The sequence below is a fragment of the Pholcus phalangioides genome, unplaced genomic scaffold, assembly GCF_987345545.1.
Source record: "Pholcus phalangioides strain wild (caught in Gottingen) unplaced genomic scaffold, Ppha-v1.0 ptg000016l_1, whole genome shotgun sequence".
NCBI classification, from domain to species: Eukaryota; Metazoa; Arthropoda; class Arachnida; order Araneae; family Pholcidae; genus Pholcus; species Pholcus phalangioides.
Window position 1 is genome coordinate 9792639 of NW_028301609.1, and position 142050 is coordinate 9934688.

General features: G+C 37.2%; 4 protein-coding genes and 1 pseudogene across 11 annotated transcripts; 3 read left to right on the plus strand and 2 right to left on the minus strand.

The window, feature by feature from the left end:
- The first annotated feature begins 18047 nt into the window (after nt 1–18047).
- LOC149075018 (uncharacterized) lies at nt 18048–38454 on the plus strand. Of its 6 annotated transcripts, none has more exons than XM_089246023.1 (4): nt 18048–18193; nt 18326–18436; nt 28285–28387; nt 30976–38454. In XM_089246023.1, exon 4 carries the CDS (start codon nt 31127–31129, stop codon nt 34607–34609), a length of 3483 nt encoding a protein of 1160 aa, XP_089102149.1. In that variant the 5' UTR covers nt 18048–18193; nt 18326–18436; nt 28285–28387; nt 30976–31126; the 3' UTR covers nt 34610–38454. The 6 variants fall into 6 exon arrangements, with proteins under 6 accessions (XP_089102149.1, XP_089102151.1, XP_089102152.1 ...); XM_089246025.1 differs by lacking the exon at nt 18326–18436 and adding an exon at nt 23663–23822; XM_089246026.1 differs by lacking the exon at nt 18326–18436 and having other exon boundaries at nt 18048–18213.
- On the minus strand, nt 30245–30368 carry LOC149075019 (5S ribosomal RNA; annotated as a pseudogene).
- Nucleotides 38455–40561: 2107 nt separating the features above from the next.
- Nucleotides 40562–60419, minus strand: mldr (mitochondrial ribonuclease P catalytic subunit). The gene is made up of 7 exons (XM_089246032.1): nt 59379–60419; nt 57380–57421; nt 55994–56249; nt 55709–55845; nt 52130–52322; nt 48015–48178; nt 40562–40782 (listed from the first exon to the last, which is right to left on the minus strand). Exons 1-7 carry the CDS (start codon nt 60311–60313, stop codon nt 40758–40760), a joined length of 1752 nt encoding a protein of 583 aa, XP_089102158.1. The 5' UTR covers nt 60314–60419; the 3' UTR covers nt 40562–40757.
- Nucleotides 60420–62843: 2424 nt separating this feature from the next.
- LOC149075021 (synaptonemal complex protein 3-like) lies at nt 62844–69653 on the plus strand. The gene is made up of 4 exons (XM_089245746.1): nt 62844–63285; nt 65997–66158; nt 68733–68831; nt 69032–69653. The coding sequence occupies exons 1-4, from the start codon at nt 62941–62943 to the stop codon at nt 69191–69193; spliced, it is 768 nt and encodes a 255-aa protein (XP_089101872.1). The 5' UTR covers nt 62844–62940; the 3' UTR covers nt 69194–69653.
- A 5504-nt stretch (nt 69654–75157) lies between these two features.
- On the plus strand, nt 75158–110860 carry LOC149075022 (MPN domain-containing protein). Of its 3 annotated transcripts, none has more exons than XM_089246036.1 (15): nt 75158–75227; nt 80442–80695; nt 84896–85042; nt 87870–87959; nt 90034–90117; nt 92937–93031; nt 93681–93706; nt 93837–93945; nt 96051–96147; nt 104181–104253; nt 104427–104503; nt 104650–104821; nt 105018–105088; nt 106060–106149; nt 108065–110860. In XM_089246036.1, the coding sequence occupies exons 1-15, from the start codon at nt 75221–75223 to the stop codon at nt 108281–108283; spliced, it is 1611 nt and encodes a 536-aa protein (XP_089102162.1). In that variant the 5' UTR covers nt 75158–75220; the 3' UTR covers nt 108284–110860. The 3 variants fall into 3 exon arrangements, with proteins under 3 accessions (XP_089102162.1, XP_089102163.1, XP_089102164.1); XM_089246037.1 differs by having other exon boundaries at nt 75170–75227; nt 87873–87959; nt 108065–108364; XM_089246038.1 differs by lacking the exon at nt 87870–87959 and having other exon boundaries at nt 75170–75227; nt 108065–108364.
- The last annotated feature ends 31190 nt before the right edge of the window (nt 110861–142050 follow it).

The window sequence follows — 142050 nt, forward strand, 5'->3', positions numbered from 1 at the left end:
TGTTGATAAATTTATATGAACAATTACTCATTGAAAAATTTTGCACTTCCATTCAAAACAAAATCGCAATTAAAAGTACTTCATTTATCTTGTGACAACCAGTAACGAATATGCCTAGGGTAATTTTGAAACACCCTCTGAAGGTTCATTGACAAACATTTTGGATAATTTTTATATTTTCATCCGGAACAGAATTTTTCAGTTGGAAAGAAATTCGTGATTTTTATGACGCAAAATCATTTACGCCATAAAAAATCACGTCATTTAATGACCTTCATGGCTAACAAGGTCATGAAATGACCTGATATTTCATTAAGGTCATCAAGAATCACGTTATTTCCTGACCTTTACTGTTCGTGGTCATTAAATGACTTTGAAACGACTTGTTTTTTTTTTGACTGACGTCATCCAGAGAAAATGACCAAATTTTCACGTCATATTTGACGTCAGGCGACTACTTGGGAAACAGCTATTTAAAGGCAAATGTAGCCCCCTCAGTAGTTCGAGCGGTGACAAAGAAAGGGCATTAGTGGAGTGAGTGATAAATATATTTATAGTGAGTAATGAATATATTTATCACTCACTCTGTCTAGGGTAGATACTATTATGAGTTGAAAAGAAGGGAAAAGACTCTTCAAAACTGGATAGCCGAACCACGGCCGACAAGACATTCACTGTTTAATCGGCAATATACAACTCCCCCCCTCCTTGAAAACGGGTGGGAACTTCATTTGTCCAACAGGGATATATAGGTATATCGTTCTATTCCTCTATTCCAGCGGTTCTCAACCGGTGCTCCTTGTGCACTCTCTAGGGGCTCCGCGGCCGCTCGAGGAAAATAAAAAAGAACCAGTAAAATTGAAAAAAATTATTGTAAATACTTTTAAATAGTAAAAATAAATCAGTAACTTTGATGAATAATTAAAAAATTAGCCTACGGGACTCCACCTTTTACTCAAAAGGGCTCCGCGAGTCAAAAAAGGTTGAGAACCGCTGCTTTGTTCATTCTTCTTGATCCTTATTAAAGTTTACTTTCCCCCCTCCTCGTGTGCACTCCTCTGGGACAGCAATAATGCGTTCAAGGTGAATGTCATTTCTTTGTTGTTTTTTTCAACGGTTCTTCACAATGTTCCATAGTGGCCTGTGGCATGGGCATCACCGAAGACTGCCCCGGAGTGAGGTAACGTTGAGTGTCGCTTAAAGTATATGGGAAGCAGTAATCTGTGAAACACGCTTCCCTGGAAGCCTCTGATCTTTTCCTAAAAGAAGGCGCGAAAACTTCCTAGAAAATTTCAGGCACGAACAACTAATTTCCGAACACTCTTTTCATGTATGTAGTTCACATCAATGTGATTGCCCGGTTATTGTCATTCCTTCAGGCAATGTCAGCACAATGTTTATGGTGTCCAGACGCAAACCAACCATAAGAAAAAAACCCAGAAAAACGCATAGACGGCCTTCACAAAAGTATTAGTTCATGGACCAGATGAAAACCTTCTCAAAAACTACCGCAGTGGCAAAGGGTAAAAGCCAAGAAATGGTTGTTCACGGAGATAAGAGAATTTTTTTTATTTAGGATACCGAAAAGTGGTGTGAGTATATAAGAAGAGGAAAAAACATACAACACTGACATTTATTTCTTAAGATCGTTGAGTATTACTGTACAAATTTTTTAGTTATCTCAATTCAGCTGATCGTCTCATAACTCAAGACTCAACTGGAAGCAGATCATCGATACATTGCTATCGACCACAACTTCATCTTGGTAAGTGCTATCTCATTGAAAGTTTCTGTAAGTTTGGGGGCATTAGCTAGTACATCACACGTTCATATAAACATTCTTGAAGCCAAAACCTTTCTTGTGACAAACATCAATGGAAACAAAGGTGGCTAACGCAATCCGAAGTATAGAACCGGGAAGATTATAGAATATAGATTACCCGGGAAGTGAATTAACAGGGGCTGAATGAATGAACGCCAGGGTCTCTGCCACCGGACTTATCCCGTTGCCGAGATTTCTTCCAGCCCAGCTTCGTGGCTGAGTCTGGAACAAAGTGAGTGCACCTAACAGTCTGAGTGTGTAGCTTGTGTTGTGTATGATATTTCAGTGCCGCCATCTATAGTTCAAATTGTGAGTGAAGTGTAATGATTGAATATTTGTAACGTTGTAGGCCTGTTGCTCTCTGTGGCGAGACTTTTTAACTGGGAGATCGGCTGGCATTCGTGCCTTGAAGTTGGGAACCACAGAAAACCAACTTCAGCCGACCATCACTGTGGGGTTCGAACCTGGATCCTCGCATCGCGAGTCCGTCACTATAACCACTCGACCACCACAGCGGCAATTAACAGGGGCTCAAAAATTTGAAAACTTGAAATTTTTGGAAGTTGGAAGAGAGAGACAATCATGAAATTACTGTCCCCCTTACGTGAGGTTTATGGTAATATGTATTATTTGGTAAAAGTAAAAGAAAATACAGCATATTGTTATTGAAGATGTAATTATGTAGATTATTCAAACTTGTTTTGCGTAAATACGGGTTTCTAAATCCGAATAACGAGAAGCAAAAACAGCAGAAAACAATGACTATAGACAGTTCAACTAGGGGGGAGCAGGTGGATCTGGTGCCCTGGTGCTGGACTGAAGGAGGGGGGGGGGCACTGAATTCATCCTATAACTACATAATTGCATAAATAGGGTTTTCCTGTATATTCTCGCTTCAATTTAAATGTGATTGTTTGACATGAATAACATGAGAGTACAATCAGGGCCGTCTTAAGAGCATCATGGCCTCTCCCCCGGGCCAAATGATTTCACTGAGGCCCTACCTGTTAAATTATCGAAAAATTCAACTACTTCTCATTTTTTTGAGGCTCCCTCTTCTCTTGAGGCCCCAGGTGGGCCCATCATGCGTTAAGGTGGCACTGACTCTAGCTTAAACTCGTAAAATAGGTATTTCCACTGTTTGATTTAAAGTGTTGGTGGTGCCATCTAGTCTCAAAATTAGAGATGACTAGAGCCCGGAAGTTCAGGCACTAAAAATAGTCGAAATAGGCAGTCAAGAAGGCACTAAAAATAGTCGAAATAGGCAGTCAAGAAGGCACTAAAAATAGTCGAAATAGGCAGTCAAGAAGGCACTAAAAATAGTCGAAATAGGCAGTCAAGAAGGCACTAAAAATAGTCGAAATAGGCAGTCAAGAAGGCACTAAAAATAGTCGAAATAGGCAGTCAAGAAGGCACTAAAAATAGTCGAAATAGGCAGTCAAGAAGGCACTAAAAATAGTCGAAATAGGCAGTCAAGAAGGCACTAAAAATAGTCGAAATAGGCAGTCAAGAAGGCACTAAAAATGTCTAAAATAGGCACTAAAAAGCATGATTTTTGGATGGAAGAAAAATAATTAAACACAAAGGTATTAAGGGTCCAAAAGTAGCTGAAAAATCGGTTGCACTTAATCCGTCTATTGTTTTTTTAATTTCAGTTCATAATAACTGCATTATAATCCAAATTGAATTGATTTCAAGTCAAAAATAGAATGTTACTAGACTCTCAGGAATAGGCGAATTCCAGGGCTGCCATTACCAAACGCAGAGTCGGTAGAGAAAATGATCTGTTGGGGGCTCTCTCTCGATTTGCGAATAATTCTTTATTTGTTGTATTAGGAATAATCATTACCATTTCTATAGTTGAAACATGGCTATGTTGTTATATTTTTGTAAAAAGAAAAAAAAATATATTTCTTCATATTACCACGTATGCGAGACTCCTTCGAGCGCGGGACCTTGTGTGGCCGCATGTGTCACACATCCCTGAGGGCGACTCTCGTCAATTTAGTCGAATACTAAATGTGCATGTTTAATAAATAGCCACGACTGTTTTCAGAGCATAATCTCGGCCTAACACCATCCGGTTAAAGCAAAGTTAATTAATGCCAACACCAATCTCTCAGATCATTTGGTTGTGTAAAAATGGGGCTGGAAGAGAGGAGGGGGGGAAGAGTTGATTAATAATCATTGGAAAATTTTAAAAAAAGCAATTCTTTTGGGGTTCTCAATGCCCAAAATATCAAAGTTTTACAGATTATGGCCCCTCTGGAATTCATTAATAAACTTAAAACTACGTTGTTATAGGCACTTATGGCACGAAAATGTCAAAAAAGGCATTTTTACCAAAAGAGTTTGGAAATTGGGGGAAAAGGCATTCATTTTGCCTGAACGTCCGGGCTCTAGAGATGACTAATGCAGAACCAGGGAAGAGGCAGACTAGAAATAAAGTGTGAATTTCTACTGTTCTAATACACTGTTTTTGCTGTCAAAAAGGAAGATGGCTCAAACCGTGATAATGAATTTCGGATCAAGAAGCAGCAATTTTTTTTCAGTGTAGTTCCCTACGTGAAAAGCCCACAAACTGAACTGAATGGCAAGCTCAGTTCTTTCTTAGGAGCATAAGGAGCCATCAAAATCAAAGAACCTGGAATGAAGCAGGCGGCAGCAGAAGTTTTCGTTCACAATAGTTTCCTATGATTCAAGCCGACAAACTAAACTGGACGACAAGTTCAGTCAGGGCCATCTTAAGAGCATTATGGACTCCTGGCCGATTGGTTATTCTGAAGCCCTACCTGGAAAATTCTCGTAAATTTCAATTAGTTCTCATTTTTGTGAGGCCCCTGCTCTCTTGAGGCTTCCGGGCCGTGCCCGGGTGAGCCCATACGTTAAGACGGCACTGAATTCAGTTCTTTCTTATGCCGGGTTTTCCTAGGAGCAGGTTTTCTGTGCCGCGTACAACGTGAATCTACCACTGCGACACGCCGTTCACTTACCAATAAGAAAAGCAGTATGACTATTCTCCTACAGAGCGCAATAAGGCTCATGACAGCGTTTTACGTCAGGCGTGATTGACCGACTGCTTCTGGAGCAGCCAAATGCGTCATGAGCCGCGCGTTTTGCCGATGTTCTCTTCACTCTTGTGTGTTTTTTTCCCCTTCAAACCGCAGCATACAGACGACAGAGCAGCCGATGCCAAGGCCATATACTATAATATAGCCGCCCTGATCTGATGCGCCTCGCTAGGAAACCACAAACGCGTAGCGTGATTATGTAATACGTTTTTGCCGGCGCAAAATGGTCTAATTCGGTTCACGAAGCGCAAAAAACCTATTCCTGGGAAAACCCGGCTTTAAGAGCAAAAGGAGCCATCGAAGATAAATTACCTAGAATGAAGCAGACGAGAGCAGAAGTTTTCGTTCACAACAGTTCCTTACGATCCAAGCCCACAAACTGAACTGGATGATAAGTTCAGTTCTTTCTTCGGAGTGTAAGGAGCCATCAAAAATAAAGTACATAGAAGCAGACGACAGGTGAAATGAGAATTTCCACTATTTGATTTCGTGGGATACAACTAAACATTGTCTATCTTTCTATCTCTCTCGAAACAAGAAAAAAATCATGCTCCCCCTCTCCGTCTCATTTTTATATATTTTTATAATCTACGGACCCTGAAACTCGGAGTCGAAGTTCAGGGTCAAAAACATCGTGCCAAGGTCTCCTACAATGGGGTCCGGACCAAACGAATGCCACCAAAATTACTGGATTAATAAACACAAGATTTTCTTTTCAACTTATTTTAGTGGGGCCCTCAGGAAATTCTTGGGACACCTGCTCCGGTTCACCACTTAGTGTTTGCAAAGTACTGTTCTCATGTATGTGTGTGTGAAGAAATATATATATATATATATATATATATATATATACATTTCTTTTAATTAATTACCAGAAAAATTTCAAATTTCGTCCCTGTTCAGGGTCGTTTAGTTTGGGAACGAGAAAAAATTTTTTGGGGACTCCTTTTCCCTTTTTTTCTCCTTCCTTGCATTAAATATCTTTTATACGCATAATTTATGCCTACGATAATTTGCTTGAAGCTTGAAGGACTACTAGGGCCTCCTAGTGGGCTACTCACTCGCTTCCACACTTTTCTGGTCAATCTTTTGGTCACTCCTGCAGGATTTTCTCGAGGGAGGGCTTTTCATTTTTTTTTCCTTCTAAAGAGGGTGGGAGCTTAGAATCAGGGCTGTCTAAAAGATGGGAGTTCGGATGACCTACTAGGAACTACCCGAACACGCGAAAACTGCTTTTCACCGTGGAGGTAGTAAATTTCGGGCATGTCTTCGAATCACCCACCAGATTCAATTTGAAAATGAGTTTTTCATCATGCGTTTCTGTTCAATCGATTTGTATTCATTCCCCCCATGATGAAAAATTGGATCAAAATAGTGATTAAAATAATTTTCAACACGATCACTTATCTAAAATGTTATGTACAGAAACATAATTTAACCAACCTTTTACATAAAGACGATACTTTAAAATACCACGTTCGATTATTTGTTTTGAACTAATTAATTGTTTCAAAAACATCGTTTTGTTGTCTTTAATTAGAACTGAAATGACCTACCAAATAATATACATGATAAATATTTATTATTATCATTACATTTACACTTTATTTTAATTTACTACAATTTGCTTCTCATTCTACTTTTCATAATGTCGGATATAAAGGGTTAACCCATTTTCGACTGACGTTGAATGTTTGAACTAATAATTTGCTCAACGCTTTGTTAAAAAAATGTTTTTGATTAATTTTCACACAAATTTTTGTATCTCAAAATCAAAACTGATTGATGCTTATCCGCAGGACTTGAACGAGAACTTAGCAGCTGAGCTACACTAGTTCCATTCTTATGTGTGGCATAAATTCAGTGGAACAAATATTGTAAAAACAAAATTCACTCACAATCGGTTATATATAAAATAATTGTAGAAGACTACATTGAGTGAGCTTTCCCCATGGCCCCCACAAGGGATGGGTTGACAAGGCTCCAGCCCTGGGGCCCGTGAGAATTTTAACCATTTTTTTTGTTTTTCCACGCTATAAATTCATCGTAAAAGGAACCCCGTGAAAGTAAGACGCCTTCATATACGCCTTCATGTATTAAGGAGTTCTACGTGAAAGTATGGTCGGGGGCCCGTAAAAGATTCCAGCCTAGGGGCCCTGCTTCAGGATGTGGGGGGCCATGGCTTTCCCGAATGTTGATACCGGTTTCAGGACATTTTTAACATTGTTGATTGCGAATTGCTCTGCTGAGCGTTCATTTTCTCAATTAAAGCATATAAAAAATCTTAACAGAACAATTATGCAACAAGGTAGGCTCATTGCTCTATCTTTACTGTGTATCGAAGCAGATGTTTTGCGAAGCATTGGTTTCGAAGACTTAACTCTCAAGGAAAAGTAGAAGGAAACATTTCAATAAATAAAGTGCTTATTTATAAATATATATTCGTATTACAAATTTTGGCTCAGATGTTCATTTTACTTTGGGAAAAAAAATATTTCATGGTTTTATTCATTGATAGTTCCAATATTGAGTGAAATATATTTTTAATAATATATACTTATGATGGCGGAGGGGGGGGGGGCACCAAAATCACCCGTGCTTAGGGCCTTCAAACGTCTTAATCCGGCCCTGAGTTTGTATGAGGTTTTCATTGTGTGATATTGACATTGGAGGATAAAGCACTATTGTTGAAGTTGTTTTACCTCAGCCACACGAATTACCGTCTGAAGCTTTACGAACGTTTCGAACACTAAAGAGATTAAAGAGAGGTTCAAGTCCAATCACTCCTAATGGACTGACGTGCAGCGCATTCTACTAACAAAAAAGTTGAAATAAAATTTTCTCTGTATCAAAAAAATTCCCCCTTCGTGAGAATAATTTCTTTTGCGAATTGCATTCAAACAGGGCCATCTTAAGAGCATCATGGGCTCCCGGGCCAAGTTATTTTTCATAAGGCCCTACCTGGCAAACCCTAAAAATTTCAACTGGTTCTCATTTTTGTGAGGCGTGAGTACTCCCCCCCCCCCTTTTGAGGCGCTCGCGTGGAGCTCATGCTCTATGACGACACTGCATTCAAATATACCAATATTTCTTCATTTTTTTTTTTTTTTAATTTTTAACTTATTCACGAATTTCTGGGACACCCCCATACTTCAATTTTCTCCTTATTCTGTCTCAGTGTTAACCGATACGCATCGTTCCATGCGTAATTCCGCAAGGCTCGTTGAATTTTCTTTCCTGGATTTTTCTTCACATCAGCCAGCTGTCGAAACCTTTTTATCTAAGCTTTGCCTGAAACGAGAATGTGTATCCCTATTGAAACACGTAAATGTTAACAGGGTACAAAACATTTTAGGAAAATAACTTCCATACAGTAACATCGTTATAGGGTAAACATTCATTTTCCGCGTTCTTCCTTCTTTTCCAAGGACATTGCACATTCGTGCTTCTAGCATGAGGGGAATGATGTATATAAAGTTGTCTAGAACAAATCGCGTGATAGAAATCCGAGACAAATGATCAATCAGATGATCAAGCTAACTAACGGAAGATATATATATTTTTTTACAATTACTGACATTGGCGTGGACTTGTATTGGGCCCCACGGCACCAAGGCCTTCCCTCACAATATTTGCACTCTCTATAGCCGGTCCCCCCCCCCCTCCCCCACCCCAACTCACCAAAATTTTCAACAACTTCTACGTCTACGATTACATTAGCTTAAGCTATCGGCTGTTGGTTCTGTGTTTCTAATTTTTTAAAAAATATAAAAATATTTTGAAACTTGATGATTCTTTCTGTATTGTATTATTTCTATATTAGATACGTTGGCATGAAGAAAAAATTGAGGAGGCTGAAAGTTTTCTGGCGTCCCCGCGTATATGGAAGTCAGGCCCGTAAGTTTGGGGGGGGGGGGTAAATTCCATTATATAGTATAATTATTAATTAATTATTTTGGGGGGCTAGAATAGCCTCAACCCTAGCTCCGGTGCCTATGCTCTGCATAAGATTAACTTGGTCTATTTATTATTTCACCTGTATAATGTGATAAAATTACATTGGTAGTGGTAATACATGGTGCATTTATGGTAAGTAGCCGTTTAGCTGAGAGCTGAGGCATTTTTTTTTTTTTGTTTTGACATATTTTTATACTCCCGTTGCGAAAAATAAATTTCTTATTAGGACGTTTTCATTTTGTAGAATCTCTCGTGATTATCATCAGAAAGCACAACCTCCCCCACTTTCCAGCCTCCCATTTAAACTAGAATAAGTGATTCGAGAGATAGGTAACTTAGTGTCGCTAACTTTGCTTTGACCGGGCGGTGTTTGACGTGAATGATTTTTTTTACAGATGAACGCAGCCTACGTTAGCAAAAATCAGAGAAAAATTAGAAATTTGCTTCTCCACATGCTTCACGTAACATGTCTCGCTCTGTCATTAAACTGCATTGCGTATGTATAGCTGACTGTCCCAAGAGGTCATCAGTTGACGTCATGGCTCACTCAAAGCAGAGAGAGAGCAGACAGGGGCTCTGGGGCCCCATGGATTTTTTTGTTTTGATTTTATTATTTACATAATAAATGCACTGTACACACAACCATGGTTCTATTTATTTTACATACATATTTAGTATTCGATTAAATTGACCTGAGTCGCCGTCAAAGGTGTTCGATAGAGGCGGCCACAAGGGCCCCAGCTCATAGCAAGAGTCCCGCATATGTGGTAATATGAAAAAAAGACTAAATTTTTTTACAACGAAAGAACAAAGTAGCTATATATTTCAACCATAGAAATGATTATTCCAAATAACACAAATAAGTGATAATTATTCGCAACACGCTGGAGCCCCACAGATCATTTTCTCTACGGGCTCCGCGTCCGCTAATGGTTGCCCTGGAATTGATACAATCCTGGGGTACACTAACATCTTATTTTGCGTTTGAAATCAGTTTAACTTGAATAATATAATGCAGTTATTTTAAACTATAATTAAACAGTAGACGAATTAAGTGCAACCATTTTTTCAGCTAGTTTTTGGACCCTTAATACCTAGTTTTTGATTATATTTCCTTCCTTCTATAAATTATAAATGCCTTTTTTAGTGCCTGTTTTAGACATTTCTAATGTTTTTTTTGCCTGCCTATTTCGTTCATTTTTAGTGCCTGAACTTCCGGGCTCTATTAATTAACATCAATTTTTCTTGACTAGTAAAGGGGGCTTCACGATGCAATTAAGATGACCCTGTTTACGGAACCCAAAACTAGAAGCCCGCTAGCCTACCTCTTGCTGGAATCTGCAAGTAGGTCTGCAGCAGCTTCCGCTTAAGTACTACTAACCACTGTTCTCTCTAAGCTTCTCGTTATGGGAGAAAGAGGCATGTTATTTTTTTTCTCTCTCTCTCTCTCTATTTTTGAAAGATTGAAACACAGAGTGAGATAAGCAATATGTGAATGAATAGGGGAAATGTCTATGTTTTTAGACAATGAACAATAATTAACGCTAGTTTATGGTCCTCTTTTGATGAGGAAATGAAGTTATTCAAAATACTGGAGGGCTCAAAAATATAGGGAAGGAAGAGGAGGGGGGGGGGTGGTTTAAAACATTGTGGAGTACACCGGTACTCGTTATAATACAAAATATCACAGTAATTGCAAACCCGAGAATATTTTCGCACACTATGTCTTGAGTTTGGTAATGGCAACCCTGAGTTTGGTTACCAACTTATCCATTCTGCGCCATTACTATGCAGATATTACGTTTTGCAGGCATTGCGCTATACGATACGCATTCCGTCCTAACTTCCGGGTTGTGTTGATGCCGCAGTCCTCAAGATTCAAAGATAAGAAACACGTGAGAAGTTTGAAATTTTTGACTAAAACAATAAAACAGTTCTGAAAATCAAATATTGAAAACCAATATGATTTCATTCATCATTGATTACGGAAATTAAAACACGTTTATTAATGAAAAAATCCGGGATGTCCCGGAAAACGGCGCACGTTGTCACCTCATGTGGAAGGTGATAAAATTCAAAAATTTGGGACCACTGATCTATATAGGAATCAGCCACACCGTTAATTACTGACGTTATAGCCGAATTGTCGTTAAAACCGAGTTTGATTGTATAGGCTACATCAAGAGTTCTTAAATTTTTTCAGCCGCGACTCAAACCAACTCACTGGCGGAAATATACTTGAAAGTCTACAATTAAACCACACATGCACCTCGTCCTTATACCTCTGCTGAACTTCTAACAAATTGGTACATGTTGGAAAATGCATGTCCGGGTTTTGAACTTAATGTAAAGTTGTTTCTATGTAATGCTTGTTATGTGTAGTGTTGCCATCTGCCATCAACTTTTCTAATTATGAGTGCAGTGTAATGATTGAATAATAGTAGCGTTGTAGGCCTGTTGCCCTCTCCGGCGAGACTTTTTTAACGAGATCGGCTTGCATTTGCGCCTCGAAGTTGGAAACCAACCAACTTCGAACCCGGCTCGTCGAGATGCAAGTCCGTCACTATGGCCAATCGACCACTACAGCGGTGACTTGAAAGCTTGAAAGTCTAGTGGTGGGGGGCATGATGATGATGATGATGATGATGTCAATTCATATAATAATATGTACATTAGATCAGTCGGCTCCACCTTGTTCTCCCTGTATCTATTTTTTCCCTTTCTTAAGGGGCGCTAGGTATATCGATTCCTCCCTTTCCCCCCCCCCCCTCTGAACTTAGTTATCCATCTGCCTGTTTCAGCTTCCAAGAATTCTTAGTTAAACTGTGGAATTTCTTCGATGTACTCTACGAGCCCCATAATTAATTTAAAACAACCTAAACTATATGAATGTATGCAGTTGATTATTAAAAGACAATAAGGAGACATTAATTTTCATGCTTGAGAAGATAAAAATAAAAAAAGTTACAATCAATGTTGTTGCATAGATATCACCTCAAAAGTAGGTCCGGCTAATTACTTCATGTTTAATTTTCTAGGCTTCGTATCTTTAAGCGAACTCAATATTTCAAAAATCGAGAATTCTATACAATTTTTAAAATTATTGATGTGCCGGAAACCCTCACTAAATTTCCGCATTTCTACAGTAGAATCGGAAATTTTAACACTGATTTCTATGGGGGATCACCCTTTTCCTGACCCTCAAAGCGATGCTGATGATGATTATGACGTCTATTCAAAAAGCCTCATTACTGAGAGAGTATTGAAAATGTGGCAAACAATTATAAAGGCATAAACTATTATACATATACTAACAGGATTAGAGAAGTGACAAACCATTGTAAAGGCATACACACGTTTGAAACGCATTGCTAGGGAACCACAGTAATCAAAGTAGACGTTCCGAAAGTGATTGTTGAGGCCCGACAGTTTTACGACCTCTATTTTACGGCCAAATAGTAGTTTCCCATGTTATAACAAAAGTATGCATTTCAAACCCCTGATTAACGGTCATCCCTCTTTTACGGACGAATTTTTTTTGTCCCGTTGGTGTCCGTAAAATAGAGGTTTTACTATAATTGATTTCAAGTAATTTATATAAATTGAGCATAATAATAATAAAAACACACGAAATAAAAATTGTAATTTAATATTATCTCCATCGCTTCTTTACATCAATAAGTATATAATTTAAATATGTATTTGTTTTAACAATCAAAATATGTCTCAGTTTGTGCCGAAAATTTGCGAACGGGCAACCTAACGATTTAATTCCATTCTTATTGATCATTTTTGTCGCACCACGGTCATTTTTCTGTACACGAGGGCTAATTAGACCGGGACCTACAATTTATTGCCGATTCCGAACGGCAGGCTTGTTTTTTATACTCATCGAGAGGTTGGTGCGCTAACCCCTCGATGGGGGACTCCCTGCGGTAGCAATTTTCTGCTGCGGTCAAGTCGCCGTTTTTTGTTGTACCCCTGTGTCAGGAAAGTTTTCTGACAAGGACGAACCGGGTATCGAACTCGCGATACCTCTAAACATCCTTTGATACTTTAGGCGAGCATCTTATCGACCGGGATACCGCGCCCCCATTCTTATTGAAATTACAGGTGAACCTGACGTCACGAAAGCACTTAAATTTTTAATTATGAATCATTATTATCTATATTGTATATTTCCTCGAAAATAGTGACAAATGGGAATTATTTATTGGAATTTTTAATTTGTGCATAAAATAGTGGAAACAAAATTTTCCTTATGCGAATGACTATTAATAATTCCAATTTTCGAAGTAATTAGAAATTTCATATAGTAGGGCATATTTTTAAAGAAATAATTCCAGTTTATAGGAGTAGATCTCTTTAAAAAAAGAAAGGGCGCTAAAAGTAGAATCGACTCCAAGATGTACTTGAAATTGAGAATTGATTCACTCAAATTGAAATTTGTTGAATTTACCAGGAAATAATTTTCGGTTTAAAATTCAAACAAAGAACCCCTGTATGGTTTTCTTAACCTTTTAAGCGGCATTGACGGGATAGCTCGCCTCTTATGTTAGCATTGACAAGTCCAAAAACAGCGAAACTCCTCTTAACAAACATCCCCTCCGATGCCGTCACCCCCCCCCCTCTTTTACGGAAGAAAAAAAATAATTTCCCCATTTTGTAATAAAAGTATGCATTTCACACCCCCTGATTAACGGTTACCCTTCTCTTACGGACGAATTTTTTTTTGTCCCGCTGATGACCGCAAAAGAGAAATTCTATATATTGTTGATTTCTCAATGGAACATTTTTCTTCTATACCCATTACTTTCCACCTACGCCTAGGGTTGCCAGTCAGCCTCCTTCTTAATGTAATGTCAAGCGTCCTCCCACATTTTAGAAAATTTGCCCTTTTTGTCCTCCTTTACCCAGGTTTTAGAAATTCTTTTTCTTTTTTTTTTCCCAGGGGGCAATTTTTTTCACTCTGAAACATGTATCTTTTGTTCTTCTTCCCCCGCACATTTTTTACACGCTTTGACCAGTCACCGTCGAAATTCCCAGCATCCAAGAGTAGGAAAAAAAACAGCTGAAGAAGAAAACCGCAACATCAATTTCAAGAATACCACTGTTTGCTCACCAGCAGCTCATTATGCCGTATACTGAAGTGGAAAGGGAGGAGGAGTAACCTCTTCATTCAGAAATAAAGAAAATAGGATGCAAACAACACTCGATGCTGATTCCTACGGCGAAATCGACTTTGGGGAAAAAAGCAATGTCCCCGGAAGAAAAAAAACCTTCTGAGGTAGGTGAAAGAAAATCTCTCTCCTTGCTTCAGGCAAAGTAACAAAACTGACTAGACTGAGTGAACAATTAATTCATTACAAGTGGAGGGGGAGGCGGATCGTCATTTGTTCTTTTTCTTTTTGCTTTTTTGAACGGTTCTGTTTGGAAATATTATTGTGGTGGCTATTTTTCTTATTAGTATAGCGGCGCCATCTGTTGTTTAAATTGGGAAAAGTGACGGCACCACGGATGCGTGCACAAGCGTCCTCCTTTCTCAGGCCAGACTTTCACAGCCTTCACTCACAGGAAACTTTTACGGGTCCATATTTTTAGTGAATTTATAGCGTGAACAAACAAAAAATGATGAGGACCGGCAGGAGCCCTGTCAGCCCCACCATTGTGAGGACTCAAGGCTAAGATTACACTATAAAAGTTTGATAAAAGATCTTTTATAAAACTTGAAAAAAAAATAACAAATAAAAAAATAAAAAACAATAACAAATAAAAAATAAAAAACAATAACAAATAAAAAAATAAAAAACAATAACAAATAAAAAAATAAAAAACAATAACAAATAAAAAAATAAAAAACAATAACAAATAAAAAAATAAAAAACAATAACAAATAAAAAAATAAAAAACAATAACAAATAAAAAAATAAAAAACAATAACAAATAAAAAAATAAAAAACAATAACAAATAAAAAAATAAAAAAACAATCTATAAGCCTATTGGTTACATTCGCACTAACCTAATGCAACCAATACGATGATTGGTTGCATTTTTAAGTTTTATAAAAGACTTTTCTAAATTTTATAGAGCAATTCCGGCTTCAGACAGATATAACTGTATTCAAGGGTATAACTATGGATACAGGATTTTCATATTTACGAAAACAGGTGCGCAATTCGGCATTTTTGAATGAATAAACGCTAAACATTTTACCACTTTTTCATGAAAAATGTTGATAATTTAACACTTTTGCAAGCGAAAATAGGTAAGTAATATTGTTGGCCACTTGAATTCTAGAACTTTCAACAATGCAGTTTCAAGTAAACTATTTTTATACTTGGCCAGGACAGGAACAAGTGGGGGGCAACTGCACCAGGTAGCAAAAGTTTTAGTGGGGAGGGGGATAGTTTTAAGTGGGAACAAAAAACACCGTTATAAAATTATCCAATTTTAAAGTTGTGGGAAGGCAAAAATCATAGTTTCGGCCACGTAATAAAAAAATTGTATCGTTAGTTGAGTTCGTTTTCGAGGATTAATGCAAAAATTTTTGATCTGAAAAATAATTTTGCGGATAAATTCAAAATTTTTAACTTGATTTCGTATAACATATATTTTGAAAGTATATATTTCGAAACATAACATTATTTCGAAAGTATAAAGCACTTTTCAACGTCTAAACATATACCTTTATTTTTCACGTTAAGAAATATCATTAATATGTGTGTGTGTTGAATTGAAAACATTTACACGCAAATAGGCGCATAAAATATAGCGCCAAAGAATTGCACAGACAAACACACACATATTAAGCGTCGTAATTTTTTTTGGCGCTTTTCTTCATCTGATATTACAGAGGTACTTGAACACAGGGCTGCAACTAAACAGGCGCGAGACCGGGGGGGGGGGTAACAAATTTCACTTTTTAACCTCTTCCTCGGCATTACAAGGGGGAGGGGTACAAAAACGTGTGCTTAACATTTAGTTGCGGCGCCTTGCGTGAACACATTTCCAGTCGAAACCAAAACTTACATATAATAACTCAGCAATAGAGAACAATAAAAGCACAAAGCAGTTTCTCCCGTACGTGAAAGGTGCACTACACATATATTTTGACATAAAAATTGAATAAAATGAAAATAAATGTTATAAGGATGAAAACGTACGAATTATTATCAGCAATGTAATGTTGGCTTTCTTCATATTTATCGACATATAACCGATCCAATGAATCAAATCCTAGACTGAAGTTTGAGCAAAATGCCCGATGGATTTAAGTACAGTGGATACCGCTTGTAGCGTTTTTCAAAAAACTGTTATGAAAGACGCGCGTTGTAAAAGGAAAAACGTTTTGAACGTTTGATGAGTATTAGCAAGGCCGCCCTTATCAGACGCAGAGCCCGGTGCAAAAATAATTTCTGGGGCTCCGATTTTAAACATTTTGTGGCATAAGCGGAGATATACTTGAAAGTCTTGGGGAGTGTCATGATGATTGTTGGGGGGGGGGGCATGATAATGCCGGTTCATATATACGCATACACATTAGATCAGTCACCACCTATGCCCCATATCCTGGAGCAGGCCCTCTATGCTGGGACATTTGGTGGGATCCAGACCAGACTTTAGGATCCAGCCCTTAAACAGTGAATTTAGAGCATGCACAGATAATGCCCTGGACGGATTATGTAATCCCTTGGGCTAATATATAAATGATAATATATATGTTTTTTTTTTTGTATATTGCGTCTGTATTATATGTTGTAATATGTGTGTGTGTAATAAATTTCAAATTTAAAAAAAAAACAAAAAATGATGAGAATCGTCCCACACCCAGGGCTGGAGAGCCTTGTCAGCCCCACCCTTGTGGGGCCATGCGCAGCCCCCCTCCCCCGTGTTTCCGTCCATGTTTTGTAGGGAGGAGAATTGGACTTCCAATGATTCCTGCAATATCACAGAATATACAGAAAGGTTGAAAAATATCTACTCACCAATGAAAATTCAGAAATGAGAGGAAAAAATCCCAGAATTGGGATTATGTTTATGAAAATAAAATATTAATAAAAAAGAAAAAAATCCCAGAATTAGGGAAAATTCAGAATTAATGTGGAAAATAATTCCAGAATTTTTGAAAGAAATAATTCCGGAATTGATGAAAATTCCAAAATCAAATGAGTTGAAGCTCCCACACCTTATTTACTATGAAAAAAATAATTTGATATACACGTACGCATATTTTGGCACTTCTATTACCATAATTGTGAAGTCCGCACCTGTCGCACGCCCCCCTAAGGACGGCTCTCAGTATTATAGTGAAAACTGAGACCACGAAAATAAGTCGTTCGTAGCGTGAAAAAGTTCCAAGTGGAAACGTCATAGGCGAGCTCCATAGCAATTTATTGACGATTTACCATGTTTATGATTATTTACCAATTTTTATTATGATTATTTACCAATTTTTATTATGATTATTTACCAATTTTTATTATGATTATTTACCAATTTTTATTATGATTATTTACCAATTTTTATTATGATTATTTACCAATTTTTATTATGATTATTTACCAATTTTTATTATGATTATTTACCAATTTTTATTATGATTATTTACCAATTTTTATTACGATTATTTACCAATTTTTATTACGATTGTTACCAATACGGACTGAGGATTATGCATAACCACCGGTAACTGTGATAAATTCTCAAAATTTATCAACCTCACCAAAATGTTCGGCGATTATGCATAATAACCGGTTATTAGGTATAATAAACGGATTTTTTTTTATCACATTTACTGTACATGGCAACCCACGCTCTACAATAATATACAAGTAGAGGATAAAACGAAAACGAAAATTATTTCATAATCACGAAGAGCCATCGTGTTAAGAAAAAAAAAGAGAGAGAAATGCAATCAATAATCGCAATTTCTCCACTTGGTAATCGCAAAAAAAAAAGTGTAGCCATTTTTTTTCTTCCATTTCATGCGCAATAGTAGAAGGGAAAAAGAAGAAAAAAAAAATTATTCAAGATTAAAACTCTTGAAAACGGGAAGTCGCGAGACATCGCTAGTCACGTAGAATCATATCAAAGGAAAAAGAAAATATAATAATAAAATGTAACGTAAACGCCATTATTCTTTCTAGGTCTTTGCTGGCGGAGCCATCATCTATCCGTCCTACTAGGCTCTGTGAGCTGAGCTCTCACGCTCCCCTCCCCCCCCCCACACTCGCTCTTGAAAACACACCAACCAACCCCTAGCTTGGTGGCTGTTTTGTTCCCCCTATTGGTGGCCCGCGCGTCCACTGTCGCAAGGAGGGGCTCTAGGGCCTATTTTTTTCGGTAATATCATCTCTATAGATGTGCGTATATTGTGCGTGAGGAATATTGTATTTTTATCTAATAATTTTCTTTCTTCTCTCTTTCTACTTTCCTCTAATTATTTGATAATAATAATTACCGCATGAAATTTAGGGCTTTCCTGGTGATGCGCGAATGCTCTAAATTTAGCCGCAAGCCCGAGAATTCTTGGATTGCCAGTTTAGGGCAAAGATTTAGGTTGAGACGCCCCGACAGTTTTCCAAGGTGACGTTTCTTTGTGTGTGTGTGTGTGTGTTATTTGTATTAATCCCCAATATGGAATTAATCATGTTTGTTATCCCCCCTCAACCCTTATCCCTTAATAATTGCATGTGCACCCTAATTATTGATTCTTTTTCTAACATGTTGAACTATATAAGGCTCGCGTCCTTTATCTCTTGATTATTAATTAAAAAAAAAAAGAAGAAAGATAACTTTCATTATAACGTATTGAGTTATTTATCTTGTTATATACGAAGCTGAACCTTATTGTGCGTTAAGGCGTTTTTTTTTTCCTTCTTTCATTCTCTTTCAAATGGCGTCCGTAATAAAAAACCTTGTGACGTGGATAAAGCGAACGGGATTTCGGGCACGTAAATACTTTTACCTCGATGTTTTTGTGGGATAAGTCCGTTTTTTTTACTGATTATCTGATAATTTCGTGATTATTTGAGACTGATTATTAAATTTATCAAAAATTTGAAGATTTGGATTTTGTTTTTAGCCTTATCTTAGAGGGTCGGAACCCCGTAATTACGTGCGCAATTAGGGTTGTAAATTCTTTCTCTGAGCTTAAACTTGTTAATTTTATCATTTTTTGAAGTATGAGGGGAGCCTTATAAATGAATTATAAAGCCCCATTTCTGTGTAGATCGGATGTTTATATCATTTGACCTCTGTGTCCTCTATTGGTATTTATAAGTGTGTAATTATGATGAATCTCTGCCTTGGGATGCACTATTAAACTGATAACCAACCTATATTTTCCTGTTAATTGTTTATTCATTTGACCTCTTTGTACTCCATTTGAGTTTTTCTCTTCCCCCCTTTTTTTAAAGGGTGGTAAAACTTAAGAACAAGGGAGCCTTATAATGCTTTGCAAACTAATATAACTACAGGCCCTACTTTTTTTAGATAAAATGTTATCCATTTGACCTCTTTGTCCTCCTTTTGGGTGTTTTCTTTCCATTCCTCCCCTCTTTTTATGAGGGTAACTGGTGAATTCAGAACCAGGGAGCCTTATAATGCTTAACTAATTACCAGGCCCTATTTCTTTTCTTAGGTGTTTTGTTTATGCATTTGTGTGTGATCCCTATATCCTTTAATATATATATATATATAAAATATTAGCTTTATCCATTTTTTATTAAGTGTAATAATGGTGAGTTTGGAATCATATTTTAGGGGATGCCCTGTAATAATAGTAATCCATTTTTATAAAATTTGTAAATAAATATGTAATTCCCCATTTCTCTGATTCATCAGATGTTTACATTATATTATTTTCTTTACTTTTTCAATAGTGTAATTGTGATGAATTTCAGTATTGGGGGCAGACTTATAAAATAATCAAGCCCTATTTCTCTGTAGATCAATTGTTTATACATCTGACCTCTTTGTCCCCAGCTGGTAGTTCCTATTCCCCTTTTTTATAAGGGTAATTAAGGTGCATTTTAGCAACAGGGAGCCTTATAATGCCATATAAACCAATAAATCAGGCCCTATTTCTTTATACATAAGATGTTTATGTATTTGGCCTCTATTACCTTATTAAGATTTATTTTATCTTCTTTTATAAGTGTAATCATGATGAATTTCAGCATTGGGGATAGCCTTTTAAATTTATTACCAAGCCCTATTTTTCTGTAAAATTATTCTGTTTATGAATTTCACTCCTTTGGTGCCTTTTTATAAGGATAATTGTGGTGAATTTTGGCACTAGGGAACCTTATAATGCTTTACAAACTAAAAGCCAGGCCCTTTTTTTTGATAAAATGTTCATGCATTTGTGACCTCTATGTCTCCTGTGTAGTTTGTAAGTTTATTCATTTGACCTCTGTCCTCCATTGGTGTTTCTTCTATCCCCTTCTGTAATTTATTATAAGGACTCTAGGGAGCCTTATAGTTAAAATAGAATCAGCCCTAGAGTTAAAATTCACCTCAATTACCTTTATGACCAATAAACCAGGCCCTATTTCCTTTTGTTGGTGTATATATATATTTGCTTTATCTCCTTTAATAAATGTAATTATAATGAATTTCAGTATTAAGGGGCAGCCTTTTAAATCAATAACCAAGCCCTATTTTTCTGTTGAAAAATTGTTTTCGCATTTGACTGCTTTGTCCTCCATCCTTTATCCTCCCTTTTTTTTTATTAGGGTAATTATGGTGAATTTTTTAGCACCATATTATGAGTTAAAAACTGAGTCAGGCCCTATTTCTTTTTTAGATGGAATTTTTATGTATTTGTTACCTCCATATCCTATAATAATTTGCTTTGTTCATTTTCATATGTGTATCAATAGGGAGTTTTGCATTAGGGAACTAATAAAGAAAGCAATTAGCCAAAACTTTTAACTAAATAGCTTATAAACTAATAACCAAGGACCTGTTTATGTACATTTCATATGTTTAGGCTTATCCATTTGAACTTTTTGTTCTCCATTAGTGTGTATTCTCTAATCCTTTTTACAAGGGTAATTCTGGTGAATTTTAACACCAAGGAACCTTATAAAGCCATGTAAACAAATAAATCAGACTTTTTATGCATAGGAACCATTTCTTTATGCATCATAGTTGCTTCGGCAGGACATATACTAAAATTTATTTATGTATAGGATGTTTATGGCATTTGGCCAACCTTTTCTTAATAGTATTTGCTTTATCTCTTTTTATAAGTGCAATAGTGATGAATTTCAGCATTGGAGGTGCCTTTTAAATTAATAACCTAGCCCCCTTAGATTGAACTCTGTCCTCCATTCACCCCCATTTTTAAAAGGGTAATTGTGGTGAATTTTCCCACCAGGGAAATTTCAAAAAATCAGAAAATTTCCTAAATTTTTTTCTGATTTGTCAAACTCTGACCAAGTTCTATATCTCTGTAGATCGAATGTTATGTGTTTGATCTCTATGCCCTCCATCCCATTTAGGTTTATAAGGGCAATTATGATGAAGTTTAACATTAAGGAGTCTCATGATGCCAAATAAACCATGCCCTAATTTATTTCAAACCAAATGTTTTTGCATTTGACCTCCAATTTCTTTTTTATTTTATTTACTTTATCCCCTTTTATAAGAGTAGTAATGGTGAAGTCTTCATTAGGAAGCCTTAAAATCCCATATGAACTTATACCCAAGCCTTATCTTTGTGTGCTGTTGCTTGTTTATATATTTGACCTTTATGTCCTCCATTGGTGTTCTCCTGTATCTCCTTTAGTAAAAATGCATATTAGCATCAAAAAGGCTCATAAATTAATCGTTTCAGTAGTTCGAATATTTATGAATTCTTTTACTTCCATATCCAACACTATAATATTTGCTGTCTTCTTTAAAAATGTAATTGTAGTGAATATTAGCATTAGGAAAGCCTTGTACAGTAATGACCATGTTTTATCTCTTTATAGCAGGGATGTGCATGCATTTGATCTAAATCTCCTCTGTTGGTTTCTCATCAATCCCTATTTTGACCTCTAATCCTCTTTCCTAATAAAAACAATGATTTTTTTTTGTAATTTGCAATTATTTTGTCTGAATTAATATTCTTGTCCCCAAGCATTATAAACACACCAATATTTTTATATGTGTGTGTGCGTGCATGTGTGTATATACACCCAATGGCCAAAAAATTAGGAACATCCTTCTACTCACCACTAATATCATGTGAAACCTCCTCTGGCTTTGATGACAGCAGAGATATTCTTCTAGGCATATATTCTCTACAAGTTGCTGAAACCACTGACGGCTAATGGTATATATGATGCTAACGAAATGGCAGCTCTTAATTTCCTCAGATTAGAAGAGGTGATGTTTCGGAGCTGTTAACAGACCTTCTAACCTTGTCCCACAAATGCTGAATTTGGTTGAGAGTGGGTGACTGAAGGGAAGTGAAGCAATTGAAACTCTGAATCATGTGTCTCAAACCAATCTGAGATAATTCCAGCCCGGTGGGAGGGTTCATTGTCCTACTGGAAATAGCCGTCATCATTAGGAAACATAATGGCCATCAATGGGTGCACATGGTCAGCAATGACGTGGAGGTAGGCGCTGGCATTGACGGATGTTTCCGATAGAAATAAGGGACCAAGAGTATACCAGGAAAATGCTCCTCAGACTGATTCTCTGTCCTGCCCACTTGAACAGTTGTCATGTGGCATGCAGGATCTATGGTTTCGTGCTGCTTGCGCCACACATGGATCCTGCCCTTAACTCATGGAGAAGAAATCTTGACTTGTCAGACCAGACAACCTTCATCCAGGTTGTGTCAAACAATGCTGTATCTAGTGTCGCGTTCAAAGCCACTCAAATCTATTGTTTCCCCCCCCCCCCTATGAATAGGCAAATTGCAAAGTTAACTGGTACTTCTGACTAGAATAAAGCTTTTTACTGACAAATCCGATTTATTACACCAGCACACATACTGCAGTTTGAGGGGGGGGGGGTGTTCCTAATTTTTTTGGTCACTGAATGTGTATATATATATACAAAGTAGAGCATCGATTAACCGAAAGCGGTCCAGTTGGCAAATTCAAATTTGTGCGTCATGTTGAAGTTCCTCTGGCAGCTAAAGTGCAGAAGCTTTTCACTGCCTTAAGACGGCTATGAGATGGTTAGAACAAGAAGAATGTGATGCAGTCCAATTGCTGTCTTATATATAATATAACGTTTGCGAGATTCAGCGGCGAAAAAAATGAGTCTCAGCTATGAAGAAAAAGAAAATTTTAGATTTCTTTTCCTAAACCAACCTTTTTCGACTCATGGAACTCTTTTTAGTATATAATTTCTATAGAAATTATATGTTGGCCTATTTTTAATTTATTCATCAAAGTTACTGATTTTACTTTATTTCATATTGCTTCTATGACACTGGTATGATTTTTTCCATGAATTATTGGTTATCTGGAAAATCAGCTATCCGAACACCCCCAGTCGTTTCTGATAATCAATGCTCTACTGTATGTGTAAATATTCTATTCCCTTAAAATAGAATCTCATCAATTTAGCAAAAATCGATCATTCTGACCCAGCATTGTGATCAGTATTTTCACGCACCTTAATAAATTATTTAAAAGAGAAAGAACCTTATGTTCCTCCATTGTAGGACATTTTATCCGTCCATTTATAACAAGAAAATAGTATTTTCCTGCAATTAATATGGCCTTTATGTCTATTCAAACCAAAATATTAAATTACTTTTTTTTTTCATTAATTGCATGGTTGGTTTTCTTCCCTTAGTTTCAAAGAGGGACAGACGAATTATAGGAATTAATGCTCATAATAGGAAGAATAAATTGGAAAATATTAAGCTCTAGTGATGTTTATAAAAATAAAAAGAGCACCTTTGGACTGGAAGCCTGGAAAAAGATTTTTAAGCCTGTCGTTGTCATAAAATGATGTAAGGCTTCATTGACTTTTCCATAGTTATTAGGGAATGAAAGTGGTATTTCGTGAACTATTCATATGTTCTATTCTAGTAATCTATTTGTTATTGTATTTGAAGCTCGAACACCACAAACAGCGGCCAAATTGTTTCCATCTCCTCTCTTGCCACCACTGTCTTTTCCGTCTTTGAAGTAGCCAATTTGGTCAACAAAAATATGACAATATGTTGTTAAGTAATCTCTCTAGAGAAAATTGTAATTTTTGCAGATTTCTGCCCCCCCCCCTATACCCTTCGCAACTTTTGGGGTCCTGGATTTTGAAGGGAATCAGAACTCATTTAGAATATGTAAAAGGACTAAAAGAAAAGGTTTCAAAAAGTTAATGAAGGGATAACTCACTTTTTTATTGATAAACTTGATCAGGTTATTGATAAGATTGTTAGCAAATTTGCAAATGAAGTGAAATTAATGGGGATAGCCGAGAATCCATGTGATAGGGAGATGCTTCAGACAAACTTGAATATGATTATAGCATGGGCTAATGAATGGAGCATGACTTTTGGCATTGACAAGTCATGGTTGTTCATTTTGGTTCGAACAACCCACATTTCATTTACAAGTTGTATTATTATCTAGCAGGGTTGGTAAAAAACATTTTTTTGGGAAAAACCAAAAACCAGGTTTCTTGTTTTATGGACATCTTTTTCTCAGCCACCTCGTTGGGCATTTTGCCTGTTTTGGCGTTGTATTTGTATTTGTTTTTTTTTGGTTTAAACCAGGTTTTTTTGGTTTCATTAGAAACAATAAAATTGCTCTGAAAAACCATTCTAATTTCTAATAATTAATTAAAATAAAATGTTTAATAATGTAATCAACACAATTCCCATATTAATTAATCTGTAAATATTTCTTACATTTTAATAAAAACCAACTTTTGCAATTTAGTTATTTTATAGCTTAACTCAAGGAAATATTTTGTGTGTTTGTGAGAATTCTTTCTTAACGTTATTGTTAACCATATAATAAATAATGTATGTTTACCCTAATTACTATTTCAGTATGTTTAATTAGGACTCATTTTTGCAAAAACACTATGATAAAAACTAAGCAATTACAATGTGTTTAATGAAGCATAATTAATGCAATTCAATTAGCAATGATTTGCAATATACAGGGTGATTATAGCTAAAGTTCTGATTTCAAAAACACTGTAAAATAAAAACCATTGGTCAGAATGACTTGAAAATTTGCATGAATGTTCCTGAGGCAATGGAATTTTGTATGGCGATGTGGGGAAAAATACTTGAAAATGTAGAATAGATGACAATGTACTCATCCAGCACATGGGAAATTTGCTTGCAGAATGGATAGGGTATTATATGATAGCCAGTCAAGGCAAAACGATAATGCAATTAGCATGACATGATTTCATAATTCATGGAAACATCACAAAAATGAAGTCATTTAAACAAACAACTTGCGCAAGAAATGTTAAATATGTTGTTCACCGTGTTCTGGCTGTGAGGTGGAAGCGCAAAAATGCTTGTTCAACTGCAGATCAGAGTATTATATGGTAATGTGTGGATGAGCTTTCAATTCAAAGTTTGCAATCTGACCACTGCACTTGACATTTTGGGGTATCCCCAAAGCCAAACGTTGCAAGGGTTATAGTAGCATCACATAATCACATTGTATTCGGGTGAACAGCCAGGTGACGTATCATGTTGTTATTATCAAAATGGTTCTTCAGCAGCTGCTTCACTGGTGTTACCATGTGCATCTTGATAAAGTTGTGCTATCCACTCGGGCTGGGCAAATTGGGAAAAAAATTAGGTGGCAACCAAATTTTTTCGTTAAGAGCAAAGCATGTTTTTTCCCAAGAAAAATAATCCTGAGTAATGTGTTTTTTTCTGGGACTTCATGACTGAAATTCTCATGTTGGAAGACACATCATTACGAAATCACAAAAAAAAATTGTCTCATACTTACACTTCATTTTAGCAATGATACTTATAAAATTTTAGGTGCCAAAACTGATTTTCTAGTCACCCTGGCATCTGGGATTTGTCCAGACCTGCTATTCACACACTGATGCTGTTGAGGGGCCAAAATGATATGGTTGCGCAGAATAGATTATACCACTGGCCAAGTACAGCATCATCTACTTATACATTTTAAAGGTGTTTTTTCTTTCCCTAAAAGAAAATTCCGTTGCTTCATGCAATGGATTCATGCAAATTTTCAAGCCATTCCGACCAGCAGTTCTTATTCGTGTTTTCGAATCAGAACTTTAATTATAATCACCTGTAGTATATAGCTGATTATTTTTCATAAATCACTTACTACTGTACATCCTAACCAAAAGCGGTGACCCAGTCCATATTCCAAGGAATTTCTAACTGAAAATTATTTGGGCAGGGATCACCAGCCACTTCACGAACTGGCCAATTTCGGTTTTTACTACTGTACAGCAGAACCTTGATTAACTGGGAATAATATTGAAAATATGTACAAATAATATAATTCAATATTAAGCCTAGTGGCGTTATGCAGTACGAGATGTGCTGCTTCCTATGAAAAGAAAATTAAAATTTCTATGGGGTAATGTAACCACCAGTACACTGGTCCTTGTCCTTTAGGAGCAGCTGGTGTCTTTTGGACTGTAAGACCACCTGCCCTTAGCATGACAGTGAAGTCACTACTCTTGCTGCTTCTTTGTGAAGAAAAAAAAGCCTGTAAGATAATACACCACGATACAATCCTCATTCATGAATTTGCTTAAGATAGAAGATAGAGCATCAGTAAGTAGCGCAAAGTTGGAAAATGCCGTAAGAATAAGGAATTTTATACTGTATATAATTTTCAGGAACTAAAATACTTAGATACTTAATATGAAAGAAAATTTATATTCACGCCACTTTTATGAGTTGTTTTGAAAAAAAAACAACCATTTACATCATCTTATGCCATTTAAAGAAACTTCATTAAAATGTACCCTAAGAATAAAAAATGTGGCGAGAATTAAACATTTTGGCTAATAATGAATCAATGTGATGTTTTTCAGGGGAAAAAATTATACTTAGGCCGCTTTTATGTGATTTTTAAAAAAAAACCCACTTTGTTAAAACTAACATAGTTTAAACCAAACAACCCTGCGGTATCTAGGGTCACCAATTTGGGGATTCTCATTGATGAACAGCTTAGGTATTCTTTTACTGAGCTTTTCAGCTTCACTACAGAGCCTATAACAATACAATTATTCAATCATTACACTTCACTCATAGTTAGAAAAACTGATGGCGGCACTACACATAATAAGCATTACACAGAAACAAACTTCATGCCAGGTTCACTATACGTACACACACACTCCAACATGTACCAGTTTGTTGAAGTTCCGAAGAGGAATGTGGATGAGTTGCATGTGTGGTTTAGTAATAATAGTAGTGGATTAGGATTTCTGAAAATTGTTCAGCGGTGGTCAAACAATCAAATAGAATGCTTGATTTCATTCTCAAAAAGGTTTGTATAGTTATTAAAATAAAAATGCAAACTTTTTGTCCCCATGCACCCCAAAACCCTATTAGAAAGTTGTTGCCCTGTCTCTCCTGATACCAGAAAAAAAAACCTCCATGTTTCTAAGTGCAGTATTCACTAAGATATCCAAATTTGAAAAACGGAAGAAAATTGGGGAAAAACAGCATTCATTTTAAAATAAAAGTTAACATTTTTATTTTAATAACTATACAACCCCCTTGTAACATGAATGACATATGAGTACTACATGTTATCTTGATACTTTTTCTAGTTGGAAGTATGCCTCTAGGATCAATGGTTTGCCAGTAAAATGCCATGCACCCTGTGTATATATATATATATATACAGTATATGCCTATACTATTGGCGCTCGTTATAGCAACCATTCCATTACAATGACCGGTAGGAGAAGTCCCAAATGTTTTCATAGAACAACTATCATATATGCTATACTGACTGCTTATGTTTTACTTTCGATGTAACGACCCTCTCAATATTATGTCCATTTTTGATGGGACAAGGGGGGGAAGAGCTGTTATATCGAGTGTCGCCGCGACTATCAGTAAAACCTAATATTCTCTAGCTACTTCACCAAACACCAACTCTGGCCATATCGCTATATTGCAATTTACTGCCATTAGTGAGATGGGTTGGAAGTGAAGGTGCTGTCTATCGATGGTCACCTCGAGTTCGTTTGGGAAAATATCTTATCTATATCCTCCCTTGGGTTCGAACCTGGGACCCTGACAACAACCTTCACGATGGTAGATGAGCATCTTACCACCATGTCACTCGGGCACAATAATATTCTCTAGCTAGTACACTTAAGATCGCATAGGGATATATGCACCGCTTGGTGGAAAAACCACTGATATAGAGACAGCTTGTTTAAAATTAACTCCAGTATAAAAATCTTGACTTTTTTTTTTTTTTTTACAGGGTTTGAAGCAAGATCACTATGATTATAAGAAGAGCACAAAGTTATCAATGGGCTTTTGGCATTGATCTGCTGTATCAAAATGATTCCAGCTAAAATTTTAAGGTAGGTTATATGTTGCCAGTTATCGTGTTTGTTGTGTCTTATGTACGGGGTGTCTCAATAGCATCATTGCATTCAAGAAGCTGCTCTGGGCTCACCTATCAATTAACATAGTTTCCCAAACTTTTTTTTCCATCGCCCCTTCTTTAAGGAAATGTTTCTTTTTATTGCCCCCAAACTCAAGCCAACCCATAGCATCCTATACTAAACCCAGAGCTACTATTGCTCCCCATTCTCCGGACCCATACATCATCCCCTGGAAGGGGAGTGATATTGCCCACTTCGGGAACACAGCAGTAGACTCTCAACTATCTAGCTCATGACTAACTGGCCTAGATAAAAAAATAATTATAATTCCCCGTAATAAAATGGTAAATAATTTACTTTCTCTCCCAAAGTGTTGCAAGTGTAATCTTTTATCAATGAAGTACGTTAAAATAATTTTTTGTAAGAATTAAACTTACATTTTATGTTACTATTTTGTTTATTTCAGCTGCTTAACATAAAACTTACTAAACCCCAGTAAAATGCCATATCCTTTTTCAATGAAGTATGCTTTTTTCCAATTTTTAGCTGGTGCAAACTAAAAGGTATAATGAAAAGTGTTCCATTGAGAAATCAACTTTACATAGCCTTGTCACTGCTAACATAAGACTTTTAAGGATATGAGACACCTCGTCAGTGCCGCTAAAAGGGAAATGTGTCTTAAAATTTGTGTAATATTTTCATTCCCAGACTTCTTTTTTCTGTGATAAATTTTTAAAATGTGCAGTACAGCCATTGGCCATGGCCCCCACAAGAGGTGGGCTGACAAGGCTCCATTCATGGGGCCAGGGACAATTTTCACAATTTTTTTGCTTTTTCACGCTATAAATCCATCATAAAGGGACCCCGTGAAAGTCTTGTCGAGGGGGGGGGACCCGCAAAAGATCCCAGCCTAGGGGCCCTAATGCTTCAGGATGTGGGGGCCATGCCATTGGCTTATGCAAAGTGGGGTTTGGGGGTTCTAACCCCCTCAAGCCGAGATTATAGTGTTATTTTGCAGGAAAAAACAAACCCCCCTGAGAAGAAAAAAAAAATTGAAACCACACTTGAGAAAATTCTGTGTACGCCTATGAGTACAGCACACAACAAACTGGTAAAAAGTACTGGCCTGTACTAAGAGGTCAGAAAATATGAATAAAAGTGGGTTTTGGTATATAAAAAGGGTGTTTTCAACTGTAATGGGGGGGGGGGGGGAATGAACATTTATAGAATTCTGGCCTATCAGGCATTTTTTTGTTATCTGGCCTGCCTTCCCACCACATTAGGCTGGATAGTTGAGAGTCTATTTTATTTATTCTCAAAAATCACAACACCACATCTCATTGCCATGCCACTCCAATGCTCCTAGTGGGTGGGTCCTGCTTTAACAGACATTCCTGCTTACTCGTCAAGATAGAGGTTAAGAAAAATATCTTTATGAACCTCTGTGCTATGCTTTTCAGTACAGCTTGCATGTTACTGACTATATCTTAGAAAGGGGAAAAAACCTGTATCATTTCATGGTATGATTGCACAGAGGCATATGCAGGGAGGGAGCATAGCGTGCTTAAAGCATAGGGTGCTTAAGGATCCCAAATTACCAAAATTTGAAAGTAATTTTAAATATTTTTGTGATAAAAACAAAATATCAAAAGAAAATGCCTATAAATGCTATCTTAATTGATTTCTGTTAACTTCAAACGCTTTTTGAAGGTCGGTGGTAACATGAGCCCCACATCCAGCTGCAAGGCCCCTAGGCTCTGTCGGACCAGGCACGACCCAGGCTCTATCCCTTCTGGGATGTAAGCACTTTACCCGTGTGGGTTGGAAAAGTGATGCCAACAGCACACAGTGTTCCAGGTGGTCACCCTCCCAAGTACTAACCACGCCCTATGCTGCTTAACTTCAGTGATCGGACGAGAACTGGTACTGGTGTTTCCAGCATGGTATGGCCATTGGCTGGCCCCTAGCCAGATTTTTCACAGGCACCTCCATAGTGAATTTAAAGGGCAGAAAAATTTAGGAAAGAACAAAAATGCTGTTATAAAATCATTGAATTTTACAGTGGTGGGTGCAAATGAATGATCAAGTGACGAAATTCTGCCACCCGACTTATCCCATTACTGAGATATCTTGGGGGGGGGGGGTGCAAAATCATTTGCCCTCCAAAAAAATCTTTGTTATGGCCCTAACTACTACTACTGTGTGATTCAAACATTTGCCTTGAAAACCTTCTTAAAATTTTTTCTTCATGAGCACACGCTGGTAGATTATAAAGAGGAACATTTCAGGGAATCTCTTCCAGAAAAGAAAGAAAATGCACTGTTGTATGTGCTGCCATCTGTCTTTCTTTTCCTCAACTTGAATGTGAATGTGATGGGATGTTTCAGGCTTAGAAGCCAGATCGAATTGCTTCATAAAGTTGAGAAAAACAAAGAAACCAATCTACTTGATATGAAAAGATAATAATGATAGTTAAAAATTAGTTATATCTCTGTGTGTATGTTCTTCATTTCACATGTGATGTTTCAATGTCTAATGTTGTTTTTATTTCTCTTTGTCCAAAGGTGTGAATGTCCAGAAGGCGCATTATGTGCCTGTTACAGTGACGACATCTCGATTTGTTCTTGCATTACGTCATTATCACATATGCCATGAACGTAAGAATGAGAAACATTCAAGTCTTTTGAAACATTATGATTATTGAAGAAGTGTATAATGAAGTACAGCACCAAACTCGGTGAATGGTGTAAAGGTAACGAAATAATCAACTACTCATATTCACAGTTGTCTGTGGAGTTTGATGGAACTGCAGTTACTAAATCGCTGACAGAGCTACAGATGCTGCAAAAAGGCATGGATCCAGATTTGAAAACAGAGATTTTTTCATTGCCCTTCAAGAAGAAAGGAAATGGAAAGCTAAAAAATGGGGTGAAGAGGGCCCTTATGGATGAATCATCGAGTCCAGTGAAAAAGAAGGTTAAAGATGGTTCCGTAAAGAGAGGATACAATCTGAAGGTGCCCCGAAACAAGCCTGTTAAAAATGCAGGGTCACCAAAGAAAATACAGATGGACAATACTGTCGTGAAAGATCCAAAGTTCATAGACAGGCTGACAGAACAAAATGTGGAATCAGAGGACGTGCTCGAGGAATCATCAAAAACATATGTGTGCAAATTCTGTTGCAAGCGTTTTACTCACCCTCAGAGCCTGAAAGTTCATCTTTTGACTCACCAAGACAATCCTGTACATAAGTGCCACCTCTGCGGACTAATTGCTGGCACCTTTTCCAGTCTCATGTCCCATTATGTCAAACATTCGGGCATAAAATTGTTTGGTGCCTCTGAATACGCCGCCAAGAAAATTGATCCTCCTTCAGTAATCAAATCTCAGTTGAAAAACAAGACTGGAATTTTGTGTACGAAATGCAAAAAGACATTCACCAGCCAGATGATGTTTGTATCACATTTTTGTCTACCTATGAGCAAGAAAACTGAATATGTATGCACATATTGCAGGAAAGTGACAACGACGGTAGAGGAATATCGTGATCATATCCAAAGTCACTCAACTGCGCATTTTCTGTGCGGGCATTGTTCGGTAAGGTTTGAATCAAAAACAAGTCTTAAAGAACATTTCTTGATATGCAAAAAAAGGCCCAAATCTGCGATCATGCCACTGACACCAAAGAAAATAATTTCATCTGCAAAACAAAGCTCCTTTACGGGATTGAAGTTCCGCAAGTTGAAGCCAAAACTAGAAGTGTTACCGGCAGCAAGCATAAAAGTAGAAAATGAAACTTCGCTTCCTGCTGACTTGAAACAGTCTGCTTTAACGGAGGATGAAAAACAAAAAACAAAGTCATTCGAGTTGCAGCCCATATCAGATGTTGTAATAAAAGAAGAGCCACTGTCGCCTATTCCCTCTGAAGACGATGATACATGCAATACTCTTGCCATGAATGGGAATGAAAACAGGACATTTCGAAGCCGAAGGAGAGCAAGAAGGGTGAATATAATCAAAGAGCAGTCCATGGCTGATGATTTGCCTACAAGAAGAAGCGCACGTTTGGTTAATAGAAAGCCAATGAAGTTTTCGCCGATGTCTTCTGACAGTGAATATGATGAAAGAAATGAAATTTTAGAAACATTAATGAAGAGTCCAAAGAGACAAAGGTCTCCAGTCAAATTGGAAGAAATAGAGACGAACTTAGAAGTCCCAAAATCTCCAAGAAAGAAAAAATCGCCAAATGCAAAGTCTCCTAAAAAGCAAAAGAAGTTGGAAAGTAAAAGTCCTGTATTATATGAGAATCAAGAAGAGATGAAACAGCACAAACCCATGATTCCCTCGAAAGAATCTGAAGCTGAACAAGATTCGATAAGAACTCTGAGTGATGAAGTCTCCAGAATTCAAGAGACCATCGCTAAAGAATGTAAAGAATTGATGTCCGAATCGATTGTAGTGCCAGAAAGTATTAAAAAAGATGTAGTTAAGACGAGTCCGAAAGCTCGAAAGACACCTAAAACTCCAGCAAAAGGTCCTAAACCAAAGGTAAAGAATCTAAAGAAAGGGCGTTTGAAAGTCACTGAAACAGAGTCACCAAATATTGCAACTGAGTCTCAAAATATTGAAACTGAGTTGCAAGTTACTGAAGTAGAGTCGCAAAATATGGAAATGAAGCAAATGACTTTAGTCTGTAATCAATGTTCTTTGGTATTCCGTTGCAAGGGTAGTTTGAAAAGGCATCGTAAAATGCACAGCGGCAAACCCCAGTTCGCATGCACATATTGCGGGAAATTCTTCTTCCGCAAGGATATTCATAAGAGGCATGAGATGAATGTGCATCTAAATGAAGAAGACAAGCGTTTAATTTGTTATTATTGTAAGGAATCGTTTGCAGAGTCAGCTGCACTGAAGGAACATTCTTACACTATTCATGCTGCTAAAGCGATGGCCCCTGAGCGTATAAGGCGGTGTACCTCGAACTCAATAGCAGCTATTAAGAGGAAAATAAAGACTGAAATGTCAGAATCCAGAGAGGGAGTACTTGCCAAAAAGGAGTGCATAGGAAACAATAAGCTTCAGGAACTGAAGGATCTGCCTGATTGTAAAGATAATCTTTACAACTGCAAGGATTGTAGTATAACATTTGAAAATCCATCGATTTTGGTGAAACACTTTAATGAAGTTCATTCTACAGCTGGCAACTTGAGGATTGTTAAGGTAGAAAAGAGTGATGATTACGATGGTAATATCATCATAAAGCAAGAGAATAACCCAGCATTTCAAAACTCAGAGACTATCATCGTTAAGAAATCTTCAAAAATCACACCTTCCATAAACATTCCGAAGAAATCTTGCTCTTCACCGAAAAAATGCTCTGTAAGTAACACTGCATCTGCCGCAAAACCCGGTAAAGCTCGCAAGAAGATAGACCCTGATGTGGTGACGAAGCCAATTGAAACACCAGAAGAGTCTGAATGTATAGTGAATATTAAACAAGCAACTAACGAGAAATGTGATCTCTACTGTGCGATCACGACAGAAGCAGAGTCCCACCCATGCGAAAATGACTCCTTTCACAAAGCTGTTGAATGGTACCAGTGCCAAATATGTACAGTGTCTGGTCCGGTGGCGAAAATGAAAGATCACATGTTTAAACATATGACCAGACTCGGTATCTTCATTGTGAATTGCGAAAACAAAGATTTTGACAGCTTGATCGAAACACCATTCATAGAAGAGAATGGTGAAGTCATGGTCGATTCTCAAGAGTATTGTGATAATGAGAAACATGCAAGCCCTCCAGCTGCTTCCTCAGACAATATCAATGATATGCCAATTCCTTCCACGATCAACTCTGTTTGCACTCTGATGTCTGAAGTGAAGTGTGCAAGATGTGGTGAAGAAATCATTGACTTTGATGTCCTTAGTAGTCATCCATGCTTAGAGAAAGATGGCTCCTTCTCCTGTTTCATACAGAATTGCGGACATGGCTTCTTGTGCGACAGAGAAGATGCATTATATCATTTTAGAAAATCCCATTATAAGCCTTTGTATTCCGATCCTAGGACAGAGCCCGAACTAAACACAGATGATAACAGTGACATCGAGAGTTATTCTATGCATTTGAGTTCTCCAGGCAGAGATTTAGGTTCTTCTTTTGTGGAACCATCCACAGAACTTTTAGAATGTAAATAAGATTGATGTGATAATATGTATCTATACCTACAAGGTATTCTTAAATCCATGGCATAAACATGAGAGCATGATAGTACACACAGAATCCAAGAGGGCAGAAATGGTGATTTGCCATGGTCCGCAGGTAATTAAAAAAAATGACTAAAAACATTGAAAACAGATGATTATGAAAAAATAATAATTTGATTACACCCATAGACTAGTAAGAGACAGAAAACCTGTTTGGCTCAGTGGTTAGCACACCGGCCTGGAGAATGAGAGGCTTCATCAGCTGTCGTGGGTTTAAAATTAAGTTAAACCAAGAAAGTTTTTAACAGCTGGCTGATGCGATGATATATTTAGGAAAGAAGGAAAATTCAACTGCCCTTGAGGGGAATCGAACCCACGTCTTTTCTCTTTACAGGTGAACGTCTTAGACCACTAGACTACAAAGGTGATGAATATCTCAATCTTCAGTGCACACTAGTTTCAAGGACAGATTGAGATATTCGTTGCTTTTGTAGTCTAGTGCGTTCACCCAGAAAGTAAAAGTAGGTGGTTTCCTTTCCCCCCAAGGGCAGTTCTCTTTCCTAAACATATCTTCACATCAGCCATCCGATAAAACCTTTGTATAGATAGTGGAGAGTGGCATCATCCTCAGATAAGTCGCCATCTGGTGGCAGTGTCAGCAATTGTGAACTTTGGCCTGAGTTAGGTCCGACAGTACATTTATGGTCCCGTTCAGTGCACATGAGCTCCAAAGAAAGATGGAGATATTCATTGCCTTTGTAATCTAGTGGTCTAGGGCGTTCACCCAGAAAGTGAAAGGAGATGGGTTCGATTCCCCGCAAGGGCTGTTGAATTTTCTCTCTTTCCTAAATATATCTTCGCATCAGCCAGCTGTTAAAAAACCTTCATATAAATGAAGTCTTCCATTATTTTGCGCCCCTATTGACCCATGTGTTAAGATAAAACTGTCTAAATATGGATTCCATCTTATAATTCTATATACCTCAGGATGGTGACCTGTGGGAAATTTCAATTTGGCCGCGTTGTCTGAAAGGTTGAAGATGTCGGCTGTATGCTGTTTTGTAAAAATTGAATGATGTTTGTGTTCAGAAGTTATGTCGTGTCTCCCTTAGTTTCTAATGCTTTTGAAATTTGCCACAATGACCTTCACAAGGTTAGGGCTCTAGTCTGGGGGGAGCTGGGACAATTTGTTTTACTGGGATCTTTCATGAAAGATCCCAGCCTAGGGCCCTGCTGCTGGATGTGGGAGAAGGGAGACATGCTTGCCATTAAGGATGCTGCTGTTCATTATATCAGATAGGGTGTAGTCACTTTCAAGCATCAATTTCTACATTGCGTTGTTGCAGCTCTTTTATCTCTTTATTTACATGTTAATGTCAGATGAAAGTAGCTTTCTGCAGTGACTCGTACCCAGGTTGGATTTGCGACCACGTATTCTATGACAAATATTGGTAGGTTCTGTGTGTGTGTGCTACCATCTTCTTATGGTTGGACCATAAATCTAGGGGAATACCATGTAATCATGTGTTGTATATAAGATAAACAATACTATGTGTTGATGAAATTTAAAATCAGTCAGTTCTATGATTTGCCAGCGGTTGATGTAAGAATCTTTCAGATTCTATTCATTCATGCTTTGTAAATTTTGAAAAATTTTCGTAATTGTTGGTTTCAAATGCGATTGAAATATCAGCATTGGTATTTTGCTTCCTCGTTACCATTTGAATAACTTTAAATCTTAGCGTTTCTAGATCAGTCTATAATACTGTGGAAGAGCAGAAAGCAGGATCAAAGAAATCCATTGATTTTGTCATTTCAATGTTTTTTTTAAACCGGAACCTGCAGTTTATTGCCAGTTCTGAAAAGCAGCATTCAACATTTTTTACCATGTCTTAAACAAGAGGAGCTTGCTAACCTCTCGGTGATGACTTGCGATAGTGATGTACTCTGCATCGTACTTCTTTGCAAGGAGATTCTGCCAATGATTGAGTAGGTACCAAACTTGCAAACACCACCTTAACATCCTCTCTGGAATGATAGGAGAGTGTTTTGTTGTACAGCACCGTGTGTCATTCCTGAGGGTACAGCAAATATAAACGGTTTGTGAATCACTGGTTTAACGCTTTCATTCATTCCTAAATCGTTTGTCATGAAATAACCTTCTGTGTCATCATACACAGAATCATACAAATCATACATAGAATCACCAATTACCTCCTTAGCGCTTTTGGTGGTCCCGTAGTGCAAAATACAGATGTAATGAGAAGCATTCAGAAGAACAAAAACAAGTGACGTAGTTAAATAAAATTCAAAACGATTTTAAGCAAATTATTTAAAAAAGTATCGTAGCAGTTTTAAAAATCTCAAAAATATCATTATAAAGGGATTTATTGTAGTAAAGGATATTGGCAAAGTTTTACTGTATTTTACCTCCTTTCAGGGGTGAATTGTATCTAAAGGCGTGTATATATTAGCGCGCAGATCATGCAATGAAAGCATTCACAATTGGTTGTTCAGTAATTTGTATGGTGTTGTGAAAGATTTTTGAGCTGTTCGAACTAGACCCACCTGGAATAATTTTTTTTAACGAAAGAACTAAACTAAAGATTGGTGAGCTAATATATACACGCCTGAACAGTGTGTACTTACTATTGAGTGTGAAAATAGTGCTGCCATCTGCATTTTAAGTTATGAGTTTAGTGCAATTGATTGGATATTTGCACTGTTGAGGGGTTTGTTGCTCTCAGTGACTAGACCTTTTAGTGGGGGGGGGGGACCCAAACCCATCTCTTAATTGCTTGTCTGACATTATAATTGGGGTCAAAATACACCTGGCTGACAGAGTACCTTGTTCTGACCTTCAGATGTTTGTAGACTCTGCGTGTATTTATGCTTTGGTAGGCTGGAATTTTGATAGGTTGTTTTGGATTTGAGTTCTGTGGCTCTTGTTTGGCCATGTACGATGCTCTTATCAGTTCAATCCCACAACCTCCCTGTAAAGTTGCTGGAGAAAACCATATACAGGGTATTTATAAAATGAGGACTTGTGTGTGTTGGACGTGTTTTTAAGTTTTGCTTTCCTGACACTCCAATTATATATATATATATATAGATTGGGGCTGACTATAGGGGTTCCATTGTAAATATTGTTTGTCAATGGGCACTATCACTCAGCCAATTTTTTCTAAACACTTAAAGAACACCCCCATATACACATGCTACGACAGTAGAACTTGCAAACACATGATGTGCTCAACTCTAACATTACGAGTGAACTCATTCCAGCTACAGCCTTTCAGTCCCCAAAAAACTCGTCATTGTCTTTTTTGAAAATCAGGGTGTGATGTCGCTGCATCACTGATGATTTTTAATTCGATTTTAATGTATTGTTTTCATTTTTAGAGGAAACATACTTATTTAAATGACGAACTTTGAACTTTTATAGCGCTAACACACCACCACTACATATGACGCTGTAAATTCATATTTATCCTGTATATATGAGCCAGTTGTGAAAAAAGTCAGATAAATAGAACTGAAAATTTACCATATTTACTAGCGTTATAAGTCTTTTTTCTATGAATAAAAACGTATGCGCAGGCAAATATGGTATATTGTATATAATTTTAGTCGATAATGACTTCAAATGGTGGATATAGATTCCTATGCAATTTTTATATGCCATTGTAAATTTTCCGCAGTGAATGTTTCATTTATGTGATGTTTCCATTGAAGTGTGTATAGTGAGTCGTGTGTCGAATTTATTATTTGCTGTAATGATTTCTTTTTATTGTACATAACCCAGGTTGAAATTAAATTATCAATTTTTACCTTGATTGTGAATTTTTTATTCCGAATCTCTACATTATTAGTTTTTGATAGGCTGATATTTTTTAAAAATGAAACAGTCGAGATTCAGCTGACAAGAGGCATTCTTTGCCTCCTTATGAAAACTTTGGTTGTAAAGCCAGAGATTTCTGATTAGCCCTCATAAGCATAACAGTTGTAGTTTCATTAGGATCACTTTTTTGGAATGAAATTGTGGTGACACAGTCAAAGAATTAAAGAAAAGTTGCTAATTAATGAGCTCTGGCGAGTTGGATTTGAGAGCATTTCATCTACATACTCGAACCGAACAGATTTTGTTATATCTTTGGTTGTAATTCTGAAAAAGAAGCTTATGTATGTTACAGTAAAAGCCAGAACACTGACAAAACCTAGAATTTACCACACAAGATGTGAAAATCTGAAAAATGCTCATGGCCATTCTTTCTAAATAATATCATTTTATAATTTTTGTCGTGTCACAATCATTTTTTCGCACACGAGAGCTAATTATATCAGGATCCAATGCTTATTACTTAATCTGAACAGTGGCATTTAAAATCCATGGTTTTTTCATACATCTTGCTGAAAGGTCGTGCGCTAACACTAGAACGATGAAGTGGTAATTTTTACCGTAAAGCTACTTTGACACGTGATTACATCCAAAAGGTTTATCTCAGATTGGAAATTTCATGAATTTTCTCATCTTGTTAAGGCTCTTCAAATCCTAAAATATAAATGCTACAGATTCCTTAGTTTACTGATAAAATGAAGTTCTGCATAGAATCCCAATGGCAGTCAGTGACTGCTATGTAGAGATATTACACCAGTGGTTCCCAATCTTTTTCCCTTCAGGCACCCCCAGAGCAATGTGACTTACACCTTCCCGCACCCCCCCCCCCCTAGATAATACATTTTTTTATCTGTTAGGAAATTCAGGTTTTTTTTTTCTGAAATTGATCACATTAATTGTCCAATAATTAATTTCAATGAATTCTTATACTCATTGTTCAAGGTCTTTTTGACTATGGCTAATATTTAATTTTGGCTTAATTTTTTTTTTTTGAAAATTAATTCGAAAACAAAAGTAAAAAAACATTATTTTTTTAACATTTTTTCGAGATTAGGAAAAAAGATTCCTTGAATAGTTCTTAGCTTATTTATTCCAGCCGTAACAACTAGAAATAAATATTTCTTTGACACTTGACTGAATTTTTTTACGTTTTTCCTGAGTCACGTGTGTTCATGACAGTATCAAATCTAAGCACAACATGCTAATAACACGAGGTACCAATGTAACCAAACCATGAAATAGTTTAAGTAAATAATGGTATTTTTCCCAACTGAAATGGAAAACAAGTATGATTGCTAATCAAAAAGAAACTTTTACAACCAACGCAAAGTTCATGACACATTTCTGCGAGCAGAAGTCAGCAGATGAGATGTCAAAATATTGGTATGATTCATACTTTTGCTAAGGAATTGAATTGAAAAATTAAATTTTTATCATCATTTTAATTTTTCTGAATAATCAGACGGAATTTTTTTTCTATCTCACACCCCCAAAAATGTTCTCCCACACCCCCAGTTGGGAACCACTGTATTACACTAATATGATTGCAAAACATGGTGAAATTGATAGTCTTCTTATGTGAACATTAATATTGAGGGAACAGATGTTCTATCATGGTGTTAGCTTTTTCTCAGTACTATTTTGTATCATTCAAAGGTACACATTTGAAGAAGCTCGTCATTGTATGTTATTCAATTCATTAAGCATTTCTATGGGTTTTTGTATTTTTACTGTGTTGCTTTTGCTGGTACAATATCGCACGGCAAAAAGAATCTTCATTTTCCACGATTTTATCCATGAACAAGGTTCCCGCCCAGGCACCAAGATGATTCTTACCATTTTTTGCTTTCCCCACAAAATATTTTCTATAAAAGGGGGGGGGGGCACCAAATATCCCAGCCTAGGGACCATACTTGATGATGTGGGGAGCCATTGTTTTATCACATAACATGGTTCCGACTGAGCAAAAAATAATTCTACAGTTAAAAAGCATAGAAAATCTAGGTCTTCCAAATTGAAATCGTAAAAAAAAAAAAGAAATTTCTGTCAGAAATTATGAAATTTTATTACTCTAGTAATGAGTGTTATTGATGTTTTTGACAAAATGAATTCATTCAGTGCACGATGTGTTCAGCATCAAAAATCTCTTACGTATGTATTTTACATTGCTCACGATTTGGTGGCTATTTATTGTTTTTTCCATGCTGCACATACCATCAGTTTGCGAATTCCTCAACTGTATTATGCTTCAAATCTTGTCAGTGAACTGCCAAATGAAAATAAAGCCACGAATTACACAAGAGCTTAAAAAAATCATACCCTTTTTTTTTACACCAGCCATCTTCAACCAGCACTAAGAGTGCTCAATGCTCATGCTAGATTTCATGCTCACGAGCACTTGATCAACTTTCAATTAAATACGCTGTATAAATTTCATTCAAGAATTAAGGTTATGCACATTTCAAGCATACGTATGTAAAAGCATATGCATGTATGTAATGTTCGTTGTCGAAAAACATACATGCTCAACTCTTGGCCCTAGGGCCCAATGTAGCCTGTGACCTCAAACCACAATTTCGTGAAAATTAACTAAGCAGCACATTTACAGATCACTCAAGTTACCTGGGGTGCAGTTCTCCATCACTTAAGTGACCCATCCAAATCACTCAAGTGACCTGCGACAAAATAACAGATGACTTAAGTGGTGCATGGCACAGTTACAGATCACACAAGTATTACAATGTACCTCTTTACTTTACTACTACACATGCCTAGCTCCATATCTGGCATGGATATCAGAACATTCCACCTCTTGTACGTGTTGTACCTCTGCATCAGGAAGGATTTTGGAGAGGGGGCCAATCTATATATATATAGACACCACTGAAGTTTTGAATATGAAATTTGGTCAGTGGTTTCATTTCATGAAGTAAAGACCTACTAAGAAAGGGTTTTTCGAAATTTGATCCATTAGGGTCAAATTTTTTAGGGGGGGGGGGTGCAAAGGTTATATAGAAAAATCATGCCAAGTCGAAACCAATGAAATGAAACTATAAATAAGGAATTTAGTGTGGATACGTTCATTTTATCATGTAAGGACTAAAGTATGAAGGTTTTTTTTTTTTAATTCAACCCCTACGGGATTCAAAGGTTACATAGAGAAATCACACTGAGCCAAAACCACAGGAGCTACAATTATGAAATTTGATCAGTAGTTTTATTTCATGACGTAAAAACTAACTAAGAAGGGGCTTTTTGAAATTTGACCCCTAAGGGGGGTCATAAGAAAATTCAAAGGTTGTATAGAGTTAGAGTTTATATAGTTTCATGCTGAGCTGAAACGATAAATATGGAATTTAGTCTACTTTCATTTCATGATGTAAAAACTAACTAAAAAGGTTTTTTGGAATTCGACCTCAAAGCATTCAAAGGTTACATAGAGAAATCATGCTTTGCCGAAACCACTGAAACTATAAATATAAAATTTTGGTAGTTTTTTAGTCTGCAATGTAGAGACTCACTAAGACGGGATATTTCAAAATAAATTCAACATCTAAGGGGTCTTATGTGGTGGGGGGGGGGGGTTTCAAAGGTTATATGACACAATCATCGTTGAGTCAAAACCGCAGAAGCTATAAACATGAAATTTGGTGATTATTATATTTTATAATGCAGAGACAGGATATCTGAAAATTTAACCTCCAAGGGAGTCCAAATGTTATATGGGGAAATCATTGCAGAACAATTTCCAGATTACCAAATCCGCGCAAGAGAAGCGACGGGTTACAGCTTGTTGGGTATAGAACTCCCAATAACATGTTTTGGCACACATACAATAAGCAAGTATCTTACCAAGTTTGTTCTTATTTTGTGGGATAATGATTACTTTTACTAAATACATACAGTACAGTCTCGAAAATCCAAGCCTCAAAAGTGTGAGTTTCTGGAAAATCAGAGGCACTGAAAATTTTTGAATTTCCTTCTTTTGAGACCCTCTTTCTCCCTAATTTTTTTCCTCCTACATTCAATATTCTTCTTTTTTTCTTCTCGTACGTAGGTATTGTGCAGTAATTTCAATTTGAAAGGAACTTGCAAAGAAGACCCTCTTGCATGGACATAGACCATTTCGTAGGGTCATTGAGAAAGATGAGCAAATTTGACCATTTTCTTTGTAATAGTGCACAATGGCAATGTCCCCTATTAGTTCGAGCTTAATTCGTTCCACCAACCTGCTCGCTATCAGGAATATCTCGTTATTCGAATCAAACTTCTCTATAGGAAATAATGGAAACTCGCATAATTCGTTCCTCAATTATTCATTCACATAAAAATGACTAATAAAAACGCATTCAATCAATAATACAACACAATAATAATAAAATATATATAATATAAATAACACCATAAATAAACATACGATGCGATAATGTTTACAAACATTATTGACTATTAACTTACTCTAAATGACAAGAGAGAAGAGGACTACCGTTCAGGCTGATTTACAGACTCACTGTTGTTTGCAAACTTATCCTTTTTGTGTGACTTTCAAAAAGAGTCTTATCCAATGACATTATTGCTTTTGCTTCCTTTTTAGGATTTCTGGGAAATGGGAAATTGCAGTGTTCGTTGGATAGAATCATTGCTTGCACACTGCTGCAGCTTTATTTGGGAGTTTTTTTTTCTACAGAGTTTTGCTCAGATTTCCACATTCTACACATCTCTCTAATCTCATTTTAAGTGAGGGACATCTCCTTACTTCTCTCTTCCTCAGCAGATACCGTCCATAAACTCTTGCTGGTGCGTGCAAAAGAGATCCATCACTTCATCTACTGTCAACTTCTATACATTTTTCACTACTAGTTCTTGAATGCCATCCTCATACACCTCTAGTACATGATCTTCCCCAAGCACACAATCTCTTTGACAAATAGTGGCTCCTATTCATGAGCTAGCCCCCTCAAACTCACGTTCAGTAATGCAAATCAGCCTACAGTTTTCACCAAGCAGAACTTGAAGAAAACTTCACGAGCTTGTATGCATGGCTACAATGCTACATCTAGTTTTATATTGTAAATATTCACACTCGCACGTATGTTAATTTTCTGAGTGAGGCACACTTACCGGAGACTTTATAAGAGAATATTATCCAAAATGCAATAACACGTGTATGGGCAAAAGCAAAAAACTATCAGCTCAGTTGTGATAACGTGAAAATAAATAAACGAAGCACAAAATTTTTGCTCATAATACGAATCATCGCTTGTCAACTATAAATTTTTAACAAAAACAATATTTTGAACAAATCTAAATTTCTTCAAAATATTTGCTCGTTAACCGAAGTTCCACTGTATCTATTTTGAGCTTTTAACAATTCACTTTGGATTTACCAGTCTTTAGACTTCTACCATGATATGTTATGTGTAAACTTTTCCCCTAATATTTGCCACCATCTAATACCTAATACCCTATGTCAGAGATCTTTAACCTTTCCGATGTTACGGGCCAAATTAAATTTTCACGAAGCCCGTGGGCTATCAAGTCATACTGCTGTATTCTTCTTCTTTATTCTTTCATTTCACGTTAATATTTTTTTTCATTTGCCGTATTCTTTCACTAAATTTATTTCTTTCCTTAAATTTTTTTTCCAAATAATTTTATTCAACTAATTATATAATTATTAATTGTTTTTAATTTGTTATTTCTTTTATTAAATCTGAAATTCACATAACAAACCCGAAAAAATTATTTTTCTCCTTTCATTTTAAATTTTCATTATTTATAAAATTATTTCTTTCAAAAATTCTTAATTTTTTTCATGAATTATGATTCATGAAGATCTCTGACATGAATAATTTCAGAAATTATGAATTATTATATGAATTAATTGCAATAATTAATTCAGAACAATTCTGAAATCACTCAATAATTCAGCATTTATTTCTTTTAGTAATTCTGTAACTATTTTTTAATTAATTATAGATTTTATCTCATAAATTATGAAATTATTTCTTTCATTAAGGTGTGTTTTAGTATTTTTTTAAATTCTGTCACCATATATACCTTTCGGATGCCAAATTTATCGTCTCAAAATATGTAGCCAAAATGAAACCATAGGCCTCAAAAAAAAAAAAAAAAAAAAAGTGTTTTGGCTCTGGGTCCCCCAAATTTGTTAGAACAGCCCCTTTAATGCATCTATAATGCACAACTTTACTATTCAATCTAAAAAGTATCTCACAGTTCTAAATACAGCTACACAAAAATTTTCAGTGGCCAGAGCTCTTTAACAATTTTTTTTTGGAATTTATTCTTTTCTCTACGTAAAGTAGCTATTTTCTAAAAATGGTCAGCGGGCCACACAAAAAAAAGGTTGGAGGGCCACATCTGGCCCTTTCTTTTCTTTCTTCTAAACCGAGCACAACTCTGGTCTATTACATCTGGTCTGTGAGGCCATGGGTCCACCTGCCCTATGTAAATATTGGGTTTGTGTGTGAGTGAGTGAGGCCCCCAATATTTCCAATAATTTCACATGAATGCATGACAGATATACAGCAAAAACTTGGCTATAACGATATAAAAAAAGATTCTGTGAAATTTTAGCTTCCCAATCAAGGTCCACATTTTCCAGTTTGAAAGTTTGAAAATTATAATCAGATGCAATCAAAAATTCTCTTCATGAAGTTGAAATTTAATGAAAATTGAAAAATTCCATATTTTATCGAGAAAAAATGTAGGGAATTAGAATCATAAACACATTGTCATCGCTAATTCTTGCCAATAATGTTGTGAAATTACTGTTAATAATCAGTCCACTGTAAATAAAGTGTAAAGTGTTACAGCGACTTTATAATAAATTAAATGAATCCATGGGGGAAAAAGGTAGAACATGGCACATATGTGTGAAGTACAGTATTTATACATAGTAATACATATTATATAGTTTCTAAATTATGAAATTATCTTTTCTGATTTTAGTAAAAATTATAAACTGAACTAACTGCTTCGTAGGAAAAACAGGACATATTTATTGAACAAACAAAAGTCAGGAAGGGTAAAATATAGGAATGTCCAATTGACACGTAGCATCAATAAGCAAGTCAGAGCGAGAAACTTACTTTTATTGTAAGGTATTATTGGAAATACAGATGAACATTCCATCAATGTGCTGAGCTCCAACTCTAAGAATTTCTGGAAACACATTAAAACAGAAGCAAAAGCAGCAAAAGATGTGTTGTTATATCTGATGCCATTGTGTTTCCATTGATGCTATAAGTAGGGCTCATTAGCATTGTTCTCTGTGAGAATCAGTCAGGACTGCCTATTATTAACGTTATAGCCAAGTTGTTTTCATAAGAAAGTTTGACTCTAAATAAATCTGTATACAAAACAAACTTGCAAACCCTTTCTTAAATTAACTTTTGGAAATTTGCATAAAGCGGAGAATGATGATGTCATGTCTTTGTTGTTTCAGAAGTTTGTCTATTCAGTATTTCCTTTCAGGTGATGCATTCACTATAATAAAAAATATTTTACATACATTCTTGTCATAGGCATTTTTTTCCTTCTTCGACCACGAGCCCATACCACATTTGTTTATAAGCACATTGTATGTGGCATTGTCCATGCAAATGACAGAATCTGCAGAGAATGCTTAGAAGCAAATTTTCCTTAACCTATTTTAAAAAGTTTGTTTGCCCATGGTAATCTCAAGATGCACAATTGGCTTCAAAGACCAATTCTGCCATGTGGAAAAAAATCTAGATCCAGATATGAAACTCTTGTTATATGATTGTTTGTCCTTCCTTTAACATCACCAATTTCATCATCTTGCTAGCATTTACAGAATGTGAGATTGTTTATTTGAACAAAACCCTGATTGACAGCAATGTTTCTTCTGCTTTCATGATGTTTCATGTTTTAAAACAAAGGCCTCCACATCACTGTCTATGTGAGCTCCATCAAAACTTTTTAATGACTTACAAAGCGTCTGAATTTGAATCCTGCCTTATGTACAAATTTCATCAAAGTTTTCTCTGTCAACCATAATTCCATAATTTTTAATGCACAATTTGAAAATATTCTGCTAATGGCATAAGCATTGTGGCACAGAATGAAATCAACATCAGCTGTTGTTATTGTATCAATAATTGTCTGAGAGGTAATAAATATTTCAGAATTTTCCTTTGACTTCAGCAGGTTTGAGTTCCAATCCTGGGGACAGATGGGGTTCAGAATCAATGAAAGTCTATTCTTTTTCTCACTACAGGAAGCAACGGTTCAACCTATGGAATTTCTACTTTGCATAGAATTCACTCACAATGTTCTGGATGACTCACAAGTCAATATTATCCAACAAAGCATTTCTTTCTTCAGGTCACTTTCTATGTTTTTCCGAGATTGATATAATCTCCTCTTCAGAGGTGATACTGTCATTCTTGATCTGCTTGATGATTCCTAATGAAACACCAGCGATAGCAGAGGCACATTTCTGTTCTTGTAAAGGAGGAATCAGAAGTTTGGTTGCTTTTGCTTCCTTTTTACTAAACTTAGTGACGATGTCAATGATCTTCTTCTCAGAATGTGTAGTGTACTTCCTTTTCAAAACATCTTGAAGAGCCACGAAAATAACAACCAGATGTTTCATACAAAGAACTCAAGACTCAAAGCCCAAATTTCGAAAGAAAATGACACTGACAAAAAGGCAGAAACAAAAACCAATTTGTACCAAGACAGCATACTAGCAACCCCATAGAATTTTCCCCCCATTTCTCCTGACAGCAAAATGTCCCTCTTTTCCACGGGGACTTCTGTAAGCCATTCTGGTTGTTCTACTACTATCACTTAAAGTAGAAGTTTAGTATAATGAGTATGGCTTATAATGACAATCCTCGATATAACGGGTGATTTGCAGATGATTGTCAAAGACCTAATGTTACAAAAAACATCTGCTTGTAACGAGAAGTCCTTTACAACGACAATTTTTCCTGTGATTGTGGGCTGTCATTATAACAGACTTCTACTGTACTTTACCTAATGAACCTGGGGCAACCACCAATAGGTGGCATCTTCATTTCCCACCCAAATCTCTGGTTGAAAATTGCAGTATGGCAATATAACAGGAGTTGGTGTGCAATAAAGTAGTATATCACTCAACTAACGCATCATCCAAGTATTGCTGCATCTTGAGTAACTGCAATGTACTACACTTCACACTGCTGCCTTCGAGTTGATAATCCTCCTCTAATGAAAGGAAAGAAGGAAACATACACAATTCAAATGTAGACCCACCAAATTCAAGGTTCTTTCAACTTTCATTTGAAAAATTCATACGATTTATGGTAATAAAATGTGGTTGCATTTCCTGTGATGAGAATAAAGTCTGTTTCATACCCACAAATCATAAGCAGTCAGTCAATATGCGTGTATAAGATTCATAAATATCAAAAAAAGTTCATCTGAATTTTAGGATAGTAACCAAGGGAGTTAAAAATTAAACATTACAAGATCAAGTTTTTTATTTGCTTTGATTCCTGTTTCATATTCCGCTGCACACATAACCAATTGTTTAGCTCTTCATATGGATCTAGTATGAATTCGTCATCATAAGGAATATGCCAACCACTGTTCATGCTGCCTTGGATTTGTATGTGATGTTTTAGAGGTCTCTGCAACAAAGAAAATAAAATTAATAAAAAAACAAAATCTTTCATTAATACATTTAAGAGGGAGACTGAAAAATAGACTGTTATCGCTAGAGTCCGGATAATATGAAAATGCATAAGTTCATATGCAATTGCATATTTTGGCACTTTTTATAGTAACTGCATATAAATGCATAAAATCACCAAAATTTTAGAATAAGTACACATTTTCAGCATTTCATTTCTTCTATTAATCACATTGTACTAATGTTTTTAAGATAATTTTTATGCTTTTATTCTCCAAATTCAATCAAATTTCTTTATTTTTTTCAAGAAAATATAATTTCACCATTGAGTATTGCTCATTCCAGGGCATATTTTTAGGAATTTTTAAATGCATATTTTTGCCTTTCCAAATGTATGTTTTCTTCATTTTCTACGTTTTTTTTTCAGATTTGTTGCTTATTTTATTTTCTCTTACAGCACACCTCTTGCGTACTTTTCACACTTCTGCATTTTTAAATGCACATTTTTTTTTAAAAATCTTTTGTGTATATTTTCCCCTTTTATGGAAAATTCTGCATTTTTAAATGGATACATTTTTTCATTTGACGTATTTTTCAATATTCCCATGGGGCATAATGAATTTTTTTTTATATTTTTTATTTTATGCATTTTTGGTATTTTTAAAAGCATATTTTGTCATTTTTGAATGCATATTTCAACATTTTTAAATGTATATTTTGGAAATTTTTATGATTTTTTTTTCATTTTCCAGTACTTTCAAATCAAATTTTTCATCATTTTTAATCTCATACTAATTATTAGATTTATTTGTTTTCACCTCTCACACAAATTTTTCATTTCATGCCGTATCACGGTATTTTAAATACAGATTCATCTTATTTTTAGTTCATATTTTAGGTATTTTTAATGCATATTTTAGGTATTTTTAATGCATATTTTAGGTATTTTTAATGCATATTTTAGGTATTTTTAATGCATATTTTAGGTATTTTTAATGCATATTTTAGGTATTTTTAATGCATATTTTAGGTATTTTTAATGCATATTTCAGTGCTTTTTGCTGCATATTTTGCCATTTTTTTTAGCGCATATAATTTGGGCTTTAGTTATCACTATGTTTAGCATTTGCACTGGTACAATGCATCATGGAATAATCTCAAAGAAAAAAGTGGTGTCAGTCCTTTTTTTCTTTACATTCCACAAGAATTAGTCAATACAACCTTTCATACTCTGTCATTGAAATCAAGAATCTACAGCAGTGGTTTTCAACCTTTTTTTTCCATCCCACACCCTGTTTTTTGTCTGTTAGAAAATTCATTTTTTTCTGTATTCACATTAATCTATTTTTATAAATTATTTTTCTTATTATTTAATGTTTTTTTTTTACTATGGTTAATTTTGGCTACTTTTTTCCTTTGAAAAATAATTCAAAAACAAAACCAAAAAAATCATCCAAAAAATTTGGAAAAAATATCCATTGAATTGTTCTTCATTTATTGATTCCAGCCACAACAACCAAAATTAAATGTTTGTTTGACATCAAATATTTTTATGTTTCTCCCGAGTCATGCTCACGACAGTATCAAGTCTAAGCACAATATGCTAATAACACAAGGGATATAACTAGGATTTCTGCTGCCCCCCCCCTCCCCCCCCCCCACAACTTCAAAATTCAATAATTTTATAACAGTGTTCTTTGTTCCCACCTAAGAAACTGCTGGCCGGGGCAGTTTCCCCCCTCTAGTTCCGGCCCTGATACAAAGTACTAATGTGTTATTAATAGTATTCTTTCTCAAAATGGAAATAGTATCTTTCTTGAAATGGAAAACTAGTACGATTGCTAATCGAAAAAGAATCTTTTGCAATGCAAATTGCGCATGATATATTTCTGCAAGCAGAAACCAAAAGATGAGGCATTTTGACTGATTTTTTTAAGAATTGCAAAATTCAATTTTGTCATAATTTGAATTTTTCTGAATAATCAGTCAACGTGTAATTTATTTTCCATCTCGCACCCCCACCCAAAAAAAAAGATTTCTTGCATCTCTGATTAAAAACCACTGATGAATAAGAAAAAAATCTGAGAAATAATAAATTCCTACCTACTCCTGGCTATAAACCAACTTATAAAATGCCATGGTGAATCTGTAGCTTCTACCATTCCCCTGTTTTGTTCTTCTGTCCTTTCCAAAAGGGCAATATTGCCCATTTTGGCAAACACTGGTCGAAGTCTCCACCTTCACAACCCATAGGGCTCTCATTACATGCTGTAGCATTTTGTGAACCAATTTGTTGCGGCACAAGACATTTAGGACATTTTATTGCCCCAATTTTTTAAATGAATTTATGAAAATATCTCCAATCAGTCAAAACAAGGTTAATTGAGGCTCAAATAATCTCGGTCCTATTGCAGTATATAATACAGTGTAGCCCCTCTTTTTGCTCTTACTGATGGGTCAAAAAAAACTTGTTCAAAAAAAGGAAAAAAAGTGACTCTAAAAAATAGTTTTTCCAATGTGAAGCCATTTTTAAATAATTTTCCATTTTAAACGCAATTTTAATAATATAAGTTAGAGATTCTATAAGACACTAGTTCATACTTCTGCAGAAATACACAATTTAGTTTACAGTGTAACATAATAATAATAATAATAACAACTGTAGTTTCCAGTAAATAAACCACATCCAGAAAAATGGCCGGAGGTACAAAAAAAGTTTTCTTGGAGATGGCAAAACTTTTTTATACGTTACAGCTTTGTATATGTGCACATTATTTTCATTTAAGTTAAAGATTTAACATTCCAAAAAGAAAAGAAAAAGAACTTAATTTTGTAAGTTTATATAACTTACCCTTTTCCAAAGGAAAGACTTTTTTATGGATATTATACCGAGGTGAACTCTGGAAGAGAAGTCTACTAGCCTTCACTGGGAATCAAATTTAGAGTTCGCCTCAGCATAATATCCAGAAAAAAAAAGTGTATCCCCTTTATACATTAGGCAGAGAAAAAATTATCTCAATTTCGTCACCATTTTTCTCTAAAGAAATTTTACAATAATACTGATTAATTAACTTAAACATTAGGCATTATCCTGAAGTGAGTTTTTTTTAACTGCAATAAAAATAAGAACAAACAAAATTTTTTTTATAAAAACTTATTAAAATCCCTCAAAGTCAGAAAAAAAACTGTCATTAAATAGGTAATGAATTGAGGTTTGAATTAGTCACAAAAGCTAAAAATGAACTTTTGAAGCTATATGAATAACGGCTTATTAATTACGAAAAACTGGAGGATCTGTGGGAAGAAAAATGCAGTATTTCAGATTTCTGATATGTGACAGTTTAAACTGCAGCCTTTGCAGGATCAGGGGCACAAAGAATTTCATTCAAAACTTTGAGAAATTTTGAGTTATCAACCTCCAAAAAGCATTTAAATTAACAGAAATCGATTTAAAATAGCACGTAAAGTTATTTTACTTCAATATTTTAATTTTTTTACAGAAATATTTTTGATCGTCTTGGGGAAGGGGGCAGCGCGAGTCCCCTATGCTCCCCTCCTGCATATGTTTCTGGCTGCAAGTTAAAATCTTCAAAATCTGTCACATCAAAAACCTACCAACCCTGATTAATATACCAGAAATACTACATTCTGGTATGTATTTTTAAAAGATAGTAATTCAATCCTGATCTGTGATACATTTCTATCAAGCAAAACCATAATTTGATAATTTCCATCAATAAATGCTAGAGCATTACTCAAAAAATGCATAAAAAATGTATATGAATTTTTAGGATATTTAAACTTACTGTTTTAATCATTTACAAAAATGAGTAATAAATTTAATGATATTTTTAAGCATAACTTCAATAATATTAGCCAAGCAAGGTTATGACTCTCCCCCTATCGTAAAATATTTTCCAAAATAAAAAACAAACATGATAATACATACTGTGAACGTCAGTTCCCCATCTCCGCTGACCGAGAGATAAATCTGATGGGAAAGTTGCCAATGTTTGAACAGTTTCAATAGATTTGGATCGTCAAGACAGGCTGCATGATCTCTCATGAGATCAGAGGACAAAAACACAGAACTGGGGCCGCTGGCCAGAGTAGCATATATCAAGAAAGGGTCATCTTCTGATCTGGAAAGTTAAAGGAAAGGTAAGAAATTTGGAAAAGCCTGGAATTAATATAATACATAGAACTCCACTATAAAATTGGTTTTCAGACTCATCTCAAGTATGTAGGTGATCTTAATGGGCATGCTTGAATTCTCCCTTGTCTGTAGAAGGTGCCAGTCACCGGAAAACTGCAGATGAGTAAGAAACTACAAGTTAGTGCAGTCAGATTTTTTGATTTCGACAAAATGGCAGGAAAAGCTTGTAAAATGCTACTGCATTAAATTTTGTGTAAAGCTTGGTGTTTCAAAAGTAGAAACGATCCCAATTTTGGACGGGCCTTCAAGGACAAAGCAATGGGCACCATACAGATAAAGGAATGATACAACCACCTCAAAGATGGCAGCCCATCAGTGGACAGTGGGGGCCTACTAAGCCCTCAACATCTAGAAATAAGATCGTCTTTAACCAAGTAAGGACCCTGGTGATGACCATTGAATAAAATTCAGAGAACTTGAAGACAAGGCGATAATCAGCATTGGATCTGTTCATTATATTTTGACTGAAGATTTGGGCTTCAGGAGAATTTCAGCAAAGTTTGTGCCAAAACTGCTAACGATCGAACAGAAACAAATCCATTTGAAGATCGCATAGGGCATGCTGGAGCTTGTGAAAAGTGATTCCAACTTTCTCAACACAGTGATCACAGGCAATGATTCCTGGATTTACAGGGAAGACCAAGAAACCATCATGGGAAGAACCCAACATCCCTGAGGCCAAAAAAAAAAAAAAAAAAAAAACCAAGGCAGGTCTGCAGCAATGTCAAAGTCATGCTGACAGTCTTCTTTGACTCTAGTGGTGTGGTTCATCATGAGTATGCACCACACGCACAAATATCACTAAGGAGTACTATCAAGAGGTTATGCGTCACCTTTCGTTATGCTGCAAGACATAAACGACGAACCTGTGGACAGCAGGCAATTACAAGTATGAATACAAGTATTTTTTATGAATAAAGGTTGGATACTTTTTAGAACAAACCTTGTATGTAAATTCAGAAGAAGCTCAATTATCCAAGCTAATGGTGGGAAGGTGAACTCGGATAATTGGAAAACATGGTTAAAAACCACCAGGATTAAAAAAATATATATATTTCAAAAAACAAAATTGGAAAAAAATAATTATTTATGTATTTTACCTGTTTAAAATGACTATCCACTGTGTATATTCATATTATCCATACAAAAAGTCTAATAAAAAATTACAATTATTGATCATTTGATCATTTTTGTCGCACCACTGTCATTTTTTTCTGCACATGAGGACTAATTAGACAGAGACCTACAATTTATTGCCGATTCCGAATGGCAGGTTTGTTTTTTATACTCATCGAGAGGTTAGCGCTCTAACCCCTTGATGGGGGGGACTCCCTGCGGTAGCAATTTTTTCTGTAGTCATGTCGCCGTTTCTGTTGTACCCCTGTGTCAGGAAAGTTTTCTCACAAGGACGAACCAGGTATCGAACTCGCGACACCTCTAAACATCCTTTGGTACTTTAAGCGAGTATATTATTGACCTGGGCTACCGCACCCTACAATTATTGAAGGATAGCCACACTAGTAATATACTGGATTTCATTGATGGCAGAAATACAGTAGAACCTTGAGTATTCAGGCTAATGTTAGGGAAGGTGATCATGGATAACCGAAAAACATGGTTATCCTTTTCCTGTCAGCCATTCTGCATATAAAATATACTACAAGAATGACACAAACAAACAATAGCACTGGTCCAGTTGATGAGTCATGTGGTCATATGACTGCATCCAAAGTTACATCATTCTTGTGTTTACTTTTCAGTTGTAAAAAAAAAAAGCAGTACATTTCGACTAACTTCCTGGCATTTCCTATAATTGGCTGTAAATCTTCGAGTGCTAATCATCCGGGGACAATGTCCAGTTCTTATGTGTGCATATGGGGGGTTGCCATTTCAATGTGTTGACATGGAAGTTCAGCTCTGAGTATAGGAGGGAAGAGAGCGGTTTTCTGTAAAAGAATGAAGAAATCCAGTCCTATGAAATAGAAATGTTTGTTTCATCACAACCTACAAAAAATCTCCCATAATCAAAAAAAAAAAAACAGGCATAGGGAAAAGCTGAACATGAAACTGAAATTTTCGTACATTGTCTGTGTTACTGCTGTGTGTGTGCTGGCTATTTTTTCCACATCCATCCATCACGCTTAAACACACGGTTGTCTGAATGATATTGGGAGCCCAGGATCCAAACATTTTTGGTAGCTCCTCCCTTTCCTAAGCACTGGTTTTAGAAATGAAGAGTAAAAGTGGTAAATGCTGTAAGTACCGAAAGGGAAAATGTTGGGGTGCCTCAAAAAAACTTACTGATAAAGTGAAAGAAACTGTTTTAGAACTAATAAAAATTAAAAATTTAATGAAAGAAATTATTTCCAAACCAAAGAAAATCTTCAATAATTTGGGGAGGGGGGGCAGCCTCATTGACTCACCCATCTTAGCTTTAACTAGGAGTCCCCAAACCGTGTGCCATCACCCTTCTTCAGGGGAGCCACTGAACAGAGATTTTTTTGTTAAATTGCTCTGGGGAACCGCGAATAAGCATTGATTAGGGATAGGAGAAACCGGGGTGGAAAAAGTTTCCCTGGCTTAAACAATGAATCAATGAACAACTCCACATTGTGACAGCAGTCCAAAAAGTAAACTATGTCGCTTGGTCTGCATATGTAACGGTAATGGTTAAATATTGTAGAACTTTGATTATCTGGGCTAATGGTGGGGGAACTGGACCGCCTGCTCCTTCCTAGTTGTGGCCCTGATAGTGGGCTTCACTGATGACAGAATCCTTGTGTGCCTTGTCTTTCAGTTGTTTAAAAACAATACATTTGGAACAACACCTCTTATACAAGAGCTTTTTCTCAGCATCAACTGTAATTGGCTGTTCATCTTTGAATGTTGATCACCCCATGGAAATTTAGGTTGTCATGTGTGCATATAGGGTCTGCCATTTCTCAACACATTTATATGAGACCTCTGAGAATAGAGGCAGAGAGTTCTGTGAAATAAGGAAGAAATCTAGTTCCACAAAATGGAAATGTTTATTTTCATTACCAAACCTTCACAAAATCTTGCGTTAGCAATGAAAAAAAAAAAAAAAAAACACTAACAGCAGCAACATGGATAGGGAAGGGCTTAACATGAAATAAAAATTTTTGTACATGGTTGATCCACACACGGATAATCCAGGTTCTACTGTAGTTGGAGTTGCTTTGTATTGTGTGATTCCCCCACTAGGTGTTGACAGACTCAAATTCCACACAATGTAGTAATGCATGTTTAGACCTCTTTTCAGGAAAGTATTAAGTATATAAAATAACATACATGTTACTCGCAAAAAACACAAATGCATTCCTCTTTATTTGCTCCCATATATGGAAAGGCCACTCCCTCATGTGCTTTCGTCCTAGTATAAGTATACGGCGATATGAGACCGACAGATGCCTTGTCACTTTCAACAGCTAGATAATATTGAATAAAAAGAGCAATAAATATTCTTATCATTTTAATATACATTTAAAATCCATTAAAAACCAAAGAAGATAAATCGTGTCACTAGTCATGGAAAGAATATTTGTAAAAAAAAACGATAAAATATATAACCAGTACCTGTAAAGACAATGTCTGCTTATTTTTGTTTCCAACAACAGAATGTGCAGCATTGAGACCATCAAGAACAATATCGTACGGTTTAGTTTTTTCGACAAATCGGAGGAAGTTCTGGAGCTCGCGATCAGTCGTGTTGAAGTATGCGTCAACTTTCTTCAGAGACCTTTGGTAGAAGGCTTCCTTCAATTGCACAAAATCCTTTGCAGATATCATTGTGGCATTCAAAACTTTGTTACAACTATTGCAAACTCCAGACCTGCATTGAGAATGAAAAATCATACATAAAATCATTTCACATGAATCATTTCTTACATAAAAGAGTCAATGTCAGAATGAGGAAGGGGAAACCCCCTTGATAAAAATGTACATAGTGTTGCCCCACATTTTTAAGCTCTAATTCCTTGGAATTGTGTTGGCATGAAACTATTGAATGGACTCACATTATCCAGCAATAAAACAACTTGGTTTCACAAATTGACATAATTTTGGTGAAGGATTAGTGTCAAATTAGGCAAAAATTGTATTGAAATGTTTTGATTCTCTAACCAGTGGTTCCCAAATGGTGTGGTACCTAATGATGTTACAAGATTAGCCAAGGGGTGCCTCAAGATATTTTGGGAATAAAATTGTATCGAATGTTTGGGTACTGGTTGGTTATAAGTATGACTGTCAATTGGTGATAAAAAACCAGAAAAGCCTTATGTGGGAGTGTTTTAATGGTTGAAAAAAGGTTGCCATACAAATCGCAAGCCAGGTCATCATTAAAAGCATTTGAAATTGCGCTAACTTGTAAAAGTGTGCTCATGGTTGTTTACCCCAAAGTAGAATGAACAGAAAACTGTGATGTGTATTGCAGAACATTCTCAGGAAGCATTTTAAGAAAATAAGGGGAAAAAAGAAAATTTTATGTTTTCTCTGCAATTATGGGGAGTTTTTATCACAGAAAATTTACAGTCGGCTGAGGGCTCCTTGTAAAACAATGGAAAGCATTCTGCTGTGGGAATTGTCGAGAAAACTAACAAGTACTGAATAAAAAAAGCGGCTGTGTCAGATGATTATATTGAGAAAAAAAAACACATATACACACAGAAGACAAATAATTTAATATCTCAACACATTCGTACTAATTTGTATAATTTGATGCACTTCATTATCTCAGACCATCTTGACAAAAACAAATTCTCCTGTTTTCCCTCACACTGTTTTCTTATGCCTAAATAAGGGAAGGGAGCGAAGAGCACTGGTGAAATGGCTAAACCGATAATTGCTGATAGAGCCCATGCCACGTATGGCATGAAAAAAGTTCCGATTTATTGCTGGTGTCCCCTCCCATCCCCAGTATAAGAATTATGATTATGTTCAATGAACAAAGAAATTGACATTTACCTATTGACTTTCGAATTTTGAACAATCCATGTATGCTTCTTCCTGTAATTAGAAAAATGGGAACTCTTAATACAAAAAATACAATACAAGGCTGTACAGAGTATAAAGAATTATACAGCTAAGTATAGTTCATAGCTGACCTTGACTAACGATAATAAGTAAAATTATTATCGCTAGTCAAGGCGTACAGTTGATACTAAAATAAAAAAAAGCTATGCAATTGATTAAGCGTTACTAAATAATTATTATAATATCAGGGTAAAAGTCTGGAGCCATAAAACCTAGGTTTTATTAGGTTAGAAAAATGCTCGTAAATCATTTTATTTCAGACTTTTACCAAGTCACTTTTACAAAATAAGCATCTCTCTTTCCCCCGAAAATTTAAAAAAAAAAAATACACAATTTTCTTTGCCGTATTTTTGCCATTTCATTCCCCTTTCCCATAATCCTTTGTGATTTTTCCCGATTGCAAAGTAAAAAAATATCAGCTTTTTATTTCTCCAAGTCATAGCTGCAAAACTTTGGAGAATGATAATTAGAGAGGTTTCCACATGGATACAAAAATAAACATAAAAGGGATTTTTCCACTTTGCAAAAAATGCAACTTCTTGCAGGCCATCATCAATTGGCGCCAAGTCATCAATCATCACCAACCATTAGATTAAATTATGTCATTACTACTCAGAAATCAAAACACGCCAAAAAAAAAAAAAAACCAAGCCATCGCACCCAAAACAGGACATGGTCAAAGCAAATACAAGTCATCTTGCCAATTTTGGATGCTGAAAGGTCAGATTGATACCAGCTTTTGGCAAATTTGTCTGTTCCCCCTGTGAAACAAAATATTTTTTGTGATTAGATGCAATGGCAACAATTCGCATTACGCTTGAAATGTCACTTTCAGGATTGAAATGACAATGGTTTTTTTTCCGGATAAATTCTTTGGGAATAAGCTTTTCCTCCAAAAATAATTTATTTTTAGGAACAGCTATCCACCATCAATTTTGGGGACTTCTTCCTAACAATATATATGTCGCCAAGGCCAACATAATGGCGTTTGGTTGCCAATCATTCTTCCAGTCATTTGGAAGGAAAGAGAATGTTCAACGAACATTCTCTTTCCTTCCAAATGATGCCACTCTCATAGATGTTGTTAGCTAAGATGTGCTTTTGTTTTGTTGCATTTTGAAAAACCATTCAGCTGATATCCTCTTTTTTTTTTCTCTTTTTTTTAAAAATTTGATATCACCACACACATTGCTTTGCGTCGTGCTTCCTTTGTGTGTGAGCATTCCCTGGATTATTTTTCAGATTCTTAAAGTCACGTTGTATCGTTCTGATTTAGTTATTATTTTGTTATCATTTCGTACTAATTCATAATTGGTTTATTATTTTAAAGAAAGAGAGTCCAGGTTTTATTTTTTCTTAAAGAGAATATTTATTATTTATATAACTGGGAAGACTGTTACAACCATTGTTCATTTAAAATAGTCTGGGGTTTTTTTTTATTTCGTTTAAAATGTTTCATTTTTAATCTTGATACCTCGTGTTGTTTTGATGTTTGGTCCAGAAAGTGATATTTATTATTATTATTATTATGCTTGTTGGTTTCCATTATTTTTTCTTTGCTGGAAATTTTTTTTTTTTCAGCGTCTATAGTGTCAGTTAAGGCCTGGACCATTTCTTGTTGGGCTGCTGGATATGTTTGGCACCGAAGAAAGTCACCAGAATTGGTCACAGATTACACTATAGCTGCTCCTATTTTTACAATCATGGTCAAAATTTAGGCAACATAAGAATTTTTCAGGAGTGTGAGATGGAGTAGAAAATCCGGAAGACTTGGCAGCTATGACATGTAAATGTGGCTAATAAGAGCACAACTTAACTCCTTGGTTTTTGTTCTTCATTCTAAGCTAACTATTTCTTAACAGCAATGTAAAACAGCTACAGCAATACAAACTTAATGTTAAAAAATAAACATAATTAACAATAATCAGACATTTTGAAATAATCTGCTATGTCATCCGCCAAAGACATTTTTATCACTGTATTCTTGGTAATCAAATAATCAAACAGTTTCTCAAGCTGTAGATCTGCTTCGTGCTGATCGAGATGAAAAGTTTTCATAACAAATTTCATATACTCTTTTAACACTCGATTCGCTGGGAATTCTTGCTTGCTGTACCAATTGTTTAACATATCCCAAGCCATGTCAATGTTACTATTATTTATGGCTGCCCATGTTAATGCATTCTTAGTGTCCATTTTAGGATTATTTTCCAGTAGTTTTTCTAGATACTCGAACGATTCCTCCCATCTATCTGTCACCGATAACCCTTGCACGATACAATCCACAGTAGAACTGTCTAAAACTGGTGACATACACAACTGGGATTTGATCTTATCGAAAGTCTCGAGTATTGTTTCTGGCTTGCAGATTTCAACGTTCCTACCGCAAAGATTCATGTATTTCAAGCATGTGACAAAGTTCGGTCTCTGCCTACTCTGCTTCAAATACTGCATGAAAGAAGCTGCCAGTCTATAGTTGTTCAAGTATAACAAAGTGTTCATGAGGACGCTGTCAAAGTTCATTTCGGTCAATACCAATGATTCGGACATGAGTTCGAGCTTCACTTCCTCCCATTCTTCGTAGGTGAATGATTTACACTGGAAGAATCTTTCGCGCATTCTCTCTTCCGTGACTTCCAACGCGGACATTGGATGGTATTTGCTTCCGTATCCGGTCTCTCTCGTTATCGATGAGAAATCTTGAACAGTGGCGTAAGAAACGGTAGGGATTTTCAAGTCCGAGAGATTGTTGAAGCACTTAAACGTATTCATGAACTGCTTAGAAGGATTAGATGATCTATAATGACGCCTAATTGAACAACTAAAATGTCTAATGAACATAATTTTAACTCGAAGATTCGCCATTAGGTTAAACGAACCACGTGCGAAAGTTTTGAAAATACAATAAATCCGGTACTTTCTCAACCACGATCCAAAAAAAAGTAAATAAACAAAGATCCCGAATCCCGACGGCCGTAACCATAGTTCTCTGAAAGTTTAAAAAAAACGGGAAACTGAAATAAATCTTATTTATTTTTTTCTAACTCCACGAAATAATTGAATTCAACTAAATTTAATTTCTTCGAAAATTCATTTCTCCATTGCCCAGAGTCACGGTATTTCAGAAATTGAAATAATAGACCTCGCCGAGCTTTCACTTTTAAATGTAGATGGCAGCAGCAGCACCAAATTATATTCGAATTATCTAACCTTTACACATCATACCTCTTTCATCTTTCTTCAATAGATGGCATCACTGTAATGCGCATCACTTCTGTCTTCAGAAGTTTAAAAAATATTAAAGAGCGCATTTTTGTGTCAAGAAACCCGAAAACCCGAACATTCATCATGAAGGGGGGGGGGGGATGCAATAGAGTAAAAAAGTTTGGAACCAAATGTGTTTGAGCATGTTATGTGTCGTGCTGCTATCCAAGGCCGCAACTGGATACTTTGTTCCCCGGGGCAAGCCCGAATTTTGGTACCCCTTGCATGTAGAGGAAGCAGTTAAAGGGTGAATTCGGCGCCCCTTCTGGCTCAGCGCCCGGGGCACCAGATCCACCTGCTCCCCCTAATTGCAGCCCTGCGGCTACCTATCCTCTAAATCAGAAGTGAGAAACTAGCAAATCGAATGATTGTTTTTTTAATCGTGAATGGCTGCATTTACTGTACGCACGGCTCGCAACACCAGAGCCATAGCTAGCCATTCCTGTGCCCTGTGCAAGAATTTGAATTTAGGCCTCTTCTGGCCCATTTTTGGGCCCATTTAAGCCCATTCTGGGTCTCCTTTTGAAGTGGACCCTGTGTGGGTGCACCTGCCTAGTTACGGCCCAGCGCAACACACACACAAACCTGAAACCCCCTCTAAAGTTTACGGGCCTGGAGCCCTGGTCACCATGTCCCGTCCCCCCCAAGTGTGGGGCTGATTGGGCTCCAACTTTGGGGTCCGGGACGATTATCATAATTTTTTTTTCATGTTATAAATTCACTAAAAGGGGTCTGCCGAAGATCCCGGTCTAGATACCCCTGGGGACCCCATGTGAAGGCCATGCTGGTTACGCAGCATGAGTAAAACCTCTTGCTTAGATAATTTAAAAAGTCATAATCCTAACCTCTTGTCCCGTAATTCATGAAATTTCTTTCATTATTCTAACAGCATGAGAGTATAAAATACGAGTACAAAATCCCAAATAATGAATGTATTCTCAAAAATGTGTTTATAAAAATATTGAATATTTATTTTTTTTTCAAGTTTTTTTTTATTTTTCTCATAGAGATCTTTGGTAAAAGCTAAGGTAATCTTGAAACCCCTAGCAGACACATCGTCCTCCATTAATGTGCAATCAGGGTAACTGCTCCTAATAAGGGGGTCATTCAAGTATTACAAATACAAATACAAATACAACGCCACAACAGGCAAATTGCCCAACGAGGTGGCTGACTTGAGAACATCATGGATCCCCCGAGCCATTTTTTGGAGGCCCTACCTACTGCTGCTACACCACACATGCACCCCCCCCCCAGCGGAACCCCCCAACGAATCGGTACATGCGGGAATGTGCGGGTACGTGTAGTGCAACCTGACGTAAAGTTTGTTTCTGTGTAATGCTTGTTATGTGTAGTGCTGTCATCTGCCCCGTTTTTCTAACTATGAGTGAAGTGTTATGGTTGAATGATTTATCGTTGTAGGACTGTTGCTCTCTGTGGCGAGACTTTTTAACGGGGAGATCGGCTCGCATTTGCGCCTTGAAGTTGGGAACCACAGAAAACCAACTTCAGCCGACCACCACTGTGGGGTTCGAACCCGGATCCTCGCATCACTATAACTACTTGAGTCCGGCACTATAACTACTCGACCACCACAGCGGCCAGCATCGAGGGGGGGGGGTTTCAGATTTGCTGACTTTTGATGACAAGGGGAGAGGGCATTTGAAGGTTGCTTACGTTATCAACCACCCCTTTTGAAGATATGAAATATTCTAAGGTGCTGATGAAATTTTGCTGACAAGGGGGGGGGGGTGTCAGAAATGGCTAAAAATCTGCTTACGTAATACTTGAATGGCCTCTAATAATAAATCGAATGAAAATTACTGTAGAGAAATATCAGAAAATAATGAATCAAAACCTTTAAGAAATAATGGGTTCACAGACTAGAGCTTGGAATGTGTAACAACATCGAAATCACAATTTGCATAGTAATGGCGGATGATAAGGCGGCCTGGGTTTTTGCAGTGGTTATAGTAAAACCTAATTCTCTTCAACAAGGTAAAAAGGTTTATTCGGATTCTTTTCAGTGTGTCGTCTGATAAAGCCTAATGCCGTGATTGGTCTGAACTGGAACTGAGCTGTCGTCTGCTCGATTGTCGAAGGAAAGCATAGGTGTTTCACTTGAAGGTCATTTGTGGTTTGTTTGTCGGAGCGTGCGTGTCTCTATCCCCTGTTTGCTTGGACGGGGCATCATTTGAACAGCATCGTGAAGTCAACGCTCGACGGAAATGGTTGTTGAAAACGACGCTGGAGAAAACCGTCGCTCAAAGAAAATGGATGAAAATAAAGGGAAATCAAACCGATTTGCGGCTCCTAAATCTTACATGAAAAGGGGCATCATGACCGAAGATCCGTTTGCCGATGACGGTGCCTCATCAGTGGCCAAGAGTTCGGCAGCGACAAAGAAAAGCCTTCCATCAACAGCCGACGACAAGAACATGGATGATCGTGACGACGACGACGAAGTGGGCGATGGCTTCGGAACCGAAATGGTGAAGCTTCTCAAAGGGTTCAGCTCAAAGATGAAAGAGACAATTGAAGTGAAGCGGCAGAAAGTGGAGAAATTCGCCGAGGTATGCATTTATCTATCCATTATCTATCTTTCTCATGATCTGTATGATTGCCGTTTAAAAAGGTTTAACTTTTACTATATGCGTATAGTGGAACCTCTCGGTAACAAACACCATGGGACCAACATTTTTGTCCGCTAACGGAGAATGTCCGTTGATATATATAACGAAAAATGCATTGAGACCCTGTTCCTCACTCGTCAAAGTGTCCGCTAACGGGGAGGGGATGTTCGTTATCGAGGTTCCACTATATTGTTTCATGTCATCAGTACCTATAGGTGGTGGAACGTGGGAATCATTTGCTCTGGCTAACGAAGTATCTAGTTGCGGCCTTGGTGGGGGGGCTCAGGGAATTTGATCAACCCCCAATGAACTTTGTGAAATGTACTATACTTTTTTTAAAATAACCTGTGAATATACGATGCAATGCCTCCCTACCTCTTCACACATGAACTCTAAATTATCGTATATCGATGGCTTAGATTTAGAATGAATACCTTGTAACGTACATCGAATATCGAAAATTCTTAACTTTACAGGAAGAACAAAAAAAATGGCTTGTTTTAGCCCCTCGATAATTGATGAATGGCATGTTAAAACACTAATTAACAATAAAACTCTTGGATAGGATGTAAATATGTAGAAAGAATATTTAAAAATATTGATAATATATAATATATCTATATTTTAGATATATATATTATCAAAATATTCCTAGCAATAAAACAATATCAAAATTCACCGAAAATACGTGGTCTTCCCATTAAAGTTGGTCGAGAAATGACATACGTGGTTCCTTTTTTTTTCTGCCTACACAAAGCATATCGATGATGATTATTTTTTAACAACTGTATACGATGAAATACGATGTTTAGAATCTATAACCATCATTTTCGGAAAAAAATTATCGAAAAAAATATACTGAAGCTGTCATCGATTTACGGAATTTCTAGTAACCCATGCATCAGCACCTCTGGTGATGAACGTACATAGATGCGAAGGGCAGGGCCATTGTTGTTAACAACATGGGTTCCCCGGCTCCCTCCCTAACTGAAAATACTTGCCTACTAATTTTCACACTTACTCTGAAAAATCGCAGTTCCAATTCTCATAATGACGAGGTCCCCCCGATGCCCTTGAGGCCCTCGGTCCATGCTAGTTCGGGGCCCATGTGTTAAGACGACTCTGGTGAAAGGTACAGCAGTGAAAAAAAAAAACAACTCCAATATCGTAATTCGAATTACAAACATTGTGTGGAGAAATCAAAATACAGAGAGAATGTGACTTTTTGGTTTATCTATACTCAGATTTATATTGCCACAGGATAAATCTTGGGACTTTTACACAGATTGAGTCACACGTTCATTTTTTATTAGTAGAGTAAACATTCAAACGTCATTTCCCACGTTCTTTTTTTCCCTAAGGACATTGAACATTGGTACTTCTGGCATTAAGGGGGCGATGTATTGCCTCCATATTAATTTTATAGCTCAGAATAAAAATGTCCAAGAAATAAATATTTAAGGTCTCCACTGTGGGGGACGACCCATAAAGATATTGTAGAGCAGGAATTCCCAATCTTTTGTCTCAAAGATATCGGCATCTTTGGACAATTTATGTTTTACACGACACCCTTACCTGATATCAAGATGTTTCGGTGTCATCTTATATTGCTATAACCAGGGCCAGAATTAATGTTACATTCTTTGTCAGCAGAGGAAAGCAGGCATTTTGGCAACTCAAGTCAAGGCCGTAACCAGGATTTTTGGCGCCCGGGGCAAACATTATTTTGCCGCCCTCACAACTTTAAAATTCGATAATTTTGTAACGGTGTTCTTTGTTCCCACCTAAAACTGCCGCCCCCCTAAACTTATAACCCGTGCAGGTGTCCCCTGCCCCCCTAGTTCCGGCCCGGCTCCGAGTAATATGGAAGGAGTAGTTAAATAGTGAATTTCGGTGTGCCCCTAGTCCAGTGCCTGAGGCACCAGACCCGCCTGCTTCTGCCCCCCCCCCCCAGTTGCGACCTTAGCCATGACACACTGGTTGCGAATCACAGCCAAATTATTACGTTCTCAAAATTCTTTACCCCAAATATCTTTTGACACCTCTAGACAGATCTCTTTGCCCATTGCTTGGGAATCACAGTTGTGACGTGTCACCAAAATCGTTTTCCCAATGGGCTCAAAATGGTTCTGTTAAACTAATTTCGTTGAATGTGATTCTCACAGTACAGGACAATGGTCAAATAAAATGTGCACTGACACTCGTTATAATGATCATCCGTTATAGCGACCGTTGCAAGTCCCAAATGTTTTAACGACTTTATCTGAACTTTTACCTTTCGATACAACCCCGTTATCGACCTAACAATAGGACAATGGGGGACGTTTTAATAACGTCGATTCTATTTATTTTTCTCTGAGCGGTCTCAGTAGCCATGTCCCCATAGGCGTAAACTTGTAACCGGTCCATGGGCCCGACATTCCCCCGCCCTTATTTGTCACTATCTGTCTCATATCACTGTCACTATCTCCATAAGTGTCTATAGAAATATTGGGTTTGAGGGCCCCCCCTTCCAATATTTGCAATAACTTCACGCTTATGGCCCTGTCTGTCTGTCTGTGTATTTATTTCTAATAAATAAAAAGGCAAATAACGAAAACTAAAATCATACATTTCAATTGTCGAGTTTAATTTTTTTTGTCTTTCATCAGGAATCGACTAACGCTACAGTGAAGAAGTTTGTGGAAACCTGCAAGACCCAGTCAGTGGAACGCAGGGCTGTTTTGGAAGAGTTTCGCAAGCAGATGGTGGACATGATGGATAACATTGAGATGAATTTGAAGAAAGAGAAAGAGTTCTTTGAGAAAAGCCAGGTTTGTGCATTTTGACACTGTTCGGTATACTCTACGTACTGTACGTACATACAGTTTAAGCGTTTTCAAACTTCTTGTGGTCGGTTGAAGTTGGTTTTCTCTGGTTCCCCACTTACTTATGCTAGCTGATCTCCCCGTTAAAAAACATAACCACAGCGAGCAACAGGTTAACAACGGTACAAATATCCAATCGTTATATTTCACTCATAGATGGCAGCACTGAAATTTCAAACACTCACTAGATCCGCATTCAATGTTTTTCTTCTCAAGGGGGGAAGGGGGATTTAAGTTTTTTCGAGCAAAATAACACTATAATCTCGGCTTTAGGGGTGGAGGTCTAATCCCCTTTGCGTATGCCAATGCTTCCAGCACAACTCAATCGGTAGTAAATTGCCCATGGTGATAGACTGGAATTGTGCTCGGTTTGAATGAATGTACGAGCATTATTTTATTATTTTATTCCCCCCCCCCCCCGATTTACAATGTTTAAATTTTTTAGATTAATTTTTCTTAGATTGAAAAATTTGTATATATATATACCTCCCTTTGCCCAACTTTTTCAAAAATCAAGTTGGTGTTCAAAAAAGCTTGTACTGGTAGTTTGAAAAATCGGAAGCTCTTGCACTTCCCCATCAGGAAAGTGGGGGGGGGGGAGAGGGGGGGTGTGCCTAAATGTTTGAAAATTCCGTCTACATCATATTTTAAGGTGGTACTGGCGAGCTCTCTTCAATTCCAGTTTTTTTTATTACTCCGTCATTTTTATTCCAGATTTCTCAATGTATATATATTAATATATATTAAACCATGTTGTGTGTTTGTTATTTTCACATCTGTTGCGACTCATAACTTTTGAAGAATAAATTAATAAATTCCCAGGTACTCCCATCCTTGGAAATGCTTCGATAGCTCTCCTGCAAGGAAAGGGTCCCAAGGTGTCGTCCTCAAAAAATTAAAGTACGTTCATCTCATCCAGAAGCAAATGAAAACAAAAAAAGTTAGCATCGTAATGCAATTATTAAAACCGAAAAAATTGTTTAAAATACTAAGGGTCGGCTACTCATTGCTTCTTGCGCTTCTTGGCAATATCTATATAAAAAAACTAATTTCTTTCACTCTTCTGGTTTGTTTCTCTGTTTTTATATATAGAAACTAGTTATTTCTTCTTTTTTTTTCTCTCTATTTCTTTGTCTGCGCTGTACTTGATCTAAGACGCTTATAAATATACTATTATAGTCATTAACTATAAAGAGTTATTAACGGGGGCTTTAATCTGATAATGAATTGTTTGAATGACCGTGACCGTGAAACAGTGATGTAGAACGGCAGACCCTGAGAGAAGGTATAGAAGTAAATATACACGGTGATTCAAAACTCAACATACAAACTTTTAGAGGAGGTAGAAAACACAAAAGCAAAACAGAATCACATAGGAATATATGACCGGAAACCTCAACCTGATAAGCTGGAGAAGAAACGAAGATGCAGAAATGACATGCCAATAATGGGTGGAAAAACTCTTTATTTAGCGATACTTTACACGAGGAAGGTACGTGTACAAGTTACGTTTCACAACAAGTGCTCAAAGTTCTTATCATAAAAAGTTATTCACAAAATAAAAAAAAAATCCCGGTCATACAATTCCTATGTGATTCTGTTTTGTTTTTGTGTTTTCTACTTCCCCTAAAAGTTTGTACGTCGAGTTATGAATCAACCTGTATAATGCTCTTTTACCTCCTCCAAGGCCACACCTAAAAAAATTTAATCTAAAGAATACATCTCTTTCATCTTGGGGAACACTAATGGCGTGATCTCTGATTATTAACAATTATTAATTTTTTTAAAAATTTCTAATAAACAGCAGTACCCCCCAAGAAAATGTGATATAATTTTTAGTTAAAATTTTATAATAACCCCGCTGCACACTCTGCTTTACATGCAGGTCCGTAACTAAGATTTTTACCTCCCCCACAATATTGAAGTCGATAATTTTGTAGCGTTGTTCTGTGTTCCCACTTAAAACTGCCGCACCCTAAATTTTGCACTCTGATTCCGACCCTGTTTGAATGACGCCACTCTAATACGTTAGGTGGATGCGGTATTTTCACATTCTTTTTTGGCTTCTATTGGCCTTCAAAATTAAATATTTACATTTTTTTTGAGTGACCCATAATAATTCTGCAGGATTTTTTAAAATATATATTTTTGTGCATATTTAAATGAATAGCATCAGTGGTAGGCTAATTTTTTTGAAAACATTTTGAAGACGTCGCTTTGGAATCAGGGCCATCTTAAGAGCATCGTGGGTCCCCCGGTCAAGTGACTTTTTTGAGGCCCTTACCTGGCAAATTCTCAAAATTTCAACTAGTTCTAATTATGTTTGTCCCCTGGTCTGTGCTTGGGTGGGCCCATGCTTTAAGACGGCACAGCTTGGGACCCTTTCCTTGTGGGATGAGAAGCGGCTTGCGCCTGGTCCTTCAATATTCAATTACTTCAGTCGACACCAGTCGTAGAGAATAGGGTACTAAAATTAGGTTTTTCTTTTCATTTCCTGACCCCTCTTTTTGGAACGAGAAGAAAGTGATTGCTGCGCAACAGAAGCAACTTCGCCTCAGCATTATCGACAGGAATCAACAAGCCAAGAACATGAGGGAATTAGCAGCACAGTTTTTCAAGGTATACATATATACTTTATATATATATATATATATAGATGTATTCTATTTCGTGTTTCGTGTGTTACACTTACTTTATACTCTTTCACTTGCATTCTTTTTTCCCCTTCTTTTCTAAGCAAAGAGACGATTAGAAAAATTTTATTGATGTGTGCGTGTCGGTCACTGACTTTATTATAACTCGTTCTCGTGACTTCGCAGGGTATAGACGATTTGGAAACGAGTCATATCCATCAGTGTGCTCAGATCCACAACGACATGACCAAGCAGATGACTAAGATACAGAAAAAGATCCTGCAGGAAGACAGGCAACTGCAGATGATTCAGGTTCGCAAGAACCTGCAGAGTATGATGTTCAATTGATCTGTGAACTAATCGGGAAAAAGAACGGTACCTACTACCGCTCACTTTCATTTTTCTTTTTATTATTTCATTTCTAATGTTCATTTCACTTTCAGGGTGTTAACATTGTAATTTTAAAGTATTACATTTTTTTTAATTTTTTGTTTAATTCATTATTGCATATTTGGAACATTTCCATTAGATTGAATTGTACCGGTATTTGTTTACATTCGCTTGTTTCTCAACACAACTCGTATTTTGCACAATTTTATGTGAGGTGCTGTGCCTAGGTCAGGTAATAACTTTAAACAACGTTATTTAGATGTACCACTAATATGTTTTGGAGAGGAATGCATTTCTCAAATAAAGTAAGCTTCAATTTCATGTTCACATGATATAGTTTGAGTTTTATTTGTTCATTTCACTACTATTTGGAGATGCTAAATATTATATTTCAGATACAATAAAATTTTACGTCTCTAGATGTCTATGGGTTCGAGATACTTTTTTTGCTTAGACTTGGACGAATAAAAGTTCATTGTGTTAATCGATCCCGATACATTGTGTTAATCATGTTACACAGCTTAGGTTTATACATGCTGGATTTTAGCGAATACAAGTGAGGCAGGTACAGGACTCGCTATTTAAAGGTTCAAACTTTAAACAAAATATTCCGGGCTGACCAAATATCACATGACAGTATTATACAATATTGTTTGGTAATGTAATTCTATTATATAATAGGTCTATATATAATTATTGAGACCTCTAATACGTGCCCCCCCCCCCCGAAACACAACCTGTAGCATTTTTTTTAAATATTTTGAAATAAGCGGCAATCATACAATGTTCTTCATTGAGTCATGAGCACAATGATCGGCTGGAGTCGATATCTAGACATCGAAGCATTGATGCGAGCCCGTCTATATCATTTCAGACAGTCTCATCACAGCGACAATTTCACCTACGACAGAAGAAATCTTCAATTTGGTAATTTCTCTTTATTGAATGGAATTCCGTTTGATGGTAGCACCCCTTGACATTACCACACTTAACATTAGACGCACACGCTGCACAATTCATGTTAATTGAGTATAGTGTACATATACTACATTGAGTATAACGTGCCATCAGTTAACATAAGCCAATGGTTCTCAACCTGTGATACTGGTACCAGTGAAGATACTGGACAGACATTGAGAGGTACGCGGAAAATAATCAACAATAATGGGAAAAATACTAGCAAAGCGATATAAAATCTTAAAGTATTAGTTATGGTTAGGGATACGTAAATTTCGTATTTACGAAATAACCGCGATAAATGCGAAATTTGCCAATTTTAACGAGTAAATGCAAAAATTCGAATTTTTGCTACTTTTCTGTGAAATCTCGATAATTCAAATTTTATCGTTAATTCTTCCGTGTGTTTCCAAGCTATAAATGACACCTTGAAAGAATACGAAAATGAAAGAGTTAGTATCAGACTCCGCACGTTATATGACTGCGTGATTCAAATTTTTAAAAACTCTTCTTGGTGACAATATTTTACACTACCATTGCTGAGCACATAAAGTGAATCTTGTAGGTGACGCATTCATCAAAGAATTCAAAGAATTTAATTATTTTGTGGCCAAGACGAAGATAACTTATTTTGCACTCAAGAAAAATGAGCAGTGCGTATTTAAGCTACCAAAGAGAAAAACAGTATCACTGTATAAGTAGGCTATTACTAGCAGCAAAATTCTTCCCGACGCCTGTAGTAACGAGGCAGAATTCGTGGTTCAAAGGTGTCATTCATCTGAGCGAATATCATATATTGCTGCTTTTTTCGATAGCATAAGTTTCTTAAAAACAATTTTGACAATGAAATTCTAGCTCCTAAAATACGAGTTCAGTTGACTTTTGTTTTCGAATTCTTTAGGAAAATTATGCTAATCGACAATTTGAAAGGATCAAACTTTCCATTCACACATGTTTTGTGATTAGCAGATTTGAAATCTTTTGGGCTCAAATTTCAAGGACATTTTTACGAGAAAAAAAATTGACAAATGAGTACAGTGGAGTCTCGCTTATCCGACATAAACTGGTCGGCATAATACAGAGGTGTTAAGGAAAAGCCTATTAAACGTCAAATTATGTTATAATTTTGCACATTATGAGCCTAATAATCATGTTTACTGCAAAACAGCAGAAGAAATTTAGTGAGAAAATGAACTTACAGTTACAGAATATTTTGAAGTTAAATACACAGTCCTTAAAAAAGTTCAGTCCTGTGATGATTTAAAAATTTTTTTGATCTTAGTCTGCTTTTTCCTGACGAGTGCCGTTTCTTCGCTGCCAAATCTCGCCATCTTTGCAGCATCATTATGTCGATTCCTGTAGCTTCTTGTTGCTCAATGTATTTAACTGCAGTTTCTAGAATCTTAACTCTGTCGTTATGTGAAATTCTGAAATCTCAACAGTTGGTGCTTGATCTTTTTTTTTGCGGTGGGATGTCGGATAATACGGAATGTCGGATGAACGAGACTCTACTGTACGTTGGAATTGATGAACGGCATGGTATTCTGCTGAAGACACAGCAGCAGGAAAGAGTTAAAATAAATAGACTTTACACATGACATCCAACCAGTGTCGTCTTAATGCATGGGTTTGACCGAGCACGGCCCAGAAACCTCAAGTGCAGAGGGGCCTAATAAAAATGAGATCTGGTTCAAATTATCGAGAGTAAGCATTTCTAGCAAGATGGGGGGGGGGGGCCGCAGAAAAATCATTTTAGCCGAGGGCCTATGATATAATATTTTTTTAAAATATATTTTATATATTTTTTGTGAACAAATACGAAATTTCTGACCTGAATTGTTTTTGCGAATAAATGCGAAATTTACGATTTCTAAATTATTATTATTATTATTATTTTTGTTTTTTGCGAAATTTTGGATTTTTTTTTTGGCGAAATTTACGTATTCCTTGTTATGGTTCAGTATGATCAGAGGGGAGTGGTATGCTCGCCGTGAATTTTTAGAAGTTCGCACACCTTCTACGCATTTCTAAGGATATGGAAGCCAACATGGCACTCCACATCAATCAGCAGGCCCCTATGCTAAGATCCTTGGCACCCTCCCCCCCCAAGTCAGACTTTTTACGTGCCCTCTAAAGTGAATTTATAGTATGAAAAAAAATGTTTAAAATCATCTGGGCTAAGCACGCATTTCCATTTTCTTTGCGTACGGAATGCGATCCTAATATGTTTCAGATGCAAAAAAAATTGAACTCATCTGTGTGAATAGACCCAGACGAGAAAAATTCGATGTCATTCGCGGTCATTTGAAACTATTCATCATTGTGCCCTTCTCAGACCTTCAAGTCCATCTCCGCCTATGAACAACGGAACCTGGTGCTGAACCCCATCAAAAATGAATGAATGGACATTGCAACATACCCCTCCCCTTCCTGCGTACAGGCTTGAGTCCCGTGCATGAGACGACTGGAAATTTTCAGACTTCTCAATGTTTCCTTTATGTTGACGCCTCTGCCTGTGAGTGCTTCATTTTCCGCCATTAGGCAATTTTCCAGAGATTTTTATCATTATTAGCGGTTTTGTTCACCTTTGGCATTATTTTCGACGATGACTGGGTCTGTCGTGACCCAGGCTCTGTCCATTCCGGGATGTAAGCCTTTTACCCGTTCATTCACCTTTGGCATTATTGGCAATTGTCAATGTTTCCTCGTATTTCAGATTCAAAATTGAAGCATGTCTTCCTTAAAAATTAATTCATTAATGAATCGCCAAAAAATTCATTGATGAATCATAATTAGGAAAATATAACTCCATTCTGCTATTTGTTATTTAGGAAGCAAACTAAAAAACATAAATTAGTACAACTTCCAAACAATAAATGGCAAAAAGTTCATGATATAGGATTTTTTTTTTTTTTTTGGCTGCTGGTCAAAGCCATCCATTTTTTTTAACGTCAACAAACACGGTGACCCACATATTGAATTTGCTGCCAGGCCCGGATGAAATGTCGAGCCGAGCCAAATGAAACTTTTTTCGCCAGTCCCGCGGTACAATTTTTGATGGCCGCTCTACTGGTATTAATCGTGGGATTTTAAGTAAAGGCCCGTTTACACGAGGCAAGTGCTTTAGTTGGTAACTTAATTTTAACTTACCGATTCTTCTTGAAACTGTCCACACGATAAGTGGTAAGTAGGCGCTCATTGGATAATTTTTACGGAGGTGAGCGCAGTTAGCGCATGCGCGCTTCAGTCTACTCAAATCCACGGAGAGAGACAGACGCAACGCGCGGGAGTATAATAGTAATAATTTTTTATTTATCTGGCATTCAGAGAGGTGCCTTTTTTAAAGCTCATAGCTTTCGTAACGATGGATGAAGATGATCAGGTAGAACTTAAGAATACTGTGATCAGAGCCACATTATATGATATTTTTTTTAAAGAATATAAATTTATTCACTTAAATAAATTTATTCAATAAAAAAGGAGAAACTTTTTTCTCACTTGCGCGAGAGCAACGCACTGAGCAAGAAGTAGGTCACGCGAGGGAAACAGTTCGCTTGTCCCCTTTTTTCGTCTCTGCCACCCACGCATCAGGAGGTGCACGTAAGGGGGGCGAGAGATGACATAACAGGGGAAAAAAGAATACACAGCATATTATAAACTTAAGTAAGTCATCGAGAAGAAATATAAGATTTCTCTATTTCTCCTCTAAGTTCTAAATATCGATTATATGATATTTTAATCGAAGTTGAAGAGGAGATAAATTATGAATTATGTAAGCCGAAAATACGGGAGAAGATTCTTGGCATTCGTAGGAAATTCTAAGGGTTAAAAATTAAATAATAAAAATTCATTAAACAAAAATTATTTCCAAATTTTCGAAATCACTATTATTTTTTAATTTAATCTATAGAGATGACATCTTTATGTTAAATATTTGATCATGTATTTTTACAACAGATGGCAGCAAATTCGTTCTGGACGAGAGAAATATTCGAAACCCCCCCCTCCAGTTTTTAATATATAAATCCTCCCCACCTGATATATATTTTTGAATCTTCAATTTTTTTCAACTCCTGACATCACGTCGACAGAATATTCCATAGCTTTTTCCAACATCGAATAATTTTTAGCTTGTTTGTTAAGGTAATTTTCATTTCAATAGTTCAACAAACATTCATGGCGAAGATATTTTTCAACAAACTTGAAGCTTGTGTCCTCTGGCCACCTCACCATCCAATATTTCCGCGGAATTCTAGCGAAACTTCAGGAGACGACGGAGCATGAACAGTTTCACGCATGAGATTTTCCGGGCAGCCGTGTTTTCCTAGGAGCAGGTTTCCTGTGCCGCGCGAAACGTGATTCACCCAGCGCGACACGCCGTCCACTCACCAGCAAGAAAATTAGCATGACTGTTTTCCCACAGAGCGCAATACGCCTCACGACAGCGCTTTACGTCGGGCGTGATTGGCTGACTGCTTCTGGAGGAGTCAAATGCGTCGTGCGCCGCGGTTTTGCCGATATTCCTTTCACTCCAACCTTGTGTACCTTCTTTCCCTTCCCTTCAAACCGGAGCATGCAGACGACAGAGTAGCTGATGCCAAAGCCATATACTTTATATAGCCGCCCTGAACTGACGCGCCTCGCTAGGAAAATACAAACGCGTATCGTTATTATGTAACTCGTTTCTGTCGGCGCGAAATAGTCTAATTCGGTTCACGCTGCGCAACAAACCTATTCCTAGAAAAACCCGGCTTTACAACTGGCAACTTTGTTCGGCTTTGGCATCGTTTTTTGGCGATGATTAGCAATTTCCCATATTTATCTTGAAGAAATATGGTCAAATGGTTTCGATACTGTCCCAGATCGAGCGGCAAATATCCAAAAAGCTAAAAGTCCTGTATAAATTGATCGGAATTAAAATTTCGGACGCTACCGAAACTTCCTTACCAGAAAAGTCAGATCGCCATATCAACAGAAATCACAGACGCTACTGCCGGTTGGTTACTTGACTGACATTGCGCTTTGATCATGAGTCGTAAGTTATTCGCCTATTTATACTTCGATTATTTATTTTCAAATAAAATAATAATCTCTTCGCATGTTGAATGTTGTATGATAATAAAAATTATTATGATAGATTATAATCGCCGTCACTTTAGTATGTCCATGATCACCGAATTCGGGGATGAAAAGCGTATTAATAAACAAACTAATAAATAAGTATAATAATAAAAATAAAATAAGTATTTTTTATTGATCTCGAGGTTAATGCTTTCAAATTCTATCATATGAGATAAAAATTCAAGTTTTGTTTTCTAGTATCAAAATGAGTCAAAAATGTTACAATATCTCGTTTTATACATCAAATTGCAACAAAAATTGCTTAACACTAATGTTGAGGCCATCGCGTTGCCCTGTATAGACATCTAGAGACACCTTTTGGACAGTTCTTTGATCCCTTGTTAATACCAGTTTTTGCTCTTCAAGGTGATGATAACCCTTGTTCAAGGGTTTTTGACAACTAGCTTATCTGAAGATGCATTTAAAAAAGCAAAATTAACTGCCTCTGGCGGGAATCAAACCTTTGTTCCCCTTGCAAGCTGGGCGAACGCAGTAGGCCATTACACTGTGGAAGTACCAAACATTTTTCTCTTCTTAGAACATATGACCATCACAACAGCTATATAATGTGTATATATATAGCTGCTGTGGTGGTCAGGTGGTCGTAGTGATGGAATCGCTTCGCAAGGTCCCGGGTTTGAACACCCCCATCCGCCATAGTGGTGGTCGAAGTCCACTGAATTTGGTTTTCTGCGGTTCTCAACCTTGAGGCGCAAATGCGAATCAATCTCCCTGTTAAGAAATCTCATCACAGTCAGAAAGCAACAGGGCTAGAAACTGTACGAATATTCGGTCATTACAATTCACTCACCACTTTTGAAAAAATAGATGGCAGCACTGAAAAATCAGACAACACTAGATACACACTCTCACTGTTAGGTACACACACTTACACTTCCGGCACAACTCACTAGGTAGTAAATTGCCCATGGCGATTGTAAGACTCGGGAGAAAAGAGTTGGAAGAAGGCCTGGGAGAAACAGAAGTCGCTAGAGAAAGAAAAGAGAAAAAAATAATGACATTCAAAAAAGTTAGAGTAGTGTGAAAGTTTGTACTGAAGAGACATGATGCGGTTTCATTGGGGGTGTTGGATAATAAATGAAATAAAGTGTTGTTTATTCTTTTGGGAGTTTAGAACCCAGTTATTTCTCCCTGAAATTGCAGTAGAAGTGTAGCCAAGGACCTACGACCGATAAGAAGACGGGGAAAGTTTACTGGCGCAATTGGCAGGACCGTGGCTTCAACTACTCAAGACTGTGAGGTGAATTAGAAGAAAAAGAGTGTCCTAGCCATGGTGGAACCACTCCAGTTTGTATAGAATGATAGTAGCAGCGTCTAGCTCCCACAGCGGTTTTTTTGTAAAATCAACCCGACTATGGTGCTGAAAGGGGGCAATCCTGCGTAGGGAAGAGAAGCAGGTTTTGTGTGGCTGTATTGAGATTATAAATAAAGATGTCGTATTTGGCAAAAAGGAACAAGGAATATCTGGAGACCATGGCCACAAACTTAGGGGGGGGGGGTAGAAGTTTGACCGGAGTTTAATGCAGCTTAATGCAATTACTGAAAGCCATACAGGAAAGTGAAGTATACAATGAAGCGATATGCCGAGAGATGCTGAAAACTATTATAAGTGATAAGAAAGAAGGAATGGAGGAGTGGTATAGAGAAAAGGAGATGGAACATGAACTCGAAAGACTGAGAATCGAGACATGAGCCAGAAGAGAGTATAATTAGGCTGGGTGCGGCAGGGATTTCCAGGACATGATGCAAAAATTCAGTATGAAAGAAGACATAAGTCTGTACCTGGTGCTGTTCGAGCGGCAAGCTTGTCTTATGGGGCATGGGAAGATTGATTAACTGAGCTCTTGAGACTTCTTCCCTATGAAATAAACCAGATAATTGCCCGTGAGCCGGAAGAGAAGGTACAGGACTATAATCAAGTTAAAGAATTATTATTGAGAAGATTCAAAGCCCCCCCACCAGAAAAGTTTTGGCGGATGTTTGCTTCATGTCACAAAAATCAAGAGGGCACATGGAAAGACTTCTACTATGAGTTGTGTACCTACTTCGATGGGTGGACGTTGGCTTTGGGGTGATGACATTTGAGTAATTCAGAGATTTAATCATCGCAGATCAAATGAAAGAACTCGTCCCAGCAGATTTTAAGGAACACTATCTGGACAAATATTGTGATATAGTTTCTTCAAGTGAGCTATCGGAGAAACTAGATAGATTTAGAACTAGATAGATGATGTAAAGAGGACTCTGAAGACACCCTTCCCTAATGACAGAACAAGTACCCCAAGACCAGTTCATCAAAGTCTGAGATGGAAAGTTAGCACAAACCAGAGACTTCAGGGTAAGTCCTTCCCACCTAAGTCACTGATGGGTTCCAATACCAGAGAGAGAGAGCCTCAGTCACTTGTTGTGTGTGTGGAGCAGAAGGCCATATAGCAAGGTTTTGTATTACAAGAGGTCAGCAGGAGCCATTGAGCAGGGCCAGGCGAACTCTGTCCCAACATAAGAGGAGGATATGATTGAAGAAACCACAGTCCTAACAGCACATATCATGGTGCCGGCAGATGGTGTTGGTGTGAACATTGACACATCGCAGACTGTGAGTTTGAAATGTGGTCAGCAGACAATAAGAGGTGTAGTCGATTCCAGAGCCCAGATCTCAGTCGTTAGATTGGATTTGGTTGAGATAGACAACAATGAAGGTGAAGGGAGGAGAATAATGATCAAGTCCACATTTGGTGAAAGCGAGATAGCCCCTCTGAAAATATGCATAATGAAAATCAGCTACAGCAAACACGGGTATGTGTAGATTATTTGCGTAGTGTCGAATCGCTTACTAAATGAAATGTTAATGTCTGATGCATATGACACACTCTTGGGAAATTTACAAGTTCTAAGTCCAGTCGATGAGCCAAACCATAAGGATGTTGTGTGTACCTCATCTGCCGATCATGGATAGAAGGCCAAGTCCAACGACAGCAATAACAGCGATTTTGACATACCTAACAAAGAACTAGAAGAGAGGATCATAGCCCAAGTTGAGAGCTACTTCACTGACTTCAACATCACAAAGAACAACTTCCTGCTGAAACACATTCGGAAGAACAAGGAGGGCTATATCAGTCTGAGGTTGGCCTCATTCTTCATGAAGGTCAAGACCCTGAACAAGGACTGGAGGGTTGTCCGGTACTGTCTCAAGAACTCGAACAAACTCCAAGTCAACGGAGAAGGTACTAAAGTGTGCTGGATCATGCCCATACTGGCTTTCAAGGAGACCAGATGCACTGAAATGATCGATCTGCAACATGCCGTCTGAGGAAGGGACACCCGAGTCCATGTTGCAGTTTATGTCAGAGCACGGTGAAGTCGCCAAAGTGACAGTCGTCAATAGAGGATCTAAGATACCGGGTGACTGTATGAAATGCTGCCTCTGCGTGGTGAAGAAGACGTTTGCCCTCGTCGAGTACAAGATGCACGAATCCGCCCAGAGAGCAATCACTGAAGAAGGTGGTGTTGTTGCCAAGAATGGTGTCAATGTAGCACCTCTCCTCTCAGACATGTACAAGACCAATTGGGATAAGTCCATGTACGAGGACAAGGCCACGCAGCTCAAGAAGATGAACTCGATATGATATGGCAGTGGACATCCTGTCAATAGGAAGAGATCGGCAGCAAACTGGTTCCAGTCTTGGTAGGAAACGTCCAAGCAATGGGACTGGCGATTGTTTTTGTGTCCATTTGCCAAAGCAATCAACAGAGCTCCAAACCAGCAGCCGAAGACTGAGAAAGCCAGAAGCCAACTGGCTAAGTCTTTGATCGCCAACAGCGGTGTGCCCAGGAATCAAGACATGGAAAGGTCATCCTTCGCTTATGCCAGTGGCGACCACCACTCCATGAACTCTTTGATGTACAAACGTTATTTGCCGTCCAAGGATGGTATGGTCACGATACTACAAGAAGCAGCATCATGATTTAAAAAAATGATAGATTTATTTTTCGTGATGGGACATGTAAGGTTCAGGAGAAAAGAGTTGGGAGAAGGCCTGGGAGAAACAGAAGTCACGAGAGAAAGAAAAGAGAAAAAAAGGGACATTAAAAAAAGTGAGAGTGTTGTGAAAGTTTGTGCCGGAGAGACGTGGGGATGTTTTGGATAATAAATGAAATAAAGTGTTTTCTTCTTTTGGGAGTTTAAACCCAGTTATTTCTCCCTGAAATTGCAGTAGAAGTACAGCCGAGGAACTACGACCAATAAGAAGAAGATGGGAAAGTTTACTGCTATAGACCTGAAATACGCTCGGTTTGAAAGAACAAGCATATATGGGGTTACCAGACATCCTCCTTTCTTGTGTCATTTGAAGAATTTTTTGGAAAATTTGTCCCTTTATCCTGTTTTTCAGGTTTTTGGCATTATTTTAATTGAAGTTGTTAAGGACAGTGCAAAATTATCGAAATTATTCCAGTGTCTGTGCTAGCATGTAAAAGGGTCCCTAAGTCCTGGACAAATAAAGAAGTACACTATTTTAAACTGATTTTGCGAAAAATAAATTGCTTAGGGATTATGAAATTTTGCTGACACCTAATTTTTTTTTTTGATTTGTCAAGCCCTGCTCTATAGAATTTCTAATGAATTAGTACATCCTAGGATATGCATTCTGAGCCAATGCGTGGCACTTATTTATGTTGTCAAAGTTATGCATGTTCTTGCCTGTTCTGCCTTTTATATTTTGAAGCGAAAATGTCAAGTGCTTGAATTTCCATGTTATGTAAGTATCGTACTTATGGTCTGCCTGCTCTCTGAGTTTTTGCAGAGAGTTTTTCAAATGGGAGACTGGGTTGCATTTGCACCTCAAAGTTGAACAACTGCAGAAAACAGACTTTAGCTAACCACTACTTGCCACAAACAGGGTTCTAACCTGGATCCTCATGATGAGAGTATAGCACAATACACACACATGCACGACAGCACAATTACATAAAATACTACAAACAAGCAAAGCACTTTCTTTTCCTCAATAGGTCTAACTTTGAGTAATAAAGTCTTATTTTCTGAAAACAGGTAGTTTCCATGTTTGCGATTCAAAACATTTTCTTTCTATTTTTTTCTGTTCAGATGCCCTTGGTGCTCCACCACCACCGCCGCCACCGCCAGCCGAGGCTCACCCGGAAGATGAAGATGGAGGAGGACATTCTGGTGATGAAATGGAAGAAGAAGAGCAAACGGAAGAGGGTAGTGAAGGAATGGATCCCTTGGAGCTCATGCAGAAGCGAAGAAGTATGCTCAGCGGCAGGGGTGTTACCTTGAACATGTTGCTGAGCGATAATATCTTACAAACTGGTGAAGGAGTCTTGACCATTGACTATTTGGTATGTTGAGTGTTACTTGATTTGACTGTTTTCAAGGTCATTTCTATGGCATTATTTATAATACTCAGAAAAGGTATGTATTCAATATGACAAAACATGCTTAAATGGTTTGAGTCATACTATAATAAACGGCAACAAGCAGTAGTGATTCAGAAAAAAATTTCTTTCGAGAGGAGAAGAAAAAGGAGTACCTCAAGGATCTGTACTAGGCCCTAGTACAGTACTTTGATTTATATAAATGATTTATGCAATCTGAAATTAAATGGAAAGTTGATAACCTTTGCTGATAACACAGTGCTTTATGTAGAAGATATAAATACAATCGATTTAATAAAAAAAAGTAGAAAAGATGATCTAACAAAAATTAACATATGGCTAATAAAACATACACTTAACACACAAAAAACAAAATACATTTATATGAAAACAAAAACATGAATCTTAATGAAAACATACATCTAAAAATACATAATCACTGTCGCTATCAAAATAATAGTGATTGCTATTGCCAAGAAATAGAAAAGTTCATGAGTACAATTATCTGGATATAACAATACAACATGACCTTAAATGGAACTCACACTGTGATATTTTAATCAAAAAAATCAGAAAATATGCAATAATCATATATAAAATGAAAAACTTAATCGATAAAAATTTTTGAAAGACTTATTTTATGCATGGATTTATTCAATCATTAATTATGTAATTTGTGTCTGGGGTGGAGCATACTGTGACAATATTTGGAAATTATATAGCATGTATAATAGAATAAGATCTCAAATAACAACAGACAGTACAAAAATACAGTGCCACACTATATCTTTGAGACAAAACTACTTATATAGAATGATAAAATTTTCACAAGTAAATGAAAAATATTTAACGAAAAATCAAAATAAAATCACAGGTAGATACAATTGAGTATACCAGGTACCAAAGCCTAATACTGTATACACTGTATAAAAAGAGCTTTTCCTTCATAGCCACTAAAGTTTTAAACCTATTTTATACTGAAAATCAAATTGACATTAGAAAAAACGAATCATGTAGTATTTGACTTTGAAAAATATTGATTATGAAATGATTTTAACAAATACTTTGCAACCAGATATAAAAATAGTTTTGCACTATGTACAAAAATAGAGAAAAATTTTTAAAATTATAAAGAAATGTGTATGGTTTTGATTGTGCATGTAAGTGTAGATAGGTCCACGTATTGTATATGTATGGTTTGTAATGTACTAACTGATATTCACAATAAGTAATAAGTAATTTAATTATATAACCTCCCAAAATGAGTAATCTAACATTTTATCATAATCGTAAATACATAAATAAAAATACAATATAACATGTCTCATCATTATAATAAGCTGTTGTCTGAACCATATGTGTTTATAACTCCCTTTAGACCTGCTGGAAGGACTTTCTAAGTCCTTTGGGGTGATAAAGTATATGTATTTATGTGTTTTTGTATTTGTACTTATGTGTATGTTTGTATTTGCATATATGCCTGTGTTTTTGGGATTTGTTTATTTAAAAAAAAATGTTATGTTGCGCTGATATATATTCTAAGTTCTGTCTGAATACTTCATATGATAAAAGCAGGGTATGAAAAAATCCTGATTTAAAAATAATCAGATTTTTTTATTTTAATTAACTGACTGCTTATTAATTAAAAAAAATCTTGTTAATCATTAAGAATGCACATTTTAATTTTTCACCTAACTACTGTTTTCTCTTAATCTCTCAAATTTAATTCAGCATTAATCAATGAACTACAAACGAACTATATTTAGAGAAAGATGTAGTCTCCACTTGTTAATACAAGATATACACAGATCTCCCACTCGTCCTACTTTTCCTACTTTTTGGTAAAATGTCCTACTTTTGTCCTACTTTCTCAGTTTTGTCCTACTTTTCCTACTTTTTTTACCAAATCCTATCGACAAAATTTGTGTAATTGATTTTAATTGAGCAGGAAATTATTGATATATTGCCAAATGTTACAAATGTTGGAGAATGCAATTAATGATTCTGCCAAAGCAGAAATTGTATTATTTTTAAGGTAATTTTAGAGGAGGGGGAGGGGTATGTGGACCATTTGATTGATTAATTTTTCATTTGCTTAGTTTGAGTGTTCAACAAGTATAGTAGTCATTAAAAACTTCTGTCTGGATGGAAAAATAATTTTGTATTTATTACTTTGTGGTCTTTTGGACAGTAACTTTCATCATGCAAAATTATGGTGCAAATAGGTAAAACAACAGTTTGCATTTCAAAGCAGTTGGATACATTGGCCTATTCTAGGTTTGGTGATTCTGATGCTACCCAATAGCATTCAGTTGTCTTCTGTATTTTTAAGGCATGAACAGGCATAAACAATATCTACAATGCTCAGCAAAGAGCTAGAAATGGAAGTGCTTCATTTGTCAAAAATGATTACACTGGCATTGAACAGTAAAATGTGAACAAAACAGAAAAATTAAAAAAATGATGAGCAACACAGTAAAACTATCTGGTTCACCTTGCCTTATATACGTCGGATCTTGTAATTTACACATTTTGCATTGTGCTTTTTAAAGTGGTCTCGAAGGAGCGTCTTAAAAAAGTATGTCTTCGAAATTTGGTGTGCCTTGTCGAAGAGAGTTGACAAGCTCTTCACTTTGAAAGGCTCCAAAAAAGAATGTAATATATATATGAGGAGAGACAGCAAAGAATTATCTGTGGTTGCTAGTGCACTGTTTTGGCCAAAAATTGGCTTTTGTAACCAATGTCATTTGTCATTTTGTTTTAGCTTGACTGAAATAGTGCTAGGGGAAAAAAAAGTTAATTCAAAATTTAAAAAAAAAATTTAATTATTAAAAAAAATTTTTTTTTGCAAAAAAAAAATTTTTTTAGGGATTTTTTTCCATTATGCTATTATTATGTTGTCTAAGGGGGTTACCCTCCCCCATCCTACTTTTTAGTCCTGCATTTTCCTACTTTTTCTCATTTTTTGAGTGGGAGCCCTGTATACAGAAAAAACTGGCTAATTTTGTAGAGATACTGATTTTGGAAAAATTTTCCTCTCTGCCCCTACCGGGACTCGAACCTGGGTCCATCAAATGCCAGTCGAGTGCTCACTATCTAAGCTATAGTGACAGATAGAATATTTAACCCATGGCGAGCATATGTGCTGAATGGTACAGTGCATGGTCATTAACAGCAATCAGCTATGTTATTTACGAGCCATAGCTGATTGTTATCACCGACCATACACGGTACCATTTAGCATATATGCTCTTCCAAAATCAGTATATTTACAAAATTAGATGGTTTTTCTGTATATCTTGTATACAAACAAACTGCAAGCAAAAAAATATGAACAAATTCAGTGTTTATGTGACACAAAAGTTGTTGAACCCAAATTAATTTCATGGATTAACATTTTCTTATAGAGAAAAGTGCTTTTATTCCTGAGGATCCCTTTCTACCATTAAAGTGAATGCGTGGTGGCAACTTGGTATTACACATGTGCTGTAGGTTTTTCAATTCATTTGATGTACAACCAAAGGGCCATTTAGCATCAACTAAATAAAAAAACTTTCTATTGACAAGAGTTTGTTTCTTGCGCAATCAGTGAATGTGTTTCTGACTTACATGATGTTGCTTGATAGTTCGCACATTTTTATTCTTTCACAGATTTAATGAGTTTTGGTAAAAAAAATGAACAAACTCAAAATTTTAATATGAAAAGTAAAAATTGAAAGTAGTGATTAGGGCATAGAATTTAAGGCTTTATTCAAAAATAATTCCTCTTTTTTTTAATCAGTGCCACATTGTAATGCATTGAAAATACTTAGTGCAGTTTAGCTAAGTTCCTCCCCTGATATTTTTTTGCAATTTTTTTCATGCACAAAATCTAGAAATCAAGCAGCTTTCTTTCTACACTGTAGATCTAGGATTAAGTTCAAGTCTATATTTACTCCAAAGATCTATACTTCTTTTAATCACGAACTGTATCACATATAAATAACATACATACCATACCAGGTTACTTTTACTTCAATACCATTTTGAAGTTATGCAAAGAAAAAAAATTTAATCCATGATTTAAAAAAAGTGATTTTAATCATGATTTAAATCGACGTACCCTGGATAAAAGATGTCAACTTCTAAGTTTCTCAACTTGATATTTTCCATTATGTTTCATAGGGCGCCAAATTTATTGGAGACCTGTTACCCGGTGGAAAGATTTTAGCTCAAGAATCACAGAAAACATTTTCCTCGCCAAGTTCTTGGGCGATTCACTGTAAGAAACTCTTAAATCCAGATAAGAAATCTGGGTGCGGCTGGTCATCGGTAAGCTCACAAGATTATCAGTTGCAAAATTTATGTTTTCTTTATGAAATCATTAAAAATATGTACTTTTTTCCTTTGTTTATAATTTTTTCATCTTATTAATTTTTTTTCTTCATGCATAGTTTTATATTATTATAACATAGTTTAAGGGCTATTTTTTAAGTAAGGAGCTTTTAGCTACACAGTGAAATCTTGACATAATGATAATCTACAGATTTAGAAAAAATTGCAGAGGGATTATCATTATATTGAGAGGCCTATCAAATTTATGCTGTTGTTGACATCTTTTCTAAATGAGACTCATCAGTACCACCAGAAAAATACATAATAGAAATTACGACAACTTTGTTCACATTTTTCTACAGGGACAGGTGGTGCAGAACACTGATGTTTGCCAGATTTTCTTCAAAAGAACAAAAACTAACCATGTGTTTGACAATATACTGAAGGGGATTTTAAGCAAGATATTAAAATTGTAGCAGTTCCAAAAAATTTTCAAAAAATATTGTTATTGAGAGATTTGTCATAGTAAAGTATATTGTTGCAAAAAGGGTTTTAACATTGGATCAACTCAATGGCAGTTATAAACAAGATGTGAAAGAATATCATTGTAGAGAGATTTATTGCTATAGTACCTATCGTTGTAGCAAGGTTTCACTGTATATTTTTGTGTGCATGTTTGAGATTTTGTACATGTGCTCTGTCCACTGACATGCCTTCAATATGAACAGCTACCATTTTGAATAATGTTGGCAGTACGTGTCCTGTTGTATGAAAGGAACATTTCAGAAAGTCGAGCTGCTCAGCACTTATTAGTACAGCCCATTATTGCAGATATTCTTCACCAGTTTTATTGAGTGTATGGTCCAAATCAGGGCTAGACAAATTCCAGGTGCCAGGTCGCCATGGAGAAATGATAGTGGCCCCTAAAATTTTCTAAATGTGGTTTCTGAATTGAGTCTAAAAAAGGTGACACACACGCACGCACGCACGCAAAATTTTCTGATTTCATTACGCCACATTGTTTAACATGGGAAAAGTGAAAGAAAACATTATTTAGAACCATTTTTCTTGAGCAGCCAAATACCATGCTTGGCTCCTAAGAAATTGGGCTAAATTTTTTTTTAAATTTGTCAAGACATGGTCCAGATGCCATTAGTAATTTTGAGGTTCACAAATGGGTGACTAGTCAAGGAGAGCCGAAAGAACATGTGTGATCAATTAAGCTCTGGCTGGCTTTCTGCAATGAATTGGTGGTGATTAGGGATACATAATTTTCGTTTCCACAAAATAGATGCAGTAATAGATGCAGTTTGCCAATTTTGATGCATAAATGCAAAAATTATATTTTTATTAATTTTCTTCAGAATTGGGATAATTTACACATTTTAAATCAAAAATGGGTCTTTATTTTGCCAAACTGAATTCTTTTGAATTCTAGCTCATACGAAATAAAGGTGCAGTTGACTTTTTTTCTGAGTTCTTTCCAAAAATTATGGAACTAATTGAAAATTCATGAATCAAACTATCCGATCATGCATGTTTTGTATAGTGAGTTTATAAACTTGGAATCTTCTCTTGAAAACAGTATTACGTTGAAGACAGCAGCCGTAGATGAGCATGGCACTATATGTAGTTGATTTAATAAATTTATTTTACCCGCAGGGCATTCAACACAACAAATCAACCTCTCCAGAATAGCAAAGTCTTCAGTCCATCTGAAGCAATCACAACACTTACATCATCTTTATTAACAACACTTAGAATCCAATTTTATTATTAGAAAGTTTCATTGAAATATATATTTTTCTTTCAATGATGTGCCAAGGGATGTTGACTCATAAATGAATATAATAATACATCTATGTTCAGTAGTCAATGAACAGACTTCTGTTGATATCAGCTACTCTAATTTTGCAAAGGCAGCTGTTTAAAGCATCCATTGTCCAACTAATAGCCTGGATGCTGCAATATGTTTTGGCATCTACAACAGTGTTGTGACAGAAAGGAAAAGCAAAATCGCAAGGAAGATAATATGAAGGCAACCAAAGTATTTGCTTCAACTACTGTCTATACTCCTATATAAGCCCCCCTCTCCTTCTTTCCGGGCCACCAAAACAGGATGGTTCTAAAGGGGTTTTTCCTTTCCAAAAACTGAGATGTATATAACTTGGCTCATACATGAGTAAATACGGTAAGTACTTTTATACTTAGTCTTGTAGTTAAACTTGGAAAAAAAATTGTGTTAGTTTTTGTGAGGCAAAATTTTGGATTCAAAAATTTGTTTTGCAAAATTTACGTATGTATCTCTACTGATGATCTCGTATGTGCACATTAGACACCATGAACCTGCGCCGCCTCCTGGCATCCTTCAAACAGTCACAAAACTTTGCCATCATTCATGGAATTTGGACCATACACTCCATAAATCTGATGATGATTTCTGCTGGTGCTATATTTCTTGGGTAACTTCTTCTTTGGGTTTCTTTCTTGCTATAACAGATCTTATTTCTCTGGTGGAAGCAGCTTGTTCTTCTTACAGAGCTCCATCATGTGATACGAAACCCCCCTCCCCACACACACACATTGTTGATGTGATTCAAAATGTAATCTATTTGTGTGGAAGTGATGTCAGTACAGACAGCTCTTGTGCAAAGTTACGAATGCTTGTAATTTGGAAACACCAAATAATCCTTACTTGTAAGATAGCTCTTATATTAAGTAATTAACCTAACTGTGTAAGAAGGGAGCAGCACTTGGTCCAAAGTCAGGACCAGTTTGTTCAAGGATTAAAATTTTGCAAGTAAAATTTCTTTTTCATCCTTAGCAGAGGACTAAAAAAGGGCTTAAGGACGAGAAGGTCATACACCCCCTGGTTCATAAATGGTTGTATAAGAGGGAGCCTTATATTATTGTTGTGAGTAGGAAATTGAATACATGTATTTAAAAAGAGTTATTAAGAAGAAAACGCTCTGGGGCGTACACTATCGATCCTTGTTCTTGCATCTTCACTCTCACCTTACTAGCCTATGATACTAAATTTTCCTGGATTTCTATGCCTGGATGGTTAATCTCTTTGTAGAGGATGTCTGCAATTTCTAATACTTGTCTTGAAAATCTCTTAACTGTCTTGAATTCTAATTTTGATGTTTCTCTTAAGCCTCACCTGTTTCCTTTAGAAATTTTATTCAGCAGATACAGTGAAACCTCCATTGGCGACCACCTCTATTTGACAACCAACCCTCGCTTCTTGACCAGTTTTCCTCTAGGCAAACAATGTCTCTGGAGACACATCACATTCAAACATCTCCAATCTTTGGACATCTCTGAAAACAGTTGTTGATCAGTCTTTTGTCCATGGTCACTTTTTCCACAAATATAACAGGGTTCCCAGCAATGTGGAAAGTCTGGGAAAGGAAAAATGATTGGGGGGGAAAAGTGCAAAATATTTTACGAAAGTCAGGGGAATATGCAAAATATTTTTCAAAAGACAGGGAAATATGTAAAATATTTTTCAAAAGACAGGAAAATATGCAAAAATTTACAAAGTCAGGGAAGAATGTAAGATATTTGATAAAAGTTGAGAAAATTTAGTGAAGAGAAAAAAAATGCGGTCTCGAAAAACATTTGGAAAAGGTTAAGATTTTAAATTATATTTATTTTTCAGGAGTTTTTTGGTCAGAGGAAATGATCAAGTGAATTAAGGAAAAATTTGTTTCCTTGATATATTGGGCTGAGAAAAAGCTGTCTATCTCTGTCAAGCAGATTTTTTGCTGGGAACCCTGTTAAGAGTTGAAAGAAACACTTTCAAGAGATAATTGCAAAAACTGAAACTAAACTTTTATTGAATTGTTCTGTAACATCAGTTATGAATGATTTGGGTTTGAACCCCCATTGGCGGCACAGTGGTAATTAGAAGTTGATTTTCTGTGGTTCCCAACTTTGAAGCTCGAATGTGAAATGATCATCCTGTTAAAAAAAGTCTCGCCACAGAGAGCAACAGCCCTACACTAGTATAAATATCAATCATTGCACTTAACTCACAATTTAAATATAGATGGGAGCACTAAAAATTCACTTACAACACTGGATATACACTCACACTGTTAGGCATATGCCTATATTTCTGGTAGTAAAATTGCCCATGGCGATAGACTGAAGTTGTGTTCCATTTGAAAGAAAGATTATAGACGATGCAGCTGCATTAATTCACGAAAAAAAAAAAATTCCTTTTTAAAGGGTGTGAAATCCTTATTCAGTTTCAGTTACTCACTTTAAATGACATTGCTTTGAAACGAATGCAAACAAACTGTTCAGTATGTTTTGAGTTCTGATAATGTGATTTATACTACAGAAGAAGCCCAAGGCTTTCATGGGACCAATGTTTATGGCATTTTAGAGTGTAGAAAAGTCAGTGTAACTGATGAGATGACGTCGGAAAAAGGTATAAATTGTCAAGAAACAGAGTTTTACACTTACTTAGGAAGTAGTTAGGTCTATTTGACAATTTATTGATCTTGCTTTTCAGTATTTGTAAAAATATAGACTTATACTATCATAAGAGGGCAGAAAATCAGAAATGAAAGTTAGTCAATTAAAAGGGTGTAAAACATCTTCATAAACGAATAACCATCAGCGTGAACAGAAAACTATAGAAAGCGGGATACTAGGAGGTTTAAAAAAGCCCATGCTTTATATTTTCCCCATCTACCACCACCTTCATTCAACAGTCCTCCCCTCTGCAAGCCAAAATCTCATTGGATATCTAGTGGCCTGTCTAGAGAGGTTTCACTGTATTCTTGATGAAACTATTACTTTATCAGACTTTGAAATTGCAATTTGTGAAAATTATGATGTTCAATCTGATTTGTAGGAATTTAATTTCTGTGATTTTTATTGATGACAGATTTATGCCAAAGATCATGCCGATAAATTTTCATTTTTTAACTTGTTTGCTTCTAACTTGCATTTTTGATTTTTTTAAAAATCAGATCCGTTACAAGGGTAAAAAGCTGGACACTTATAAGAATTTGTGGTTCAAGAAAAACAAACAAGCTGCAGAAGCAGCTGAAGCTGTAAGTATTGTCTATCTTGGACCGCTCTCCATGATTGTATAGTTGAAAGTGTTGTTAGTAGGTGGAAATATTTGTTTTTTACTTTTGGTTTATTGACATTATTATTAATTCTTCCTCAGTTTCACATTTTTTACCCTGATGCTCCCATCGCTAATAGATAGTATGATGAGCAATCTGCTAAATTACATGTTGATAATTTGCTTTATTGGGGTGGTTTCTCTTCAACAAACTTTTGCACTTCTGCTCACATCTCTTTAATCTCATTTAGAGTAAAGGATTCCTCCTTGTTTCTCTCTTCTTCTTCCTCAGACGAGATCCCATCCAACAGCTCTTGTTGCACGCAATCAAAGTTTATTGGTTTCATCTTCATCCTCATTCGCCTCCAGTTTCATGATCTACCTCAGGACCGAGTCTCTTTGAACACTTTTTTTTTTTTTTTCAAACCGAGCACAACTCAGGTCTATCGCCTCTTTGAACACTGGTGACTTCTCCTAAAAGTCAAATAATGCAATTAGCCCAGAGTTTTTTCCACGCAGAATTGAGGGTTCTCTTGGTGGCCCCCATCCCATTCTTTATTGATGATATTGAGGCTGTGCACAATATTGAAATTTGTTCTGTTTGGTCAATACCTACTAGATACTACTAAGTACTGCATGGGAGAAGATTACTCACAGTCTAATGGTAAGTATGATGGAAATTCCTCTGAGGAATGTTTACGAGCTATATCTGTGGTTTGGTAGTAGTACATGGGTAGGGGAAAGCAAAGAATAGTCGGTTCAGTTGTGATCACATGAAAATGAGTAAATATAGCACAAAATTTTTGCTTGTAATGTGAATCATCGCTCATTTATCAAGCCAAAATTTGTTTAAAATTTTCCTCATCTTGCAAAACACTCATAAAACTCTCTCTTTATACTCTTTTGGGCAAGGGTGCTCAACCTCTAGGGGAATGTAGACAACTTCATTCGACTTCATCGCAGGCCACTTGTCTGATCTGGAAATGTGTCTCAGGCCACTCAGATGATATGAAAATGCATCACACGCTACTTGAGTTGTCTGGAAATGTGCAGTGAGTCACTCAAGTGATTTTAAAGTGTATCATGTGACACTTTAGTGGTCTGAAAATGTTACGTTGACAATTTAAGTGGTCTTGTAATTTCGAGGACCCACTTAAGTGATCTATGAAAATACAGCAGGCCAGTTAACGGAACTGTAAATGTGTTGTGGAGCCGCTCAAGGGATCTGAAAGCGCTCTGCAAGCTACTTGAGTAATCTGCAAATGAACAGAGCCACTTTAGTAATCTGCAAATGAACAGAGCCACTTTAGTAATCTGCAAATGAACAGAGCCACTTTAGTAATCTGCAAATGAACAGAGCCACTTTAGTAATCTGCAAATGAACAGAGTCACTTAAGTGTACAGGAGGTGTGCCCAGTGTCGCTTAAGTGTACAGGAGGTGTGTCCAGTGTTGCTTAAGTGTACAGGAGGTGTGTCTAGTGTTGCTCGAGTGACTTAGAAATGTGCTTGAGGTCGCTTGGATGATCTGGGTTTGTGCTGTTGGCAGCTTAAATGATCTAGATATGGGCTGCTGGCAGCTTAAATGATCGGATGTGTGGCATTGAAATTCAGTAATCTGGAAATGTGCGATGAGTCACTTGAGTTTTTTGGTTATTTGTCATGGGCCACATCAGATGATTCAGGGGGCCAAGCATAGAGCATGTATGGTATAGGCTGCAAACCCAAACCTTTCTGAAGCTGTGCACTAATTGTTAGGTATATTTCTCAATGAATATCAGTTGAGTGTGTTTAACTTCATTTCTTGAGTGAGTTGCATCTGGTATGGGTGCAAAAATGCAGTTCTGAAATTTAAATTCACTATACAGGGTGAATTGCGAATAATCTGCCAAATGAAAATGGGTGATAGATGAACTCAAGTGGAACATAAAACACCATAGCAAACTTGTCCTATCTCTAACCGTTTTTAAGTTATAGTAGAAAATGGATTATATAGAAGTAAAATGTGTCATGTCTGAAAAAACACTACTTTGTGCAGTTTCTGAAAGATCTATACATAAATTAAGCACATATTTGGAAACAGCAGAAAAATTCATATAAGGTGACATTTTCATTGAATCTGGATTTAATGGCAAGCTACAAGTGCTGAAAGATTGTCAAAGTTCAAAATCGAATTGTTGCCAAAAATTTTTAATCGCCAATTCAGCGAACACCCTTCTAGTTACAATTGGGCAAGTTTATCAAAAACTTGCAACAGCTATCAAAAGAGCCTACATTACATCATATTGGTCCTCTCGTTCAAGAGAAATTCAGTTGGCTGAAGTTAGTTTTCTATGGTTCCAACTTCAAGGTGCAAAGGCGAGCTGATCTTTCTGTTAAAAAGTCTCACCACAGAGAGAAACAGGCCTACAAAGGGTACAAATATTCAATCATTACACTTCACTTCTAAAATAATAGATGGCAGCACCAAAAAATCAGACAGCACTAGATATGCACTCAAACTGTTAGGTACACACACTTACACTTCCTGCGCAACTCAGTAGGTAGTATATTGCAAATGGCGATAGGCCTGTGTTGTGTCGCTTTGAAAGAAAGTATAGTATACACCATTTCCATATTCGTGTACAAGTGCTACACATAAGTATTCATACGTGTAAATTTTTGTGTAAATTACATTAATGGAACTGAAATTATAAGAAGTAAAATAAGTAGAACATGATCCCCAGCGATTTAAGTATTTGAGAAATTAATTCTGTGTCCAAGTGATGATGCCAAACTAATATTGTCTCAACGTTCTTTTCATAGCTCGCAGTTCCCGGTACCAGTGGAATAAACACTAAAGTTACTCATCAAACTCATCAAGTTCATCCAGAGCCTGCTCCAGTAGTGGAAAAGAAATAGTGAGTTATTTTTTTGTTTGGTTGAATAAACTTTGAACTGGTGTCACAGTATAATTAGCTCTTATCACATGCACGAAACTGCCACAGCAGGATTGAAAATTAATATTAATACAATTAAGCTTTTCTTTAAATTAATTCAATCAGATTCTTTTTGGAAATGCTAGTAGACAAAAGAATTATTGTTTTTATGTAAAAAGTTAATCGCGCGATTGTAAAATTAACACAACTCAATAAGACACTAGATTAATTAATCCTCACTAAGACATGCTATAAGAATCTTGACAAATTGAAAAATAATAATTTAACTGCCAGCGAAATTTCTTAGAAGTCAGACTTTTTATTTTATATAAATGCTGTCAAAATAATGTGTTTCTTTTTAACTTTGCCAGAACTTAGTGAAAGTTTTTTTGTGTTGGTAGACACACTGGCATTATTCATAAAAATTCTGTATTGCCCTTAGACTCCAATTTAATTTATGACGCGTATAAAATTTTAGGTGCAGTTGCCGCTGTTTTAGTCACCATGGCAACCTTGCACCTAGGATTTGCCAAGCCCTGGTAGCTGCTCAAGTACTTTATATAATTGCTGTTTTTGTTGTTCACTCGAAGTTTATTTATTCTTACGTTAAAATTCACATTTTATTTTTCAGTGTTGAACCGAAGCTGTGGACTCTAGGTATGTTTTCTAATTCCTCTTTTGTTATTGTTATCGTAATGGAAACACAAACTTACTGCAGTTGGTCTTTCTCTTGGCTTTGTTTTTTGTTGTTGTTTTTTTTGTAAGACTGAAAAATTTTCCTTTAAAGCTCCACCTCCTCCTCCACCACCACCTGTACCAAAAATGATATCCAGGTCTGCACAACACAAGAAAGTCATCGTACCTCATAGTGTGCTTGGAAACCGGTCTTTTTCACAGTAGGTCTTTTTCACATTTTTGTATAGTGAAAGGTTGTTAGCATATGCGTAGCATAACATGTGCATAAATAAGGCAATATATATGTTTTTTATATTCAAGTAATCCCTGGAAATATATGTGTGAATTTCTTATCTCTTTCTACTGTTGACTTTATGTAACTCAAAGTAATATCAATTTCTGAGAGCACTTAAGATACAAAAAAATTCCTCTACATATCGCTCTTTATAGAGCATATTAATTTTTACTTCACTATTTAATCATTATTTTTCTGCAACCCCAGAATCTTATACCTCTTGAAGACGTTGGAGTATATGTATCACTAGTTAGAAATCTGCCTACATAAAGTTGTCATTCAAAGAGTGCACCGAGCAAGATTGGAATTTGCACTCAAGTTACCCCAACTCCAGAATCCTGAAATCATCAGGAAATACATTTGAATCTTGAGTGCAGGAATGTTGAGACTTTTGAGATCTCAGCTCATATTTATTCATTGCCTTGGCTTGGATGGAGCTTGCGGCGTTGGTCACTGTTTGCTGCTGAATGTTTTTAGTTGATGTAATCGAACTTGTTTTTCTTGTACAGTGGAATTAAGTGTATAGTCTTTTAAGTAATTTAATTTATTTTCTTGTTTCACCATCCATTTTCAATTCACTGCTAGATGAAGGTCTCTGAATTTTTTCAGTTTTACTCAGTCTGAGGCCTTTGCCTTCTAGTTGAGTTCAGCCACTTTTTGGATCTCATCGATTCAACTTGTTTGGGGATGCCTTCTCCAATGTTTAACACCATGGGGTACCAATCCAGAATACTTGTGGTCCATCTGTTGTCTTGTCTTTTTGCAGTATGTCCATCCCATTCCCATTTTAAACATTTAATTCTTTCTATGATATCATATACCTTTGTGTGGCTTTCTTTTATACCTTTCTTAGTACCTTTATTAGTTATTATTTATTAATTAGGATGAGATTTTGTTTATTTATAGGTGTTCATTCAGGAGTTGAAAAGCCAGTTGCGCTTCAAATCAAAGAATTTATATCAAAGGCAAATGAAAAAAGCTACTGACTCATCAAATATGTGCCTTGCGAAATGTACCAATCTATAGATAGAATGAAGTTTTCTTTTAGATCATACTTCAATTTCATTTTCCTTTGATATTCTATACTTGTTGAAGTCCCCTAAAACAGTTGATTTGAAGCACCTGGCTTTTCAATTCCTGAGTAAACACCTATAAATAAACAAAATCTTATCTTTATAAATATATAATTTCAAACAACAAATAAGCAAGAAAATAAATAAAATTAATTGGAGGGCTATACAATTATTTTTGACACTACAATTATTTTTGACTATACAAGGAAAATGTGAAGTCAGTTACATTGATGGAGTTCATTGTCGGAAGGGAATGCTCCTGTTGGTCAGCAGATAGGACTAACTGATTGGCTGATTTCATCAATTTGCTCTTATCTTTCGAACGGATTAGGTGCAGGTTTCACGCTCCGTAATGCAAGAATCCATACTCTAAATTAACTTGATGGCCTCCTCTCTTCTGTTAAAACAGTTTGGATGGTTTGCTTTCCTCTATCACTGCCCTATATAAACAAGGGAATAAATCATCTTTGCTTGCCAGCAACATCAACTTGCCTGACTCCTTGAATTTTATTACATGATCATTGATGCACACATACTTAATCACCACAGACTTCTCTGCTTGTCCTGTCTACAGCTTCCCTCTCATATTCCTTCAGTCTTGTTGCTACTGATCTTTGTAGTACTGATGACTCCATCAGTCAACCATATTCAGTGAACAACCCCAATAAGGCAGTTCCATCCATGCCAAGCCAATACATAAGAATGGATTGAAATCTAAAAAAGTCTCTAAGATATCAGCTCTACGATACAAAAACATTTGATGATTCCAATCAATAGAGTTGAGAAAATGTTGAGTGCAAACACACTACAGCCTAGTAGTTTGAAAAAAAAAATTCACTAGATAACGTGCTGGAAAAACTGATCAATTAAATATGGTTAAATCTTAATTGATCAGTTTATTAAATATATAATTAAATATTTGATACTTAAATTTTTCTTACTTAATGTATGATTTTAGTGATATCAACACACTTGTCAAGTGCACACCATTCAGTGCTTTGGATCGTATTCAACCTTTTACAGTCACCATTGCTACTAACTGTCTTCTTCTCATAGTAAGTACATCCCATTTTGTTTCAGTGTTAAGTTCTTTCATAGTTTGTCACATGTAGTGGGTAATTAGAACTATATTCCCTGATTAGGAATTTAACGATACATTTCTCTTGATTATTGCCACACAGGGGAATTAAAATTGTTTGTTCATACGATTGCTCAGGGCCGTCTTAAGAGTATTATGGGCCCAACCTGGTAAATCTTAGAAAATTTCAACCGGATCTCATTTTTGTGAGGCCTCTCTTCTCTTGAGGCCCCAGCCGGTAGGGCCCATGCATTAAGATGGCACTGGAATCGCTATTTCTGTAAGCATTGACTTCAGAAGTATGCTTCCAATTACGAAAAGTTTTCAAATGATGTACAGTTTCTTAAAATGTCATAATTTTTTTGAGGGGTCTTATACATAAAAAAAGACATTTTATACAGCTCCTGTGTGCCAAAACTTCCAATTAATGAAATGTAGATCATTTTGTGAATGTGAAATGTACTCTGCACGGGTTTGAGCACTTGGGTCTTCCTTTGATTGAATCCTGGGAGCTTCAAGACATTCCTATTGGATCTTTTCTGAACTTTGCTCCAGCTACAGATCTCTACTTAGGACTTTTTTTGGTAAGGGGATAGTACAATAGACATCTGGTCCCAGTGCTAGGTTACATGGAACCACATATAAGTCTAATGTAGATCATATTGTGAAAGTCATTTACAAAAAAAAATTCATATTTTTAAATTCAGCATGTATCAAGATATTTTTGACTTTTCAGCATGTATCGCCAACAATTGAGGGTGTGGTTCGCAAATTGTTAAAACTAAGATTCAAAATGTAAAAGTTCTGTGAAAAATTGAAATTTAATTAAAATATATATGATTGACGCCAAAGTAGGCCTGCACAATAGATTCAAATTAAATAATGAAAATAAGGAGTTAGAGATGGAATTTAAAAATTATGTCAAAATAATGAAAAAAAAATCAAGATAACCAAAGAAAATATTTTTTCAATAAATTCTGTAACTGCAATGATAAATAAAACAATGGAAAATTATAAATACCTTAATAAACAAAAACACAGGATCTACAAAGAAACCTGTCAGTAAACCTATTGAAGTAATAACTGAGGAAATGAATGAATCATCAGTGTAGCTAGAATTGAACAAAATGAAACAAACAATGCAGAAGAACTCTATATCAATTACTCATATCGAAGATCAGTATATAAAAAACATAGTTATGAATTTGAATAATAACAGAGTTACTGGATACAATGGCATAAATGCCAAAATATTAAAAATTATCAGTAAATATCATCTAAAATTTTTATCTCACATGATATATACTTCATTTAAAAGATGGTGTGTTTATTGATAAATTGAAATATACTATTGTTAAGCTTATACATAAATCTGGATACATAAATGAATATAATAACTATTGTCCAATATCAATTCTACAGATCATATCCAAAATAATAGAAAAAGCAGTTAAATATAAAGTATATAAAGTAATGAACTTCCTTAACTCTAAAGCATACTTCGTTGAAAATCAATTTGGCTTCCTTGAAAATAGAATTACCGAAATGACAATTTTGAAACTTTCTGAGTATATATATATATATATATATATATATATTAATAACAATAAAAAACCTATTGCAGTTTTTCTGAATTTACGCAAAGCATTTGACAGTGTCAATCATAATATACTCTTAGAAAAAATATATAAATCCGAAATTAGGGAAATTTTGCTTATACACTGAAGAGTCAAAAAAACTGGTAACCTGCCTAATATCGCGTAGGGCCCCCGCGAGCACGCAGAAGTCTGCAACACGACATGGCATGGACTCGACTAATGTCTGAAGTAGTGCTGGAGGTAATTGACACCATGAATCCTGCAGGGCTGTCCATAAATCGGTAGGAATAAGAGGGGGTGGAGATCTCTTCTGAACAGCACGTTGCAAGGCATCCCAGATATGTTCAATAATGTTCATGTCTGGGGATTTAGATGGCCAGCGGAAGTGTCTAAAGTCAGAAGAGTGTTCCTGGAGCCACTTTGTAGCAATTCTGGACGTGTGGGGTGTCACATTGTCCTGCTGAAATTGTCCAAGTCCATCGGAATGCACAATGGACATGAATGGGTGCAGGTGATCAGACAGGATGCTTACGTATCTGTCAGGGGTCCCATATCACGCCAACTGCACACACCCCATACCATCACAGAGCCTCTACCAGCTTGAACAGTCCCCTGTTGACATGTAGGGTCCATGGATTCATGAGGTTGTCTCCATACCCGTACACGTCCATCAGCTCGAAGCAATTGGAACCGAGACTCGTCAGACCAGGCAACGTGTTTCCAGTCCTCAACAGTCCAATGTCGGTGTTGTCTGGCCCAGGCGAGGAGTAAAGCTTTGTGTCGTGCAGTCATCAAGGGTACACGAGTGGGCCTTCGGCTCCGAAAGCCCATATCGATGATGTTTCATTGAATGGTTCGCACGCTGACACTTGTTGATGGCCCAGTATTGAAATCTGCAGCAATTTGCGGAAGGGTTGCACGTCTGTAACGTTTAATGATTCTCGTCAGTCATCGTTGGTCCTGTTCTTGCGTGATCTTTTTCCGGCCGCAGCGATGTCGTAGATTTAATTTTTTACCGGATTCTCGATATTCACGGTACACTCATGAAATGGTTGTATGTGAAAATCCAAATTTCATCACTACCTCAGAGATGCTATGTCCCATCTCTCGTGCGCCGACTATAACACCACGTTCAAACTCACTTAAATCTCGATAACCTGCCATTGTAGCAGCAGTAACCGATCTAACAACTATGCCAGACACTTGTTGTGTTACATAGGCGTTGCCGACCGCAGCGCCGTACTCTGATTGGTTCCATATCTCTTTATTTGCATACGCATGCCTGTACCAGTTTTTTTGGCTCTTCAGTTTAATTGGTTTAAAAGTTATCTCACTCATAGAAAGCAAGGAAATAAAATTGATAATCATACCGGTTCATTTAAGGAAATTATTCGTGGGGCCCCTCAAGGATCTGTACTCAGTCCCATTTTATTTCTAATCTATGTAAATAGTATTCAATATTTACAATTAATATTAATATTTGCAATAAGAACATCATTAGTTACGTCAATGACACAGCAATAGTTATCTCAGATCAATACCAATCAACTCTCAAAAATAAAGCTGAATATGATATCTTGGTGATTTCAAATTGGTTGAAATGTAATTAGCTAACCATAAATCTTAAAAAAAAACAATTTATTTATTTCCAGTTGTACACTAATGATAATGTAGAGCTTATCAAAATCCAATATCATATAAAATATTGCCTTAGAGAATGTTGTAGTTGATATGAGAAACCAACGAATTTAACTGTTTGGGTATTACTATTAATAAAAACCTTAAATGTGTGGAAATCCCAAGCAATGGCAATAAGGGGTCATTCAAGTATTACGTCAGCATCAAGGGGGGAGGGGTTTGGATTTGCTGACTTTTGATGACAAGGGGGGAGGGGGTTTGAAGGTTGCTTATGTTATCAACCATCCCTTTTTGAAGATGTGAAATATTCTAAGTTGCTGACAAGGGAGAGGGGGGTCAATGTTCTGCTGACTTTGGCTGACAAGGGGGAGAGGGGGTCAAAAATGGCAAAAAATCTGCTTACGTAATACTTGAATGATCCCTAAGTAATAAACTAAATTCATCAATATTAGAATCTACTCACTGAAAAATATCATTTCCCTGATCTTTCTTAGAACAATATATTTTGCCGAAGTTCTGTCAATTATACAATGTGCTATTACAGTTTGGGGTGGGGACTATAACTCTAATATCGACATGGTCAAAAATGCTTTGCAAAAAGTAATTCATAATATATATCTCCAAAAATCTCCATGAGTCAGGATTGCAATAATGATTATAGATGCAATATTCAAAAACTTAAGTATCTGAAGCAGTGAGCATTGAAAGCATTTATCTTTTAAATACAGTAAAATCTCTCATAACTGGCACCTCCGAACAACAGCCACACATTTTCTTGGAACAGAACCCATCCCATTAAAGAAGTTGACCTTAACATTAAGGTTAATCTCTGAACAATGATTTCTGAATAATGGTCATTTTTGGAGATAAAAATGAAAGAAAAATTATGCATTATCACATAAAAATAATCCTACAGATCTGCTTTAAAGTTTTTCTTTTCTTGAGTCCTTCAAACATAAATATAACTATGGTTTGCTTTCCTACATCAATGGTTTTCAAAATGGATGGTCTATGTCATAGACCAGAGTCTTTGTTTTCTATGCTGTTTTTTACCAAGGGTGCCTGGGTAAGCGCTAATTGAAAATACTGCCCTGGATAAAAAAAAAAAATAGTTGATCACATTGGAGAATGAATCTGATGGGAAAAAAGCATGTCTCTGGATACGAGGGTTATGGTGGAGTTGTATGAATTTTTTTCATGAGCTTTTTGAATGAAATTAACAATAAAAAAATCACAAATAATGTTCTTCATGAAAAAATTCACATATTTTTTTTCAATGCAAAATAAATGTGTGGCAAAACAGCTTCTTCTAATTAATTATAACATGAGTTTTTATAATTCTACAAGCAATTAAAAAAATTTATAGTTTCAGATAGGGCTGCAACTAGGGGGAGCAGGCCGGTCTGGTGCCCCGGGCGCTGAACCAGGAGGGGCGTCGAATGCATCCTTTAACTGCTTCCTCTACATGCAAGGAATGCCAAAATTCCAGCTTGCCCCGGGTGACAAAGTATGTAGTTGCAGCCCTGGTTTCAGAAATACAGATCCTTCTAATAATGGTAACCTCCCAATAACAGCCTTATTCGCTCAGTTCTGTTAAAGACAGTTTCACTTTACACTTTAAAGTAATCTAAATAAAATAACTGATAGTTGAGGTCAATTAATTTGTGTACGGTACCTAACTATTGAGATTCTCAAACCAATAGGCCTATAAACTTACCAACAAAGCGATAAGTTGCCAAAACATTGTAGTTTTTCATCTTTAATGTCTAGATGAATATTAGATTTAAAAATATGGAGCTTTTTGCAAATGGCTTTTTAAAGCCGGTTCTATATTTCACTAATTTTAAGTTTTGGCACACAGGGGCAGTAGTTGATCTTTTAGTCACAATGACAATTATATAAAAAGTTAGTTTTTTTTTGTTTTTATGTATATGATCTCTAAAAGAATTTATGGGATTTTAAGAAACTGCATATCACTTGAAAACTTTTTGAGATTCGAAGCAAACTTCTGAAGTCCACAGTTGCAGAGATAATCCTATGGACAAAGAATTTGAATCACCCTGTAGAGATCTGTTTCACTTTAGTGAGCAACAATAATTTTACGTCAGAGATGAAAAATCTATATTTTTTTAAAAGTGTATGAAATATTGTTAGCTCTTCATATTCCAATATTAAGTAGATCAAACAATACTATTATTTGTTATACATGATGAAAATTTGCTCTTTATTTTTTTGCTATTTATTTACACAGATGTGGAGGGGGGGAGGTTGACTAAGTAGGAAAATTTTCTATATGACTTCCTTCCCTTTTTTATGCAATCAGTTTAATAATATGATAATATCTTATAAAGTATCGTTAATCAGTCCAGATCATCATAGAAAGGGGAAAAATCTGGCTGTAAGTAGGGTGTTCTGGCATCTTGGAACACAAATGTTTATTAGTTTTAACAGTATGGTGGACATGCATTGTCATGCATCAAACACTTCACCAATAGTCCATTCAAGTATTACGTCAGCATCAAGGGAGGGGGGGGTTGAATTTGCGAATTTGATGATAAAGGGGGGGAGGGTAGAATGATGATAACATCATTGACCACCCTCAATGAAATTATGAAATATTCTTTAAAAAAAAATCTTTACTTTCCAACTTTATTAGGAATGCCAAAGAGTCAATGAGAAAACCTTCCCTAATTTGTGGGTAGTTAAACTAACACCCCAAATCCCTAAAGCAGAATATTTTGTATTGTTCTACAACAAGCCCTTGGCTGACTGGAAATGTTCTGTGGTAAAAATTCCCACAATAGCATTTTCTGCACTTTTTCTTAAAGTTCTTCCAGGTTCTGTAGTAGGAGTAATTTTTCTTTGATGTACGTCGTAGATTTCGGCATATTCTGCTTTGGGGACTAACATTCCTATAGATACGTCCTCTATAGACCGCCCTAAAATCCAGTCTTACTTATGGAGGGAAGAGCTGGGTATTTGCTAAACTGCATTGTGTCCACTTCTTGCATTGTCCTGAGTGATTTGCTGGACCCTCATATGTAAGCCGATGTATGTTCTTTGAACAAGGAATGGTAGTTCACTGAGGTGTTTTAGTGACTGAGGAGGAATGTCTATTTTCGCCCTTCCACCTATGCTAAGAATAGAATTTTTTCGTGAATGGGGTGATTACCACCCAATGAATTTATGATTATATTTATGATTACCAACCCATCAACAGGCTGTGATGATTACTAGACTAAAAAGGAAACTGGTACTCTGAAAATAATTTTATTTTGGAAGGCTTTGCTTGCAACTAATATGTGCAATTGTGGGACATGGAAAAGAACAAAAGTCTGGTGTAGTTATTTACTTTTCTCCTGAAAAACTTGATCATGTGTGGCGTGGGCCAAACTTGCGCTAAAAAAATTGCAATCATTGATCAGTCAAGACCAAACACATCCTCAATAATTCCATGAAATCACATTGATGGCTAAATATGAGGCAATGACTTAAATGGTTGTTTTTAATCAACCTCTTGCCATTACCTTGTTAACATTTTTGGAATTTAGAGAAACCATGATGAAGGCGAGACCTAATGGTCAGTACTTCATACCAACTAGCAACGACAATCTGTACTATTCCATTAATTAATGCTTAGAACATTAATTAATGAACTTAAAACCCAAGCTAAAATTATAGTGTGTTCTGTCAATAATGATATGAAAAACAATCCCAGTGAATACATAACAAAATTCACTATAGCAGGTCAGACTCACACAGGATCAACCTTTGGAGAGAGCACAAAAAGCTTGGGAGGGGGTACAATGAATTTCTTAAATAGAAATTTTATGTTATCAGCCTTGTTATAGCATTGAAATTAACAGAAATTGATTATAATAATACCTAAAGGTCTTTTTTTCGATATTTTAGTTTTTTAAAAATATTTTTTTGCATCAAAATATATTTTTGCTCTTCTTGGGGGAGCCACAAGCCCCCTATGCCCCCCCCCCCCCCGCATATGCTTTTGTTCCCAATATGTGGTTGGAGGTGTTGGCACAATGCTTGAATGGTCCCTAAGCTAAAATTAATGCAAGAAAAGTGCTGCTATTAAGGTCTTTGATAGCATGACTATAGTAGTATCAACTCTAAGCTTGCAGTGTGACAAACCTAAAGAGGTAGTATGGCGAAAGTACAAATAATCTTCGAGTTTCTTCATATTTTAGAGTTCAGAAATTGTCATTGTAATGCATATCAATTTCTCTAACTCAGCGGCTCTGTGTGAACTCACAGGGGCTCCGCTGCTGCTCGAGGAAAATAAATAAAAAAACCCAGTAAATTTGAAAAAAATAATTATTAATATTTTTGAATAATAAAAATAAGTCAGAAACTTTGATGAATAAATAAAAAATAGGTGTCTGGGGCTCCGCCATAGAAATTACATACCGGAAAGGGCTCTGTGGGTCAAAAAAAGGTTGAGAACCTCTGCTCGAACTCATTAGTCGCAACTCCTCTCAATACTTTTCAGAAAAGAAAAAAAAAACTTTCTTGGCTTCCATAGGAGCCTATGCTATACCAATAGTTTTTACTATTCCTCCCCTGTCTATTCCAGAAGCCTCCAGGGAGTGATATTGCTCTGTTTGTGAAACGGATGTAAATGACAGTTCTGCATATCCACAACATGCTCTGATTTAATCATTATTATGTCTCTTGAATTTTATTTTTCCTACTGCAAAGTTATGGTACCAGCAGTGATCTACACACATTGATATATATCCTGTCTGTGTTTTTACAGGACTTTCATTGTCATTTAACAAAAAAAGAAGTCGTTGGGTATTTGGGTGGCAACTGGGACATTGCATCACACAGTAAGTTCAATTATTTTTGTTTTTTGAATAATTCTGTATTATTCTTGACTATGCATCGGAAAGGAGGAATTCAATTTTCATATTTAGAAAAATTCATAATTGTTATTTTTTATTTTCTTGAAGTATGTAATTTGATCAATATGATTATATTATATTTTTCTCCCTTTTTCCAGATCTTGCCATTCTTCAAGCATTCCCTTGCAGAGCTGGTTTAATGGACAAGGAGAACTCTGCTATAGTCGAAATTGAAGTTAGTATATTTATTGCAAACATTTTGAATCCTTGTGGTGCTGTGTAAAAGTGTTAAGTCATGTTGTGCAAAATTATTGAAAATATTATTATAATTTTGAAACTATTATTCAGATGTCAAAAAATACATTTTGTTTTCATCTAAAGATCCGTAGGTCTTTGGAGCGTAGGCATCTGTCTTTGGTTGGGTGGTATCATAGTCATCCATGTTTTGCTGCTCAGCCAACGATAAAAGACATTGACAGCCAGATGGAATATCAAATAACCATGAAAGGAGACAGCGACTCTTCGTATACTCCCTGCATGGGACTCATATGTGGTGAGCATTCGAATGGTTGAATGATTTATAACATAACTAGTATTGATAACAGCAAATTCTATAATTTCATCCCACTCCATGATTAGTTTGTGCAACTATCTATAGATCTATAGCAGCTATCACATCAGTTTCTATTATGGAAGGTGGGTTTAGTAAGTTATCAATTATTGTGATATTGAGTGATTCTTATTTTCAGCGCCTTATGATCCCCTGAGGCCAACACTTGAAGCAGATTATTTGGCGTATTGGGTGATTCCACCTCCCGAAGTGAGTAAATTTGTCCACTTTGATCCCACAGTATTAGAATGTATTGATTACTACTATCACTTAACCATACATGCACCTCATAAACATTCCTCTGGGGAATTTCTAATGAATTGATTACATGTATTAGCATGTTGTGTTTGTTTATGTGTGGCCCAAATGTATTTATGTTGTTGGAGTTATGACTGTTTCATGTTATGCTGGCAGTGCCACCTGTCTTCCATATATTAAAGTAAAGTAGCAAATGTCTGAATTTTCATATTATGTAAGTATCTTGTTGAAGGTTTGCCTGATTCTTGCAGAGAGACTTTTTCAAATAGGAAATCTGGCTCATATTTGCTTCTGAAAAGAATATATTGGATGTAAAACTTGATGAGATGTGGCTAAACCAAATACTTTGAACAAGATTCATGATTTGTGAAATGAATTTTCACAAAACTTCTTTTACCTTATTCAAGCCAGTGCCATCTTAATGCATGGGCCCACCTTTGCACGGCTTGGGGGGGGGGAACCTAGGGCCTCATAAAAATGAGGTCTGGGTAAAATTTTTGAGAGTGAGCATGTAAATTGGTAGGCAAACATTTCTGGGGGGGGGGGGCGGCTCAGAAAAATCACTTCACCCAGTAGCCTATGATGCTCTTAAGATGGCCTTGATTCAAGCTATTCTGTTTTCATCTTGATCATGCATTTCACAATCTTATTCATATTGAATCTCAACAAAAACCAACCCAAACTTCAAAATCATATAAGTCATCATCAGTGTTCCGTCTAATTTTTATTTTACATGTGTGAAATTGAGAATATTCAATATCCACCTATGGTGCATTTCACGATTTTGCATGTGCAGGAGCAAAAAAATTGTGTGTGGCCACATGTGCACAGTTTAGAGAACAGTCATCATCTCTTTTGACATCAAAACAGATTATGCAAATTTCACATTTAATGTGTAAGATTGCTTCCATGTCTTTTTTCAGCATAGGCCTCATGAATATGGCAAGCCGATGCAAATGATCTACAGTGTTGCTCATGATTCATTCCTCACTCAAGATCTGCTGATGGAAATGGTAATATCAACATTATTGTTATGATTTATTAATATAAATGTAATGAATGATTTTGGCATGAAAATATGGGTGGTTCCTCTCTTTGAACGATTAATTTCAGCAAAATATTTGCGTAAAGTGAGTTCAGTTCAACATGGGTGGAATGAAAGAGCCACAAAATGAATTTTTGTGAATGAACCTAGTTATAAGTAAAACCTCATCTAATAAATAAGCCTCACAAATCCATGCTATATAAAAGAATGAATAATTTTTACTTTGGACTGTTTTAATTAACAAACTCATTCTCTGGTGAGCGTAGATTTTTCTCTCCTGAAGAGCTTAGGATGATGGAATAATTTTTTACTTTGTAAAATAGTCTAGATATAGCTGATTTGCAGCATTTTTCCTCCTTGTAAAAATTGATGTTGCAAGGAAGAATTTCAGATATCCCTCACAAATGTGACAACTCTTAGTCTGATTCTGATCTTTTTTTTTATTTAAATTCTAATAGCATTGTCAATATGTGTTCCCAAAAGATGTTAATTACTGAGCTCTGGTGACTAGGATCTGAGCATTTTGTGTACATTTGTCTCATCCACATCCTTAAATTATCAGATTTTTCCATTTCAACTCTACCAGTGTTTCTTAACCTATGATCTGCGACAATGGCATAGGTTGTCTGCAGGCAAACTTAATAAACTTATTCACCCATTGTAGTTGATATTAGTAATATCCACATTGTTTCAGATAAAATTATGCCTTCATATCTAGGTTCACGATACATCAGGAGTTCTCAAACTTTTTCCTCTTGCGGTGCCCTTTTCCCCTGATCAACACTTACCTGCAGTTCCACACAGTAGTTTAACAAAGAATCTCTTTGAAAAATCTTTTGTCTGGGCTGATAATTAAATTATTAACCCCTGAGAAAGTTCGGCAGCACACAGTTTGAGAACCCCTGCCATACATTATTAAGAACAAAGCAGGAAATTGCTATCCTAAATATGAGATGCAACTAAATTTTGCCAAAAATCACAATTTATTATTTTAAATGCAATTTCCTAATTACTACTAAAATTTCTGAAGGGCGTGGAAATAAAGGGCTGCTACAAATTGCAGTAAACAAAAATGTATTTCAGGAAAAAAAATATTTGGATGACCATATTTCATTGAGAAAATATGGTAAGCTGGGATCTTAAATAATAATCCTTAAAATACATGTCATCACCAATTGTCTTCAAAAACATTGTCAGAAGTAGGCACAATAACCAAGTAATTAAAATTTAAAAAAATTGTGGACAAAACGTTAAACTGACAAATATTTGAAATGAATATTTATAACTTATGCCATAATTATCATAATATAATTTATATTATGAAAATGCTGTGTATTTTGATGACTAGTAAATATTACAAATTCAAATAAGTGTCGTTGGAAAAACAGGACAAATGTATACAAAAAATCGAAACAATGAAAATTACAGGAATGTCCCGTTATATGGGACACGAGTGGTCCATCAAATTGTTTCAGACGTTTTACTGGTCCTTGTTTTCAGAAAGGTTGAGAAACACTGAACTATACAGTATTTTTAATTTCCAAGTGCATTTTTAGAATTAAAATCAAACGCTCAGCCAAACCTTTTAGATTCCAATTTCTTATATCAACTTTTCAAAATTGTGTTATAGTGAAAAACGAGTAATGTGAGATCGCATAAAGCAAGGGCTATATTAGCTATATAGCAAGGCATCGCATATTATCTATTCTGAATCACCTTTGCATTGAAGTGTCAAATTAACTCCAGCATTCATGAGATAACTGTAGTGACCTTGAAATGAATATTTAAATGCTAAAAATGATGTATGATTCATTTGTAAACTTTATTTCAGAAAATATGAAACATAATTTTTTCTGAGCTTGACATTAATTTTCTCTCTGCAGAGACTTCTATCAGAATATTACAGGACCACAGGTGAATCAATCAAGTTTGACAATGAATATTCTGCTCTGCATGGCATAAGTTATTGGGAGAAGCTGCAGGCATCTCTTCGGACAAAACTTCCCAGGGATTTGATGGTCACCGGTGCACAATCGACTGCCCAAGCTCAAGCCGTGACTCACTTCTGGGACTTTCTCAAGGGACTTATTTTGATTTCTTGACAACCAATGTATTTTTAGAAAATTTTTAGGTTTTAATTTTGTTTGCGTTTTTTTTACACGTGTTGGTTGGCATCGAAAATGCAATATTTGAAAAATAACCTTCACGAACTATTTTGTTGAAAAATCACATTGGTTTAACGAGGCCAGTTTTGTTTTTGAAGCTTTTTTTTTCTCTTCTCGAATCATTTAGGTCCCTGCAAAAAGTCGGCTAAAGTGAAATCCTCATCTGAATTTAGGAAATTGGTGAAAAGAGATGATTGGTGTTGAGTTTTCTGTCGTCGCCAACTGCAACCATTCTTGAGCATTCACTATATCTTTGGTATTGTTTACTTGTATTGCCCTGTCATATTCTCTTTGCTTGAAAAAAAATTGATGGAAAAAGATGACTGAAGTGAATGAAAAAAAAGTTTCCCCTTTTTTCTATTCAAACTGTTATCTTGAGCGCCACAAAGAAGAGAGCTAGTACACATTTTTTAAAATCTATGTTAGAATGAGATATCCCATCGTATGTTAGGGAAGAGATTATTATCTCATCAAAATTGTGATAGTTTTTTTCCTGAAATATCCTGTGACATTTCATGTACTTACGAAAAAATATGTGAAAGAACAACTCAGTGAGCAAACAGTATTCATATATATGCTTTACAAGAGGTGTCGTAGGCTATAAATATGGTTTGAGTTTCTTCAAAACCCAACATATTTAATGCATTTAAACTACTACTTATCATATTGAAAGACATTATATTTGATTTTTGGTGGGTATTTGTAAGTGCTGTGGGTTTTCTCATGCTTTTGTCTTGCAATATCATTTTCCAATCATTTTGGAAACATAAGTACAATCAGTTAGGGGTTTTTTGCAGTACACTGCAATATAAGTACCAGTGCCTTTTTTCAGTTACTTAAAAAGTGTTGAAGTTGTAAATTGTAAATGTGATAGCATCATGGTTGGTACAGTGAAACCCCTTGTAATGGTCACCACCCCCCCCACAGATGCAGTCAGCCCTCTTTTACTGAAATTTTTTTTTTACCCCTCTGGTGTCTGCAAAAGGGGGGAGGTTATATTGTACCAGCACTTTTTTTTCTCTGAAAAATGAGTATAGTTTTTGATAAATTTAATGAGGTGGGGGGAGGATCGTATGGGCATGATTTTGTATAAATATTTTGTTGGGGATAGAATTAAATAACTTGATACATGTTCTATTCTTTTTTAATGCTCAAGAATGTTAACCAAAGTTGTGTTATCTCGCCATCTGCAGATAGTTTGTTCTGTAATCACATTCGTTTACCTGTAACATGACTTCTCATAGGTTTCTGTGGATAACCGTTCAATTTGTTATAGGTAAAAGAAGAAAATTTAAAGATAAGTTTTGTAAAACACAAAAGAGCACAATTAAAAGACAAGAAACTAACTGGAGAGGTGGCGATATATGACTTTGCAATCAGGTGAACACCTACTGGTTTGTAGGTATCCCCCTATGTGATGTGGTCAGCTAATTTCTGTGACGCGTACTTATGCATATGGAAAAGGTAATTTCCTAGAATGTCCAGACCACTCATTTATGCCAAGAATCTTGCACAGAAAAAACGTATGCTCTAAAAATATCAGTGACATCATGGTAATAAGGTTCTGGGGCTGAAGAGATTTCACAAAATCAGATTTCCAGATGCAAGGGCGTCGGAACTGTTTCAGACCTGTGGTTGCTCAGCTTGAGGTTTACCAAGGAAATTTCGATTTCTGAATCCATTCTGGCATGGCTCAGTCTTACTACTAACCACTTGGCTTTGACACTACTGTCTGAATCCCTGATTCCCAACATGGGGCCAACACACCACAGGGGAGCAATATGATTTTTAGGGGGAGGGGCAATCAGGATGTAGAAAAATTCATATTTAATGAAAAATTAATTTCAGAATTAATGAAAATTCATATTTAATGATCTCAGAATGAATAAAATTCCCCAATAATACATACAGTAAAACTTCTCATTTGCAGACAGGCTCGACAAAAAAATTCATTCGTAAAAGAGGATGACAGTTAATCAGGGGTTTGTGGTTTTGCTTTTTGCAATGTATGCTTTTATACAGGGTTGGGAGAGAACTATTATTAGGCCCTCTTTTATAAACTATTAAAAGAGGAGTTACCATTAAGAAGGGGTTTTACTGTATAGGGCTCCCTATTTGATTAAATTACTTGGAGCATTTGGGACCCATTAGGTTCACCTGCTAAGACACCACTGTGTGAATAGATACCACAGTATAACTTATTAGCCATTAGCTTTCATGTAAAATTTTGTTTGGCCCAAACTGTCTCAAAGGTTGAAAAACCCTGCTATAGACCAGGTTGACAGATTTTTCGCTCCCTCCACGTGTGTATAAATTTTTTTCAAATAATAAAAACTGCAATAAAAAAATCCAACTCAACAAAAATTCCCTTTAGCGGGCACCTCCTGATAACATACATGTTATTTTGTTTTTTTAACCACTTCACGTACAAGCCTTTGGCCACCAATTTGAATTATCTATTTGTGACGAATTTTTGATAAATCTGATAACCTTGTAATATTCTAACTGCAAGTTAAAAAAAGGAAGGGGAAAAGGAAAAAATATATATAAAAGGAAAAGATAAGAGCGTTTTTTTTTGTCTCTTTTCACCCTCACCCTATGTGGTCTTTTTTGCCCTTACATGCATATAGTAGAAAGACACATTGTATGTGTGAAAAAAAATCAACAGGAGTATAGAAAGATATATTATGCCCATGATTGTAAAGGGGTCAATTTAACTGACATCCTTCATACAAAATTGGATGTGTGGGACAAAACCCATGGATATCTGTTATCGAGAGGTTCAACTGTAATGTTCCAGAAAGGGGAGAGGAGCATAAGTAGGATTTACTGTCTGGGGGGAGGGGAAGCACACAGGCTAACTTGATGTTTGGGGGGGGGGGGGGCACAGAGAAAATCTCCAAAGAAATTTTGAGTTTTTAACCTTGAAAAAACATTTCAAATTCAAAAAAACTAATTAAAACACTTAAAAGATTTTTTCAATATTTTAATTTTTATTAACTTTTTCAACAACTTTTTGATTGGCTTTGCTCCCTGCATTTGTATGTCCCTTAAGGGGGGTAGCATCAGGATTTTACAAGATGGTTAGGGGAGGCATGGCGGGAAAATGTTGGGAACCACTGGTTAAATGCTTGGTCTAAAACTATAGACAGTGTCTATAAATACTACTAAACTATAACTACAGTGTCCACTGAAGTCAGGGGAAACAGAAATTTCTTTGCTCCATAGCTATTTAGCTCTGAATGCTCTAACCAGTTTTTGAATGAATCTCATAAAAAACCCAAGTACTATGTATGTTTCTTGTTTTGTTGTAAGTACATAAGTGATTTTGAATGGGACTTTTTATGCTTTTACTTCTGTGCATAAGTATAAACTCATATTGTACCCCGTTCACCTCCTCCAACATTTGCCACTGTTTTGATAATGCTGAAATATTTCGGCCTGCAAATGCTTCTCTAAATATTTCTGATAACTTCACGCCTATGAAGGTGGTGGAGAAAAAAGTTTAAGGACAATCGAAACATTACCATATCTCGAAAATCTGTGGATATGAATGTATGAAAATTTCAGAGTGATAATAGCGAGGGGAACATTTTCCAGTGAAAATAATTTTGATCAGTGCTGCACTGCTCCAGGAGAAAAAAATTATCTAAATTATAGTAAAGGCCAAAACTGGGACAAAAGTATAAGGACAATTAGAAATTATGTGCAAAAATTTAGTTTTTATCAAGAAAGACACCTTTTTTATTTTATAATCTTATCTTTTATCATTTGTGATGTCATTGATTAAGATAAGCCGTAAATAATCATTTGTGTAACTGTCTTTCATTTAAACCAACACTTTTAGCCATTGAAACATGTGAAGGAGCATTGTTCTGTTGGAACAACTACTGTCTAAAAGTTATTAGAGGTGCTTCAGAAAATGGATATTCTGTTGAAACTGTCTTGATATGCCTGTATTTCCAAAATATAACTCTGTCATTGCATATTGAAGTAATATTTGAAAATATTGAGTTCATATCTAAACTGCTTGTCATCAAAGAAAACATTCTTATCACAGTTTCTCTGAGAGCAAGTATTTTGATTTTTCAATGTCCAGACAACTTTGTTGTCTTTGGCCATCTTCACACTTTTAGGAAAAAATTCAATTCCAGAGTGCATGACTGATCAAAACAACCTCACTGTTATGCCAACATGACAAAAATGCTAATTTCCTTTGCTGATGTCAAAAAACATGTATGCCAGCGTTCGAAATCTTTGGTGGTCCGCTGGACCAGTGATTAAACAACTGGACCACTGAGAAAAAAATTGTGGTGGTCTGCGGGACCAGTGGCAGAAAACTTTGCCAGTCAGTTTGACGCCTGAAAATGTCTTATTTTTTGCTGAATATGCTAAAAAATAAAACACTTGTGTGAAGATATTTTGTTTTAATTATTTCGTAATCAATATTGCTGTTCAAATCTTAGCAAAAAGGAAAAAACAAAAAGAAAAACGATTCAGCATATTATACTTTGTTAGTAGCAAATATCTTTTGCGAAATTTTTTCTGAAAATGTAATTTAAAAAGGAATGACTCTTCAAACTTCCACACTTGTTATGGATAAAGCCACAGAATCAACAGTGGTGGCTCCATAAGGTTTTATTACAGTTCTAATAGTTTTTTATGGCTTTTTTGTACCACTTGGTGAAATATCACTTTTCTAAATGACAATATATTTAGGAAAATGAATTATTATTATTCAGAAGAGATTTTTCATTTATAGTGAACCACTCATGAACCACACATGCGGAACAGTCGGTTCTCGTATTCACTGGTCAGTGGGTCAAGTGACTTTTATTTTTCAATACTAATACTGTATGTCTTCATAGTTTTTTCCAGGTTTTAAACCTTTACTATGATTTCAATTTTTTTTTCTGAATAAGTGCAGCTCTCATTGAAATTATTTTCACTGGAAAATGTTTACTTGTAATTATCGCTCTAAAAGTTTCATATATTTGCATCCACAAGTTTTGGAGATATGGTGATTTTTCAAATGTCCTTAAACTTTTTTTTCAGTACCAATTCAATGAAAGCTACTTAATTTAAATAACTGGTCTTGTGAATTGTGTCATAAATCGAGAATCAGCATTTTGCACGTGTTTGTAAAAAAGTTTATTGTCAATGTTCATATGGAGACCATTAACTCGCAAAAAAAATGATGTTTTACACTTTTATATATATGTGGAGTCTGGTGTTTTCATGCAGCAATGTGTACTTATCGTAACATTATTTTGAATGGTATTTCTGATGAGGAAGCTCAATCCGGTTCCTTGTTAAAGATGTGTGTGTATCATTTGGAAAAAATTCAACTTTCTTCATCATTTTATGAACTTTAAGTATTTTTTGTGCTTATTTTGTAATGCTTTGCTGCTGTACGATATAGCCTAAGAAGCTGCTTCAATGCTATATCTATCGCTATTGAGCAAAAAGTCATTTTTACTTAGTGGAAGGAAATTGTATATTTTTAAATAGAACTTTACAAGAACAAATTTTTAGATATTTTTATGTTCATCAATTGATTTATCTCTGATTAGTTATATCAGTATAAATGAATAAATTTCATGTGTCAGCACTTAAGATGGTAATATATCGATTCTCTAAAACAGGATCCCTTCATACAATTTCTTTAATTACAAATTCAGTGATTGAATATTGTTATTCTCTCGAATTGACCCTGCTTTCTAGCACAACAGTGTTTTCAATGTTTGTGCTAACTAGAAATACAATGGAACTGTGATAACTCTGTCACCCTCATAAATCTTCATTTTTTATATTTCCTTGGTTGGCCCAGTACTAAATTCAATGAGCGGAAGAACCTAGACATAACCATGCTAGTTTAATCCTGCTTACTTCGTCTATGATTTGCACTACGTTAATACTACTAGTTTTCAGAAATTGCCCATATGTTGGTCAGTTCAAAACATTTTGTGATATTATTCTTATTTATTTCAATAGTTCCTTTGTATCATTTTATTTTGTTGTTTGTTTGTTGAAGATTGTACTTAACACCTTGGGTTACTTTTTGCTGTTTAGAACCTACTACTACCTAAGCGCATGCACCCCTCATAAACATTCTCTCTGGAGAGTTTCTAACAAATTGGTTACATGCAGGAATGTGTTGTGTGTATGTTACTGCCAAATTCCAAAAATCAATTTCGTTGTAATGTCACCTGGCCAATGTTCGAATTTCAAGCTTTGACCAGCCAATTTGAGAAGTGGCTAGAGATCCCTTGCCAAAGTCCAACATGATTCGGGGTCATCGCCAAGTTAGTTAGCATATTTTTTCGTGATGATTGTGTCACAGTCATGATGGGGGTAATAATTTTTTTATGGTATTGTTCTTAATATGAAAAGTTTTATAGAAAACTGCAGATCAAAATATTTTGTTCGTTTGTAGTTGATAGAAAATAATTGTTCAACATATTGTTCAGGTTAAGTCGACATGTTTTTCTATCCCTTTAAAGATGTCAGGCTATCAAAGTTCCATTGTATTTTATCGCAGATGATGGTGCTTTCTGTCTTGATCATAGTCTATCCTTTGTCTGCCATAGTTAGTTGAATCCTTATTTCTGTCCGGTCAATCTTGTGAGATTCAAACACAAATCTTATTCATTTTGGCCCAATGTCTTTTTGTGTGTAAATGTGCTTGTGATATTCTGTATGATTTTGCTTTGTAAGTTATTTAAAAGAACGGATCAAATTTCCTTGTGATTGTTTGTAAATATTTAGTTTTTTAAGTACGTATCCTTATTGGAATGGTGACGCAAATATAAATTTATGATCTGACCTGATCAATAAATACGGTCTTTTTATACCGGAATTTTGTCTCTTGAATGATAGTCACATGCCATCATTAATGTTTTTTTAGAACTTGTGTGTTTTATGGAAAACTCAGCTGAATGTTCTAAAGGTATTGAGCAGATTAGCAGTTTTTTTTGTAAAGTACCTGGAAGCTTCAGACTAATCAAATTATTGATAATTGTCTTTATCTACAAGATAAATTCTCTCTGCAATTTTACCTTGCATAATCGCAATCTAGCTCTTTTTGAAGGGATTCCTGTTGATAGGATTAATGAGCTTAGTGATGTTGAATAATCAGGATTATATTTAGCAATTGCGTTCACAAGTAGAAGCAACTTGGGCTTTTAATCCGATTATATTAGATGAATGAAATGGCGGTGTAAAGAGCGCAGTCAAACTCGGTTATAGTGACGTCAAAGATTCCGCGAAATTTTGTTGTTATAATCGACGTTTTCAAGAACTTTTGTAACGGAAAATATAAGTAGGCCTAGATGCAATCAAATGCTGTGCGCGAAGTTGTTATTTCGTTATGATCAAATTTTATCGTTAAAAATATGAGAAATTGGGATCATAGATACGGAGCATCGCTGATTCTCGCCAAAAATGTGGCTATTTGTCGGCAAAATTGTTAAGCTCTGCATATAAATCACCCTTGGCAAGAAATGCAGCGCTACAGCAAGTCTGCAGTGATTTGAAATGTATTTCATGGGGAAAAAATTAAACCTGATAAATATGAAAAAAAAAAAAAAAACCAGGAAAGGCTGAATATATATTTTTTTATAAGAAAAGAGTCGGGAAGGGGGGGGGGAAATTCGGGAATGTTCCATTTTAGGGGTATGTCAACAAGCAAGTCGGAGCGTTATAACAAATCTTTTTTTTTAACGTTCGGAACCGACAGACAAACATTGCTTCAATGCAATGAGCCAAAGCGGACGGTGTAAAAAAAGCAAAAGCGACGAAAATTATGGCCGTGTATCCAAGGCAGTTGCATTTTCATCGACGTTATAAGCAAAGTTCATTGAAATTATTCTCTATGGGAGTTAGCTTGGATCACCAATTATTGACGCTGTAGCCGCGGTGTTGTAACCGAATTTGACTGCGCGCGCCATTATTTATTCATAAGAACCTCTGAAAGGCCAAGATTTCATTTTCTGTTTCACGGGTACAATAAATTCATAATCATATGGCCAATAATCAATTTTATTCATCAGAAAAGTTGCTCCAATAGCTATATATACCGACATTGTAGTAGAAACGGCATTCGATTATTGTTAACCTAATTCCAAAAAAAAAAACAAATCCCGAAACATAAGTGAAGCTAATAATCTTGCTGTGAAAGTATTAGAAGTTTAAAAATGGCGTTATTTTCCACGACTCATGGACAGTGGCATATTTACAGGGGGGAGTGGGGTTAGCAGGCTATGGCTCAGGGCGGCCAAGAAAATTAGCACATAATGGGAGAATGGTGGAAAAATTTTATAACCACGTGTGTGTGGATCTCCGCCTCTGCCCAGAGAGCGAGAGACTAGGTCAGTGAGTACCCTAGAGTAGCGGTTCTCAATCGGTGCTTCGAGGAAAATAAAAATAAAAACCAGTAAAATTTAAAACGATTATAAATGTTTTTAAATGGTAAAAATAAATCACTTTGATGAATAATTAAAAAATTGACCTACGGGGCTACGCGAGTCAAAACAGGTTGAGAACCGCTGCCCTAGAGCATGCGCAAGCAAACATGTGAATGACAGAATGGATCACCTAGAGCGTGCAAGCGTGTGAATAACCAAAACAATGTGCAAGCATGTGAGTGATCAAAGCAGTGTGTAAGCATATGAATGGACAAGTCAGCATAGGAGTGACTTGCAGAGTGTGCGAGCATTTAGGTGACTTAGAGAGTGTGAGCATTGAATTGACCGAAAGAATACGCAAGAATGAGTCAAGGCCGTAACTATGATTTTTGCCCCCCCCCCCCTTACAACTTTAGTTTTATAATTTTATACAGGTGTTCTTTGTTCCCACCTAAAACTGCCGATCCCTAAATTTTGCTAGCCGTCTCTCCCCGGCCCCCCTCCAATTCCTGTTCTCCTCTAGTGTGACCCTGACGTGTGACAGAAAGAGTACAGAAGCATGTTAGTGACCAAAAGAAGGACTTCGAGACACAGGCATGTTTATAGGCGGGGAGGGGCGGCTGAGTGATTTATACGACATTGCGGCGAGTTAGAAGAATGAGTGGTCAAGGAAATTAAGCTAGAATGAGAGGAGGCCTGTAAAATTTGGGTAGCCCGTGCGCAGGCGGCACAACCGTAAACACGCCTCTGCTCATGGATTAGTAAAGTAGTTAGTGCTGCCATCTATATTTTAATGCTCCCGGTAGAAATACTGTATATGCGCATCCCGTAGTGGAATTATTGAAACGCCCTGCGCGCATAAATATTATTTTGTTGCCAAGAACCACAGCTTCTTAATGAAACTATTACTACTGATGAACCACACATGCACCTCGTACACATTCCTCTGCGGAACTTCTAAGGACTTGGTACATGTTGAAGTGTACGTGTAGTGAACCTAACGTGATGCTCGTTTTTGTGTAATGCTTTTGATGTGTGGTGCTGCCATCAATTTTTCTAACTATGAGAAATGAATAATATAATAAATAATGAAACGATCAAAAAACAGAGTGAAAATGAGCAGGCCTGAATGTAAGTAAAAACTTACAAATTAAATTCAAAGAATTCGGTTTTAAAAGAGTCAATTGCAACCGGTACAGTTGGAATCAGGCCCGTCATTTGGGGGAGGGGGGGGGGGACCTCCCCCCCGGCTTTTGAAAATAAACTAAAAATGGTATGTATATATATATATATATATACACACACAAATACAAATACTTTTCCTTGATGAGGGGTGGTGTTCCCGTCCTGTGGCGGGTTCTCTCTCGTGTCCGCGGTGAAGGTTCTTGGGGGTGGGGTCTCCCTTCGCGGGGCGTGTTCTGGCGCTGTGGACCGCACCGGCGGGGCCTTGTCGGGGCTGTCTTGGCTTTGTCGAGCTGTGTCCTGGGATTGGGTGTAGGGGTGTGGTTGTGCTGCTTGGGGGGTTGGCGGGATGTTGGTCCGAACCGGGTGTGCTTTCCCGGCCGGTTTGAGTTTTTTCCGGCACGCCCACGATCTCACGATCAATGAGCTTATATCGCAAAAGCGACAGAGCCTGGGCGTGTTCAGTTCTATACTATACTATATTTACAAATATATATATAGATACATTGAGTACATGTTCTTTGCCCCCCCCCCCGGAAAAAGTTGAAATGACGGCCCTGGTTGGGATCGTTAGATGCCCTTATTTTGTTTATGCAATCTTTAATGTCTTCGTACGTTTTTTTTGGAAATTTCTCTTTTTATCCTAATTTTTGATTTCCCAGAATTATTATTCTTTTTTCAAGGAAAAAAATGCCCTTCGAAACATACAGGGTAATATGGAATGCCAGGTTTTCTCTGCCTTCGGGTATGGACATGGTCTTCAAGTGGAACAGTGATAAACAACTTCAAAATGCCCCCATGATTAGGGTTACCAGACGTCCCATCTTTTTTAATGTCATTTCAAACATCCTCCTGCGTTTCAGAAAATTTGTTCCCTCTTTTCAGGTTTCCGGAACTGTTATACTTTTTTTTTACCAGTGGGGAAAATTTTGTTGTTTTTCCTTGTTTTCATTCTGAAACAAATCTCTTCATTCATGAAAATTAAATCTGGTGAAATTTTTGACAGTGAGTATGTAAATTAACTGACTCTGACATATGCTTTAACTGAAATAATCATGATGTAATCATTGAAACATAGGATCATAGGATGTTCATCTTTGTTGTCGGTGAATAGCATCTATCCTCAATGGTTAAAATGAGCACCACGACCCCTACAAGTTAGGGCTGGTAGGTCTCGAGCACGAGGGCCCCGGGACAAAAATCTCTCTCACACTCACTATCTATTATTATTTTTTTACACTATAAATTAAATATAGAGGAGGTCACACCAAAGATCTCGGTCTATGGGGGCCCAGAAGAGCACCGAGATGCTCGCGGGGAAAGGAAAAAATTTGCCTTCCATTTTTTTCCCACATTGCGTTTTATTTCATCTGCACAGACTTGTTTCTATGAGTACAGAATTTAGATCTCTGTACGCAATGACATTACCTTAGGGCCATTCAAGTATTACGTAAGCAGATTTCCAGCCATTTTTTACCTCCCCCTCCCCTTGTCAGCAAAACATTGACCCCCTCCCCCACTGTAAGCAAAATTTCGTCAGCAGCTTAAAATATTTCATATCTTCAAAAAGGAGTGGTTGATGACGTAAGCAACCTTCAAACCCCCCTCCCCCCCTTGTCATCAAAAGTCAGCAAACAAATACGACACCCCTCCCCCTCGATGCTGATGTAATACTTGAATGACCCCTTATGAAAAGAGTACAGCAGGTGGTTTATATCAACATATACATATGTAACGCTGCTTTCACACGATACGGATTCGTCGTGTCCGGAAAATTCACCGCCAGCAATTCACCGACAACAATTCACCGCCGAAAAATTCACCGCTAGGAAAATTCACCGACAACAGTTCGATGCGAGTTAGTTAGCGTGGGAGTGAGCGATTGAGTTACTGAGTCAGTGAGAGAAAAGTGAGTGAGCGATTGAGTTACTGAGTCAGTGAGAGAAAAGTGAGTGAGTGACCTAATGAGTATGTGAGTGAGTAACCTACTTAGTATGTGAGTAAGTGACCTAGTAATTGAATGAGTGAGTGAGTGAGTGACCTAGTAATTGAACGAGTGAGTGAGTGAGTGACCTAGTGAGAATATGAGAGTGAGTAACCTAGTGAGTATGTGTGTGTGTGAGTGAGTGACCTACTGAATATGAGAGTAAGTGACCTAGTAATTGAATGAGTGAGTGAGTGACCTGGCGAGTATGTGTGAGTGAGTAACCTAGTGAGAGTATGTGAGTGAGTAACCTAGTGAGAGTATGTGAGTGAGTAACCTAGTGAGAGTATGTGAGTGAGTAACCTAGTGAGAGTATGTGAGTGAGTAACCTAGTGAGAGTATGTGAGTGAGTAACCTAGTGAGAGTATGTGAGTGAGTAACCTAGTGAGAGTATGTGAGTGAGTGCGTGAACTAGTGAGTATGTGTGTGTGTGTGAGTGAGTGACCTAGTGAGTATGTGAGTGAGTGATCTAGTGAGTATGTGAGAGTGAGTGAGTGATTAAGTGATTGAGCGAGTGACCTAGTGAGTGAGGGAGTGATTAAGTGATTGAGCGAGTGACCTAGTGAGTGAGGGAGTGATTAAGTGATTGAGCGACTGACCTAGTGAGTGAGGGAGTGAGTGAATTAGTTAGTTTTAACCTAATGGTGTCACAAATGATTAAAAAAATCTGATTGTTCTATGTTATATTGTCTACATTACAACATCGACCTAATGGCATGTTTATAGCTTCAGCGGTTTTGGCTCGGCGATGACGAATCAGTCAGGACACGTTATTTTACATACAATATATAGATGTAGATAAGCACTAAGACACGGGATTTCTGAAAGTTCATCACCCATGGGGATCATGGGGTGGTATAAGGGGAATCATTGCTGAGTAAATGTGAGATTGCAGAATCCACACCAATGAAGTCGCTGGTAACAGCTAGTTCATCATGAAAAAATCATCCGTTGCTTACTGATGATCAACAATGTTTTTTATAATATCAAAGTGATAACAGGACATGATTTTAAGCATTTTAGGAAGCATTAATTCATCGCGTATCCGCTTACTTTATTATCTTTTAATTCTCTGTTATTATTCCTTTTAACGTTTCGTTGGAAGATTCTGAGGGAAACATAGAGTTAATGGAATCATTGAATATATTCTCTTGTGCAACAGCAATTTGTAATTTCTCTCTTACGTATCATCTCAATATTTCTTCTAATAAAGTCATTATTAAAACTTTCCGCCATATCTTTAGGATCACTGACTAGGTCACTCACTCACTTATTCACTGGGTCACTCATCCACTCAGTAGCTCACTCACTCACTTACTCACTGAGTCACTCATCCACTCAGTAGCTCACTCACTCACTGGGTCACTCATCTACTCAGTAGCTCACTCACTCACTTACTTACTAGATCACTCATCCACTCAGTAGCTCACTCACTCACTTACTAGATCACTCATCCACTCAGTAGCTCACTCATTCACGGATTCAGTAGCTCGGTCACTCACTCACTCAGTAGCTCGCTCGCTCACTCAATTACTCACTCACTCAATCGCTCCCTCTCTCGCTCACTATAACTCAGTAACTCAATCCCTCACTCCCTCGCTTTCTGACTCTCATCGAACTGTTGTCGGTGAATTTTCTTAGCTGTGAATTTTCCGGCGGTGAATTTTCCTAGCGGTGAATTGCATGGCGGTGAATTGTTGTCGGTGAATTTTCCGTAAACCCGGATTCGCCCGTGCCGTGGATCAAACGTACGGAAAATCCTCCGCACGGAGATAATTGCTAAGCAGTTATTTTTGAAGATCGAGAATTATCTCATTTTGAATCGAGGAACATCAAATGTAGCTTCATAGCCTTTCCGTCAGCTTTTAATGTTATGCATAATTCAAATTGTATATTTTACATGAAAAAATACACACACTGTCCAAAATAATTCCTGTAGAGAGCAGAAAATTATTTTAAAATCATATTAAGTATTTATTCTCTTGGTATAACAGTGACTTTAAACATTACATGCAATAAATATGTATATTTTCAACGGGAATTTTTACATTGAAATCAACATTTAAGGTTTTTGACTGTTTTCGGCAGGGGTTTTAGTTTAAACCTATCAAAAATTGCCATGCGCCAAAAACCTGCCAACCCTGTTTAGAACATATATAAGCAAAAAAGAAAAAAGCAATGACAAGTTGATTGCCAATGGTGTCAATCGACAATCGCGCCAACTAACCTTCATAGGAAGGCAATAATATCCTGCAGTTAAGTTACAGTCAAAACAGAACCCTGCGTCAGACCGACCATAGATGACTCCATGCTCAGCAATCCATCGCAAACAAGAAGACGTCATTCAAATCCGGAATTATATGACCCACATAAAACGGACAAATTTGGGGATTGAGATGAAAGCCAGGCCCCATTCCCCCCTTTTACTTTGATGGGGCCCCCATGTTCGTCGCAATAAGAATAAAAACACTAGGTGGCGATAAAACACAGGACGGTGTGGGTAAGAAATATGACTGCTATCGTAAAAAGCAAAAGTATATTTATTACGAAGTCGTCTGGAATCTTTGAAGATATTAGACAATCACGTTTTCCCAAACCCTGGCTCGAAGGAATTGCCATATTTAAAGGGGGGGGGGGTGACTAGTGTGCAAGAGGGTTTAGCTGGGCAAGTTCAGAGAAGCGACAAATTTGAGGAATGAGTGATCAAGAAAATTAGAGGAAAAGAGTGGAATGAGAGGAGGGCTGAAAACCCATAAATCCGCCTCTGCCTAGAGAGCGAGGGACTAGGTCGGTGAGTGACGAAACGAGTAATCTAGAGAGTTGAAAGCATGTGAGTGAACAAGGGAGTATGTAAACACGTGACAGTGACTAAAAGAGCGACCTGGAGCGAGTGCAGTGACCTAGAGAGTTGGTGACGAAAAGATGATCTTCTAGAGAATGTGTGAGCATGGGAGTGATCATCTCGAGAATGTGTGAGCATGGGAGTGATCTTCTAGAGAATGTGTGAGCATGGGAGTGATCTTCTAGAGAATGTGTGAACATGGGAGAATGTGTGAGCTGGGAGTGATCTATAGAGCAAGGGACCATGTCAGTGACTCGATCAAACGAGTGAGCTAGAGTGTGTTCAAACGCGTGAGTGCCCAAACCCTTTAGCAAGCATAGGCTTGACCAAAAGAGTGACTAAGATGAGCATTCAGAGGGTGGGAGCCAAGCGGGGATGTAGTATAGAGAAGCGAATTCGAGGAATGAGTTGCCAAGAAAATCAGACTGGAATGGGAGAAGGGCGACGGCATTCGTGCAGCCCACGAGCACCAAAAACCATAAATCCACCTTTGTTCGGGGTGGAGGAGGTGTCTGAGGGCCGTATTCACCGACATGGTTTAAACTGTAGTCACAATTTTCGGATAAGACATCAACCCGGATTGGTTAAAAACCTGAATACCTGAATTTAACCAATCCATGTGGATCTCTTAGCAAAAAATTGTGACTATGGTTTAAACCAGTGTTTCCCAAAGTGGACAATATCGCCCCCTGGTGGGCGATGGAATGGTCCAAGGGGGCGATAGAACCTACTGATTTAACAAAGGATCCTATGGGTTTACTTCAGTTGGGGGCGATGAGAGGAAAAAATTTCTGATTAAGGGGGCGATCGAAGAAAAAGTTTAGGAGACTATGGTTTAAACCATGTCGGTGAATACCGCCCTAAGAAAGATTCTCCGGTGACCCGAAACAAAAAACTACGAGCGGTACCGTGTTAACGTGTGGGTCCACTAGGCCAGGGGGCTTCAAGCGTATAAGGGACATAAAGGAACCGCCAAATGAGCATTTGACGCAATGATTTTCGAAAGAAAACATAGAAATTTATAAGCATGCACTTTTAGCGAAATAAAGACCCCCAGAATCTCAGAATACCATTTTGCCCGGAGGCAAATGGTGCTGTTAAGACGGCACTGCCTACGAGACAGAAATACAAATGTAGTCAAATCACAAGAGTTCAACGATCCATTTTTCCCGACGCCGGACTGGCTATCCTGTTTTTCTTTTTTCTATTCCCGTTCCCATTGGGAGAAAACAAAAAAAAAAAACGACCCGAAACTCCTCGACCTAAATTCGGGCCTTAATTTGCTCCCAATTCGTGCCCTGAAACGGCTCGTAGAAGGAGAGAGAGAGAGAGAGATCTTGGCTCGTGTGAGAAGGCGCCGAACTGAAACAAGTCCACTTTACTAACTCTCTAAATGGATAAGTTTCAGGCTCTCACTCACATGTGAAGAACACCATTAATAGTGACGTCAACGTGGTCAATATGACGGTCTCGCCGGAAAGTCTGGACGGACAACAACAACAAACGACATTACGTGAGTCATACTGTCCGGGAACAGAGGCTGAGAGTCACGACTGGTGGACATTTGATGACTCAAACTTGAATTTATGGCCCGTGGAGGAGAGAGAGTATCTCTCTCTCTCCTTTAATTCCGGAGAATTCAGTCTCATCCATTTTTCTCTCCGGGGTTGGATGATATCTTGTAGGCATGGGCCCCAATGAGGGTGGGACAGGGCTCGGGGAAGTTATTTTATATAATATAAATTCCCTTTATAGGGAATTTCCCCTGAAAAATCTGACCTGGAGCCCAAGAAAGATTCAGCCTAAGGGGCCCTGGGGGGGGGGGGAGATGTCAAGGGTGATCAATCTTTAGGAGAGTGCCAGCCACTTCATTAGTTTAAAAACGTGTCGCTGGCTCCTTGAGTGATCTAGAACAGCACTGTAGGTCATTAAGGTGATCTGCAAACGTGTCGCAGATCAGTTAAATGATCTGAAAATATGACGCGGGCTACTTGAGTGATCTGGAACTGTGCCGAGGGCAACAAAAGTGATGTGGAACTACATTGAGGTCAGCTTAAATGCTTTCCAATTATGCCGCGGGTCACTTAAGTGATCTGTAAATGTGCCGCTTAGTTCATTTTCGCAAAATTAAGGTCGCGGGGCACATCAGATGAATTTGAGAACCACATTTTGGGCCCGCGTGGGCCATGATATCAGCACGTATGCCTTATAGAGCTCTCTATTCGGAAAGTGTCCCGGCTCTAGTCGGGTGGAAAGTTACAGACTTATCATCCATTACACTTAATTAGCTGGAAAAAATAAAAACAACGACCGTGTCCTTGATTTTGGATCCCATTTGTCATAATGACCGAAGGACACGGTAATTGGCTAGGACTTGTGTCGCTTGATGGTTCGTCCCACAAGTTCTCACGAGGAAGTGTCATTTACCAGTAGGTCAATTCTAAAGACGGGCTATACTTCGTCTCGTGGTGGACGGATTACCTCCCTAATTTGATGTAGAAAGATTGGTGTATGTATCCTGGCTGTTAATACCCCCTCCTCATGGCCCCACAAAGAGGGGGCTGACAGGGCTCTAACCGGGACAATTCTCATAATTTTTTGCTTTTTCAGGCTATACATGAACTATAGAAGGGCCCGTGAGAAGTCTGACCAGGGGACCTGCGAAAGATCCGAGTCTAGGGTCCTACTTCTGGATGTGGGGGCATGGGACCCGGAACAGTTCTCATCATTTTTCGCTTTTTCACGCTATAAATTAACTACAGAAGGGCCCGTGAAAAGTCTGACCCGGGTGCCCCACAAAAGATCCCAGCCTAGGGCCCCGCTCCAGGATGTGGGGGGCCATGCCCCTCCTCCTCCCGGGTGGCACAGCAGTGAACCCTACAGCTTTGAAGTTAGCCAGATATTCAGCTGGTACACGCCAATTGCCATTCACTTCCAACAATACCAGAGGCATTGTCTTAACTTCTTGTCACAACCGCCCTTAGGGGGTTTTTCGGCAGGTGTGTCTGCACCGGGTCCCGCGTTTTGGGAACGGGGAGGGGGGCTCCACATTTACGCTAGTAACAACTATATACTTTCATAAATTCTGAATTTTTATCAATTCTGGAAATTGGCATTTACATGTAGAAAGCAATAATTCTGGAAATATGCATTTACATGTAGAAAGCAATAATTCTGGAAATATGCATTTTTATCTAGGAAGAAATGATTTTGGAATTATTTCTTTCGTAAATTCTGAATTTCCACCATTGTCTTGAAGTGTTCATTTAATAAATTCTGAAGATTCTGGGATTCTGAAAATTATCATCAGTTCTGAAATTATTTCTTACATTTATTTTGAATGTTCATGATTTTTGTTTTCTGAATATTTTCGATTCCCCCCCACCCTCTCTCACAGAAGAAAAAAATTGGGCTAAGGGAAGGCCCGCTATAATTTTCCCACCGGGACCCGCGTCTGGAAAGGGCGGCAATGCTTATTGTGCTCTATGGATCCTTTGTGACTAATATGAAAGCCACATAAACAATTCCACAAAATAATCAGTGTAATAGCAATATAAAAATAATGAGTTGATTGTGCGTGTGTGTGTGTTCTAATCGGAGCTTGCAGCATAGGCGGGGATATACCTGGAAGTCTTAGGGGGGGGGCACGATGATGATGATGATGATGCCAAGTCGTATATACATATATACATTAGATCAGTCGACTCCACCTTTGACGCTGGGGGGGGGGGCAATGCCTCCCGCGCCCTCCCGTATCTCCGCCCATGGCTTGCGGATCCCCTGAAACCTCGTCAAGGATCCCAGAACGACACTCGTGAAGGGCAGAGGGCATGATAAAGACTTTAACATTAAAATGCCGTGGCACACTGGTTGGAAAACAAATCTCCGAAGAGGTTTCGGAACCTCTCATTCTTCAAGTAGCCCCCATCGGAAATGCGTAAGATGCCTTTGAAAATTTCTGATGCGTTGAAAAGCGTAGGTGGAGGGGATGGAGGCTTATTCACTCCCATGTAATGCTCACAGGAGGAAATCAGCGGAACAGAACGTTTAGACGCGACTTCTTGGACGCAAGAGATTTTGACCCACGCCGTTTCGACGCCGTCAAAAGTCATTCAATAAATGGGCCGTAACCCCCAATAAAAAGGCCGTGGACACTTAAGGGTCCAGGCACTTCCGATTGGGAACCGCTTTTCTTGGGTAATGGTTCTGGTCTCAAACTTTTGGCCCACGTGGCTCCTTCGACTTGCCGATCATTCACCTGCGGCTCCCTTGACTTAACGGTTGGAGAGTACGACGCTCTCATGGTAGCAATAATTGTGGAAATGTATAGCTGGTGATAGTCATTCCTTCTCATCACTATGCTGGTGAACATGAGTATTCTCTGCGTGACGCTCACTTTCGGACACTGCGTCAGGGGTGCATGTACCACAGGTTGAGAGAATTTTTGCTTCATTTCGGATTTTCACCCTTCACGCCACTCCCCGCTGATGTCACGGCACCGAAATCACTGTACAGGGTTATTCTAAATTCATTGGAAAAACTTTGAGAGGTGATACTGTATATGACAACTAAACAAGGATACTATCGACCGCCCAATAATTGCACGAGTGTTTCCTTGTGGAAAACTAATATAGAAAAGTGCTTTCAATTTTTTTCTTTTGATTTGACCAATAATTATGGAGTTATAGAGAATTGAAAATTGATGACGTCACTTTCGAATCCTGCCAAATTCACCGAACGTGCACCAGGCGTATAACTTGGCGTTTTTGAGCTGATAGCAATGCCACAGCCCTGGGCGTAATCAAAGCTGGGCAAACCAGTTTTTCCCTTGTCCTTTTCCTCAAAAAAATTTCAATTAACAATGGGGGGGGGGGGAGAAGGGAAATTACCACAATTTTTTTTCAAAAAGTGTTCATTTTAGGAAAACAATTTTTCCAATAGATCTTGTTTGGCTAACGCTTTACAAATCTGGGGATAAAATTGCCAATATAGTGGGGGGGGGGGGTGAAGGTAACGCGTTGTAACAAGGTTAACATCGTACGAAAGCCTGGATAACCAAGCGGAGATTGAGATGTAGTTTTCGGAAAGAAAATTCACATTCTTGTGGGGGAACGAACCACCAATCTTTCACCATCCGGGCGAGTGCTCTAACCATTGTGCCCGAGTGGCATGGTGGTAAGATGCTCGTCTGCCATCGTGAAGGTTGTTGTCAGAATCCCGGGTTCGAACCCAAGGGAGGATATAGATAAGATATTTTCCCAAAACGCGAACTCGAGGCGGCCCACCGATAGACAGCACCTTCACTTCCAACCCATCTCACTAATGGCAGTAAATTGCAATATAGCGATATGGCCAGAGTTGGTGTTTGGTGAAGTAGTGCTCTAACCATTGAGCTACAGACATTTTCTTTCTTTAGAGCATGTGTATGAATGCTGAATGGACAGCCTCCTAGCTCAGCTAATAGCTCTTCCGACGTTAGCCCCCCCCCCCCCACAGATGGCGACATATAGAAAGAAACGCTGTTCATACGAAGGATAACCAAGCGGAGATTGTACGTAGTTGCCCGGGTGGGCCCATGCGTTAAGACGGCACTGCCACTGCATAGGGAAAAAAATTTCCGTTGGGGGGTGTTAGGAGCGTAACTAACCGTTAGAAAACCGACACGTCACAAGACTTCAAAACGTTATAACTTCCTTAATATTCGTCCGCGATCCCAAAATGGAAAACACTTTTCCGCGTTTAGTTTTTCCATAACGAATCACTTGTGTGTTTATTGAACGGTTGCTAGTAGTATCCACTCTTTGTAATGTGCGGTGGAATCGCGATAAAACAAATCCGGTAGAGGGCGTTTTTAGAGAGTATGCGTAATAGCATTTCACCAAAAACAAATATCATATTTTTCCGACGGATTTGCTGCAATACGTGCTAACAACTATTCTATATTGGATTGGATTGGAGTTTGTTTTTTATTCGCGTAAGGGCCATCAACGTTACGCTGCCTCCAAACAATGATCAAGTATTAGAAGTTGCGTCGCCCAGGTTGAACCAAGAGATGGCCTATCACATTACAATACCCTGCACCCTCGAATGGTTGAGTGAACTTATTGCAGCAAATCCGTCAGAATAATATGATATTTGTTTATGGTGAAGTGCTTGTTGTGCACTCTCTCCAAAAACACCCTCTACCGCCTTTGCTATGGGATCCGAAAATTTCGCCTCCGACATTTTGCCCCTGGTACGTTTCATCCAGGAAATTTCACCGCTGACAACATTGTGCCTGCCCTGACCGTATGAGTGATCGAGTGAGTGACCATGTGAGTAAGGGATTGACTGTATGAGTGACCATGTGAGTAAGGGATTGACTGTATGAGTGACCATGTGAGTAAGGGATTGACTGTATGAGTGACCATGTGAGTAAGGGATTGACTGTATGAGTGACCATGTGAGTAAGGGATTGACTATATGAGTGAGTGACCAAGTAATTGGTTGAGTGGCTATGAGTGAGTGACCAAGTAATTGGTTGAGTGGCTATGAGTGAGTGACCAAGTGATTGTGTGATTGAGTGTATGAGTAATTGAGTGACGGTATGAGTTACCAAGAGCGGTATAAGTGACCATCTGAGTAAATGAGTGACCGTAGAAGTGACCAAGAGCATGACCATATGAATAACCAAGTGAGTGACCATATGAATGATCACGTGAGTGACCGTATTAGTAATCAAGTCAATGACCGTATGAGTTACCAAGTGAGTGGCCATATGAGTAAGTGAGAGAGTGACGGTATGGTTAAAAGGATGACCATATGACCATATGAATAACCAAGTGAGTGGCCGTATGAATGATCAAGAGCGTGACCATATGAATGACCAAGTGCGTGACCATATGAATGACCAAGTGAGTGACCGTATGAATAAGTGAGAGTGAGTGACGGTATGGTTGAATGAATGACCATATGAATAACCGAGTGGCCGTATGAGTGATGAAACTGGTGACCGAACGAGTGTCCAAGTGTCTGACTGTATGAGTGATCAAGTGAGTCATGACATTATTAAGTTAGTGACCGTATTAGTGATTAAGTTGATGACCGTATCAGTGATTAAGTTAATACAAATACAAATACAAATACAAATACAACGCCACAACAGGCAAAATGCCCAACGAGGCGGCTGATAAAAAGATGCCCATAAAAATATGGTTGTCATATGTTTCAAAAATACAGCAACCCAATTAAAAATGCAATTAACACAAATTACAAACAATATATACACATGATAAAATATTATACAATGCCCATAAAGAATACTTATGGTTGTCTAAGAATGGATAGCTTCTCGATTTACCCCAACATGTTTATCGTATTTCTTTTTAAACGTGTCAATTGTGTTACAATTTACTACCTCCGGGGGTAAGCTATTCCATTTATTAACAACCCTATTGGAGAAAAATTCCCTGCGACACCATAACCTTGCATTGTCCCTCACCAATCGATACTGGTGTCCCCTTGTAAAAGCAGTCGATTGGCGGTGTACTAAAAGTTCATGGTCCATCCTATCCATCCCATTGAAAATTTTGAACACTTCGATCATATCTCCTCGACACCTGCGTTCATCCAATGTAAACATATTCAAAAAATGAAGTCTTTCTTCATAACTCAAGCCCTGTGTGCCAATAAGGACACGCGTAGCTCTTCTCTGCACCCCTTCAACCAAGTCTATGTCCCTCTGTAGGTATGGTCTCCAAAACCTTACAGCATACTCCAGTCCAGGACGAACTAAGCCTCGAAAAAGCGGAAGAATGACTTTAGGAGAACGCGAAGAGACCTTTTTGAAAATGAGACCAAGCATTCTATTCGATTTTTTGACAACCGCTGAACAATGTTCAGAAAACTTAAGTCGCTCGTCAATGAGAATTCCCAAATCGGTGACTCTAGTTGCATCCGGGATAGTGACACCATTCAACTCGTAAGAGAACCGTGGGTTGTTCGAACCAAAATGAGCGACCATGCACTTATCTACGCTAAACGTCATGCTCCATTCATTTGCCCATGCTGCAATCTTGTTTAAGTTGGTCTGGAGCAACTCCCTATCGCTTTCATTCCCGATTACCCTCATTAGCTTCACATCATCTGCGAATTTGCTAGTAATTCCATCGATACCCTGATCGAGTTTATCGATAAAAAGTGAAAAAAGTATGGGGCCAAGGACACTTCCCTGAGGAACTCCACTTGTGACGTCTGTCCAACCAGAGAATTCCCCGTTCACCATAACTCGTTGCGACCTGTCTCTTAACCACGATTCTATCCAATTCAGCAAGTTGCCCCCTATTCCAATCTCGTGTAAACGCTTCAAGAGTTTGCCATGTTGGACCCGATCGAATGCCTTCTGGAAATCAAGGTAAACAACGTCGACATTTTTGCTCTTACCCAAAGCCTTAGTCACGTAATCATAGAAGCAAAGGAGGTTAGTTACACATGACTTCCCCTTCCTGAACCCATGCTGATTATCCGACAATACATTATTCTCGTCTATCCACTTCACAAACTGCCTTTTGATGATAATTTCCAAAATTTTCGAGAGGGAGCTCGTCAAACTCACTGGACGATAATTAGACACCACTTCTCTACTACCCTTCTTAAATATCGGAACAACGTTAGCCAGTTTCCAATCTCTCGGGACGATACCCTCAGCAACACTACTCCTGTATATCTGTGCGACTGGCCCCAACAATTCATTAGCACCTTCCCTGAGAACCCTGGGATAGATATCATCTGGTCCTGGTGCTTTGCTTGCACATACATTTCTTAGAAGATTTAGGACCTCCACGTCTTCCACTTGAATATCGTTGAGCGTTTTATTACCCCATGCAACACCCGTATATCGAATATCATTATCTCCATTAAAAACCGACGCGAAAAAGTCATTGAAAGCACTACACATGCCTACATTGCTCTCTACTTTTGAGCCTCCTATCGAGAGGGGGCCAACTGTAATGAACGTATTAGTGGTCCAAGTGAGTGACCGTATGAATGACCAAGTCAAATAACGTATTAGTGATCAAGTTACCGTATTAGTTATCAACCTCACTCACCCAGTCACTCACTATACAGTAACTCGCACACTCACTTGGTCTCTCAAGCGGTCACATACGGTTACCTTTTCACTTCGTCATTCATACGGTTTGGGCAGACGAAATGTCCGGAGCGAAATGTCAGGGGCGAAACGTCGGGAGCGAAATGTCGGAGGCGAAATTTCCGTAAACCCTTTGCTATTGCGATTGGACCGCACATTCTACGATCAAAAAATGCTTGTTTAGGTGCCTTATATCATCTCTTAAAAATTATCCCACGAATTCACAATCACCCTGTATAAGAAATGAACACGATCTCAACTTGAGAAGTCAAGGACCCCTGTAATTCAGGGCTCCCTCTTGCCCCCACCAGTTGAGAATCACTTCTTGTGCTGACCACCGGGACCTCAATGGGTGACAATACGACTCGTAATAAAATAGACGAAGGCGAGTCATCATAATGTATTAAACTTGGACGTAAGCAGGAAATGGCCGACTCTGAGAAGACGAAGGAGAAGAAGACTCATTGAATGAAGACGACGACTCATTCAAGGACGAATTTTTAAGGATGACGTCCTTATATCTATTACTTGGCGATGATGTAAGCAGCATCAAAAGCGGGGTAGGGCGCCCCACCATTTCATTTTTTTTTTGCTCTTTTTATTTATACTAACTCATGAGTGAGTGAGTCATCGGACATCCGAATGGGAATCCTCAAATGAAATTGAATCAATAACTACAATGGCCGCCCCATCTCTTCTCTTTTATTGAATCTCGAAAGGGAATCCCGTTAAATTTCCTGATGGAAAACCACAATATACGATCCCGTCCCGTATTTTTATGTCATCTTGAAATGGGTGTCCGGGAAAAAAAAACGGATCACGTGACCCGAATTTCCGCTATATTTTTTATAGGGAAAAATCGGGATTTTGTTCTTCTTTTTGGATCCGAATTGAGTTAAATTGCACCCGAATCGTGACGAAATTTTTCATTTGGCGAGTGAATGAATGATCGAAATGTGCCAAATAACGGTTGTCTGTTCCCAAATGTCGCCAAAAACCCCGTTTAAATTCGAATTTTTCTTATATATTTGGTGTTTTTTTTTTAACTTTTAAAACCCATACATGCTCAAACCATGGTCCGCGGGCCAAACGTGGCCCTCAAATTCATCTGATGTGGCCCGCGACCTCAAACAATTTTTTTTTTTTTAAATTAACTAAGTGGAACATGTTCCAGAGGGGATATCCTCTGGAAGCCACTTGATGATTTATATATCATTCAAGTGGCCGACGGCACATTCCCAGATCATTCAAGTGACCCGCGATATGTTTACAATTCACTTGAGCAACCCGTAACACAGTTACAAGGCACTTAAGCTGCCCGTGGTGCAGTTTCACATCATTCAAGTTACACGTAGGGTTTCACATTTTTCAAATTACCCACGGCGTAGTTCCGGATCACTCAAACAGTTCGCGATGCATTCACAGATGATTCAAACAATTAGCGATCTCTCTCTCTCTCAGGCCTGTCATTTCAACTTTTTCCAGGAGGGCGGGGGCAACGTATATATCTGTTATAAGCTAAAGCCCGAAGTGCGAACAATTCACGACGGGGCCGGCCACTTCGCGAACTGGCCGGCTCCGTCGCGAATCGGCCAATTTCGGGCTTTGGCAGTAACATATATATGTTGCCGTCAAAGCCCAAAGTTGACCTCTTCGTGAAGTGGCCAGCCCAGATGACTCGGCCAATGTCCGAAATTCGGGCTTTCACTGGGATTTCCCGCCGATGATCCTATCGGGGTCATCGCCGCGTTGGCGTATTTTTTTGTGATAATTGTGGCCATTTATAATCAGCCATAGCTGATCATAATAATTATGGTTAGCTATGGCAACCCTAACGATCAAAGGAATCTGAATATCGATATCTTAGTGATACATATATAGGGATCGACTTATAAGGGCCGGCGAAAGCCCGAATTTCGTACATTGGCCGAGTCAACTATGGAATTTCTATCGTATTTGTACATGCCGGAATGTGCATGTACGGGTTGTGAACCCAACGTGAAGTTTGTTTCTGTGTAATGCTTGTTACGTGTAGTGTGCTGCCATCAATGTTTCCAACCATGAGTGAAGTGTAATGATTGAATAACACGATGACGATTGTACCGATTCGCGAAGTGGCCGGAGATCTCTGGCCGAAGTTCGATGTGCTGATCAGTGCCGTTTTAAGGCATGGCCGGCCCGGGGCCTCATAAAAAATGAGATCTGGTTGAAATTTGACGAGACATTTTCACGGCGATATTGGCTCGCATTTGCGCGTCGAAGTTACGAGAATCACGGGAAACCAACTTCAGCCGAAACACTGTGGTGACTGTGGGGTTCGTCACTATGACCACTCGACCACCACAGTCAGGCCCGTCATTTAAGGGGAGCGTCCCCCCCCCCTGGCTTTTGAAAATACACTAAAAATGGTATATATATATATATATATACAGTTGAATCCCGTTTTAACGAACTCCAAGAAACCGTAGAAAACACTTCGTTATAACGAAATTACGTTATAAAGGAATTTGAGATTGTTTACATTGTTCCTATGTATACTTATTAGAGGGATTAGAAAGCCGTTCGTTAAAACGAGATTTTCGCTATAACGGTATCCGTTGAAATGGGATTCGACTGTATATACATACATACATTGAGTACATGTACTTTGCCCCCCCCCCCCCTGGAAAATTTTTTCCCCCTTCCCCGGAAAAAGTTGAAATGACGACCCTGAGAGACCACAGCGGCTCCTCCATTCCACTAATTTTCAGTGCCACTCATTCCTCAAATTTGCCACCGTGGGTCCGCTAAGGCCCCCACCATCCTGTAAATACATCTCTGTGGTTCGCACCGCGGATCCTCCCATAAGAGTAGCCCCGAACTTTCAAGGGCGTCGTGCCGAGACGAGGATGTTTATGTCCGTCTCCATCAAAATAATCAAAAAAATGTGCCATGTCTGCAACAAAGCAAATCGCCACGACATTGCATCAGGCACGGATGCCTCTTGGAACTGCGGTTGCCAAATCAAGCAAACAAAATTCCGTGATTTTTTTCGACGTGACGAAACATTAATGTACATTTTATGGCACACCAGGGAATTTTGTGCAACGTTTGCTGCGTTTGTTTCCAACGTGTCTGTTTGGCCAAACACACGATTACACGAACCTGTGGTCGGTGCCAGGCACCGTCAAGAAGTAGCGCAACATGTTGGATTGCTTTCGATTTCGTCAGGAATTTTTAGCAAGTGTAAATGCTTTATACGTGTGTGTAAGTGGATGCAAATATTTTTTCAAATAGCGTCGTGTCAAAGAATTTCCGGTCCTTATCATACATTATAATGGAAAATAAAGCGCGTCCGGAATGCGATGGACAAGTTATTTCTTAGGAGTTACGCCCAAGAATTCGTTAAGAGAGTCTTTACAGGCCCTTCAGTCTTTACATGTAGGGTTAAGGCGCCTGTGAAATTTCACTAAAGCAGCATTTCTCGACCTGTGGTCATAGGCGGAGATTAACTTGGAAGTCTGGGGGGGGCAAGGTCATTATTGCTGGGGGGGGGGCACGATGCTGATGATGTTAGCTCATATATACATTAGATCAGTCGACTCCACCTTTGACGCTGGGGGGGGGGGGCAATGCCCACCCACGTTCCTCCGTATCTCCGCCCATGCCTGTGGTCCGCTGACGATGGAATAGGTCAAGGGGTGCTCAATTTCTTCTGGGCCACTGGATCTTTCGGAGAGAGACCGGGGGAGGCAGAGATGAATTTTATTCCTAAACTCATCATCTCCTGATATAACCAGTCTTTCGAGGAATCTTGTATAGTGAAACATTTTATCCTTCAGGGGAAAAACAACAATTCCCAATAATTTAATTCAATTCTGGAGCGGAAAGTATAGGGAAGGAAGATAACAACTCTAATCCATTCCAGGAACGATCCTGAAATTCCATTACGGGATAATCCAACACATCGAGTGGTAAACTCGACCCACTGCTCATCTTCCATCCAAGTAATTAGCGCGCTGTGAGATTATTCAAGAGAGAGAGAGAGAGCGAGCACATCGGGAATCTCTCTCTCTCTCTCTCACATCATGCAGGACAATCTCCGGAAAAACACATTCGGAATGCAGTAATAGCGCCCTCTATCGGTGTTAAGAAATATTATTGGGAGTAAAAATGGAAAGAGCAGCGCAAATTAGCGACAGTAAATCATTGAACGACTTTTTTCTTTTGAAATTTTAAACTAGTTTTCCCGGACTGTATAATATTTTTCTTTCCTCTTTTCCCTCCAGAATATCGTATGTTATTCTGTAGTCCAGGTATACCGACTTGACTACGTGCGTGCGTACGGAATACCGTGAGTTTTCGATTGGCAGAGAATGGCTTTTGCTCTCGTTTAAATAATGGAACTGCGAGCCTTTTAAATGCGGCCCGGAATTGCTTTTCCCACCATCCCCTCTCCTCGGAAAATAAGGAATTTATTGATTTTTCAATGTGCTGTGTGGAGGGAAAAGCCCTTTTAACAGAATTCCAACTCCGGTTCTGTCCTAATAGATGCTGTAAGAGTTTTTGGAAAAGTTTGGCGTTTCGTGTAATGTTACGGCAGCATCTTCTCTTTTGAAAAAATGATTATGTTTTGTTTTTCTTGTAGAAAGAATTGTTGGGGAACTAATTTTTTTCCTCGCACTATTTGTTGAAAAATCTATTGTTGCGACGTATTCGAAAATATTAACTTCACTAGGCAAAGATGGGAGAGAGAGATATATACAGTCGAATCCCGTTATAACGAACGCCAAGAGACCGGAGGAATCACTTCGTTAAAACGAAATTTCGTTATAAAGGAATCCCAGGTTACCTAGCATTGTTCCTATGTAAACTTATTTGGGGGATTAGAAAAGTGTTCGTTAAAACGACATTCGACTGTATATATTTTTTAATGTACAGTCGAATCCCGTTTTAACGAATACCGTTATAGCGAAAATCTCGTTTTAACGAACACTTTTCTTATCCCCCAAATACACTCATGTCCATAAATTGAGGATAATGCCAGCTCCGGCAAATAAAGGTTCAGAAACAAAACAAACGTTACTTATTCATAAAGCCCATTTATTAAACAAAAGATAAAGAACAAAAACGATGGTGCATGTATGATACCATTCATAAAAACTACGATTTTTGCTCCCTGGAGCAATTGTAAAAAATATCTCCTTTACAAAAACTTACTATTACATGGTTGGTATGATGGTTAATACATTGTGTGTCTCCCATGCGATGAAATACAGTCCGTACAACGCCTAGGCATGCTGAGTATCAAATTATCGATCTGATCTTGGGGAAGATCACTCCACTCAGCAAGCAATGCTCTCCAAAGTTCCAGTACACATGTAGGAGGTGGTTGACGGACTGCAACTCGTCGGCCAAGCATGTCCCACACATGCTCTATCGGATTCAAGTCAGGTGAGAATGCTGGCCATTCCATACGGGTTATATCCTCAGATTCAAGGCATTCGTTTACGATGTTTGCTCGGTGAGGACGGCCGTTGTCATCCATAAACACAAATTCTACGCCCATGGTACCCCTAAACAAACGTACATGTTGTTCCAAAATGATGTCCCGATAAATTTGGGCTTTCATGGTTCCGGTTTGAACATGCAGATCTGTTCTGGAACCCAGTATAATTCCACCCGAAACGAGCAATGCTGCACCACCGTAGCGGTGTCGTTCAATGATGTTGTCTTGGTGGTAACGGGTACCTGGCGTTCTTCATATGAAAGTCCGACGTGAATCAGACTGCAAGCTAAATCTGGACTCGTCGGAAAACATCACACAAGCCCACTGTGACGATGTCCACATTGCATGCTCTCTACTCCAGGCTAATCGCTGCCGACAGTGAGTTGCCGTGAGCGGAACACATCTGACAGGCCTGCAAGCATATAGACCAATATCTCCCAAACGTCTGCACACGGTTTGCCTTGAAACTGTGGTACCCGTGGCTGCAGATAGCTGACGAGACAGGTCGGATGCTGTGCTCCGTCTGCTTCTTTTGGCAGTTACTGCCAAATACCGGTCTTCATTCGGCGTTGTAACTCGGGGGCGACCTGTACTGTAACGTCTACTGACATTTCCGTTATCTTGGAATCGTCGCCAAAGCCTAGGGATGACACTTTGGGCAATTCCAAGTCCCTCGGATACTTCCATCTGAGTACGCCTACATTCCAGGCGGCCGATAATTCTACCGCGTAAAAAATCATCCACATGCGTCCTCTGCGTCATAACTATTCGCTTATGGCACTGAGCGCCTTACAGAACTCTTGTGAACAATTTTACTTCTTTGCCACCATTCCTTATATATCCCCCTCTTGCACTCTCGTCATTGTGACGTACTATCGGCATCATCTGGCAATTCAGATATTTTATAAAGTTTTGACTTTTCTTGAAATTTTGACAGTTTATTTAATGCCTTAAAAATTAGCATTGTCTTTAATTTTTTAACTTTTAACATTGTCTTTAACTTTTTAACTTTTAACATTGTCTTTAATTTTTTAACTTTTAACATTGTTTTTAATTTTTTTAACTTTTAAAATTTTGTTTATTGGACTGAACACAACACACAAAACATACAATCAAAACAACCGAAAAAAAACACATTACAATGACACAACGCAGACACTCTGTGACCTCAAGGGACTTGAGGTCAAGTCCTTCCATCGTCTTTAATGCTTCAAAGTTTAGTATATTTTCAAATTTTGACATTTTTTTAAATATTATTAAATTTTGATACTTTGTGAAAGTTTAACGTTTGCTTTAATTTTTGAAATTTCGATATTTTGCAAAATTTTGGCATCTTTCTTCCTTTCAAATTTTACATCGCAATTTTTTCGTTGTTTGATATTTCCTTTTAGTTTGCGATGTATTATGTCTTTTTGCCTCCTTTTTCCCAATAATATACTTATTTTTTTCAATCATTTATTCTCCAACGTCATTCAAAGTTTCGCAATTCTTCGTATTTACATTCAGTGACGAAACGAGTGTAGCAATATCATAATACATTCATCATTTATTTACTTATTTTTTGTTTACGTTGAGAAAAACAACAAAATGGCCGCAAAAAATCGTTTTGAATTAGGTGGGTTGTCGTCAGAGTAGACCAAACATGTCTCTTTTTCGAATTAGTCTCGACTCTGGCAGACAAAACATCAATTCCTAAAAATATCGGCTGTTAATTCATTCGTTTCTCACTAAAGAAAATCAATTGACAGCTTAAAAAAAGATGCATTGTTGTTGGAAACAGAGCTGCCCTTAGGGGAGTGCGACAGTTGCGGTCGCACCGCCCCCCCCCCCCACTTATGGTAAAACAAGTGAAAAAAATATATACATATACATAGAAAAACAATTTCAAGGTTTGTGTGATTCAAATGATTTGATTCCGGAATTTTCATCAATTCTGAATCTTAATAAATTCTGGAATTATATTCTTCTGATTTGATTCTGAATTTTTATTAAAACTCTGAATTTTTTTTCCTCCCAATAATTCTGAATTTCTACAAATTCTGGGATTTTTTTCCTCTCATTAGTTCTGAATTTTTAAGAATTCTAAGTTTTTCCTCTCATTAAAATCTGAATATCCATCAGTTGTGTGTTTTTCCTCTCTCGTTAGTTCTGAGTTTTCATCAATTCTGGATTTTTATCTCTTATTACTTCTGAATTTTTAATTCTGGGTGTTTTTTCTCTCACTGCTTCTGTCTCTTTATCAATTCTGCGATTTTCACACTCTCATTAATTCTGAATTTCCATCGATTTTGGGTTTCCCTTCTCATTAGTTTTGAATTTTCATCATATCTGGAATTTTCTTCTCTCATTGATTCTGAATTTTCATCACATCTGGAATTTTCTTCTCTCATTGATTCTGAATTTTCATGAATTCATGGATTATTTTCTCTCATTGATTCTGAATTTTTATGAATTCATGAATTTTTCTTTCATTAGTGTTGAATTTTCATCAATTCGCTCATTAGTTCTGAACTTCAATCAATTATGGATTTTTCACTCATTGATTCTGAATTTTCATCAATTCTGGGATCAACTCTTCTATTCTGGCAGGCTCTGATATTCATTTTTAAAGCCAAGCATAATTTTCTCGCATGTTTTAGGGGTACGCAAGATTTCTCACTCATTTTTTTAATGGCACACACGATATTCCCACGCATTTCTAGGAATGCGGAAGACTCTTACGCATTCCAAACGGTACACACGCTTCCTTCGCATTTTTAGTGACACGTAATTTTCAATGTATTTTCAGTTGTTCGCATGCCGTTCACGTATTTGTAGTGGCGCACATGCCTTTCGCATATTTCTAGTCGTAACCAACTTTCTACGCATTTTTTACTCATTTTCAGTGATGCGTATGCTTTTCACGAAATGGCCCTATGGCACGAAATTTCCCACGTATGTTTAGAGGTACGCATGTTTTTTCGCAATTCTATTGGCGATAAATTTTCTATGCATTTTTAGTGGCGCACGATTTTCTACGCATTTTCAGTTTTGCCAAGCATGCATTCACGCATTTTTGGGGGCACTTTTGCTGTTCACACGCATTTCCAGAGGCATGGAAGCCGTCTATGCATTCCGACGGGTTCGCCTCCCCTAGGTCAGAAAATTTAACCCCCCTCCCCCCCAAAAAAAAAACAAACTTTCCTTACAAAAGCTACATAATTTATACTCAAATATAGATTTTTCTAACGTTAGGCATTTTTAAAAAATGTAGTCTTCCGGGGAGGGGGAGCGGCACAAAATAGCTGAACTCGGCTCTGATCGTCTTGGGGACCGCATAGAAATGGCTTGTAAGTGAGAAGAAAATTGACTCGGAAAGTGAAGCTTTCAAGAGCGTCCGAAAGAATATAATTCGATTTATATGTTAAAATTTGAATAACTCGAAATACCACGAGTGAGAGAGAGGTGCTTTTAAAAGCCTTTTAAAAAATCAATATTTCGGGCTCCCTAAGCCATCATAAATTTACATAAAATCAGGGGGGAAAAATTTGTACGGTGATGATAATAATAATACATAATGATCTTAAAAATGTCGACGAATCATGCAAATTAGCTCCCTCTGATGTGTCTTTTATTTATAGAGCGCTACGACTGTTATAGCGCCTCCTTGTTAATTTAAGAGCGCGGTCTCGTCGGAGGAGGGGGGGGGGCGGACGACATTTTTGAGAGCAGTCATTTCCAAGTCTCATAATTTTCTAATTTATTATATATATGTGCTAAAATATCATCTGATCTCGACTCTCCGGAAGATTAACGACCCGCAATAAATACGCCACTGAACTTTTGAGAAGATGTCGGGCGCCGCCATATTGACTCTCTCTCTCGCTCTAATCCCCCCCCCCCATCTTATATTCTATCCCCCCCCCTACAGCGGAGTATTATTATTATAGTATTAATATTTATTATTAAGTACACAATATTTATATTAGTGCACATTAGTGAATTTATATTGGTGATCTTGGGGGCTTATATTCAATATTTATAGTTTGTTATTAATTTTTATTTCTATTACTTATACATGAAAATTATACTCCAATTTACATTTAAATTTTTTCTATGAATATTTTTTCAGTTTTTTAAAGGATAAATTCCAGGAAAGGACGGAGTGTGCAGAAATTTTGAGAAGCACTAAGAGACTGGAAAATTCTGGTACAAAATGGAGTGGGTCTTGAAAATTAAAAAAATGGCCACGGGGAGGAGGCAGAAATTCAAATTAAGGTTAAGGGCTATGGGGCGCGGGGGGGGGGAGGGGAATTCAGAGAAAAAGGCAAAGAAGGATAAAATTCTGAAAAACGGTAGAAAATAAAAAAATTCTGACGGTAGGAAATTTAAAAAAAAATGCAAAGAAAGGAGGACTTGGAAATTCTGAAAATAACAAGAAAGGGTATATATACCCTTTCCCGCTATTTTCAGAATAACTTTTCTTGGAAAAAAAGGAAAGAATTTCTGAAAAAAAGGAAGGGGGGGGGAATACGGTAAATTCAGGAAAAAAAAACAAATTGGGCAAACTGGACAGAAATTAAAATAAGGATGGGCATAATCAAAAGGGGTGAAAATTTCATTAAAAAAAATCAAAAGGTAACAATACAGAAAATTGCAAAAGGGGGGCAGAAATTCAGAAAAATACAAGTGTGGGG

Excerpts from the sequence above, each read along its gene's own strand:
- LOC149075021 (XM_089245746.1), top strand. The coding sequence starts at position 62,941 with ATGGTTGTTGAAAACGACGCTGGAGAAAACCGTCGCTCAAAGAAAATG. Across the intron at positions 63,286-65,996 it reads AAGTGGAGAAATTCGCCGAG|GAATCGACTAACGCTACAGT; the intron begins GTATGCATTTAT and ends GTCTTTCATCAG. Across the intron at positions 68,832-69,031 it reads TAGCAGCACAGTTTTTCAAG|GGTATAGACGATTTGGAAAC; the intron begins GTATACATATAT and ends GTGACTTCGCAG.
- mldr (XM_089246032.1), bottom strand. The coding sequence starts at position 60,313 with ATGGCGAATCTTCGAGTTAAAATTATGTTCATTAGACATTTTAGTTGT. Across the intron at positions 55,846-55,993 it reads AGCAGACATTGTCTTTACAG|CTGTTGAAAGTGACAAGGCA; the intron begins GTACTGGTTATA and ends AATATTATCTAG. Across the intron at positions 48,179-52,129 it reads ATGGGGAACTGACGTTCACA|AGACCTCTAAAACATCACAT; the intron begins GTATGTATTATC and ends TCTTTGTTGCAG.
- LOC149075018 (XM_089246026.1), top strand. The coding sequence starts at position 31,127 with ATGAAGTACAGCACCAAACTCGGTGAATGGTGTAAAGGTAACGAAATA.
- LOC149075022 (XM_089246036.1), top strand. Across the intron at positions 104,822-105,017 it reads CTGCATGGGACTCATATGTG|CGCCTTATGATCCCCTGAGG; the intron begins GTGAGCATTCGA and ends TCTTATTTTCAG. Across the intron at positions 105,089-106,059 it reads GGGTGATTCCACCTCCCGAA|CATAGGCCTCATGAATATGG; the intron begins GTGAGTAAATTT and ends GTCTTTTTTCAG.